At 35.1% G+C, this 144,179-nt stretch overlaps 13 protein-coding genes across 16 annotated transcripts in view; 8 read left to right on the top strand and 5 right to left on the bottom strand.

Moving 5' to 3' along the window:
- Positions 1-2,960, top strand: part of LOC108988012 (tRNA threonylcarbamoyladenosine dehydratase) — a 9,858-nt gene extending 6,898 nt beyond the window's left edge. Inside the window, exons 10-12 of one of the 2 annotated variants that reach the window (XR_001995607.2) lie at positions 1,226-1,298; positions 1,501-1,558; positions 2,662-2,680. Coding sequence is in view for 1 of the 2 variants with exons in the window: in XM_018961094.2 (XP_018816639.1) it covers positions 1,501-1,558; positions 2,662-2,778 (175 nt within the window). In the remaining variant the exon portion in view is untranslated. Of the gene's footprint in view, positions 1-1,225; positions 1,299-1,500; positions 1,559-2,661 lie in introns of both variants that reach the window. The other variant, XM_018961094.2, reaches the window with a different exon arrangement.
- Positions 2,961-3,865: 905 nt separating this feature from the next.
- Positions 3,866-33,883, top strand: LOC108988011 (nicastrin). The gene is made up of 16 exons (XM_018961092.2): positions 3,866-4,152; positions 4,566-4,679; positions 4,781-4,895; positions 9,461-9,543; positions 9,677-9,753; positions 10,154-10,231; positions 10,645-10,716; positions 10,838-10,911; positions 18,540-18,672; positions 18,786-18,857; positions 19,712-19,831; positions 21,742-21,813; positions 23,734-23,874; positions 31,772-31,856; positions 32,062-32,500; positions 33,380-33,883. The coding sequence occupies exons 1-16, from the start codon at positions 4,089-4,091 to the stop codon at positions 33,642-33,644; spliced, it is 2,004 nt and encodes a 667-aa protein (XP_018816637.1). The 5' UTR covers positions 3,866-4,088; the 3' UTR covers positions 33,645-33,883.
- Positions 33,884-34,542: 659 nt separating this feature from the next.
- Positions 34,543-40,877, top strand: LOC108988010 (NADH dehydrogenase [ubiquinone] iron-sulfur protein 1, mitochondrial). The gene is made up of 5 exons (XM_018961091.2): positions 34,543-35,105; positions 35,565-35,811; positions 37,766-38,060; positions 38,790-39,164; positions 39,657-40,877. Exons 1-5 carry the CDS (start codon positions 34,682-34,684, stop codon positions 40,554-40,556), a joined length of 2,241 nt encoding a protein of 746 aa, XP_018816636.1. The 5' UTR covers positions 34,543-34,681; the 3' UTR covers positions 40,557-40,877.
- Positions 40,878-41,197: 320 nt separating this feature from the next.
- Positions 41,198-44,061, bottom strand: LOC108988014 (centromere protein V). 2 transcript variants are annotated; one of them, XM_018961097.2, is made up of 2 exons: positions 43,881-44,061; positions 41,198-41,917 (listed from the first exon to the last, which is right to left on the bottom strand). In XM_018961097.2, exon 2 carries the CDS (start codon positions 41,844-41,846, stop codon positions 41,412-41,414), a length of 435 nt encoding a protein of 144 aa, XP_018816642.1. In that variant the 5' UTR covers positions 41,847-41,917; positions 43,881-44,061; the 3' UTR covers positions 41,198-41,411. The 2 variants fall into 2 exon arrangements, with proteins under 2 accessions (XP_018816642.1, XP_018816641.1); XM_018961096.2 differs by having other exon boundaries at positions 41,198-41,897; positions 43,881-44,060.
- Positions 44,062-55,937: 11,876 nt separating this feature from the next.
- On the top strand, positions 55,938-57,710 carry LOC108988193 (aspartic proteinase PCS1). The gene has a single exon (XM_018961348.2). The coding sequence runs from the start codon at positions 55,952-55,954 to the stop codon at positions 57,416-57,418; it is 1,467 nt and encodes a 488-aa protein (XP_018816893.1). The 5' UTR covers positions 55,938-55,951; the 3' UTR covers positions 57,419-57,710.
- Positions 57,711-60,998: 3,288 nt separating this feature from the next.
- On the bottom strand, positions 60,999-65,135 carry LOC108987931 (putative pentatricopeptide repeat-containing protein At1g09680). Its single transcript, XM_035687239.1, has 2 exons — positions 62,248-65,135; positions 60,999-61,404 (listed from the first exon to the last, which is right to left on the bottom strand). The coding sequence occupies exon 1, from the start codon at positions 64,997-64,999 to the stop codon at positions 63,197-63,199; it is 1,803 nt and encodes a 600-aa protein (XP_035543132.1). The 5' UTR covers positions 65,000-65,135; the 3' UTR covers positions 60,999-61,404; positions 62,248-63,196.
- A 1,044-nt stretch (positions 65,136-66,179) lies between these two features.
- On the bottom strand, positions 66,180-67,580 carry LOC108987957. The gene has a single exon (XM_018961042.2). The coding sequence runs from the start codon at positions 67,441-67,443 to the stop codon at positions 66,712-66,714; it is 732 nt and encodes a 243-aa protein (XP_018816587.1). The 5' UTR covers positions 67,444-67,580; the 3' UTR covers positions 66,180-66,711.
- Positions 67,581-69,506: 1,926 nt separating this feature from the next.
- On the bottom strand, positions 69,507-92,290 carry LOC108988098. Of its 2 annotated transcripts, none has more exons than XM_018961215.2 (18): positions 92,025-92,288; positions 86,531-86,629; positions 85,283-85,473; positions 81,925-82,029; positions 81,687-81,787; positions 80,779-80,857; positions 80,457-80,468; positions 80,244-80,309; positions 79,100-79,168; positions 78,942-78,998; positions 77,220-77,297; positions 76,580-76,677; positions 76,455-76,500; positions 74,955-75,082; positions 73,375-73,483; positions 72,045-72,101; positions 70,497-70,559; positions 69,507-70,051 (listed from the first exon to the last, which is right to left on the bottom strand). In XM_018961215.2, the coding sequence occupies exons 1-18, from the start codon at positions 92,134-92,136 to the stop codon at positions 69,839-69,841; spliced, it is 1,683 nt and encodes a 560-aa protein (XP_018816760.1). In that variant the 5' UTR covers positions 92,137-92,288; the 3' UTR covers positions 69,507-69,838. The 2 variants fall into 2 exon arrangements, 1 of the variants encoding a protein (XP_018816760.1); XR_001995617.2 differs by lacking the exon at positions 69,507-70,051 and adding an exon at positions 71,092-71,298 and having other exon boundaries at positions 70,500-70,559; positions 92,025-92,290.
- Positions 92,291-95,364: 3,074 nt separating this feature from the next.
- LOC108988099 (glutamine synthetase cytosolic isozyme) lies at positions 95,365-99,172 on the bottom strand. Its single transcript, XM_018961217.2, has 12 exons — positions 98,986-99,172; positions 98,181-98,220; positions 97,961-98,064; positions 97,790-97,838; positions 97,588-97,694; positions 97,404-97,491; positions 97,073-97,201; positions 96,910-96,984; positions 96,753-96,806; positions 96,603-96,640; positions 96,311-96,470; positions 95,365-95,880 (listed from the first exon to the last, which is right to left on the bottom strand). The coding sequence occupies exons 1-12, from the start codon at positions 99,057-99,059 to the stop codon at positions 95,728-95,730; spliced, it is 1,071 nt and encodes a 356-aa protein (XP_018816762.1). The 5' UTR covers positions 99,060-99,172; the 3' UTR covers positions 95,365-95,727.
- Positions 99,173-110,642: 11,470 nt separating this feature from the next.
- Positions 110,643-118,461, top strand: LOC108988257 (condensin complex subunit 3). The gene is made up of 12 exons (XM_018961471.2): positions 110,643-111,076; positions 111,494-111,697; positions 112,149-112,294; positions 112,601-112,866; positions 113,636-113,733; positions 114,258-114,405; positions 114,480-114,919; positions 115,604-116,112; positions 116,204-116,264; positions 116,375-116,653; positions 117,100-117,361; positions 117,755-118,461. Exons 1-12 carry the CDS (start codon positions 110,705-110,707, stop codon positions 118,072-118,074), a joined length of 3,105 nt encoding a protein of 1,034 aa, XP_018817016.1. The 5' UTR covers positions 110,643-110,704; the 3' UTR covers positions 118,075-118,461.
- A 9,708-nt stretch (positions 118,462-128,169) lies between these two features.
- Positions 128,170-130,488, top strand: LOC108987933 (nudix hydrolase 17, mitochondrial-like). The gene is made up of 5 exons (XM_018961010.2): positions 128,170-128,442; positions 129,192-129,303; positions 129,421-129,504; positions 129,698-129,826; positions 129,962-130,488. Exons 1-5 carry the CDS (start codon positions 128,345-128,347, stop codon positions 130,079-130,081), a joined length of 543 nt encoding a protein of 180 aa, XP_018816555.1. The 5' UTR covers positions 128,170-128,344; the 3' UTR covers positions 130,082-130,488.
- A 3,442-nt stretch (positions 130,489-133,930) lies between these two features.
- On the top strand, positions 133,931-136,036 carry LOC108988254 (plasmodesmata-located protein 7). Its single transcript, XM_018961469.2, has 3 exons — positions 133,931-134,922; positions 135,378-135,494; positions 135,671-136,036. Exons 1-3 carry the CDS (start codon positions 134,184-134,186, stop codon positions 135,676-135,678), a joined length of 864 nt encoding a protein of 287 aa, XP_018817014.1. The 5' UTR covers positions 133,931-134,183; the 3' UTR covers positions 135,679-136,036.
- A 5,128-nt stretch (positions 136,037-141,164) lies between these two features.
- Positions 141,165-142,299, top strand: LOC108988042 (15.7 kDa heat shock protein, peroxisomal). The gene is made up of 2 exons (XM_018961137.2): positions 141,165-141,484; positions 141,772-142,299. The coding sequence occupies exons 1-2, from the start codon at positions 141,346-141,348 to the stop codon at positions 142,056-142,058; spliced, it is 426 nt and encodes a 141-aa protein (XP_018816682.1). The 5' UTR covers positions 141,165-141,345; the 3' UTR covers positions 142,059-142,299.
- Positions 142,300-144,179: the final 1,880 nt, after the last annotated feature.

Raw genomic sequence — 144,179 nt, 5'->3', positions numbered from 1 at the left:
TACTATACTATTATACAAATATTATGCTATAATACTATAACTTTTATAATATGCTATTAAATTATTAATACTATTATACTATAACTCTTATATGAGTAAAGTTATTATAACTTATAATAGTTATATAGTTGGTACTTACTACTTAGTATAATATATTATATAATACTTATATTATCCTAAATAACTATTGACTATATCAATACTAAATTACTAATAGTAATAGTAATATATATTATAATGATATAGTGATACTAATACTATATATTATATAATAATACATTAATACTATAGACTTATAGTGATTAGTTATTATGAATCATGAATCCATGATTACTTGATTAGTATAAGTTATAACTATATAATATTATTAGTATTAGACTATTAGTAAATAGTAATATACTAATATTAGTTATAGTGATTTAGTAATTAGTACAAGTTATAACTATATTATAATATTTATATTATAATGATATAGTAATACTAATACTAGATATTATATAATAATACATTAATACTATAGGCTTATAGTGATTAGTTATTATGAATCCATGATTAGTATAAGTTATAACTATATTATAATATGAGTATAACTATAACTATAGTCATAGACTCTTACTCTATATTAGACTATTAGTATTTTTTTTTATATACCATATTAGAGTATAGAAGACTAGAAGTAAAGTCTAGACTATTAGTATAAAATTATAAATATTAGTATTAGACTATTAGTTAATAATTATTTAATGGTGAGTTAGTGATATGTTAAATGAGAATTATATAATTAATATATATATTTTTTTTCAATTTTAATTCGGTTCGGTCCGGTCCGAAAAACCCATAGACTGTGGACCGGACCGAATTAAGTCGGTCCTATAAAATTTGGACCGAGACCGACCGGTACCATTCTCGGTCCGGTCCGGACCGACCGAATATCACCCCTCCGTAGACTCATTCGGGCCACTTTTTTGGTGGCTGTAGCAGGGTTCTATTTGATAATTTTCTTCAAGCTGTAGCATAGCTATAAGCTCAAGTTATTTAAACTAGATTATTGTCCCAGCAAAAATGATTTCACTTTGAGTTTTATGACGCGTTGTATGTATGTCAGTACCTCGGATTAGATGTAAGTGGTGGTGAATGGGATCTTACATTGTTTGGGATGAAGAATTTTTTATTATTTATAATGATTCCAAGGAACTTCAAGTGTAACATTGGCTCATCTTTTTAGCGTATAGACTCGATGTAACGACTCAATGACAGACAGCTTCAGCCCCATTTGGGCCGATACTCTAAAAGGCTAGGTAAGGTTACGATTGAATCCCCTTGGAATATTTGAAATTGTAAGAACTTCTCCCTCCCAAGTAATGTGGATCCCATTCACCTCCCTTTTAATAAATCCGTGGTATTACATGCTATTTCTCTCATCAAATTTGATGTTGCCTTGACAGTGAATATGTGCTTTTGTCACTGACATTTTTGTGCTTGGTTCTATCATTTCTTTAGGTGGGATCGGGCAAAGCCAGCATCTGTGTCAAACTTAATTTTATTAAAGTTTAAAGAGGTATCTCTCATTAATTGACTTTCTATCAAATGAACGAATGCTAACGATACTCTTCCAAGCTGCCACTAAATTATTTGAACTTTGGAATTGATTCAAAGGAAGTGCCAGTTGCTACTCATCGAAAAAGAGAGAAAATGCTCGTCCTTGCTATGTTTACCTTGCAATTATTTTTCTCTCATATCACTGCATATATCAAGATTTTTATCTTCTTGGAAATATAGAAGTTGAAAGCCACAATGAACTGTTAAAACTCATAGGTGCTTAAATAACCTTTATTTTTGGAGTTATTCTGTTGGTGGATGGCTTATTGAGTTAAGCTTAGGCTGCTTTTGGATGTTGAGTTGAGCTCAGCTAATCTCAGTTCTTTATGAATAGTAATGAGTTGAGTAGTAGAGGGAGTTATGTGGGGCCCATCTAAACTGAGTTTAAAGTGTGTTTGGATGTTAAGATGAGTTTAGTACTTTTTATGAGAAATTGAAAAAGGTTTTGGGTCTCATGTATAAAGATGTGTTAAGTTGAAAAAGGTTGTAGGTCCTACGTGTAAGGAGCTTTTGAGTTGAGATGAGTCTAGTAATTTGAGAGTTGAGTGTTTGAATGTTAGATTTAGTTTAAAATTAGATTGAGCTCAGCTGAGTCTTGCAACCAAACGTAGCCTCACTCATCATATCTGGGATTGATAAAGATCACTGCAATGTTCAATACTTTAAAAATCCTGTTCAATGCCCTGCTTTAGCTATCTACAAATATGAAGTATTGGCTTCTATCAGCTACAAACCATGAAGCAATTTGGGCTTTTTAAACCTTCAATGTATTTTTCCTGTTCTCCTTAATATACTTAGTACTTTCTGAATGTAACAATTCATTTTCATTTTCTCCATTCAACCTCTCAATTCCATAATGCTTCAATGGTAATTGCAGTTGTACCATTGAAAGTGGCGATTAGATAGGTGAACTATGGTGGTGACAATTAAATCTATTGGTCAATATCAGAAAGATTGTATTGTTGTGCCTATTATTACATTGACATTTGTTCTGCACATATTTTCCTCCCTGGATTCACCTCACTTTAGATCATCTCTAATGGCTCTTTTTTGACTAATTAGGCTGATGAGCATGAGTCAAGGACACTTGACGATATCAAAGAAAGCGAACCGGAGTTTTTTACGAGGGTGACATCTGTGCTGAAGCGAGCTGAAATAGACTTTGGTTTGCAAACATAGGGGATTTTTCTTTTTTCTTTTTTCTTTTTAGGGTTTTGATTGAAGAAGTCAATTTGACCCCATTTATCTGCAATAGTTCAGCACTTTGATTTTTACTTTTTTAGAGGTTTGGGTGTATTTTCTACAGGGCTATTCAAATAGAAATGCTTAGAAGGTCGAAGTATGAGTTTTTTCCTTCTTCATTGTTTTTTTTCCTGATCTTTCATCTGTAGCAGTAAATGTTTTATCTATTTACTTTTTTTTTTTTTTAAATATCTATTTACTTATTTCTTTGATAAAGATATCTTACTCGAGGTAACTTGTAATATCCTTTTAGTCGCTTTTATATGTTGCTAGCTCCACTCGTTGTACACTTCTGCGAGCTGGGTAAAAGCTTAGCTCAGGGGTTAATTGAACCTTCTGATTGAAATCTTCTCTCCCAACCAAAAATAGTTATGCAGAATGGGAAAGTGGATTCACTATGATTTAAACTCAACTATTTTCTTGTATTATCGTTCTCTTTTTGGGGTTTTATTTGCAATTAATTTGGTCAAATGAAACAGTCAGTAGTGACGATATTCGGCAGACTTTGCCAAAAGTTAACGTTCATTGACCATTTTTTCGATAATTTTTGATTTGCTCTGTATTATTTGGAATATGGTTTATTTTGAGGATTCTCACGCTGCCCCCTGTAGGCCTGTATTATCAGTTTTATTTAATGGAGAGTTGTTTAGGAAAAAATAGAAGAGAACTAAAGCATGTAATTTAATGAGGTGAAGTTATATAGCTCATTGACAAACTCACAACAGCTTCTCGTAATTTCAATAAGAGTTCAAGAAATTAAGTTATTTTTGCTTTGCCATTCAAATTTGCGTTTTTTTAATCGGTAACTTTGCCATTCAAATATACTTTAGAAAAGTTTACTTTTTTATTTATTGTTTTGTTAGAATAAAGAAAGATGACAGATATGTTTTATTTTTAAATTTAATATATAACGGAGTATATATATATATATATATATATATATGAATATAGTGCCATCCTAAATTGGGGACTGTGTGTTTTATTTTCATAAAAGTGATCAATAATCAACCCGATCCATTTTCAGATTGGTAGATAACCGAGTAGAGCAATGGTCGGAAGTAGGATCCGTTTTCTCCTCGTTTGGAAATTCAATCCGTCCACTTAGGTCCCTCTCTGCTGCTTCAAAGTACAGAAAACGTCCGTTAGACGCGAGAGAGAGAGAGAGAGAGAGAGCGCAACCTGCAAAAAGACGTCCATGGTTTAGGGCTTCGTAGTTCGTAAGGCGTAATCGAAGTGACTAATACGCTATGGCCATCAAGTTTCCTTATCTTCTTTTGCTCTTCAACTTTCATCTTCGCCTCTCTGTCTCCGGTGAGTTCTCTCCTCAACTTCTCGGATCCTCTACTTTTTTTTCCTATTTTTCAATAAGCCTACCGTTACTAATATCTCTTTGCTTCGATGCTTTTGGTTGATTAATAGGACTATTTCTTGGTAGAGTTTTGACTTTACCCTCCTGTATGCATTTGAATTGTTTTTCTTTAGATAAAATGGTGTATGCAGGTTTAGATTAACAGGTACTGCCTTGCATTTGAAAACTGCAGGAAGGCCAAACCAATCTATACACGATTAGCTTTTATATGTGTCTCTCTACCTACCCATAATACTTCTTCCTTTTTTCACTATACCGTGCTCACCTCTCTCTCTCTCTCTCTCTCTCTCCCCATCCAGTTGATATTCTTTATTCGTATCTTCTTGAAATGTTAATCTTAACTTCGATACTTCAGGACAGTTGAACTCTATGGAGTCAGTTCCTGATCTCCAAAAGTCAATGTACAAGTTCATTGATGGATATCCTTGTGTACGGCTACTCAATCTTTCTGGGGTTATTGGTTGTTCAAGTAAGTTCTTCTAAATGATTTCTCCATAGTGTATTTCATGAAATCAAAATAATCATGTATTTGAGATTTGGTCGATTCTTTTCTTTCTAATTTATCTTTAGATCCTGGACGGGAAATGGTTGTGGCTCCGATTGTAAGGTACAAAAATACTATAGCGCTGTCTCAGTCATCTGCAGTTTTGGTGTCATCGGATGAACTTCAAAGTTTCTTATCCAGGCACGTTATTTATTTGCTCTGTTCCTTTCGTTGTTCTTTAATGGAGGAGTGATTTATCCTTCTTTTTCTTCCTTATATATCTTTTTCCAGATGCGTGCTTTAACTGTTTTTGTCTCTCTAGTAAGTCACAAGTATGATGAAATATGTTGTATACTTCATGTGTACTTGAGCTATGCATAATTATGTGGATTAATAAATTTTCTTACTTATCAAAAAAGAAGTATGATGAAATATGTTGTTATGAGTTAGAGATGAACTTTTGCTAAAAAAATTAGTATGTATCCAACAGTGTGTATCCTTTACTAATTACACCTCCGACGCTTTAAATGAATTCTAAAAGAATTCTCTTGAAAGAAAATCTATCCTGGTGGGCAGGTACAGAGCAAAAACTACCTCTAGAACACCTAAAAAAAATAACTAAGTCTTTAGGGAACTTTACATTTGTCCTCTATACTGTTGTAGAAATGGGATTCTCACTCTGGCGTCCACTATCTACAAAGATAAAAAGGGAGACTTGCTTTTTTTATTTTTTTTTGATCAGTAAAAAAAACTTTATTGCTCAAAGAATAGGCCTAGCCCAATATATTCATTAGGAAGCCTTGGCTAAGAGGGCACAAGAGAGACAAGAAAATCATGAAGGGCCATGCCATTGAAATCAACAGCAATGTCCCAAGCACAAAGAGTGCTATAAAATAATGCTAACAATTCCTCTAACGATCTCTCCTTGTCTTCAAACGTCCGCGCATTACATTCCTGCCACAAGCACCACATGATTCACATTGGAATCATCTTCCAGACCACTTTAATCTGATGCATACCTCCAATGTTTGGCTAGCTGGCCAACGCTGCCACCACATTCTCCGGCATAACCCAAGCCAACTCTACTCTACTAAGCACCTCATTCCATAAAGCCCTTGCTGTCTCACAATGCAATAAAAGATGATCTACCAACTCTTCCCCTCCCCTACACATACAACACCAATCTACTATGATAACCCCCTGTTTCCTCAAATTGTCGGTAGTGAGTATCTTGCCCAATGATGCTGTCCACACGAAGAAAGCAGCTTTGGGGGGCGCCTTGTATCAGGGACACTTACTCTATAGGACAAGGAATATAAATTGCCAGGGAAGTCTTTTTTTTCCCCTCTTTGAACCTCTCTCTCTCTCTCTCTCTCTCTCTAGGTAAAAGATTTTATTCATACTAATAGAACTATAGGCATATCCCCATAGGAAGTGTACTAGAGGAAACACCTAATTGAGACAAAAAAATAAATAGAAGACAATTATGAAAATTTAACCCATTGAAATCAATAGATTTAGCCCATAGGAATGACGTATTATAAAGAGTAATTTAATCTCCTCTAGCAAGCGTTTCCTATCTTCAAAGTTCCGGTCGTTCAGTTCCTTCCATATGCACTATAGAATGAAAATAGGAACAACCTCTCAGACTGCTACAATATGTGGATTACTGTAAAGGCATCTCCAACTGGACATAAGTGACAACCCTTCTCAGTTGTTTTTTCAGTCTTGTGATTCCCTAACTCCAACCACTCCAAGATTCTTCTCTTTGACAATCTCTCTCTTTTGTCCTTCTTTGTAAGTCATTACTACTGTAACATTATCAAGACAAAGGAGATTTTGACTCCACTCATAGTTCATATTGTTTCATGGTTGATCCCTTAGAGCACTCTCATTGGATTAGCTAAAAGTTAAATTCAATGAGAATTTAGCTATTGAACCATAAAATGTATCACATTGGAATAGCTATATTCTAAATATTTGGAATATAGCTACAGTAACTTCTAAAGTTATTTCCAAATTTGAAAGACACTGTTTATTCATTAAATCCATTTTATATCATTTGTTTCTCTCTCTCGAGGTCTCCATCAATGTCTTTCTAGTTTATATTTTTAATCCATAATTTAATTAGAATATGATTACTAATTAATATATAATATTATGAATAGTAAAATATGATAAAATAAAATAATTTCATAATTAAAAAAATTAAAATATTTTTGAAATTGATATATTAATTTGAGTTAGTGATACATTGATTTAATAAGAATATGATTATTAATTAATATATAATAGGTAGAATAGTAAAATATGATAAAATAAAATAAATTAATAATTAAAAAAATTAAATATTTTTGAAATTATTAGTTATTTATTACTATATAATAAATAAATATATAATTTAATGTGGAGATTTGATGTGAATAATTAAAATCAAATTTATCTTATATTATTTTATTATTATATAATGAAAAAATAGCTATTCCAATGTGGAGATTTATGTGAATGGAATAGCTAAAAGTCAAATTTCTCTTACATTCATAAAAAATGTCCTTTAACTTTAGCTAATCCAATGAGAGTGGTCTTACAATTTAGTTTTTTCCCCCTTAAATTTTGTTTAAATTTGGAGATGTACATAATTTGTTTGCCTACTTCTGATAAGAAACCTAGTCATTCATATTTTAATTTGTAAAATGTGTAAGTATATACATAGATAAAGGAGTATGTGGTGATAATGGACAACTTTTGTTTTTCATCTGTCTTCTTCCTCTTTTTTTTTTTTTTTTTGGGGGGGGGGTGTTATGAAGAGTTTGAATCTACTTGTGAACTAATAACTTAGTGGATATCTATAGATCATGTATTTTACTATATGTACATAATTTGTTTGCCTACTTCTGATAAGAAACCTAGTCATTCATATTTTAATTTGTAAAATGTGTAAGTATATTGTAACGCCCCAATAAAAAGTCCAAACCACATGGCCTATACTCTAAAAAGACTAGTTAATGATACAATTAGAGTCTCATTAGAACCTTATAAAGAGTAAGAACTTCTCATTCCCAAGCAATGTGAGATCCCATACACCACCTACCCTCTTATCCATATTATATAGGGTATCACAATCTACCCCCCTTAAATGTCCAACGTCCTCGTCGGGCCTGTCCATTATAGGTGGCACGGATCAAGTCCCACATTTATGGTTGAGATAGGCTCTGATACTATTTGTAACAGCTCAATGAAAAGCCCAAACCACATGGCCTATAATCCAAAAGGACTAGTCAATGATACAATTGGAGTCTCATTAGAACCTTATAAAGAGTAAGAACTTCTCATTCCCAAACAATGTGAGATCCCATACACCACCTACCCTCTTATCCATATCATATGGGGTATCACATATATACATAGATAAATGAGTATATGGTGATAATGGACAACTTTTGTTTTTCATCTGTCTCCTTGTTTTTTTTTTTTTTTTTTTGGGTGGGGGGGAGGGGGTTGATTATGAAGAGTTTGAATCTACTTGTGAACTAATAGCTTAGTGGATATCTATACATCATGTATTTTACTATATGAAGTTGCATTCCTGTATTTATTAACTTGTATTTTTTTTTATTGAAAATATTCTTGAGGAAAATAAATTGTCTATTTTTTTTAGACCTTGAAAATAATTTTCTAATGTTGGGCCACACTAAAAAAGTAATATCTTAAAGCCAGAAAACCACAAAAAATATGGAGCAGTTGTGGTTGTGGTGGCTAAGATGGTGGGACGAGTGGAACATTAAGGGGTTGGGACAAAGGTTGTGGTGGTGGAGCAGAGGAGAACAGGTGGTGGTGGAAGGTGGTGATGTGGAGTCATCTTGAAATGCCCCAATGGAAGGCTCAAACGACTTGGCCTGTACTCCAAATGGACTGATCAATGATACAATTGGAGCTCCATTAGAACCATTATAAAGAGTAATAACTTCTCATTCCAAAGCAATGTGGAAACCCATACACCACCTACCTTATCCTCTTATCATATAGGATATCATAATCTTCCCTCCCTTAAATTCCCAAAGTCCTCGTCGGGCCAGTCCATCGTAAGTAGCACGGCTCAAGTCCCACATTTCTGGCTGGGATAAGCTCTGATACCATTTGTAATACTCCAATAGAAGACCCAAACCACATGACCTATACTCCAAAAGGACTAGTCAATAATACAATTGGAGCCCCATTGGAACCATTATAAAGAGCAAGAACTTCTCATTCCCAAGCAATGTAGGATCCCATATACCACTTACCTTACCCTCTTATCATATGGGGTATTACACATCTATGGTAATCAATGAAGTCAATAAGATTTTTATGGCTCCACATGCATTCATTTTGTTCTGGACACGGAAGTTCAATAAAATAGAGGTTCAATAAAATAGTTACTAGCCTTCTATTGCATTTAGAAAACACTTGGAAATCTTATTACAAGCTAATTGAGTACATCATGCATCGTTTGGAATGTATTTCTTGCATCTTTTTATTGTTTGATTAGGATAATGTTTGTGATTTCAAATATTATTCATTGAAAATGTAAGGAAAATTATTTATACAGTCCTATAGTGTGCAAGACCCACGCAGTCCCTTTAAAAAAAGTGAGTCACATCTCGGGAACAAAATGAAAAACTCACTCTTTCATGATGGGCCCCACTTTTTATAAAGAGACTGTGCGAGGCTTGCACATCCCAGAGCTACATCTACCATTACTCTTTAGACATCTGTTTATGTTTCAGAATATGGCATGATTCAAGCTTTGCTGGTAATATTGCTGGTGTCATTGTGGAATCGGAAAATGAATTTCAAAATAAGTCAAAAGGTAAATGCTTTTATTTTTTATCCTCCTTGCTTTGAGAATTCTTTTCCCACTTGTAAGAAAAATTCTCAAAGCTAGGTGGATGCAGGAAAATTCTTTTCTTGCTGCTGAAATTCACATTTTCTTTCACTTGTAGGATTCTCTCCTGCTGGAAAGTTTCCACTGGCTGAATTTGCTCCTTACCAAAATACCAGCTATGAGTGGAACCCAATTGTATGCTACGAATTTGTAGTCTTATGGATTTCTTAAACTTTTGGAATGTTTGTTGATGTTTGGTCATTTATTCTGCTATGCAATGAGCCACCTATTGTGGGATAAAAATCTGAATGATTTTAGTAATAGGTAGTGACAGTAATCAGAACCAACTTAAAAGCTCAAGTTGTTTTGTCACTGCATGGTGGGGATGTGTAGCATAGTTTGGTGGTGGATAATCAATACGAATTTTTTAATCCCTAAACTAATCAAAATAAGCATCCAATTGGTTTTTAGCTATTTTCATTTTGCTGTATGCAAAACTATTGACTGAACTGAAAGTTGGTATAGCTTAAGATATAGGACACCCTTTTTCACATTCTGTTTGACAACCTGAAGCTTCGTCATTTTGGATTTGCAGGGATCTGGTATAATGTGGAATGCTTATGATTTTCCTGTATTCTTACTCTCTGAGAGTAGCACTTTGACCCTGCAGGAGGTATGTACTGCTTGAATTTTCCAATGTGGTCTATCAGTAGTTCACACACTTGATAGCCTTCTATGGTGATTGTTCTGTTTGTTATGAGAAGTGAGAAAAAGTTTCTCAGGTAGGTGTTATTGTCTTGATACCACTGCATGCAGATTTGGGACATTTGTGAATTTGTGAATTGTTTAGTCAGTTATGGCTGCTCGACATGAAAACTTTTACTGATATTTGTTATCAGTAAGATGCCCTAAAAGTTTGGAGTCTGACAGAATAAGTGCTGATATTTAGTTTATTTTATGTACATAGTGAGAGAAATGATCGAGCCATTGAAATTTCATGGATCGTTGTTGGTTTTTTTGTTGGCCGGATCAGATTATAGTGCCAATCTGAATATTTATGTTATATGCTGTCATTTGTTCATACAGGCAGCTAACAAGAACGAGAAGAACAAGAAGGCTTATATTGCTGACGTGGCTGAGTTTAATCTAGTGATGCAGGTATCTGATTCTTATTCTTTAATATGATCTTAATTAGTGACATTTAATAATTAGAAAGGCAGGTTGCAAGCTTGTTGTGATTGACTTGTTATTGAATTTTAATACACTTGTCTTGGATTAGACAACGAAAGCTGGAACTCATGATTCAGAAACTTGTCTAAAAGAGGAGACTTGTCTTCCATTAGGTGGATACAGGTGAGTTCTTCTGGAATTGTTCGTTCTGATATTACTATTTCACTACTCAATTAATGGGCATGTTGGTCTGTAGATTTTAAGGTTTTTAATGGTGTAACTATTGTGGTGATTATATATGGTTTGAATATCGCGGTGGTTATATATGGTTTCTATTCAAGCATGTCAATTCCTTTTACCTTCCACAAAAGCACACCGGGATGTTTTAAAATAAATGTTATAAAAATATGAAAAATCCCATGTTATTAACAAAAGGATACTCGTAGAATGTGGAGATTCTTTAGTAAAAACAGATTTTGTCTGGCCTTTTTTTCTTTCAAAAAAAGAAAGGACACACTAAGTGAATATTGATTGATTAGTATGCCATATATTGAAATGTTGATGTGGAAGGAGGAAACACTTTGGATTCCAAGTAAGTCTTCGGACTTTTTTTTCCCGGATAAGTCCTTATTCAAAGCGCAGAGATCCTAGAGAGAAGTATGCCCCTTGATGAAAGTATTGTGTCCTAGTTTCTAACACCGTTTTAGTCTATTAGCAAGACGTTTGGAGATGATTTTATAAACACTACCCACTAAACTGATAGGATGAAAATACTTAATATCCGATCCCCTAATGCTTTGGGGATAAGGGGGATAAACGTACGATTGAGGCTCTTGAACTTTCCTTGAGCATGGAACTTGCTTGGGCATTATCACCATTCAAGGCTCTCACAAGCTCCTATACCTTGCCCTCCTAAAAGGCCTTCGTTCTAGCTACATAGCTTCCTATACACCATTAGAATCGAAATTAATGCCATTAATGCCTCGTTTGGATATTGAGATGAGATGAGAAATCCGTGAATAGTAGTGAAAGAGTTTGTGAATAGTAGTGAAATGGTTTGAGTTAAGATGTTTTATGGGGTTTTGGAAAATGAGAAAGAAAAAGTTGAATAAAAATATTATAAAGTTAAAATATTGTTAGAATATAATTTTTTAATATTAGTTTTAAGATTTGAAAAAGGTGAATTATTTTTTGTGTTTTGTTTGGAAGTTTGGGAAAACTGTAATGATTAGGTAATGATTAGATGAAAAAATTAAGATTGAAATTGAAAAGTATGTGTGTTTGAGTGGTATTTGGATGTTGATATGAGATGAAATGAGAATAGATGAAATGGATGAGATGAGACTATTTCATCATCCAAACTGGGCCTAAAGTTTGGCCTCCAGCTAAGCAGTTTAGAGTATAAACGTTGTAGGACTGCAGAATATGCTCCATGCTCTAAATTAATAGAAGAAAGCGCACACTAATACTTTTTTTTTATAAGTAAGAGATAAATTTTATTGATATTAATGAAATAGGTATAGCCCGTGTATACACAGGAAGTATACAAAAGAACACCTAGATACATTCTATGAACGGAAGATTGAAGACAAGAAATCATGAACATTGTTCCCATTTAGTACAATAGTTGAAAACCAAAGCATTAAAGTGTGTACAAAATTTTTTTGAAGTTCTACCATTGTACGCTCCTTATCTTCAAAACAATGCTTATTCCTTTCCGACCAAATACACCACATGATGCACAACGGAATCATCTTCTACACTATCGCCACTTGAGGACATCCTTGAATCTTCTTCCAACAGCCCAACAAATCCACCACCCTCGATGGCATTACCCAAGCAACGTCCACCCTTCTAAAGGTCTCATCCCACAATACCCTTGTCACTTCACAATGCAATAAGAGGTGATCCACTGATTCTCCATTCTTTTTACACATATAACACCAATCCATCACAACGCACCCCCTTTTCCTCAAGTTGTCCATGGTCAAAATCTTCCCAAGGGCAGCAGTCCATACAAAGAAAACTACTTTAGAAGGCACACGAGACCTCCAAATATTCTTCCAAGGGAAGGGAACGCTAGCTTGTGATGTCAATTTTGTACGCCCTGACTGTATATTTCTTGCTATCATTGGACCTCTCCACTGCATTCTATCCCCCTATGCCATAAGATGTTCCATGGAGTATATTAATCTGAAAAAATCTGCAACGGTGGGTAATTCCCAATCGTGTAGATCCCTATTAAAAAAGATATTCCACTGGTGAGAGCCATGGGAAAATACCCACACATTCGCCATTGAAGCATCCCTGTTAGTTGTAATACGATATAGAGCTGGAAAGGCACTATCAAGAGCGCAATCTCTGCACCACACATCCCGCCAAAACCTGATTCTAGTACCCTCTCCGGCCACAAAACGGAAATGTTTTTCAAAACATGGCCATCCCCCCCTTTAGAATTTCCATAAGCCCACACCATAACCCCAAAAAAAAGCCTTCCGTGTCTAGAGTCAATAATTTCCTTCCACAACGACTCCCCCTCCAAGTGGTATCTCCATAAGCATTTCCCCAATAAAGCTTTTTTGAAGGTTCTCAAGTTGCACTCCCAAGCCCCCATTCGAAATTGGGGAACATATTGTGTTCCATTTAACAATATGGAATTTCTTTTCCTCCCCCAAACCCCCCCGATAAAAACGCTTGAAAGAGTTTGATCCTATTCGCTTCCCCTTCAGGCATAAGAAACAAAGATAAAAAATAGGTGGAGAGATTAGTTAAAACACTCTTTATAAGAGTGAGTCTACCCCCTTTGATAAGTACACCCGTTTCCAACCAGCCATCATTTTCTCTATCTTCTCCACAACTCCATCCCAAATAGCTAGTGAGTCGACCCCCTTTCGATAAGTACACCCGTTTCCAACTAGCCAGCCTTTTCTCTACCTTCTCCACAACCCCATCCCAAATAGCTCTAGCCTTAAACATTGCTCCCAACGGAAGGCTCAAATATTTCATAGACAATGAAGACACCTTACAATCCAGTAGGCTCGCTAAGCTGTTGATATTGGGCATCACGCCCACCGCAACCATCTCGAACTTACCAAGGTTTACCTTGAACCCCGACACTGCTTCAAAGCATAATAATAATGCATGTAGAGTTTGGATCTGGCTATGGTCCGCTCCGCAAAAGAGTAGGGTATCATCTGCAAATAAGAGATGTGAGATGACAATAGAGCCACTAGTGCCATTACCCACCTGGAATCCGGATAGGAAACCTCCTCCAACAGTGGCCTTCACCATCCGGCCAAGTGTCTCCATAACTATAACAAACAAAAGAGGGGAGATAAATGATCTCCTTGCCTCAAGCCATTGAAACTGTAAAAAAAACCAGCAGGGGTGCTGTTAACTAGAATCGAGAAACGAGTAGTGGAGACACAACGCTGAATCCATGAGATCCACCTATCACCTAAACCACACACTCCCTAGCAAGTATAAAAGAAATTCCCAATTCACATGATCATAGGCCTTTTCCATGTCAAGTTTGCAAATGATGCCTTGAACTCCCTCTTGCAGTCTATGATCCAAATACTCATTTGCAATAAGAACTGAGTCAAGGATTTGTCTCCCACGAACAAATGCGTTTTGTGGCTTGGAGATAATTTGTTCCAACATTGGGCTTAGTCGATTAGCAAGAACCTTCGAGATGATCTTGTTACTCCACTAACCAGACTTCTAGGACGGAAATCCTCAATTATCGTAGCCCCATGTTTCATTGGAATAAGAGCAATGAACGTCGCATTGAGACATTTTTCAAACTTTTTAAAAGAGTGAAATTCATAGAAAACCTGCATAATATCACATTTCACAATGTCCCAACGTGTTTGAAAGAATCCCATCGAAAAACCATCTGGACCTGATGCTTTGTCCTTGGCCATACCGGTAATGACCTTATACATCTCATCTTCATCAAAAGGTCTCTCCAAATAGCTCGCACTCTGCGAATCAATTGCTTCAAATAACAAATTATTAAGCTTCGGCCTCCAACAAGCCGGTTCCATAAGGAGGTTCTCATAATACTGCACAATATGATTTTCTAATTCAGAGGGGGAAGAGAGCACTTGAGTACCTAAGTGAAGTGTTTTGATAGCATTGCTGAGCCGATGTGAATTAGCCACTTTATGGAAGAACTTCGTACATTTATCACCTTCTTTCAGCCAAAGGGCCCTGGATTTTTTTGTCTCCATGAAGTCTCCGACAATAGTACCCTCTCCAGATTAGTCACACAACCGTACTCTTCCTCAATAATACCTCCTCAAGGTGTCTCCCATCAATTCCCTTCCCTCTAACTCCTGCAGTTCCTTCAAAAAGGTAGTCTTCTGGTTGTTGATGTGACCAAAAATTCCAAGTTCCACTTCTTTAGGTCTTGCTTCAAAATCTTAAGCTTACTTGCAAGAATGAAACTGAGAGTGCCTGTAAATTGATATGAAGACCACTAATCACGCACCATCTCTACAAAACCATATTGCTAGCCACATATTCTCAAACTTGAAGTACTGGTGACCCCCATGAATACTTTCACAATATAGCAAAATAGGAAAGTGATCTGAGCTAACTCAGGGCAGCCGCTTTTGACATAACTCCGGATAATGGGCCTCCCACAAGGGAGAGACGAGGAATCTATCCAATCTCGACCAACCCCGGCAATTTGACCAAGTGAACTCACCCCTAACAGGGGGAAGATCCATGAGGTCCAAATAAAAAATGAACTTAGAGAACTCCTCCATAGCCACAAAATTACGATAGTTCCCTGCTCGCTCTTTGGGAAAACAAGTAATATTAAAATCCTCACCCATACACCACGGCACTTCCCATAAGGAATATAAACCTGCCAACTCCTCTCATAGCCTTATCCTATTTCTACCCACGTTTGGCCCATAAGTGCCTACAAATGCCCATTCCTACCCGTTTGCAATATTTTTAAAAAACGTAGCGACCGAGAATTCTCCAACGCGCTCCTCCACCACCTCTACTATTCTTTTATTCCACATCAACAATACACCACTTGAGGCTCCCGAAGAGGCCAAGTAAGACCAGCCCACATACGAACACCCCATAAGCTACGAACAATTCTTCTATTAATGACCCGCGTCTTAGTTTCTTGAAAACACACTACGTCAACCTTCCATATCCGCAATAACGATTTTATACGAAGGCGTTTATTGCGATCATCATGCGAGACAGAGTGCCCCTCCCCCTTCAATCTATCCCTTCCACCACTCCCTTCCTTCGCGTCATAATTAATAGAGCAAGTGAGTCTTTTAAGTTCCCTGTCTCGCTTTGTGGTTGACTTCAAACGACCATCTTCAATTGCTACAAGAAGGGCCCTAAACTGTTCTTCATAGCCTACACAAGAGACCCCGATACAAGCTTGTATCTCCTCCACCTTCTGAAACACTCACTCCGAAGTACACCTCCCTGGGTTAGGGCTGGGAGGGAGTGTGCATAGAGGGGTTAATGAAACACCCACCCCAACAAAGCACTCACTGTCACAAATGGCCAATTGTAAATTCGAGTCTGAATCTAAGTCTAGAGTGAATACCATCTAAGATCTATCACTAGAAATTGTTGTAATGTCGATGGAACCCTAGGGACCAACTCTGTCAAATACCCTTGTATTTTTTGATGGGATGAAGTCCTCTTGGACCTCTCGTGTGTTCTTAGCATTTCCACCCATCACCATCATCTCTTCCATGGGTAGAATGCATTTTGGGAGCCCTACTGACAGTGTGGTCGCTGGCAGTTTAGGCGACGAAGTTGTGACAATCGACACTCAACCACCTTGCACGAACTGTTCTGTGCAGTCGCCAGCATTTGAAAAGCACTGGTATCCCGACACGTACTAGAAGCTGCTGCTCCACGAAGCACTGCAGGTGCACACTCTTGTTGCCCAGCCCTAGTCGGTGGTCCTGCAGCCTTCGACGGAGCCCCCTGACCCTTCGTCGGCGGTGGTGGCAGGGCCCCACTCGACGATGATGGGGCTTCTGCGCTCGAGAGGCGCCTTCTCCAGACAGACCCCGTGCACTTGTTTACTGAAAAAAAAGAAGAGAGTATATGTGGTTTCGACCATATTGTTTCTACAGTTCAAATGGTTCATATTAGCCACTAGATGGAAAATCTTGTATTTTTTTCTTCCAATCTTTATGTAACAATACAATTAAAGCTCAAGCCGCATATGGGTTATACTCCAAAGGACTAGTTAATGTTACAATTCGAACTGATTTTTATTGGGAAAAAACCTATAAAAAAATGTTACAATCGGAACTCTTTGAAATCATTATAATGGGTAAGAACTTCTCCCTCCTAAGTAATGTGTGATTCCATTCACCACCTTCCTATACTTGATTCCGGGTATTACACTTTAGTTTCTATCTCCAACTCACCTCCTCCCGGAGAATAATTCTCTCTCCAAACCACTTGAAACCTCAGACCTTCTCAATTTCAGATACATTTCTTTCTTTTTCCTTTTGTTTGTTAACTGGATTAATGTATACTTCCTGTGTATAGGGTAACACCATCTTTTTCTATCAATAAAAATTTATCTTAATCATCAAAAAGAAAGTTTGTTCCGTGAGAACATCAAACCCTCGCAGCTCATCCATAAGGAGTGTTCATGCTTCCCAACATATCCAAACACTTGTTCTTCATATGGTTAAGAGGAAACGAATTTAAGACCTGTCTGGAATTTTGATAGTGTACCTTAATTCCCATCATCAAGGACTCGTTGGCGATGAGAACTAGGTCTATGTTTTGTCTCCCCCTTCATGAATGCATTTTGTTTTTCTGGCACTAGTTTTATACAATTAGCAAGGACTTCAGAGAAAATCTTACATAAACCAACCAGACTAATTGAGTGGAAGTCCTTGATCTTCATTGCCCTTGCAATGAAGGTAGCATTGAGGCTTTTTTCGAACTTCGAGAATAGCTCCTGAAAGATAGGATTTTGGCATAATGTGACTTATAAAAATAAAAGATATTGGCATAATGTTTGGTGTGGTAATCAGCCATTGAGAGCTTTTTTCCCAAGAGTTCTTTAGACTTTCTTGTGATAAGGAAGCATCTGTGGCAGATTCATGGCTCCTCTCCAACAACACTTGACAGTGAAATCTCTTGATTTTGTCTTTTGTTTCTCCCTCTACTTCTTTGTTGGGTGCTTTTGTAACGCCCCAGTTGAAGACCTAAATCACATGACCTGTACTACAAAATAACTAGTCAATGATACAATTGGAGCCCCATTGGAGCCTTATAAAAAGTTCATTCCCAAGCAATGTGGGATCTCTATCCTTATCATATGGGGTATCACAATCTCCCCCCTTCCCCCCCCTTAAATTTTCGACGTCCTTATCGGGCCAATCCATCGTAGGTGACACGGCTCAAGTCCTGCATTTCTGGTTGGGATAGACTTCAATACCATTTGTAACGCCTCAATTGAAGACCTAAACCACATGACCTATACTCCAAAATGACTAGTTAATGATACAATTGGAGCCCCATTGTAACAATATAAAGAGTTCATTCCCAAGCAATGTGGCATCTCATACACCATCTACTCTTATCATTATCATATGAGGTATCACAACTTTCTCTTTTATACACTATGTACTTGGGTTGCACCACTCCGCTCTTTTTGATAAAATTGTGTTATAAAAAACTTGAAAATAAAAAAGGGAACAACAAGTGAAGTGGATTTTTATATGTATCCTCTTTAATCTTTCTGTTTTGCCTTAAATTGTAATTTTTTGTTTCTCTTTTGTGAAGGGCAGTGTTTGGTCATCCCTTCCTCCAATTAATGTTTCTTCCTCTGATCAATCCAAGCCTATAATACTGACCATGGCATCAATGGATTCTGCTTCATTTTTCCGTGACAAAAGCCTTGGTGCAGACTCCCCTTTATCGGTGCGTTCATTACTTTTGGTGCATGTCCCAAGTTTGAGACTTATATAGAGTGTTGCTTGCTTAGCATGCCCTAGTTAAGTGCTTATAACTAACTGTGTTTGGATCACTTTTAGGGACTGATCTCACTGCTGGCAGCAATTGATGCACTTTCACATGTTGATGGTCTGGATGACCTAACTAAACAGGTGCGGTGGAAATAAGAATGCCTTCATAGTACTTCTATTTTCTTTTTGTGCTGAGCTTCTTTTTACTAGAACCTTTTGTTGATAAATGGACCATTTGTTCTTTTCATTTTTAGACCTTGTCTTTTGTGATTTTCTGAGTATTTCTCAGCTTGGAAGCCTACTCTAGTATCTCTCACCTCTTTAGCTTAGGCCTCATTTGTTTTTGGAGAGGAGATGAAATAAGTTGCGATTAAAGTTAAAAAGTTGAATAAAATATTGTTAGAATATATTTTTTAATATTATTTTTGTTTTGGGATTTGAAAAAGTTGATTTGTTTATTTTATTTTGTTTGGAGATTTGGAAAAGTTATAATGATGAGATAGGAGGTTTTCAAAGTTTTGAGTTTTAGTCTTGAAAGCAAACCAGGCCTTAGCCGAAGAGTTCTTTTCCCATCAGAATCATGGTTGATTGTAGCCTTTTTGGATCAAATTTCAGTGGTCTATTCTCATGGCCCAAAGGATCTGCAGGAATTTAAAAACATTCCATTTTTTTAAGTTTATTGTATATTTTTTTTGGGGTGGTGGGAGGGCAAGAATTAAAAGTAAATGTTCTTAGGTCAAGTCTGTTAGGCTTTCTTACATAAAAAAATAGATCAAAGACCAGACTCTACTATTTAAGAGGTTTTTTCTGCTAGATCGATTTTGTTAAGCATGCTTTTTCTCCCTAATTTTCATTGTATCAAACTAGTCAGTTCCATTCTTTTATATTTATATATGTTTTCTTATATCTTCAGTATACTTGTCTCTGATTTGTTTTACTGCTGGCATGCCTCAAAAAGTGCTTTGTTTGCTGACAGTTGCTTAATTCTGATTCAGCTTGTTTTTATATTTTTCACTGGAGAGTCCTGGGGTTACCTTGGTAGCAGGAGATTTCTATACGAACTTGATCTGCAGTCTGATGCTGTTAGTGGCCTAAATAACTCATTAATTGAGATGGTATTATTCTTCTCTTGGTAAAGTCGAGGTCTTAGAATGTAATATGGGAGTTCTTTTCTATATCTCACATAATTGTTTTACTCCAACCTTCTTGTTTACAAGCATAATTTTCCCTCCCTCACATATTGACTATTGTTGAATGATAAAGTGGTGTATTTATATACTTTGATGTGCTTATTTGTTTCATTTAGTTTAATTAAAGCATTGTGGAAGAGGAAAAATATCATGGCTAAATTGGCTACTATTCCTAATAAGTTGGGAAGAATAAGCTCAACAAAAGGTGAAAGATAATTATTGGATAGATCATCTCAAGGTCACAATTGGAGTCCCTTGGAATCTTTATAAATACCAACAATTTCTCCCTCCAAAGTAATGTGGAATCCCATTCACTACCGTCCTATACTTAATTCGGGGTATTACAAGGATTAAGTTAAGGGCTAGGAAAATTTTTGTTCTTTATATTTTCTCTAATTGGGTGCTTTCACCTCTATACTTCTTATATACTTGGTTGTGTCTACTTATAAAAAAAAAGCTTGGTTGTGCCTCTTTGTGGCTTAATTTAATAATTTTGACTTACTTAAAAAAGGGTTAAGACTAATTGTAGTAGGGTTCTAATAGACCTTTTCCCCCCTCTTCTTTTGGTGCTCTTCTAATAGATTCAAGAAAGAGTTTTTCTTGTTCTCTAGTCCTTATCTTCTCGATGCTGCTTCTGTTTTCAACATCTTCTATTTATAAAAACCTGTGTAGATATCATAAAAACCCACGATAATATTCAGAAAAGATAAACCTACTTCCTGAGGTTCTCCAACTATTTGATCTTTTGGAACAAAAAATTGTTTTCTAATATTTGTAGGCAAACACTTTGTCCGCAGTTTTTCTTGTCCATCGGAAACGAAAAACAGAAAACTTAGATAACTCACTGTTCGAATACTCAGGCTTCAAAGGAAACAAAGGGAAAGAAATCGCCATGCGAGTGTGTGTAATATTAAGCTTGTTTTCTTGTGATGCCTCTGTATGGTTTAGCCTCATCTGTTGCATCTTCTTTTGCTCTTTCATATCTTTTACACATTTTAGTATTGGAACCAGTATTTGTGCTTGGGGGATCTATTTTGTCTAATTGGAAATGGCTCCCCTTCTTTTTTTCCCCCTCAGGTGTTATTTAATGAAATTTTCACTTATCAAGGCATGGGAAGAAACTTAAAATTCTAGCTTCTTAAGATGATTCTATGGTGGTCATCATTAAGTTGAAGGAAAACATAAATGCATTGTTGCTCCTGCCTTGGAAAAGGTGAAAGGAATACGCTAGTCACATAACACCTCATCTTTCCTCCCCAACTCTAGCTGCATCCTGTTTTATTTCTCCCTTGGTCATCTGTTCTTAGAACTAATCAGACCTCCATATGCTCTCTCTCTCTCTCTCACCCCACCCAGAAAACAAAAAACAAAAACCAAAAACCAAAGAAAGATTTTCGGCCTATAAAGAACACTCTATAGAGTGAGAGATAATAATTTTCTACTGGACTTGAACAGAACAAATACAATCCGTATGTCTGGTTTCTGGAAACACTAAAAACACAAACACTGCTTAACTTTACTATTTAAAACCATAAACATAACCAAACATGTTTAATTTGTAAAAGAAGAGGGAAATCAGAAATGGAACAACTCTTATGTGTTCGGTTTCTTTTTTTCCCTTAAATGATCTTTTCATGTATTCAGCTTAAAAAAACATAAATAATACAAAATGAACCCCAAAAAGAGTGGGAGACGGAAGAAGTTTCCTGCTATGGATATTGTAGTCTTAAGTAAAAAAAGATAATGGCTGACTTGTTACTTATCAGGATTACTTGTTCTAATCTACAGATAAATTTATCAAGCTAACTTTTGGCTCATTGGACTATATTGGACAGGCCATAGAAATTGGATCTGTTGGGAAAGGCTTCAATCAAGGGGTTAAAAGGTTTTATACTCATACTGCAGAGGTGAGAACCCATTCTCAATTATATGTGAGATTAATGTGATAGTGACTATTCATCTACATGATTTGTGCAATTTCCCCCAAGCATCTTGCATTTGGTTTCTCAAATTTCTTATTGTGTTTCATTTATGTATCTTACCAGTCATAAGCACGCCAAAGAACCATCTGAAAGCTTCCTGTGTTGTCATAGTCACTGCTAGAATAATCTATCTGAGCATGAAAGTAGCATGCCGCTTGTGCCACTTTCTGCTTAAACCATGATCCCTCTAGTTGATGAATATAAGTCTATTCCTCAATTTCAGCTCGCAGAAAGTTGTCTTGGCACCAATTTTCTAGCTCTAAATTAAAATAAAGCGGCCATGACAAGAAACGCGCCAATGGTTTTGTTTCACAATGGGAGATTAGACTGAAACCTTTCCCTTTTCTCTAGTTATAGCACTTTGGAAGTTGTTGGAATTGCTGGAATTTTCAGTTTAATTACAAAAGATGGGAGTGTGAGCTAGGGTCTGTGTTTGTTTATAAAGTGGGGCTTTTAGGTTTCAGATTGATATTGTTTAAATACATTCTTTTAATAAGATCTTCAGACCCTTTATTGAAGATTTTTTTTTTTTTTTATCAGTAAATAAGAATTTTATTAAAATAGACCCTTTATTGAAGATTGAACCCTCAATTCTACAAGATTATGACTGAACCTCGGCCAATCAAATATCTTTCAAGTACTACATTTACTGCATCTTCGAATCTAATCAACATATATCGCTGTCCTGCGAAATCGGTTATAACTCAAATCAGCCTGTCATGTTTTCCCTAATCCTCTGATCTGTTTTCGGATGCATTAGCTACTATGTCTATTGGTATGCTGTATAAATACTTTCCCTTCATCTTTCACTTCTCTCTGTTAGAACAACGAGAACAGACAGGTTTGGTGTTGTGGTAAGAGCACTTCTCATTTTGGGTTTCCTTGCCTCAAAACCTGATGTGTCCTCGTTTTTCTGATTCTGAACCAATCCTGATTGTCGACACTTGGTACAATTTATTATTGAAAGAAGGGATTCAGAACTAGAAGCTTTCCACTTAATGAGAATTATTGGTAGAATTTTTCAGTGAAGGTTAAAAACAATAAAATCATATTGCACTCTTTAGAAGGCCACGGCTCATTTTTGGTCCCATTAGAGTGGGGTTCTGGATGGAGAGATCTGGATATTTGTCCTACTCCAGCATTTTTGCATCAAGTGGCTGCTCTCTCTCTCTCTCTCTCTCTTCTTTTTTTTTTTTTTGGGGGGGGGGGAGGAAAGGAAAATAAATACTTTTTGTAGGTCAGCAATTTTTCAAAAAAGAAAAAAAGAAAAGAAAAGTTGAATACACTTGCAATAGCTTGACTTTCCCTTTATTTTATTAATGTTGATTAGGAGAAAACTTTTAGAAGTCAATGGGATGGGGTTTCTCCTAGATTCTGGTCCTTATATTTGAAGATCAACTTAAAGTGATAATCGTTTTAAGTGGCACTGACCACTGTGAAAGACATTGACTTGACTTGCATTAACATTAGTTCATAATCAGAGTTGTCAAAATTTTTTCTCTTTTAAGTCCTAACAATTTATTGCTTTCTTTCTGTCTCTAAACGTATGAAAGCTTCCCCGAGCCCACCAATCTGGGTTACATGTCAATTTTGTTGCCTTATTTTGATTAGGGTATATTTAAGGAGCTCATAATTTGTGTCACACAAAAACTTTATGTCAGTTTGTACTGATATGGAATTGTTCACTTATAACAAAAACAAAAAAATCTGACAGTATTACCTCTTCCGCTGCATATTAGATGTTAGATGCATATGTATTTACAAGTTCCATGATTTCTTTTATTCCAAGTTCATCATTGTAGTCAGCTGCCTATATATCCTACACATTAAATGTTGTTGCTGTAGGTTTCATCTGCCACAAATGAGACATTGAAGGCCCTAAAGCATGCTCAAGATTCAATGAAATCTGAACACATAATCGTCTCGCCAGCAAATGCTTCAAATCCCGGGATACCTCCCTCGTCGTTGATGGCATTCCTGAGAAAGGTTTTGGACGGTACCCTTGAAATATTTGTTTTTCTTTTTTCCATCCACATCTTTATTGTTCTTTTTTTTATTTCTTGCATGGGGGATACAGTCACCTATGATATGAAGTGTCTGATTTTTGTTGAAAACAAAGGCCTTGTATCATATCAAATTGAAGGAGTGAGACTGCTCATTTTTCCACTCACAAACTGGTTCCTTTTTCCTTTAATAATAGTTTCTTGGAATACACTAAGATTTTCTTCCTAGAGAAAAACAATGACACAGAAAATGGAAACTTAATATATTTTAATTTTGAAGGTTGTGGATACAGTCGCCAAGTTTTTGAAAATTTTTTCTCTCCGTACAAGACCCATGAGTGAACAGTGAGCCGAGAGAAAAACCTAACCCACCTATCCCGCCGCCACCCCCCACCCCCCATCAACCGGCGAGTGACACCACACCGCCGTCACAGACAAGGCCGACGGGCCCCGGCGTCCTCGCTATAGGCCGTCTAGCATCGGTCCTCGCCGACAAACTGGCTCCTTCGATTTTCTTCATTGTCGGAAGTGTCAAATTGTCACCGTCATCTTCGACACCGCCACAGACCTGAACGACAGACCCAGGTGACTCAGTTGTGGGGCCTCCGACATTGGTCTTCTCCGGCGACTGGGAGTTTGCTGCTTTTCTGCTGTTTCGACGGATTGCTTTCGACAGATTGTTTTGACGGACTCCAGCGACCACATTGTGGGCCTCCAACATCGGTCATCCTCCTACGATTCTGTTTTCTCCATTAACTCAGGTTAGGGGCTTTTGTTCCTCTTTCGTGCATTCTTGACAGTGAAGACATGCAGCTTGGGATGCTCCTGCAACTAAAGTCGTAGGTTTAATTAATATGGGTCAGATGGTGCACTTTTGGGTGGAATCGAAGGCTTTCGAACTTTTGCTAGAAACATGGAGGTCTTCCTTTAAAATTGTGGATAGGAGTAGAAGGGTTTGGAGATTTGTAGTGATGGGTCGTAGTGGTATAGAATGACTGATGGCTACAATGGAAGCAGTATTACAGGCGGGGAGAAATTTGGATTTCACAAAACACTTGCGTGGAGGAAACAGAACATTCATGGCTCAACGATGTTCCAACGAGCATGGTAGGTTTCTAATGGTCACAGAATATGGTGGAGGAGGCCGGCAGAGTGTTGTAGTCATTCCCGAAGGGTATGAAGGTATGGGTTGGGAGAAATTTGCTATGAAATTACGCAGAGCTGCGGATATGTTTTTTGTTGATGGGTCAAAGAAGGAAAACCAAAAGAAAGAGAACATTAACTTGGAGGTAAATCATAAAGATCCAAGTACATCCACGGTGGCGAGGCGATCATATGCGGCAGCTCTGAAGACCGGTCATGCTTTAGGGGTTCATAGTGAGGGGATTGATGGAAGTGGTTTGCATATCATGCCACAAAACCAGCTTGTCGTGATGCATAATTCCTTAAAGGAGATGGAAACCCAACTTGTCGAATTGAAGGCAATGATAGCTTTTTTGTCTACGAAAATAGACCTACTTTTAGTTGGAGGCAATAGGGTTGTAAGGAACAAGACTAAGATAGGCCCGAATCCTTTAAACTCAGATAAAAGAAAATGGAAAATCGGATTTGACCCTATTCCTATACCCAGATCCAAAAGAGTATGGCGGATCAAAAGAAAGTCTGGGTTATTTGAAGTGGGTTCTACGTCGGGTATCGGCGTAGAGACATCTGCAATGGAATGTCATTCGCCATAATTGACTTCTGTACTCGAAGAGAATATGGTTCCCTCGTCGGAGTTGAAGGAAAATGGTGTTAGACCATTGGTGACGGGACCCATTGAAGTTGTGTATAAAGGGTCACCAGAGGTAAAGGGACTTGATGTCATACCATTGGAGAGAACCAATGGAGTTTCTGAGGATGTACCGGATTTGAATATGGATTTGGCATTGGTGCAGGTGGATACTGTGTCTGGGGACATTGTGGCTCCCCTGGTCTCTCTTCCTCCAATGGCAGATTGGATTCTGCCTAAAGTTAACGAGATTCAGCAATTCATGGGAATTTCACATGGAGGATGTACTTATCCAAAAAAAAAAAATTCACATGGAGGATGTGAAGACCAATTTAAAGAACTAATTACTACGATCGAGACAAGCCACGTGCTTGAAACCAAATCAAGTTTCAAGAAAAGCATGGAGTTACACATCGTCTTTTTTCGGGAATCAACTACGACGCTAAGGGTGGTAGCTCATCTAGAGGGAAGTCTAAAGGCAGGGCATTGTGAAACGGGGAAACAAGGGGTTGGAGTGGGGTTTTTGGGTAGAGTTTTAGTTCTACGGGAAGTAAGTGGTTGGGGTCGGGCTTGGTGTATTTTGGGTTGTTTTTCACAGGCTTTTTGGGTTATTGGGGGTTTTGTATTATGAGCAAGATGTTCTCTTGTATACATTTAGTGTACTTGGTTACTCATTTTGATATATATATAATATTTTTATCAAAAAATATATAATATTTTTACTTCTACTTATAAAAAAAAAATATATATATATAATATTTTTACTTCTAAAAAATAATAATAGTTTCTTGGAATAATTTATATATCAACGGGTCAGACAATACCAATTTACCCTGTATTGGCCATGTAGATGTTCCAATATTGAATTGCACATTGTGTTCAGAACCTTGCCATCCATGTTTCTTTGTTGTATGTAACTAAATACTAGCCAGTTTGACAGTTCATGTCCTACTTGTGAAGCCTCATTTCTAAGGGAGCCTCCTTTCCTGGATATAAAGAACCCTTTAACTTAGAAGGCTTCCTGGATATAAAGAAAGTGAAAGACTGGAATTGGCAGTATTGGCTAATCAAATGGGTAGTCTCATCCCGTTATGTACTATATTTCCTACGCCAGCTTTTAGATTAAACATCGGATTGGGTGTTAAAAAAGGTGGAGGAAGTTCAAGAGTGTGTGGGATATCATGTACCGGGTTTGAAGACCAGTTTAAGGCCCTTCTTATTGCGATAGAGGTTGAGAGATATATAGCCCTGAAATCAGCAGTGAAACAAGACAGGGAGTTGAAACATTTAAAAAGTTCTATTAATTACGATAACAAGGAGGGAAGTGTGGGAAGGGAGAGGTTGAAGGGGAGGGGGGCATGGTCTTCTAATGAAGCCTAAAATCCTTTCTTGGAATGTAAGGGGGATCAATGACGTGAATAAATGTCTTCGCATTAGATCCCTTCTCCGCAGCTAGAAAATTGATGTTGTTTGCCTTCAAGAGACTAAATTGAGTTGTATTGATAGAAATATAATTTGTAGTTTGTGGGGTTGCTCCTTTGTGGAGTGGTGTTATTTAGCTTTGTTGGGGGCTTCGGGAGGTGTGCTTGTGATGTGGGATAAGAGAGCGGTGGAGTTGGTAGAGGATTGTATCTGGTATTTTTAAGTGGCTGTAACTTTTAAGAATATTGAGGATGGGTGGAGGTGGGCTTTTGCGGGTGTGTATGAGCCCAATGTGGATAGAGATAAAAGTTTTTTGTGGGAGGAATTAGCGGGTATGTATTCCTAATGGGATTTACCTTGGGTTCTATGTGGAGATTTTAACATTATTCGGTTCCCTAGTGAGAGGGCGGGGGGGCATCTACGTCGACAGGAGCTATGGAAGACTTCTCGGAGCTGATATTTGATTTGAATACTGTGGATCTTCCTTTGGTAGGAGGGACCTATACTTGGTCCAACAGTCGAGGGTGGTCAAAGTTGGATAGATTTTTAGTTTCTTCTTCTTGGGAGACGCACTTTCCGGATCTATGTCAGAAAAGGTTGCCACGTGTATGTTCCGATCATTTCCCAATTTTGCTTGATTGTAGTGGCATTCATGGGGGTAGGCGCTCTTTCAAATTTGAGAATATGTGGCTGGAAGTTGAAGGATTTGTGGAGAAGGTAAGGGCTTGGTGGGCGATCATTAATTTAATGGTACCCCTAGCTTTATAGTGGCCTAGCTTTATAGTGGCGGGTAAACTTAAAGCCCTTAAGTCCGATCTAAAGAAGTGGAATGAGAAGTATTTAGACATACGGAAGTGCAGAAAAATAGTCTTTGGGATGAGTTGCATGCATTGGAGGAAGGGGAAGATAATGAGGAGTCTTTGTTAAGAAAGAATGTGATTGTGAACCAAATTGAGAAAGTTTTGTTGATTAAAGAAATATCTTGGAGGCAAAAATCGTGGGCGCTTTGGTTGAAGGAGGGGGATATATGTACTAAGTTCTTTCACAAGGTGGCTAATTCACAAGGCGCAATAATGCTATTGAAGTCCTCCATTCCAGCTCAAATGTGTTACATTTTCCTGAAGAGATCCAAGATCACATAGTGTAGTATTATGAAGATCTCCTTGCTGAAAAAGTAGAATGGCGCCCCAAACTTGATGGTTTAATTTTTGACTAGCTGGATTCGGGTGTAGCAAGTTGGTTGGAGAGGCCGTTTGATGAAGAGGAGGTGCATCTAGTGGTGAGAGGTATGTGCAATGATAAAGCCCCGGGCTCGGCTGGTTTTTCTATGGCTTTCTTTCAAGAGTGTTGGAATATACTGAAGGAGGAAGTGATGCAGATTTTCCATGATTTTCATTCTAGTCATAAGTTTAAGAAGTCACTAAACACTACTTTCATTGCTCTTATCTTGAAGATAGTTTGTGCCTACGAATTGAAAGACTTCCGGCCTATTAGTTTGGTAGGTGGGATCTATAAAATCATATCAAAGGTGTTAGCTAACCGTATGAGCTTGGTGATGGACAAACTCATTTTCAAACCCCAAAATGCTTTCGTTCGGGGCTGAAAAATTTTAGAGAAGGCATCCCGGGAGTCCTTTGCAAGCTAGACATGGAAAAAGCTTATGTCCATGTTTGTTGGGACTTTCTTTTTTATATGCTTAGAAGATGTGGCTTTTGGGATAGGTGATGTGAATGGGTTAAACATTGTGTTTCGACCGCTTGGTTTTCGGTTTTAGTCAATGGAAAATCATGTGGATTTTTTCAGATTTCAAGGGGTTTGAGACAATGGGATCTGCTATCCCCTTTTCTTTTTGTTATTGTAATGGAGGCATTGAGTCGCATGGTGGAGGTTGTAATAAGGGGGGGATTTCTTGCTGGTTTTTCGGTGGGCAACAATAGTAATGTGTTAGTTCCATTTCTCACTTATTATTCGTGGATGATACGTTCATTTTTTGTGATGCTGTTAGTGGCCAGATTCAAGCTCTAAGGGCTGTTTTGTTGTGCTTTGAAGTTGTTTCGGGACTCAAGGTGAACTTGGGAAAGTCGGAGTTGGTGCCGGTGGGGGAAACGAGGAATATTGCCTCTCTAACGGAGTTGTTGGGCTGTAAAATTGCCTCTTTTCCCATGAAATATCTTGGGCTTCCCTTGGGGGTGTCATTTAAAGCAAAGAGTATTTTAGATGGTGTGGTAGAGAAGATTGAGAAAAGATTTTCGGGTTGGAAACAGTTATATCTATCAAAAGGCGGGAGATTGACCCTTATCAAAAGCACCGTTTCCAATCTTTCCACTTACTATCTTTCTCTTTTTCCATTACCGGTGGGTGTGGCAAATCGGATTGAAAAATTGTTTAGAGTTTTCTTGTGGGGTGGCATGGGGGAGGAAATCAAATTTCATCTTATGAGTTGGCAAAGGGTGAGTTGTTTGATTGCAAATGGTGGTTTAGGGGTGTGAAATTTGTGCCTTTTTAATAAGGTATTATTAGGAAAGTGATTGTGGAGGTACCAAATGGAAGGTAACTCGTTGCGGTGGGAGGTTATTGATCAAAAGTATGGTAGTGCGTGGGGATGGTGTTCTAAGGAGGGTAGGGGGTCTTATGGCGTAAACCTATGGAGATTTATTGGAAAGGGGTGGAACACTTTTGAAAAACATCTTAAGTTTGAGGTGGGTGATGGAGCAAGAACCCGCTTTTGGTCCAATGTATGGAGTGGAGAGAGCCCTCTTTACACTGTTTTTCCGATTGTTTTCAAATTGGCTGGAAACTAGCAAGCTGCAATTTCAGAATTGCTGTGTCGTGCAAATGGACTAGGGTTGTAAATGAAATAGTCTGTTCAATAGCCCGCTTGGTACTCGCTCGGTTAAACTCAACTCGTGAAAAAAAAAAATAGATCGTTCGTGAAAGTAGATACCCGCTCGATTTGTAAATGACACATACCTGACAAAACTCAACTCTATTCGGTTAAGGCTCGTTAAGGCCTACTCGTTTATGCTCGAGTTGACTCGTTGAGTCGACTCAATTAAAACTCATTCATATATTGATAAATATATACATACACCTATGTATATATACATATATATGTATTAGTTAATAATATAAGCATACCACTTTTATAATTAAATATATAATATGTAATCTAATTACTTATGTCTATATAGTGAATATACTTCATAGGTATATTTTATAATTTATATAATAATTAGTCGATAAAATTTAATAATTTCATATACTAGGATGTGTGAATCATATATGAAATAGATATATGCTATCATATTAAGTGTATGTATTAATAATATATGTAGGGATATAATATATTGTTATTTTGGATAAATATCAACTAGTTAGATATTAATTATTTATAAATTTTTTAAAATTTTATAATTCAATGGAGGTTCTACTTGTTAGTTGTATAAATTCAATATTAGATCTTTTATTTTATTTATTTATTTATTTTATTAATTATTAAATCTTATTCAAAAAATTAAAAAATAAATAATTCGAGCTCGAGCTCGAGTTGAGAGGTTAGCTTATCGAGTCGAGCTCGAACAAAGAATAAAAAAAAAATCTCAAGGTCGAGCTCGAGTATTTTGAGTCGAGCTGAGCTCGGCAAGCCAAAGACCGGCTCGGCTCAATTGCAGCCCTAAATGGGACTATAATTTGGAATGTCACTTTTACTAGAAATGCTCAGGATTGGGAACTTGAAGAGCTGGCTGATTTTATAGCTATTTATATTCAGCGAAGTTAGGAGGAAATGGGAGTGATTGTATGTTGTGGTGGATTCACACGGGGAGAAAAAAGTTTACTGTTAAATCTTTTTTAAAGGTTTTGACAATCCAACAGCCCACATTCTTTCTGTGGAAGAGCATCTAGAAGGTTTTTGTGCCGTCTAAAGTCGCCTTTTTTACTTGGACAGCTGCACTTGGGAAGATTTTGATGGTTGATAATCTAAGGAAGCGCGGTATGGTTGTTATGGAGTGGTGCTACATGTGTAAAAGGAATGAGGAATCGATAGATCATTTGCTTTTACATTGTGAGGTGGCTGGGGAGTTATGGGCTGGCATCCTTAGTAGAGCCAGGCTGAGTTGGGTAATGCCTAAGAGTGTGGTGGACTAGTAGCATGCTGGAATAGGCGTCACAATAGCTCTCAACTGGCAGCAGTGTGGCGGATGATACCTTTGTGCTTAATTTGGTATTTATGGATGGAAAGGACTGATAGGTTTAACAACAAGAAGCATGCAGTGGGGGGAATCTGGAATTCATTTGTACTCTCTTTTACAGTGATTTTCTGCTATTGTACTGAAGGGTGGGAATGTTCATGAGTTTTTATTTTCTTTCCAGCTTACTAGAATGTAATTAGGTGTCTCACTTTGTATACTTCATGTGTACTTGAGTATTGCCTTGTTTCATTCTATTCAATAAAGATTCTTACTTATAAAAAAAAAAAATTGTTCTCTTTTATCTTAGCATATCTTTTATTAGTTCTGTCTGGAGATCAACAGGGTTTACTTATTTTTCCTCTGTTTAAAAAGTTTTTGTTTCTCATCACCAATTAGAAGTGTTAGAGGATGCCTTTTAGCTTTTCTAATGTTTCTAGGCAGTAGTTGAAGATGAGTTTTGGCAAATAGTTGGTTTAAAGAACTCTAATGGTTTGCAGAATTCTCTCTCTTCCGGGCTTGTATTGGAAGATTTTGATAGTGTTTTCAGCAACAAGTTCTACCATAGCCACCTTGATAATATATGTGAGTGGGTTTTTATTCTTGGACGCTTCTCTCATCTCTTGGTTAAATTATCCTGTTTACTTATCAAAATATATATATATATATATATAATCTCTTGGTTAAATTATCCTGTTTATTTATCAAAATATATATATATATATATATATTCTGTGTCAGACAGTTATACCAGGTCTCTATCTTTTCTGATTCATGTTTTTTGGTGCAGCAAATATAAACTCTTCAGCTATAGTGGCAGCTGCTTCCCTTGTTGCTCGCACCCTTTACATACTTGCTAGTGACAATAAAAATGTAAGCGGTTCAGCTCTAACTGCTATCAGTGTGAATGTCTCACTAGTTGAAGAACTTATGGGTTGTCTATTGGACTGCGATCCGGGTCTTTCTTGTGAGCTGGTGAAGGACTATATATCACCCACCTCTACCTGCCCAAGCCATTATGCTGGTGTTATCCTCGATGAACCTTCCTCCACTCCATATCCTGGATATGTAGATGATATGTCCAGATTCTTGTGGAATTTTCTGGCTGACAGAACATCTATTCCCAGTGAGAATGGCTCTTCTTGTTCACAAGGTTGCCACAACAAAGGTGCAGTTTGCGTTAGGGAAGAAACAGATGGCAAGGGAGTCTGTGTTATCTCCACAACCAGGTATTTCACTTGCCCATTAATATTAATCCATAATGGGTGGTGCAGAACCTGCACAAGCAGGCCCAATTAAACTCGGGGGAGTGGTGGCACAGTTTTTTGTGGTTTTAAATACTCATCTACTCCTTATAGGGTTCTGCCTTGATTTTGAGTCGTTTTATTTAAGAATTTACTCCCATTTCTGCCACAATTATATATGTACGAACCTCATCCCTATAGGATCATCGACCTTGGCAGGTTGCTTTATTCGAGAGCTACAAACTAGCCAAGCGCTATTCATGAACATCTTAGAGCTTTGCTCAGTAAGATCAACTTTGTGTTTATGGTTGTCATGAACTTAGTCAAGTGTTAAATTAACAACATATTTAACCCACATTCACGTTCGATCCAGCACATACTTGGTTTAAGGTTCTATTAATTTTTTCTCCTTTTAACCTAAAAGATAAGTCTAGTCGAATTCAAATGAATTGTGCTGTATCAAGCTTTGCATGTCAAACACTAATGAGCTTGAGCTAATTGAACTTATTTCGAGACTTATACCCTGAGCTTGAACTTGGATGATTAATGGTAGATTTATAGGGTTGGGCATATCAAACTGAGCTTTTCTATCTCTAGATAAACATCATCGATACTTAGCCATGTATGTATATGAACTTTTGGATCTACACACACATGTAAGCGGGGAATGTAAGGGTTGTGCTTACCATACTCAATGCCAGTGAAATGGGCAGCATGTTCTAATTGAAGCTAATCATTTTATAGCCATATGATGAATTTGCAAATGACTTGTAGTATAACTCCATGTTTAACCATAATTTCTTTTTAGGGACCATGAAAGAGTTATTTTCTCAAAGCTTTAAGGCATATGGTTGATCATTACAGGTACGTTCCAGCATATTCAACACGGTTAAAGTTTGAATCCGGTACTTGGACTGTGTTGCCCCCAAATTCCTCTGACCCAATGGGAATTTTGGACCCTGTTTGGACTGAGAGCAATTGGAATGCGATCGGGTTGCGTGTGTACACAGTCCAGGATGCTGCTTATGACCATATTGTTTTGGTTGCTGGAATATCTGTCACGGTCTTGGCGTATCTTGCCATAGTGACTACGAGAGCAGTCCTAACGAAGGCCCTAAAGCGAGATTAATGCGGTTTAAATTGGGTAACTCTTTGGAACATTCATGAGTAAAGTGTTGAAAATATGATGGTAAAGTACAGGATTTGATCCATTGATTGGTTCGTTATAGATTTTAGGTACTTTCAGTATTTAAATGGCATTCTTTTTGCCTCGGGAATAGTGAATGGAGTTGCTTAAGATGAAAAGACTGGTCCTCTCAATCAGGTGCCAAACTTTTACTGTTTTTAATGGACCGAATATTTAGAGAACTGAATTCTGAAAGCAAGGTTTTGAATGAATGCACGCACGCACGCATAGCTTAAAATGTTTCACATCAACTAATGTAATTGGGAAAGACAATATCTAGAATAAATAAACGCATTTCTTCTTTAGAAAAACTAATTAAATTGAAAGTAGTTAAAACTATCTTAAGAACTCTACATAAAATAAAATAAAAAAGTCTCGTTTTTTGCCATTTACTATCAATTGACCCACTGAGTTACGATACAAATCAGATGAGCTCTGATCAAACCCAAATTTATTAGCATCACGGGGGTTGAATAAAAAATTTCTTCAACCAAAGCTTCTTCATCTAAACAAACAAGAATTCAGCACAATATCTAACATGCAAGAAGCTAGTTTGGAAGGTTGTTACTGCGGCAAGGTTTTCCTGCTTGGTTATAACTAGAAGCTTTCATTCTCCCGGATGTTACAATCTCTTCACCCCCATTGAGACCTCCAACTGGTATTGAAAAATAATCGAATTGTGACCTCATTTATTAACACACTAATAAATATAGAAGCCTTCCACGTTAGCTAATCTTAAAAATGAACTGGGCCTGAAGTCGGTAATTTGGACCAGGCTTGCAATACCAAAGCCCAGTTATACAAACAGTGGAGTCGGTTAACCCCAGATCGGTATGAGGTCGTTTTGTGCGAAGATGCGCTGCTTCCACGCCTAGCATTGTAGCATAGCATCAGCATTGGCATTTCTTCAACCATCCATTCAGCAGTTCAAGCTCACACATACTGATTACATACCTAATAATCAGAGGGATCTCACAGACATGGGGTTGGGCATGCTAGCTTCGAGGGTCATTAGACCTACCGCCTCAAAACTCTCCCGGAATCTTCTCTTCCAGGTCCGGCCTATTGTCTCCACGCCGGAGCTCCACACTCCGGAAGCTTCGGCTGCTCCAGCTCAGCCCGAATCGACGCCGGATCTCCCTCCGCCACCAAGGACCCCTGTCGGCGGGGCTCGAATCCACTTCCCGAACCCTGATGACGCCATCGAGGTGTTCGTGGATGGGTACCCAGTAAAAATCCCCAAGGGCATGACCGTTCTCCAGGCCTGTGAGGTGGCCGGCGTGGACATACCTCGCTTCTGCTACCACAGCCGCCTCTCCATCGCTGGGAACTGCCGCATGTGCCTCGTCGAGGTCGAGAAGTCCCCCAAGCCCGTTGCCTCCTGCGCCATGCCCGCTCTTCCCGGTCAGTCTTTCCTTCTAATTCTATGTTTTTGTATCGTTTTTTTTTTTTTTTTTGGTTTGCTTTGGCGATTGATGGGTTTAGTGTGTTTGACCTTGGTTGTGATCTTATCTTTAGATTTTGTTTCATTTTGGAAAAAAGAATGATTGTTTTCATTTCTTTTGTCGATTTACCTTTAGACGTGCTATTTTATCCAATTCATAAGTTTATGATTAATGAGTTATTGAGATTTTTAATGTAATTTTATCAATGCTACTGCGTAGTTTGTTTCGTTTCGATCTCTTTTCTATATGTCCATAATGTGAGTCATTTAAATTTCTGTTCTTATAAACTATGATAATTGAATTTTGGGGATGACAGCATTCATACTGTTTGATCCATTTTGATTCTAGGTTTGTGATAAGTGCTGAATAACTCTTTTCTTTGAATGATGCTCTGATTCATCTGAGACTTTGTTTTTAGGGATGAAAATTAAGACCGATACGCCAGTGGCAAAGAAGGCTCGAGAAGGAGTGATGGAATTTTTGCTAATGAACCATCCGTTGGACTGTCCAATCTGTGATCAGGGTGGAGAATGTGATCTTCAGGATCAGTCTATGGCATTTGGATCTGATCGCGGTCGGTTCACAGAAATGAAGAGATCGGTGGTGGATAAGAATCTCGGTCCTCTAGTGAAGACTGTGATGACTCGGTGCATTCAGTGTACAAGGTCAGAATCAGGGATCTCTTATACTTTTACCATACAGATGATCATTTCAGTTTTCAAATCTTTTATTCCATTCATAGAATTCAGATATATATATATATATATATATAGAGAGAGAGAGAGAGAGAGAGTAGGAAAATGTTCCCAAATACTTGTTTTCCTTGGAGCGACACTATTAATGTGAGTGAGTTGGATTGTCAGGGTACTTTATGGATTTGGAGTGGTAGAGTTAGATGAAGAAGAGTTTGTGCCTCTTGAACTACTTCCACGATAATATTTCTAAGGGCATCTTGTGTATTGCTTGGGTGAGGAATGTTTGTAGTTTGAGGAATAGTTGTGGCTTTGGAATGTCTTACAGATGGGGATTGTAAGAGAGGGCATTATTTGGAGGGACATGAATGCTAGAAATTTTGAGGATCTTGAACAGATACAGGATGAGTTCAAAACTCTCTTCCTTTGGACAGCTTTCATGGTCTTTTTTTTGGTAGTATTTTTTTTATCAGTCTGCTGAGAGAATATACTTGAAGTAAGAGTTGCGGGAACCTATCCTAGCTTCTCGAGACTTCTAGTGTCAAGAAGCCCATCTCAAGGTCTACAAGATATTTCAATTTTTTGTTCGAGTATTCCAATTTTAATGAGCTTAGTTTTCACAATTTTCTTGTATTCTTCATGTGTACTTGATTGTGTCTTTTAATTAAGCCTTATTACTTATCAAAAGGTTTTCTGTCAGGGGTTGTTAACTTCAAGGAAAATGCATGATAGGTTTTCAGTGTTGGCCTTTCTATTAGAACTACATTTATAAGTTTCAGTGTTTAAGCTATGATGCATTCATAGTAGAGCTTTCTTAACAAAACTTTTATGTACTTGAACTTTATTAACGAAAATAAGTTATTAATTTACTTAAACTAATCATGATTTTCTGTTTTCGTTTCCTTCTTTATAGAATGTAATTAGTTGTTTTCTTTTATATACTTCTTGTATGCATGGGCTGCACCTATTTCATTCGATGAATAAAATTCTTTCTTACTTATCAAAATAATAATAATTCTTTTAATTAGAATAATTTGTAATTAGAAACCCCTAGGGGTTGGCTCAAGTGATAAAGGCATTGGTCTTGGTGGTATGCTCCCTCTAGGTTTAAGGTTTGAATCCTCTTGGTTGCAAACAATTCCTAGGGACCATCGAACTGGTAGATTTTGCCCTTGAATTACCCGAGGTGCACTTGCGGGAAACTCGTTGCCGAGGGCTTGTGCACCCCCAAGATTAGTCTAGACACTGTTCCTGAACACCTGGTGCCAATAAAAAATAAAAATAAAAAAATAAAAATAATAATAATAATAATTAGAATTCTACAATGTAAGGCAGTATTAAATTTATGGGAATTTTAATAACTTCAATGCATGTTCTCCAATTGTTTGGAAATTCATTGCTAATTTGGGCCTTGTGTTACTTATCAAAAAAAATTTGGGCCTTGTGTTAGTCTTACCACTTCAGCTTTTTGACGTGCTGTGATCATCTTCCTAAGTTGTGCTGTTATCAATCCTTTTGGGTTTCTCTTGTGGTGCATTTTATATTGAGGGAATCGACTTTGGGTCTCATGCTTTAGTGTAATCAAAGAGTCCTACAGAGGTGCAGATCAATTACAGCTTTTTGATGTGCTGAAATAATTTTGATCTATCTTATTAGTGACTAGACTAGGTGGTAGGTCAATTTAATTGCTTTAACAGCTTTACAACTGGGTGATCACTGCTATGTCTATTGCTTTGGCAGGAATATTTTGGGTTTTGACACTTTGTAATGTAGCACATTAATGTATAATATTTTATCTAACATAAACTAGATGACAAATGCCTTTACTTTTTTTGTTTTAGAAACAAGATTTATGCATTTTAGTTGTAGCCCTGGCCCCTGTGAGCCTAAATAAGCTTGTGATGCTGGCAATTTTTTGGTCCAACAGGTGTGTGAGATTTGCAACAGAGGTTGCTGGGGTTCAGGATCTTGGCATGTTAGGCCGTGGCAGTGGAGAGGAAATTGGGACCTATGTTGAAAAGCTTATGACAAGTGAACTTTCTGGAAATGTAATAGATATTTGTCCTGTTGGAGCCCTTACATCAAAACCATTTGCATTTAAAGCTAGAAACTGGGAGTTAAAGGGAACAGAAAGCATTGATGTTACTGATGCAGTTGGTTCCAACATCCGAATTGATAGCAGAGGTGCAGAGGTCATTCGCATCCTTCCCCGGTTAAATGAGGTAGAGTTTAAGCGACATTGTGGGTTATATTTCTGCTTGACTGTCACTTGTTTGTGTTTGGTAGAGCATCATTGTCCCTCTTTTTTTCTGTGAATTTGAGCTGTGCAGTCAAAGGCACAGACAAGCACTGATAAAAATAAAATGATGCCTAGATAAGTAGATTTCCAGGTGCTAATCAGCTATCGTATATCATAGCAGTTTGATTAAATTGAGCACCTGATCAAACTTTGGAATAAATGAACCAATCTTGTCTCACTTCCATGGCTTCTTCCTTGTAAATATCATTTCTTTCTTCAGTTACTGGCTTGGATCAGCGGTGCTTCAAGGCCACGCTCAATCATGCTCTCTTTCTCTCTCTCTCTCTCTCTCTCTCTCTCTCTAGATTTGACTCGACCATTTAATGGTTTGATTCCTATGTCAACTGTGGAACTTTAAGAGTTAATGAAGCTGACTTTGTATTTGACCTCGATTTTTTATAAAGGAAAAAAATAAACTTTAATATGCATAATTCATTTTATCCTTTTTCATTTCATTTAAATAGAGTGGAGAATTTTGGTTCCCGTCTTGTCCTTTGTAGGACAATCTTAGACTTATAGGTATACAAGTATAAACTTTTGGAACTTCTGGTTAGCAAAAATTGGAACTTCTGGTTAGCAAAAAAGGAATGTTACTTAACTATCTTCTATGTATTAGTTTACCTATTGAGCTATCTACTCTTACTTGTTGCAGGACATTAATGAAGAGTGGATATCAGATAAGACTCGTTTTTTTTATGATGGTTTGAAGAGGCAGAGGCTAAATGACCCTATGATTCGTGGTGCTGATGGGCGTTTTAAGGCTGTTAGCTGGCGTGATGCTCTTGCTGTGGTTGCCGAGGTATTGCATCAAGTTAAGGGGGAGGAAATTGTTGGGATTGCTGGTAAGCTGTCTGATGCAGAATCCATGATGGCACTAAAAGATTTCTTAAACAGATTGGGGTCAAACAATATATGGTGTGAAGGAAATGGCATGAACCCCGATGCTGATCTGCGATCAGGATATATAATGAATAGTACCATTGCTGGTCTTGAAAAAGCAGATGTTTTCCTGTTGGTTGGTACCCAGGTAATTTTCTGGCAGTGATTCTATGACTTGGGGGCACATGGTTAAAAGAAATGCTTTTATGTTACTGTTACAATCTGCAAAGTATCAGCATCTAGTTGTTTGGCATTCATGTGAGGTTGTAAATGTTTTCCTTGATATGGAATTAAATATGTCTGCACCTCCGCGCCCGCCTTTTTTCTATATCTCTATTTCACAATTGTTCCTTTTTTTTCCCGAAATGCCCATTACAAAACCCTAATTTATAATCACTTGGGCTCTCTCTTGTATATGCTCTTAGTATTTGGGTTGCACCCTCGATAAAATTGCCTTATAGAAAAACTCCAATTTGTAATTACTTCAATTGTTGAGTAACATGTGACCTCTATAACTTTTTGTGTAGGGATTGTGAATGGGTGGGTAAGTAGTGAGTTTTTTGCGGTTGCCGATAAATTTCATTTGTTCAATCATGTTCTGGATTTTGAAGGCTAATGTTTTCTATAACAATATTGCCAGCCAAGGGTTGAAGCTGCCATGGTAAATGCCAGAATCCGAAAGACAGTCCGTGCAACGCAAGCTAAGGTCGGTTACATTGGCCCTGCAGCTGATTTCAACTATGATCACCAGCATCTTGGCACAGACCCTCAAACACTTGGTGAAATTGCTGAGGGTCGCCACCCTTTTTGCTCAGCCCTCATGAATGCCAAAAACCCTGCCATCATTGTTGGTGCTAGTATTTTTGAGAGGAAGGACAAGGACGCAATTTTCTCTGCTCTTGAAACAATTTCAAAAAATGCCAATGTTGTCAGACCCGATTGGAATGGATTCAATGTCTTGCTTCTCAATGCTGCCCAAGCTGCAGCACTTGACCTTGGACTTGTGCCTGAATCTGAAAAAAGCATTGAATCTGCCAAATTTGTGTATTTGATGGGCGCTGATGATGTGGACATGGAAAAGGTTCCGGCTGATGCCTTTGTCCTTTACCAAGGACATCATGGCGACCGGAGTGTGTATCGTGCCAATGTCATTCTCCCCGCAGCAGCATTTAGTGAGAAGGAAGGGACATATGAAAACACAGAAGGGTGCAGTCAACAAACGTTGCCTGCTGTTCCCACAGTTGGTGATGCTAGGGATGATTGGAAGATTATTCGAGCTCTGTCTGAGGTTGCAGGGTTGAGGTTGCCCTATGATTCACTCGGGGCTATTCAATCCCGGATCAGGACAGTGGCACCAAACCTCCTGCGCACGGATGAGAGAGAGCCAGCCACCTTTTCAGCTTCATTGAAACCCAACTCGAATCAGAAGATGAGTTCAACACCATTCGGGACAGCCATAGAAAATTTCTATATGACTGATTCCATTACCCGAGCATCAAAGATTATGGCTCAATGCAGCGCGTCACTATTGAAGAAATGAGCAGTAGATTTTTACTATTCTAAATAATGGTGCAGATCTTTTTTCTTTATCTATCATCATTTGGGCGGTGTGAGGCCCTGTTTGGCCAAAGCTTCTGGAACATTGGAAGTACTTCCAATAAAAGTTTCTTAGGTGTTATATTATTGCAATGTAAACGATTTTTTCTGAGACGGTTCGCATGTAAAACGTGGGATTTTCCAATTCATACCCTGTTGTATTGGCTCAACTATGAAAATATGCCTCAGCTTCCTTTCACAATTTTCTCGTCAGATCTACAGCAGCAGTCTCGTAGAGAGAATAAAAGCTTTTTCTGTTTGACCCCGAATTTCCTATTGTTATCCAGTTTGGCAATAGATCAGCGAAAACCTGCAGCTAATGCATTTGATCTTACTCAGGTGAAGTTCAGAATATGTTTTCGATCGTCGTGAAGTATTTAGAGTGAACAAGGGTGGCTTTGAGATTTCCATGCTTTTCTCTTCCTGCTTTGTTCTGTAGGGGGTTCTACGTACTGTGCTACTGCTTTACTCAGCTGTATTTCCTCACAACGGTTTCATCTGTTCTCGTGGAACACAACAAATTGTTCAAGATAAAATACGATTATACGTTTTTGCATTCTCTCTCTAAAATTTGAACGTCAAACATGATAGCTGGAAAGATTCTTCTTCATTTCCGATTTTTCCACTGAGTTCTTGCATTTCTAACCAAACACATATGATTGATGGTTTACAAATTTCCATTGCCGTTAATACATATCATGAAGTAGATTCCAGACGGTATCAACCTCCAAAATAACTAATTGTTTCCATTAGCATCTTGTGTTCGAATTAAACTTATTTCAGGACATATAGGTGGAGATCACTTTGACCCTTCAGCTGGCGGATTTTGCACCTTCGAGAGTGAAGCTATGCCCGTCTGATCGTATGAGCTGTCCCAATTTCTCCCATCAAAATACTTAATCTCAACATGGGTTAGTGTTCCAGGATCGACACACCTAAATGTAACTGCAACTCCATCTGGGTTTGAACGTGGAATGTAAAATGAAGTTATGCCACAAACTTTACAAAATGTGTGCTTTGCTGTATGAGAACCAAAGGTGTAGGTAGTAAGAAACTGTCTGGAATCTCCCAGAAGCTCAAACCTTTCAGCAGGGACGATGAAGTGAGTGTTCTTCCTCATGAAGCAGTCAGAACAGTTGCAATCCCAAGCTACAATGCTGGTAGGAGCTCGGACTCGCCATCTTACATTCCTGCAGTGGCACCCACCATTATGCACTACCGTCTCAGAATCCATTCCCCCAGATTCTAGATCTCCAGTGGTGTTACAAAAGGATGACTAATTAATCTGTTAACAAGACATATAAGCTACAAGTTTATTGTAAAATTTTGAACTGGTATTCAGAAATATTCCATTCTCGTAGAACTCCATATGGAATTAGTTTGATAACTTTTTTTTTATAAGAAAATTGGGTTTTTCAAACCGAGCCAGAATTATAATTATATTTCAATATCAGAAAAACGATCCTAGCTTCTCAATATGCAGATGATATTCCATGAAGTTGATCAGAATGGTTAAAAAAGTAGATGTTGGAAGATTTAAGATTGCCTTGGGTTCCAAAATTTGAAACAGTTCAATAAGAGAAAATTAAAAAAAGAAGAAAATACTAGTCTACGAAACTCTTCACAAGGTTCAACATTTCTTTCAGACTTCGGTATCACATTCTCATTATTGTTAATTTATGCAGGCACAAACTGGGTTTTAAAACTTACAACCTGCCCTGAGAATGGGGAGGAAGTGGTATTTCAGCTAGAGCTAATAGGGAAGCTTCAGTTTCAATTATAATAGATCATTGTTTAATTAATGAAGATGCCCTAAGAATGTGCCACAGAACATTTATTTCCCACTGCGTTTCACCTAACATGGAAGCCAGAAGTCCACAAAATGAGTCTATTATTAACAATTGGAATTGATTGACACGATTGATGATATTGGAAAATTTGGTTTTCCTTTTAACTGAAAGTTTAAAGGTGTGCCATCACTTAGAAATGACTCCCACTTTCTATAAAGCCAACATTAGAAGATGGATATCAACCTTTATGGGCCTTTCTAAAGTACAATGGAGCCACATGATACATTTAATCTGGAAAATACATGTCCCACATATGTTTTCTATGAGCCTCTGCTTCACTGACTATTACAAGAGAGAGACAAAGAGAATCCTACTTCCCAACAATAACAGAATTTTAACATTCATATTAAGGCCTATCTATGATATAAAACTCTCAATGGTTATCTCATTCCCATCATGAAGAAATGGGAATATAATGGATATAAATCCCTGTAGGTAGTTCGAGTTCAATCGCCATTATGATAGTTTACTGTTGTCTTGATCACGTACCTAATTTTGTGTCACGACTCATTGAAAGCAATCATTAACGTTTTCACATGAGTATATACATAGAACAGATACTTGTATATCATAACCTGACCAAATGTCTCTCCTGTAACCTAACTAACAACTTGCAGGACTAACTTATAATCACCTTACACCATAACGGCCTGTCACATCTTTAATCCCTTAATCAGGAACAACCTAGTTTGGGATTTTGTGTTGGTTTCATTCTCTAAATATGAAACCATAAAACATTATTAACTCAGTATTTCTTAGTATGCGGGTTATTGGATGAATTATTTTCGTGTTGAGTTTTATTCTCTCATTCAACAATTTAGGTTGTTCTATGAAGCTTGTGACCTCCGACTTTAAAATTTAGAAATTAAGAACTTCCTCTCACCATGGCTAAGCAAACGTCGGTAATAAGTAGGCCAAACTATTGTCAACATCAAGTATGAAAACGTTATTACTTAATCTACCCTAACAATTCGTTTGAGATCCCACAAAATCAAAATCAGTAGATCTCATTGCAACTGATAGGAATTAGGAAATATTTGGCAGTCAAGATTTAATGAGAAAGACTATAATTCGAGTGATTGAGAAAGACTATAATTCGAGTGATTGAGTCTACAATACGATCTTAGCAGGGATGGTGGATTTGTATCCAAGAATAATTTATACACTTCATTCAAAACAATCACCAGTTAAGCTCCAATTTCACTTTCTCCCCAAAAATATACCTCCTTTTCATTCTTAACTGATGAAATTTTCCAGAGCATCGAAACCCACAATAATAGAATGGCTCTTGCTCTTGCACTTGCACATCAAGTAGGTACATATCTTATAAGATGCTTAAGAAGAACAGAAGTGAAACTTTAATCAAAGCCACAGAAAGTAAGAAGAACAGAAGTGAAGAGGAGGAGATAAAGGGTTACCTGATAGCCAGGCCTTGTGGGAATCCCTCGATCCCACCAAGTTGACAGAGCAGCACTGAGACTGACCTTTGGATCAAAAGTTCAAAACCTCACCTTGGTAGTAGGTAGCAGATGGCGTCAAATGGTCAACAAGGACTGCGAATGGATCCGTCAATTTCAACGGGAATGATCATTATTCGAAGATTTCTACAACCGAGTGACAGATGTTTTTCATCACTTATCTTTGTAACGTCGGCAAGATACGTTAAGCCTCGCGTTAATATCACAAAATAAATATACGACACAGACGTGGGAAAGCATGATGCTCAATCTTTTATTCTAAGCAGAATGCTATTCATATATGTCTTTTTTAATTATCAGTTTCATTATTTTTTTTTTACCTGATTAAAAATTATCTATTATTTTTATTTATTTATAAATTATTTAGTACTGTCACGTTAAAAGATGATTAATAATTTTTTTAGTATATTTGAAACTATAAAAAAATTATATTTTCAAGATGGTATATATATAAAGCATATCTAGTAAAATACTTACATGACATAATTTAATTTAAAAGATAAATTTTGAATTTTGAATTTTACAAATCGAAATTTATCATTTAAGTAATGTGGATGTTGTGCTCAAGAACACACTAGTTTGAGAATAAAATAACTCTAACTGTGATATTAAGGACTGGCGAGTTTTGATTTTATTATTAATTTATTATTAGGAAAAACAACTCTTGACCTCTAAATTATAACCCATTCTTAGAATGCAAAAATGCTGCACATAAACTAAAATCAAAATAACAATTTTTTTTTCTATCAAATATTACGTAGGTACCACGTACGCATCTAAATCGAACTCTTAAAAAAGAAAGCAAAATAAGTAAAACGTCAAAATCTTGGCGATTAAATCATAACACTGATTATATATATGCGCAATTATATCTTTTCATAATTTGAAGATGTCTCTTATTTTATGATGTTCTTTGATATATACTAACGATGATCATGATCTCCATATTAATTATATCCTTTTGCCCATGCATTAAGCTTTTTTTTCTTTTTCTTTTTATTTTTCTTTTCCTTCCCAGAAGGATGTTTTACTATATATATAAATATGGAGGACCCAAGAAGGAACCTAGCTAACATGCACCGGCCAGGTGGATACCATTTTCTGACTATGAAGAAAGAGTCCAAGCACACGTGACCATACGGTGCCTAAACGCAAACGGCAATGGAACAAATTAGGCATATGTGTGTGTACGTGTGTGTGTGGATCATGTACATATATTTTGTGTGTATATATATACACACACAAAGGCCAGCAACCCCACGGCCAGTACTACTCTATTGTTGCCTCTAAAATGGAGTGCTGAGGACCACTTTGATGAGTACTGAATATATCTTGCTTTAGCTGCTTGCATTTGGTTAGCTCATCCACGGCTAGCTATTATATTAGGACATTTACATATTAATAAGGGTACGTACTTTCAATTATTTTGAGGGTTTGAATTATGTATTAAGGGTACATGCAATTATTTGATCGAGCTTGAATTGAATATATATGCATGAGCTAGACTTGGCTTTATGGTTATAAGTTTATAATTAATATGGCTACTGATCATCATATCGATTACGTACGGCTCTAGGACCACTTTGTGACCTCTCGATCGATCGCTTCCTCTAAAAACATTTGAGCTGTATTCGATCCAATGAAATGACATTATATAGATGATTAAGTATGCACGTATTTTTTTTTTTAATAAAATAAACAATCATTTTTTCAAAAATACTCTTAGCTACCTCAAGATGATCAAATTAATTTGAGAAATGATGCATGGGCTTAAAATCACTTTCAAGTTCCAAAAGAAATTATCTATGTGTGTGTGTTTGTGGTGAAATGGACTACTACTTTTTGAACGGATAGTTGCAGTGTCAAAATCAATCCATGTTGTACATGATAATATATATATATATATATATATATATATATATATACAACTCAAAATAAGTATGCAAGTTGATTGTGATTCGATCATGTCAAACAAATCATTACACTCACCCATGCATATAATGATGATCAGTGAACTAGATATATATATATATATATAGATGCTGCGAAGTGCTTTTTCCCATACCACATATATATCGTGTCTTATTAATTTCGTATAGATGCCATAGGATAAGCATCTCCAAAATTGCAAAAAGCTCTTTAATTAGTCTCTTCCCCTCTTTTCAATGCCACGAGTACTAGTGCATGCTATAAACATGATTTTCAATGCTAAGGGATAAGCATTACTAAAATATTGGATAAAATTAACGAGCGGTGGAGGGGACGTCTAAGGATGGCTGGCTGGCTGGCAATAATAATGTGGTCCAAGGTGCTAGAAAGCATATATATATATATATATATATATATATGGACATGACCCTAGCTATATATATATATATGGACATGACCCTAGCTAGCTAATTGACTTGCAATATACATTAATTAATTAGAACGATGGAAGATGCATGCTAGTGATGAAAAGATATAGGGAGTTGTTGGGTGACGTTGATTATATATATAAATAATCATTGTCCCAAGGTGGGAGCACACAGCTAGGTTAGGTGGTGGGATCAAACGATCATCTCATTAAATGTTCCTTTTAAAATGTTGAAAATAGAAGGTTCTCTTTTATCGATGTTTGAAAAGTCGATAGACGTTAATGAGGTTAATTTTAGCATTTCTAGGGTCAATGATACACTATATATAGCTAAAGTTGGGAATCGGGATGACAAATCGTGTTTTCAAATTATGTTCGTGTCGTGTTAAATTTTAAATATTTAATTATATAAATTAATTTTAATCTAATTTATTAAGCTAGATATATCAAACTTAATTTTAGTATTTCTATGATCAATGATACATTATATATAGCTAAGGTTGGAAATTGGGATGGTAAATCGTGTTTTCAATTTATATTTATGTCGTGTCAAATCTTAAATATTTAATTATATAAATTAATTTAAATTTAATTTATTAAACTAAACATATTAAACTTAATTTTAGTATTTCTATGGTCAATGATACACTATATATAGCTAAAGTTGGGAATCAAGATGGCAAATCATGTTTTCAATTTGTGTTCGTGTCGTGTCAAATTTTAAATATTTAATTATATAAGTCAATTTAAATCTAATTTATTAAGCTAACCGTATCAAACTTATAATTTCTAATTCAATTCATTTAGATAACGAGTCGTATCATGTCATGTCACCTATTTTAACTCGTTTAATAATTATTTAGAAATATATTAACATGACACGACTCATTTAAATTGGTTGAACTAAAACGTATAACTCATTAGGCCTGATTAATATAGTTTTACATAAAAATTAAAATCTATATTTACAATAACAAATATGAGCATATGTTTAAAATTACAATCCTAATAATAAAAAAATAAAATAAGCATATTGAGAAACATCAATATTAATAATAATAAAATTTTAATTTTGAAATAAATTCTAAACGGATCAAAACGGACTGATTTTGTATTAAGCAAGTTGACCCGTTATTGATCCATTTTATAAATCGTGTCTTATCAAGTCAATCTGTTTTGACCAAAATCGACTAACATCCACTACAAGAAAAATGAGCATTTATGACTGATTATTTGTGACGAGAATGACTATTTTTCAATGTTTTTAATACCGAACTAGTATCGGTTGTATCAATCAGTATGTACTGGTACCGGCTGTACTAGTCGATATATACCGTACCAAACAGTAACCGATATGAGTGAGATAGGCGTTTTGTACCGAGTCAAATACCGGCCATTTCGATGTGTTTCGGTCAATATCAGTTAGTTTTTGATATACCGGCCAGTTTTCAGTATACTGGCCGAAATTTTATATTTTTAATGTATTTTCAGAACTTTCACTCTAATTGTCACACCTAAAAACTATTTTCTTAACTTTTTTTAATTCTCTTTTCTCAAGGATTGAAAATCAAATCTCTACTCTCATTTTCTTGTTGAGGATGAGTAATTAGTTTTTTTAATAGTTGGATTGAGAACTTAAAAGTATTATTGAGTTTTATAAATATGTATTTAAACTTTTTAAGACTTGCATTGATGTTATTTTGAAATATAATTTATATATATAATTAATTTATATATATAGATTATTCCAAACCGGTACTAATATCGAAATATTTCGTTCTAATGTCTTAATCGAAACGGTCGCCAAAATGGTATTCAAAACGTTACTATTTATGACAAAACAGACTCATTTTAACAGGAAATAACCATTTTTGCAGGAAATAGCTAGCCACAAATAAGCAGTTTTCTTGTAGTGATCAAACTCATACTTACTGATTTTGTATTGTATTCGTGTTGGTTTCACAAATCGTGTCACATATTATCACCCCTAAGCTAAGGTGTATCACCCTAAGTTAGAATACTCCTCAAACTACCAAAAAGTGAGCTATTTGCTTCTTTTCTTTTTTACCAAGCATGCATGCACTTGATCTTCCCAACAAATTCTATACTACGGTATTAATTTGATTAATATAGATTATTTATGTGTTATGAACTATAAGAGAAAAAAAAAAGTAAAGTAAAGTAAAATTAAAGGTTAGGTGGTTCGACAAAGCGTTTATGTCAACAAAATTTTAGAGGATTTTTTTTTTGATAAAAAAATATAGTGCAGCTGCTATATAAGAGTTTAATACAATATATAGTAAACCTTAATTAGCGGGTTGGGTCTGATTTAGAGTCGAAACGGGTTAAAAAATTGCAACGAATTCTTGTCGACTTGGATCATCAAATTGAACTACCACAAATACCAATTAGGCTCCACACATAGGAGCCCAACAATGTGCACATCCTAGAATAGGGATACATATTGGAGGGGATAAATGGCTGAAAATGAAAAATGTATCGGAAAAAAAAAAAAAAAAATGCATGTAACATAAAGCAAAAGAGGGGCAGAGAATAAAGGGGTCAAACTTGAACTTTCCTAAAAGGGGCTTCTGGAACCTCTCGACTGGAGCATGAACGACAAGGTCTCCTCTAAATAATAAACATCTGATTTTTTTTCATTGTACGACGAGAATGAAAGACTACGAGAGATTGTAAAACAAGCATATTATAGTGCATCATCTCATTCTCAAACCCCCGTAAAAGTAGGGATTACGCCTAACTATGTAAATCTATAAGTCACTGTCTCTTTATTTTCTCTATATTTATTTGTTGCTCACTGTTATGGATATACACATGGATATCGTACAACTGTACCAAACCATCGCCAGGGACTCTACACCACACCGATCAAGGTACGAATTTCCATAGCGGGTCAAAAATGATTTTTCTTTTTCCATTCCAGTCTGTTATGCTATTTCGAAGCGTTAACAGATATAAATCTTTATAATAATGGAGCGTGTATCTATATGATATATATAACAATGTTTTGACAAACTAAGCGCATCATCCTTATAATGGAGGGTCTTGACTCTTGTTAATTTGATGGATGGATACGCCGATCAATCCCCCACTATATAATATATATATATATATATATATATATAAATAAATTTAATTAAAACAACAATTAATTTGGCACTGCTGCATTTGTTAATAAAAGCATCTAATTTAGTATTTGGCAAGAGACATACATATTATATATATATATATTTATATATATTATATATGGATGGGCACATATGAACAAATTGTGCTAATTTATATTCAAAACAAACATCAATTATTTGTTAATGACGCATTGATATTATTCAACCCATTAATATATAAACTTAATAGTACAACAATATTCACGTTATCCTCCGATGGCTTTTGGCCTTTGTGCATTAGCTTGTTTTAACGATGTAGGGCAACTACCGGAAAAGAACAAGACAATGATCTATTAGGAACTATTGACATATACGATGATCATCAACACGATAATACCCATGAAAAATGTTGGGACAAAATTGTCGTCTTGTGCAAGTTCAGTGTCTTTGCTAAAAGCAAATAAATAATAAAGCCATGCGGCGTTCGGTCATGACTACAAATCTGTTTGCAAAAACTAAGACACATTTTATAAAATATTATTGCAACGTGGCAGATCATAGCTCTACGTACATGATCTGATCATATGTGTGAATTACATTAATTAATAGACTGCATCACTTCTGCATAAAGGATGATCACATGAAGGACGTTAACCTTAACCATAATGACGGCAAAAGCTGTCTAGCTAGCTAGGTAATTACCCACGAGTACAAGAATGGCGTACGTGCTGGGTTACTATATATAGATATTTTGTATTGATCAACGTACAACAACTTTGCATCATCAACATACGTACACGTGTCTATCAGTGATTGTTCACACTGCATGTGATCCTGATCGTTAAGTAGAGTAATGATTATTCAGGAGGGTTAGGTATCCGAATGGACCAATGTGCCTCCAGATGGCTATCAAAACTGAAAAATGGATATATACGAGCCTAGCTCTCGAAGATTTTGTTGATATTTTTGCCGTACAATTCAGAGGAGGTGTGCATTTTAATTAGTTATGTACATGATTGCCCGTGAGTGATCGCTAGCTTTCTTGTGAATTGAATTGTGATGATCATAATCCGTGAACATTTTCACGGTTTGATCAAGAACGTCCTAATTACTCTATTGTTTACCCTTTCGTTTTTGTCTCCTTTGATCTGCTACATGATGATCTTTCATTTCCCCATCGATTCCCTGACAGACATTTCACGGTTCTCTGTTCCTTTTGAGGATAATATTATCATCTTTTGTACTTGTGTGCGAGAATTCACACACGTACGTATAGCTAGCACATTTATTTATATATATATATATATATATATATATATATATATATATTCTTCATGGATGTCTCAGTACTGCCAACACGCACAATTAATTACCGGAAATATCAGTGATTTATAAACTAATTAATTTCATCTACTCATCATTTATAGATCCATACATTTGATAAGAGAGAAAATAAAAAAATTATGTATAATATGTAATGTGAAGAGGATAAATAGAATTTTTCCGCAAGCCATCCAATAAAAACGAGCCAAATGTTGGCCTTCAGGCTTTCACAGCCGTTGAAATAGAAACAACAACAAACGAGGGGATTAGCTAAGCTTAGAGTTTCAAGTATTACTTTGTCTACTTTCTCTTCAATTTTATAATTACCCTAAAAATTTGTACAGAGTTTTTGTTATTGATAAATATGATTTACCAAATTTTAGATGGAAATATATAATTCATTTGAATATTTGCTTTATTTCTATTATAGATACCTTATAATAATTAATGCAAGTTGTAGTTTTTTTTCTTAGAATGAAAAGTTTTTACAAGAGTTTTGGTTTTGGGATTTATGTAATTTCTAAAATTCTTATAACGATTGTAAAAGATATTAATCATTTATTATAAGATATGGCTATTAATAAAATTAGAGATATAATCTCTTTTTTTAAAAAAATAGTTAGTATTAAAATAAAAGAGAGATATTAGTCAAAATATGTACAGTTCTAATATTAATTTCGACAATTAATATGCATGTCTAGTGAGTTAAAGCTGCTGAGAAATTAACAAATAATACGCGCAAGTTTTCTGCAATGAGATGTCGGGATCGTTCCGACTGACATGAATGGAACCCAAGGGTTCGTTTTGTGCAAAAGGGGTTTAAGATCATTTAAGTTTTAGAGTTGGTTTTGACAGGGAGATGGGATGAAATAAAATAATTTTATATAAATTAAATAAAATATTATTAAAATATTATTTTTTAATATTATTATTATTTTATGGTTAGAAAAAATTAAATTATTTATTATATTTTATATAAAATTTTAAAAAAATTATAATTATGAGATGAGATTGGTTACGAGTATTTCTGTATAATTTTTTTAAATTCTTATATAATATATAATAAAAAAAATTAATTTTTTCAAATTTTAATTTAATTTTTTCAAATTTTAAATATAATAATAATTAAGGTTATATTTGAATAATAAGTTAAGATAAAAATTAAAAGTTAAATAATATATTATTATTATTATTATTTTGAGGTTTAAAAGTTTTAAATTATTTATAATATTTTATGTAAAAATTAATAAATATTATAATAATAAGATAAAATAAGATTGATTCATCTTAGCCTACGTTTAAACACTATGTACCTATGAGTCTAAGAGACTACTACCTGGTTTCTATTGTGCAAACCAGCTAGCTGGAGTTGACTCGGAAGTCGTCTACTTTCGAAGTTTTTCAAACGTCCACTGACCATCCTCCAGCTTTAAGGGAAAGGAGAGTTCTGGCCCCCGTGGCCCGTAGCATTGGGTTTATGACCGAGGAATTCAATTTTTGCAAGAAATGAAATTTACGCGTGAGCATCGTCTATTTTTTTTTAAATGAATAAATATAGAATTTATATAATAAAAAATTATCTTTTTAATAATAAATTTTATTTTTTAAAAATAAAAATTTACAGCGTTTACGAATTTTACGATTATATCTAATATTACTCTTAAAATAAGTTAATAAGTATATTAACGTTACAATTAACTTGTTAGAAATAATCATTTTTTTTGTCATAAAATATATAAAAACATTTTTAATAATAATAAATGATTTAAAATTTGACTATCATATCAATTTTTAATTTTTTTTTATAAAATTTATTTATAGAAAGCATTTATAAAAAGAAGAAGAAAAATATGAAGATGAACTTCTAGTTGACTCTGTAGACCTACACACTATAGAACAAAAAAACTCACGAGCCTACTTCTGAATTTGTTACTTTTTGTCAATATATCGTACTGAAGTTCTAATTAGGAAAGAAGAAATATAAAAACAAGGGGGTTTCTTGAAAGCTTTTCGAAGACATGTCGTAACGAGTAATTCTACATACAATCGTGAAGTGCGTAATTGCCGCGTAATCATTTTGAAAAAGAGTAGGATCTACTATTAAAAAATTAATTTTTTTCATGTGAGTCCCATGTTTTATTCATTTTTTTCAAAGCGATTACGCGACGGTTACGCAATTCACGATTGTAAGTATATTTTCTCTATTGTAACAGCTCATAGGAGGTTCCACTTCCACTTCCACTTCCACTTCCACTAACAGTCGGGTGCGTATGGACAAGTTGGGTGACCAACTACGCAACCCTCGAGGCCGCACACGATTAATATTCATTTTCAGAATCCCTTTTTTTTTCTGAGTTCATTCATTTTCTTGAAATTGTGGTGGAGATTAATGGTCCTCAAAATAAGAACTTTCTTTAGGATACTCTACAAACGCATCTTATTGCTAAGTTTGGTTTCTGTCAATTTATTCATTTAAAGGTCTCTTGATTTTCTTTTTTCTTTTTTCTTTTTGAAAAGAAAGGTCTTTTGATATTTATGGAATAAATAAGCCATGGGTATCCACCAAGTCAACTGGTCCTACACAATTAATGTTCCGTGTTAAAAATGATATGACCCCAATATTCTAAACGACGCAGGTAAATCATATATATTACGCGCTTGTTTGGAAAGGGAAATAATTTTATCCCATCTTATTATTATAATTTTTTAAATTTTTTATATAAAATATAATAAATAATATTATTATTATTATAAATAATATTTTATTCAAACTCATCTAAAACCATCTTATCTCAATATACAAACCAACCCATAACCCAAAAAAATTAATTTAATTAGGTAAACAAATAAAATGACCGAAAATAATTGTAACCAAGCAAGCATGTAGTACTGTGCTTGAGACCAGATGAATAAATAAAAGCTCTTACCGTGCGCGTCCTCCCATTCAAACGTATAGTCGAGTTATAGTTGACGGTGATAATATATGATATGATTTGTGAATTTAATTCCAATACAACATAAAATTAGCAAGTTTTAATTTGATGTTAACTGGTTTGAGTTAAAACAAGTTGACCGGTTATAACACGATTTATAATTGAGTCAACATGTTTAACACGAAATCAATTCATTTTGATTCGTTTAGAATTTATTTTAAAATTAAAATTTTATTATTGTTAAGTTATAATATTAGTATTTTTTAACATGTTTATGTTTTTAATGGTGATGTTGTAATTTTAGACCTATGATCATATAATTTATTATTGTATGGTTTGTAATATTGATTTTATTATATGTTAAAATTTGAAAAAATATTGATATCTATTTTTTAAGATATATTGATTATTAATAAATATAGATTTTAAAATTTATGTAAAACTATGTTAGTCAGGTAGAATGAATTATGCATTTTAGTTTAACCTATTTACATGAAACAAACAAATGTTAATATATTTATAATTAATTATTAAACGATCAAAACGGGTGATATAATACAACCCGTTATCTAAATTGGTTGGATTAGGGTTTGGAAGTATGACACATTTAGTTTAATGGGTTGGGTTCAGATTAACCTATATAATCAAATGTTCATAACTTGACACGACACGAACACGATCCAAAACACACGATTCACCACCCCTAATTATAGTATATAGCGTGGACTTCAACTTCAAAAGATATCATTAAAGTTTACAAAATTGCAGCATAAGAGCTCTTTTGTACAAACAGATTTAAATGATACTAAGGCCTTATTTGGTTACATATATGAAATGAGATGAGATAAAAATTTAAAATTGAATAAAATATTATTAAAATATTATTTTTATTTTGATATTTGAAAAAATTAAATTGTTTATTATATTTTATATGAGAGTTAAAAAAAGTTACAATGATTATATGAAATTATATGAGATTAAATGGTTTGGTGTAACTAAACCAAACATTAAAAATTATCAATTAGTAAGAGGGCAAACTCTCTCTCTCTCTCTCTCTCTCAAAAAGCATCCAGATCTAATTTTCACCAGAAGAGGAGGCCTCAGCTTCCTCCTCCTTTAATTTCTCAATTTACTTACTTTGTCTATCAAGATAATTTTCTTTTCTTAGTTTATTATATTTTCTTCAAGGTCGAAAAAAATAGATGTACAGTTTATAGACAACTCTCGAGAGACTTGTGCAGCACAAGAAGACTCTAGGCCGCAAATCGTTCGGAGGATAGTGACGGTTTTGCAAAAATCGCTGTGTGTACTCCTCACGCACTACTTATATATGCCCGTGCCACCCATTTCAGCAACTCTTCTCGTCATGCCAATCGGATTACCGAAATCGCCACTATCATATTTTTCAGAACTAACTTTTGTGGTTGAAAATAGACAAGCTCGTTGACTTCATATGCCGTCACAGATTCCAAAATCTACTAGAGTTAGTCCAAATTGTAATTCGTAATTTTTCGCATCTATCTTACTATTTTCTTTATTGTTTAGTAAAAATAAAAATAAGAAGTTTGTCTCTTGGACATTTGTTTGTAGATGTTTAGTCATTTTTTTCTATAAAGGATGAGGTTGAACCTCTGTTTAAACAAAGTGTTGTTTCTTGAACATTTGTCTATAGAGAGTCAGTAGTAAAGAAGATTAGACCAATTACAAAAAGAAATAGTGATTGATCTAATGCACTAATTGATATAGAGATATTCTTACATATATTCGGTTATGGATGTAATTTTGTTTAATGAATAAATGATAATAGTTTCACTCTAAAAAAAAACCACGCCTTAAAAAAATGCATGCAAATAATTAAATTAATGTAATGTCTCTCTCTCTTGAGTGTGTAAACTTTCATCAGTGTGGACGTCCTATTATCACACTGATTTAGCAAGCTGTTTATCGGGAAAATATGCGATGAATGTTGATACAAGCAAAATACCAGAACACATCATCATCATCATACCTTAACCTGCAAAAAAAGTCCCTCGATCCCACTCTTTAAGTAAACGTAACCCCGAGGAAAGAAAAAGAAAAAGGAAAAGTAAAAAAAACAAAGAGAGTAGTGGTCGATAAATCGAAGTCACCAAATTAAATACATAGTATTAATCATAACATGAACAGCTCAAGCCTGAATGTATAGAAAACGCGTATGCTTTTTGTAGTTTTGCTTCTTTTGGCGTTTATTTGTTCCTTCACCGCTACCTTCTCCGTTCAAATGGTATAAATATGTACACCATTACAACCCCACTCTCACCATCCCCCACTGCACCCAACCAAACCAAACTCCATCTCTTCCCTCTGATCTTACGCTGTCACCCCTGCACACGCACGCAAACACTTGTTCCTATGGCTCTCTGCAGAAGAACCATGCTTTTGTTTTTCTCTCTCTTCTTCACTTTCTTCTCCCTCTCGACGCAACAACACCAAAACCTCCAAAACAGTTCACTTTCTCAGTCTTTCCCTCTTATTTCATTTTCTCTCCGTCCAAACGCTTCCAAAGCTCTTAACCCTTCCCTTGTTTCACTGCCCGCGTCCAGGCCCAAGCAGTACCCAAGACTCAGAACCCCAGCGTACAACTACAGATCAACTTTCAAGTATTCTATGGCTCTGATTGTTTCTCTCCCGATAGGGACCCCTGCGCAGACCCAACAGATGGTATTGGATACTGGCAGCCAGCTCTCGTGGATTCAGTGCCACAAGAAGACCCCGGCGAAGCCACCTCCTTCGGCGTCGTTTGACCCTTCTCTTTCTTCTTCCTTCTCCGTTCTGCCCTGCAACCACCCCATTTGTAAACCGCGAGTTCCCGACTTCACCCTGCCGACTTCTTGCGACCAGAACCGTCTCTGCCACTATTCTTACTTCTATGCGGACGGCACTTTGGCCGAGGGCAATCTCGTACGAGAAAAATTCACATTTTCCCCTTCCCTGTCGACACTTCCTCTGGCCCTTGGCTGTGCCCAGGCTTCCGTTGACAACAAGGGAATTTTGGGAATGAATCTCGGACGCTTATCCTTCGCTTCCCAAGCTAAAATTTCGAAATTCTCGTACTGCGTGCCCTCCCGCCGGAACCAACCCGGGTCCTTACCAACCGGCTCGTTTTACCTCGGAAACAACCCCAACTCTGGCGGATTCCGATACGTTGATCTACTTGCTTTTGGCCCCAGTCAACAGCGTTTGCCAAACCTTGACCCTCTTGCCTACACCGTTGCGATGCAAGGAATCAGAATCGGCGCCAAGAAACTGAACATCCCGCCGTCCACTTTCCGGCCCGACGCCAGCGGTTCGGGTCAAACCATTGTTGACTCGGGCTCCGAGTTCACGTACTTAGTGGAGGAGGCATATAATAAGGTAAGGGAAGAGATCGTGAGATTGGCGGGCCCGAAGCTTAAAAAGGGCTACGTATATGGAGGAGTGTCCGATATGTGTTTCAACGGCGACGCGATGGAGATCGGACGGCTGGTAGGCGACATGGTGTTTGAGCTCGACAAAGGTGTAGAGATTTTGGTGGAGAAAGAGAGGGTTTTAGCTGACGTGGGAGGTGGGATCCACTGCATCGCCATCGGACGGTCAGATAGGTTAGGGGCAGCGAGCAATATAATCGGGAACCATCATCAGCAAAATCTGTGGGTGGAGTTTGACCTGGTCAACCGGAGAATTGGTTTCGGCAAGACCGACTGTAGCAGATCAGTGTAGTGTATATTATAACGCTGGTGTTGCATAATGCATGTGATTTTCACTTTCATCTGTAAAACCGTATAAACAAAACTAAAATCCAAAAAAAAAAAAAAAATTCAGTACGTACGAATGGTCATGCTGTGTGATGATCTAATCGGACGGTCCATAATATCAACAGTCATGGCAATTTTAAAAGTGGGGCCGGACAGTGTTGTAATATAAAGTTGAGACTAATGTGTATACGAGGATGTGTACTATGTTCTATGTTTGTGCATCTTTTTAGTGAAAATTAGAATTTGTTTTTTTTTTATTTGTTGAGTATCTTATGTGTGTGGCAAAAGGCCTTAGATTTTTGACTTGTAATTTGGCATGAGGTGCTGATCTAATGCCGTTGTGTTTATGGGGGCGGCCAAAGGTGAAAGGTGGGCAGAATAATAGAGAAGTGAAAGTGACCACTGACCCCTCTGGTGGGAAGGCAGTTTGTTTCGTATATTATCATCAGCTTTCTGACCAAAGGGAAGATATGCTATTGGGGATCGAGCTCTGCTCTAGAGAGTCGTGGTGGAATACAGAGAGGAACTCCAATACTCCATAGGTAAAAGATTTAAATGGTACAAATTTGGCTCTGCACTTTGTGCGTCTAAACAAACAAAACACAACACAACACGACGACCAGACTGGGATCGAACGAAGATATCAAACAAAATAGGAGAAAAGGAAAAGTGGAGACGTAATGATTGTGAAAAAAATGAAATGGGTGTTTCTTGTTTTCGTGGTTTTTCCGTTAGAATTGGTCGTGGCTGGACGACTGTGACCAGTACCCTTGGTAAATCGAACAACCCTAAAGTGTTGTCCTTATCACGACAGCCACTTATGACTTGGGATGTTTGGTTAGATTTAAGTAGACGTTGGATCTTTGCATGGTTTTGGAAATGAAAGCCTGGGGGAGATGATGAATAATCAGTATCACAGTCGAAATAATATGAAGGGTAATATTTTTCTTTTCTTTTCTCTAAAGGAAAAAATAGGAGAAGAAAGAAGGGACCCACCACGAGGACCTCTTCAAAGAGAGAAAATATCAAAGAGAGATGGTGGTATGCGTTAAACAACGTGGCATGAGATGAGGGATTTGAATCCGGCAGCCCTTGTGGGTGTGTACTGTGTGCTTGTGGAGCAGTTGAGGCTGTTCCCAGGGCTTTACGACTCGAGGTGGTGGGGTGTGGGGCCGTGGTCTCCACCACCTTAATTTGGATGCATGGAAAGTAGACAACAGCTGCTTCGGACCCTTCCGCCGACCCAATCTCAAACTGCTTCCATATATTCCCGACACTCGCATGATTATTATCAAACTTTTACTCCTTTGTTTACCTCGGCACGTGTTTTGACACGTGTTTTTAACAAATATTTATTCTAATAAACAAATGGAATAGATCTTCAGAGTTTTTCATTAAAAACTTTGTATTGTTTCACAGATCACATCATTAAAAATAGATAAAAATAAAGAGAAGAGCTATATACATAAAAAAAAAAAAAAAAAAGAGTTATATAAAAATAAATATAGAAATTAATATAATTTTATAGAATTCGTTAGATATATTTTATAATAAAAATAATTTTACAATCTGTATCCTATCAAGTCACATTAATTTATGAATTTATTTTTATATAATTTTTTTGTATTTAAAGGATTTCTCAAAAATTAATGATAGATATAATTTTATAATGCAAAATTTAAAATTAAATCTAAAGTTAAGTTTTTTTTTTTTTTAATCTAACTATAGCTACAGCCTAAAATCACTTTAAATGTCTGGTCTTGAAATACTCAGCACATCGTGAAAAACCCTTTGTAGGCAGCCAAACTGTTCACTTCCCTATGAGTGTGTGTGGTACACAGCCAAAGTTGAAAATAAAGATGGCAAAGAGGTGTTAGATATGCCAAAACAAGTATATGTTCTGGGTAAATTAAAAGGTGGGGTCCAAAACACTTAAAGAAGAGGCCTGATGGTAGCTGTCAATTAATATCTTCTTTAAACACTCGATTGGGAAGACAAACCCAACAAGTACGTATAGTAATTAACTTGAACGCTTGGCTGCATTGAAACACTTAAAAAAATATAAAAAGGCTTCTGAGTGAAAGAAAGTAAAGAGTAAAGAGAAGAGAAAAAAGAAGTAAATGGGGGTGAGCATAATGTAATGCAAGAGAGAAGAGAACAACTGGCAAAAGAGAAAAAAAGTAATGGAGTGGATAGATCTCTCACTTTCAGCCAATCCTCGACAACCTAACCCTGACCCCAGTCAAAAAACTCAACACAGACAGACAGACAGACACACACACACACGCCCTCAGAATCCCACCATTTTTTTTTAAAAAATTATTATTTTCTTAAGAATCCCACTTTCTGCAAGAAAAGGATGACGATGATCGATGCAAATCGGTTTTTACCAAGGAAGGTTGGTCACCGTCTTTTTTGAATATGAGCACCAGCGATCCAACCCTTTGTTGCTGCCCTGATGGCTTTGTGCTCCACTTCACTGGGGCCAGTATCTTGAAAAAAATCTTTGTTTATTTACATACAAAAAAAATATATTTATATTTTGAAGTGTTATACATTAAAGCAGGCTTTTTGTCGCTGGCTTGCTGCGTTTCTTTGAAGTAGAGAAATTTGAAAGAAAGCTGGAGTGGTGTGTCCATAAATTTGTTTTGTTGTGATTGTGAAGGACAAATAACAAAAGTCCTGTTGTGAGAGGTTGCTTCCAATAGGATATTAATGCTAAACGGCCTTAGCTGGAGCCTGGATGGTATGTTTACACTGTTTCGCAAAGTCCAATTCTACTAGAAACTAGCAGCCTTGATAATGATACTGCCTATCACATCACCGTATGGAAGAATTTAGAAATGGTATCTATAATTTTAGTGCGCATAAATTCTGTGCATTCTTTTTTTTTTTTTTTTAATATGAGATGTGGACACTTATATAAAAAAAAAAAATATTTTAATAATAAATTTTATTATTTTAAAATAAATTTATTGTCATTAAGATAAAATAAGTTAACATAAAAATTTAAAATTAAATAAAATATTATTAAAATATTAATTTTAAAAAATATTTATTATATTTTATATTTTAAAAAAATATTTATTATATTTTATACAAAAATTTTAAAAAATTATAATAATAATATAAAATAAAATAAGATTAAATGAAATATTTCTCATATCAAGATAAAATTTTATTTTAAAACTTATCTAACATAATTAGCAAGTGGCACGTATGAAAGCAAGATATATAGCTTCTTTTTTTTTATTTTTATTCAGAGATATATAGCTTCACATGAGCGAGAACTTGTAAAAAAGCAACCCAACGATGCGTCACATCCAAGAATATTGCATGCATTATGTGTGCGCAACTACTAAATTAGTATTTCAAAAAAAAAAAAAAAAAAAAAACTACTAAATTAGAAGGCATATATAATATATCCTTTAAATTTACAGCTTATAAATATGTTTGTTGACACATCAAATAATCTTGTCACATAAAAAGAATATAAATTTTATTTTTTGATAACTATAATAAATATTACGCTAATACCAACTCATGACTTGCAAAGCTTTTATGTCTTAAATTGTGAATGCTTTGATTACAAGATAAATCCCCCCTTTTTAGTTTGAGTCCCACGAACCAAGTTCGAAGGCGTGAACGGAAGATTAGACCCCCAAGGCGAATCTTCAGTTAAATAAATGTAAAGATTATATATAGAATTGGAACCATCTCCCGACATCATTCTGCCTCGCCCCGTATTTTAGAATACACTGCTGCAACACCCTGCCGCTAAGTCTTGGCTTTGAAAGTCTAAACCAGCCAAAGCCCAAGATAGAATAATCACATGTTGACAAATCTTTTCTGAGGAATCAATCGTAGCTCAAACCTTGCAAATGGCAGAAATATAGCCGAAGTATGTTTCCCTATGTTGTCAAAATGATGTACCAATTCCCAACTGAGTCCCTACGTATATGTAGAAGTAGAAACATATAGATTAGAAACCACATCTCTAATCTCAATGATATCAAAGGGACAGGAAATGAATGAAACTGCATGGGGACATGGATGAAATACTAAAAATAGAGCTGTTGAGAGTGCATAAACGTGTAAACTAATATTTCTCAGACTTCCATTTAAAATATATATGTTTATACATCAATATCTCTCATTATCAAAATTCAATAGCTATTTCTCTTCTTCAGTGTTTCAATAAACATTTCTGTATTTTGAAAATGAATATAGTCATTGATTCATTATTTATAACCTCAATAAAGAGGAAACATATCTATGCAAGATTAGTCGGGTGTCCCTCAGCTTGATCACAAGCCATCGAGATCTTCTTGGAACGTTTTGAAATTACATGCAAAAACATAAAGAATGAAAAAAATATATATATATATATATATATATATATATATATATATATATAGATGTTGGCCATAATATGGTACCGGGATAAACTCATATCGGCAGCTGTATGCTATATTAACCTGTCAATTTCAGTTTGGTGAGTTCAAATTCAACTTGCTTGAACTACTGAGTTCTTTCAAGCAAACTCACTGCACCTATTCAATAGCACTCTGTTCAATATTCCGCCAATTATCCAAGTACATTATGAGGGTAGGAAAGTTTTTTCTTGGAGATGTTATGGCTAAATATACATTAACCTTCTCAGATGTGGTGTCTACAATTGCTGTTGATCTTCTTCCAATTTAGAACCTGACGAATCTTTTCATGTATATTATCCACATTAAAGCAGTAAGATATTACCAAACTTAAATCCTCTTATCAACGAGGTCAACCTACTTAAGACGATCATCATGTGACCCGAATGGCTGAATGAAATCACTTAGTAGTGGACAAGATGCCTAATAGATCTGAACGAAGCTCCTTGGCATTTTGTTATCCACCAACATCTTCTGCTTTTTCATGCTTCAAATATCCTAGTAGACAGATGTATATAATGTTATTTGGAAGGGACCCCTTTGTTAAGCACAGCATAAATTAGCATGTTTCAACTTCCCTTGCTTGTACAGACCATTGGTAGGCGTGTCATATGTTAAACTATCACCCTGCCATCTTGAATCCTTTTCGCGATTCTTGATTCGAAGTAAGAAGTCAGAAAGCAGAATAATATTCTGCTGAAGTCATGGGACCTTGCATATTTCAAGCAAACTAAAAACCTTGACTGTCTGAAAACCCAAGGCACTTTATAACCATCCACGGCAATCCCCTTACAGGGATCAAAGGTATAATATCCAATCTCCAGTTCTATCATGATTTAACCTTCAAGTTCTTTTTGTAAGAGAAATAAAAGCTAACACAACAACCTGCAGGACTTGCTCAATGTTGAGGACGAGTTCCCTTTGAGTGTCTGCAGTAACAGGCAAGTGCCATATATTGAAAGGCATGGCAGTAGATGATTCTTGCACATGCGCTTTCTAGATTGCAGTTGCTCTTGCCACAATGGCGTGAGTCAAAAGACAGCCAAATGAAAGCTATTCTCTTTTCTCTGTTTCAGAATTCTGCCATAGATATTCAAGCTATGTCCATAAGCAATGATTTGTAGCTCCTTACTGACTGGAAACCATCCAATGATTTGAAATCATCTTAGGTTGCTCTATTCATTTGTGTTCTCTGAGCAGATGAAGTAAAGAAATTATCTCAAGTATCCTTATTCATGTACAGGTCAGGTATTCACCAGTCCATTGAGCCAGCTAACCTTCATAGTTGCAATTTTGAAGACATGTCACAATCATCTCCTGCGGCGATCCTTTGAACTTTTACTGAATTCATTAACTAGGGCAGTATAAGAAGCATAATCTGGAATAAGTCCTTTCTCACTTCGTAATTTATCAAAATACTCTGGGTTACCATTCTTGCAATGCCCTTCTAACAGAATATTGTATGTAATATCATCCGGAATCACCCCCAAATTAAGCATGGCATCTAAGAGCATATTAGCGTTTTTCATCTGCCCCTGCTTACAGAGTCCATTCATAAGCACATTATACGTTACAATTCCAGGAACATGTCCATCACCCTGCATCTCCCTGAGCAACTTAAAACTCATTTTAATATCACCATTCTTACAAAAACCATCCATGACCATTGTATACGTTGCATCATCAGGCTTCATACCAGCATTCACCATCTCCCTCAAAGTTCTTTCTGCATCAACAACTCTTCCCCCTCTAGACAGCCCCGAAATAAGAGCTGTGAAAGCCACATTATCAAGCTCAATCCCTTCTTCACTCATTTCCTTCCTAGTCTTCATGGCCGACTCTAAATCTCCTTCCTTGCAATATCCATCAATTAGTGTAGTGTATGTGATTTTGTCAGGTTTCAAACCCCGTGCACTCATCTCATCAACAAGCTTCTGAACTTTTTCCAAATCTCCAACCTTGCAAAGGCCATTGATCAGGGTATTGTATGCTATCAAATCAGGTTTCACACCTTTCCTCAACATTTGCTGATAAACTTCCATGGCTAAATCAATTCTCCCATTCTTGCATTGACCATCAATCAAAGTTGTGAAAGTAACATCATTTGGAACCAACCCCTTCTCATGCATTTCATCGAACAACCTATTTGCATCGTCCAGCCTACTCTCCTTACACAGCCCATTAATCAACGCACTGTAAGTGAAAACATCAGAACACATGCCACTCTCCTCCATGACCCTCTTCAACCTAAACCCCACTTCTAACTCCCCAGACTTGCAATAACCATTAATCAAAGTATTGAAACTAACAACTGTAGGACGCAAAGCCCACTTCTCAATTTCATCAAAGACCAGCTGAGCTTCTTTAAGCTTACCCTCTTTAAACAGTTTATGCATCAAGACATTGAAATTATACACAGTAGGCGGATAACCACAATCCAAAATCTCCATATAAAATGCCCACGCCGAAGCGGGCGAGTTTGACTTCATCATCTTATCAAGCAAATACCCACAACCACGAAATGGGACTCCAAATTTATGCTTCCTGATCAATCTAAAGCACTGAATAGCATCTGACACAAACCCATTATCCGCATACGCATACATCAAAGCATCAAATACAAAACTGGAGTAATTGGTACCTTTGGTTTCGATAACGCAAGCAAAGACTGAGCACGCCGAGTCCTTGCCTTTCCGGGAGACAACGAAGCGGAGAAGGGACTGGGCTTGTGGGAGCATGTTATGGGAGGAGAGGAAGTGGATCATGGTGCAGTAGGAGTGGAGGGTGTGGCGGAAGGTGGGCTGGGAAGAGAGCCAGTCGAAGAAAGAGAGGAGAGAATGTGGGGGGAGAGAGTGGGGGTTGAGGTTGATGAGATTGATTATGTGATTAGCTGTGAGGGACGGAAGGAGCTTTTTGAGAGAGGAGTCGCCGGGCTTTCCTTTGGTGTTGAGAATGGCCTCAGAGATTGCTGAGAGTAGCGGGTCGTGTTGGCAAGGTGGCGGAGGGGGTGTATACTTGTACCAGGGTGGATTGGAGGTGGATGAGGAGAAGGAAAAGGTTTTGCGGGGAAGAGAAAGAGAGAAGTGTGTTCTTGAGAGTCTGAGGATGGCCATGGCTGTGTTTCGATGCCGGCTTCGATATTAGTGGCTTTGATGGTGGAAGACAAGATGAAGAGGACCGGAGGACATCGCTATCATTGCATGAGGTTCAGAAAGAGGAGTGATCTGAACATCCGGCATATTCATTCCATTATAGAATCTAAAATTAGAAAAAATGAAAAGTAATTATTATAGGGAGATGATATCTAAACTAAAGGGTAACTGTAGTGCAACCTCTTGAAGAAAGATGTATAAATATAAGATTTTTTTTTTTTAGTTTTTTTTTAATAATGAACTGTATTTCTTTTTCAAAAGAATAAGGGATTCAATAATATTTATGTATTTTACGATCATATTTAGTATTATTTATTATTATATAATATAATATATATTAAATTGATAAAAGGATAAAAAAAACATGTTTCTATCTCGTTTATTTTCGTAGATAAAATGAAATAAGAAGATATTAAAGTTAAAAATTGAATAAAATATTATTAAAATATATTTTTTTAATATTATTTTTATTTTAAAATTTGAAAATATTGAATTGTTTATTTTATTTTATGTAAGAATTTAAAAAATTTATAATAATTAAATAAGATAAAATTAAATGAATTGAGAGTAGTTCGTTAATAAGAGTTACCGAGTATGATAGTGTTGTCTTCACATATAGGGGAACACGAGTTAAATCAATAAGAGAAACTGGGCTGCTACTCTCAGCGAGTCATCTGGCTGCTAACATATACAACATGGGTTTTTCAGGGTCTGGCCCATGGACTTAATTAATACTATCTACTCCATACCATTATAAGTTGTGATCATAATGGATTCATGCATACAAACTTTAGTCCATGTCACACATCTGACCAAACACAACAAAAAGATAGATCGGCACCTAAAAGAAGTTCTAATTAGTACTAGGTAATTGAAGTTTTTTTAGCTTTTCAGCAAAGACAACAAAAAACATCTGGCTACCAATCAAACAGCAGATACCATTTTGTCATCCTTCAAGATGGTACCCACCAAAAAGCAATGATTTTGATTTGGATTTGATGAATTCATGAGTAGTATGTGCTATTAGCAAGTTCCTTTTTGTGAGAGACAATATACATCGGACATCAGCCCACATAAACAGTACCATGCATGTGGGCTGCAGCAGGACAAAAACAAAAACAAAAGTTACAACATGATCAAGTGGTCAAAATTTTTACTTCGAAATTAAGATCATGCATGAGTTCTTACAGCATTTTGATGATATTCTTTTTCTTTGATCTGACATCATTTTTAAGCCATACATGCACAAAAAATAACAAGTGATCAGAAAGATAAGAAGCAATTTTATTATTCTTGATTTTTTTTTTACTCCCGTGGGCTATATGCATGCTCACACTGCGTCAATAGGCCCTTCTTCTTGTCTCTTCCAGATAGCAACACGGTTGATCAAATGAATTCTAAAAATTTGTTGACGATCTTTCCAAAAGCATGCTCGATCAAAAGCCTTTTGACCAGCCATCCATAATTTCGGTGTGCGTAGAAGAGATTTGTAGTTCAGCGATCACCACGTAAACCTCTTGGAAAAGTTACACCTATAGCTAGGAGGTGCGTCGCAGTAGTCTTGCAGAGATCAAGACAGTTGACAATTGAATACAATTTAATTCGATCCAACGACCAAACCAGAACCCAATATTGCAACTGTTCATGATCATCAGGCATGGCTGCCCCGTGGCCTACATGTAGCTAACCACCGGTGTGCGCTTTTCATGAGGTTTCCGGCGATCTCTGAGAGCATCCACCACATGATCTTCCCTCGTGCCACATGCAACCATTGCATGCCTTTGCCAAAACCCTTTCTTTTTCTTTTTCTTTTTATTTTTCTTCATTCCAGTGCCGGTACCATTTCTCAGCAATACTGTCACGTTTTCTTGGTGATGATCATGATGATCTCCGGCCGCCATGAATTTTCTATGAAACTTGCTGCCACTGGATTCTATCAGACAGTCCAGTTGCCGGGAAATACTCTCAATCTCAAAATCATCTAGAAGAGATGTATCAGTATAGATCGGACTACTCGTCGCTTGCGAGTATCCTTCCAATATGGCTTCTTCTTCAGCCATTCTCATTGCTTCCAGCTTGAAAAGAGACGGTCCAGGTGTTCGACGAGTCCTCATAAGATCAAATTCAGCCATAAGCCTCCCGTCCGACCCAGGTCCACGTTGGTACCACGCCCATGCAGCCGCTTTAACCGCAGCCAATTCATCGGTGGCAGCTCTTGGCTTTTTCCTCTCCAACAACAGGCTCATCAGAAAGGGTGCAGATAGCATATTGATCAGGAATGATTTGAAGCTAAGGGCTTTGAGTTTGGGAATGTGTGGGAAAATGAAGTTCCACGCTTTAAAAGGTAAGATAACGTAGCAATACTGATGTTGGTGATGGTTTTTACAATGGTGGTTGAATATCATGTGTCAAAAGAAAGGTATTTGGTCTCGTGGGGTGTTTTGTTTGGGCATCGTGGTGTTGTCAGAATTGATTAAAGATCATTTATAATGAAATGGGCATTAGGTCCAATGGAAGCTCGATGTTAGGTGGGGAGTTGCGGGGAAAGGGTCCCCCGGCCAGCCTCAGGACTGGTTTGTCGCAGCAAAAAACTGTAATATTGTGACTTGTATACATCGAGCAAGATTATTCGCTTGCCAAAAAAAAATAATAATAATAAAAGGGTCCCAATCATGGGTGTTTTTTTGCAGCCGGCCCCACGGCGTGTACGGCACGATGTTGCATGCTATCGGGCATCGTGTTCGTATTAAGTGCATGCAATTCATGTAACCACCAGATATAATATCCCTATAATTTCATGGTGGATGATGGTTTATGCACTATGCAGAGCTTTACATCTACGCTACAGATCATGACACCGACCCTTCATGTTTTCTAAACTTCACTTTTTACAGCCTTTTTCCAACTTGTACGTAGCACAAACGTACTATGAGACTCGAGTGCGCGCGGTCCACCATCCATGGCACTGGCAGTCCCTCGCATGAAGTGCAAAATGTTCTTTTTTCATTTCAGTGGGTTTTCAAAGGAGAAAAGATTAGTTAATAATGATAATTAAAAAGAAGACAAATGGCATAAATTATAATAAATATCAGGGTCTTGAATATGTTTGACGCTAAGCCCATATGTTTTGGAGGATATCATGTTGATTTGGATGGGTAGTCGTTTCCTTTTATTTTGAGGATTTCGAGCAGGGGACGACAAAGGAACCCTTCCTAAGTTCTAACACGCCTCCAGTTCTAATATTAGAAAATAGGAAAAATCCAGCCCCATGGGAATCCCAGCGTACTCACAAATCAAAACTTCTAGAAATAACAAAAATCCGTCCAAGACTCAATCCGCCCCATGGCAATACCCCAATTCAACGACCAAAAACCCAAAATTGATTAGGATAAGAATGGCGTAGAGTTCTTAATAGATTTTGTCATCCTATAGTTCTTAAAGGTAGTAATTGTCATAGATAACAAAATCCTAACCATTTAGTCTCAAACAATGGTTGAGATTTCAAGAATTCCACCGTCTAGATAATCTAGAATACGTAGATTATCTTAACTAAAAAACCATTACCATGTTAATTGGTGATAATTTCCTGCTCGAGGATGAAGCCACGCAAGGGACACCTTGCACCAACACTGCACACACATCCAGCCACTAGGGTCAACATCGATGTGAGACAAGGTTACCATGTCAAAGCTATCAACTGACCAGCAGACTACCCACAGAGAGAAGATATACAATGACAAGCAATGGCATGAGATACACACATTCACGAGCAGTATTTTTTAAAGGATAATCTTTGTCATCAACTACTATTCACCCTCACACCCCACACCTTAGGAAGAGAAAAAAGAAAAAATTGTTAGATGTGGAGTGTGAGGATGAATAGTAACTGATATATAACAAATCCATTTTTTAAAATATCTAAAACTTATAAATCCCAGAATGTGCAAGTCTTATGTACTTCTTTAGAAAAAAAAATAGAATTTATTATTAAAAAAATAATTTTTTCACATGAGTATCAGTTTTATCTATTTTTTTAAAATGAGTTTGCAGAACTTATTAAGACCAGATATCATTTCTCAAAACTTATATCAAGGTACAGAATCCAAGTCGCATTCTAGTAAATTAGTAATAAAATTTATACCCACCCATCACTTTAATAGGACAGAAAAACTCACCCCATCCAGAGCGAGGTTTGCTTCTGATAGGGTGGAATAAAATGTCATCCCTAAGGGTTATAACCTTTATTCACCCTATAACAATTAACCATATACATCGAGCCACCTTGCTCAGTTAATAGTAGTTTTTGCTGGGAATATTAGTCAAAAAGTTGAATAAAATAAACATCAATGAATTTATCTCGTCTCCAGTCAACAAGATTGAAAGTGCAATTTCAATCGTACAGCATCAGGTGACCTTGTGCTGCTTCTGAAACATGATTACTATGATTTAAATCGAACTATAATAATCAGGATCTGAAATTATTTTTTTTTTATTTCAAACTTCAAATTATGTTCTAAAAGTTGGCAAGCAAACAACAGATACAATTTCATGTGCCTCGTGTATTAGAATCCTGTAAACTTCGCGCAAAAACCCCACTTGCTAATAAGAAGGTATAGGTGTCTCTTGTATACTTCATGTGTACCTAGGCAGCATCTACTTTTATCACCAATAAATTATGACTTATCACAATATAATATAGAGGAACCATTTATGTTCATTTGTGCATGGCAGGTGGCATAAGTACTGGACCTACTCCTTCAGATGATTTTCCGGCAGTAACTGCCGCTATTGCTGCCATAATCAGCTTCCGGCTTCGTTTTTATGTTTCCTGTAAGGTGAAATTTCAGATTCAACACACTTGATTTCATCTTCCAGATTTTGTAAAGTTGCTCCTTTAAATGTTCGTGTCCCATTGGTACTGCTATTGCGCATCAAGCTTGAAAGATGCTTCAAACAGGAAAGATACTCGGCCTTTACTTCAGGGGAGTCAGAAATAGACTTCACGGTTTCAAACTGCAGAGAAACACGCCCAAACTTTAGCATTTTTCCTTCTACATTCATAAATCAAGCCAATATCTTCATTCAGAAACAGATACCTATGGCTTGTATCAAAATCTAAACACTTCAAAAGGCTAATTTAAGCAAAAATATCTGCAATCAGAAGGAATTTATGTTCCAAAAATGAGAACACCACAAATAAATTACTCTGAATAATGAAAAAAAAATTCACCAGTATTCTCACTTAATGTATTAGCTGTTTCCTACTACATTCATAAATCAAGCCAAAATGAGAACACCACACATAAATGAGAATTTATGTTCCCAACTAGCAAAATGACAAAGACTAACTTTTAACATTACACAACTTCAGTAGGGAAAACATCACTTCCTGGCATGGTCAAATCGTATTAGTTCCTTTCATCCAAAGTATTTAAAATGTTCAACGGCCAAAGTGTACCTCTTTGTAAGCGGAAATGCATTGGAAAAGTGCATTATCGGCTTCAGCAACAGGTAAATGCTCCTGTTCCATAACAGAAATGTAACATTGGTTCATCCATTTGGAATAAATTACTTAAAACAAAACAATCATAGGAAGATGTTTGGCACACTATCAAAAGGATCAGAAAAAATGCCACAGTAATGACCCTTTCCCAAGCCTCACTCTAAGGAAAAGCAGTCATTTCAATTTCCATTTCCATGGAGTGCCGCCAACCCAAGTCAGATAAGGCATCTATAACTTTATTCTCCACTTGCAACCTGCGGGTCATCAATTCTGGAGCAATTAAACCTATGGCTGATTCATCTACTTCTCTTTCAAATTATCATCCTGATGATTCACCTCAAAAGTGTAACCCCAGCTAATGGTTTCCTCACCAGAGTTGTCAGCTCTAGCACTATCCATCTCAGTTGTTGGCTCTAGCACTATCAATCTCAGTCCCGACATTGACTAATTAGATATAATCATGAAGAAAAAGAAGCTAGTCAAAGAAATATTATGACACGGATGGACAAGTATAATAAGTTAAGAAAAACATGAGTGCACACACACACACCTGTGTGCGGTCATCTACAAAGATTTGCCGCTTATGACTCTCTCAAGAGGCAGTAACAAAATATTCATCACCAAATAATTGGAAGTCGGGTCGAGGATAGAAGATTTGATTCTATAGGCTTTTTAACAATAGAAATAGTGAAGGAAAGTGGGATTCCTTTCACTCCTTGAGTACAGCAGCTTTCTTTTGCAAGAAGCTAATTCCTTGCTAGAATCAATAAAAATGTAAAGCACAGATAAGTATGAGACCAATGGAAGTTGAAAGCAAACTTTCAAAGATTCAGCAATTCAATAACAATAAGGAATCACCCGTACTATCTAAAGTGAATACAGAACCATTATGTGGTCAAAGAAGGTTATTGGTAGAGGGTTCTATAGCAGAGGGCAAAACTTTCTCCAATAAGCCAATCAAGATTTGACGATAATATTCTGCTCTTCTTTGACATAATGTGCTCCTAGCTGAGACAATATAGTTAGGTTACAGTGATTTGAAAGGATTCTAGGATGAGGGTGAACCTTGACAAACCATAAAATAGGTGGTTAGTGTTCCAAAAGCAAGTAAGTGATAGCATTCAAATTTGTATGTTTGACTTCCACCTTAAGCCTCTTTCAAAAGTTATGCGAGACCTGGAAAAGATTTTGCATATGGCCAACCATATGTATCTTCTTTTCCAGTTCTCTTTGCATCTTTTTGTGAGCTTCTTTTATAGATTCAGGATCTTCAGCAGTTATGCATCAATCTTTCAGAGTTGTAGTAGCTAGCTGAATATTCAAGCACGAGGAATTTAGCTAGATTTTTCTTGAAAGGGAATATCCTGGCAAAGCTCCTCATGAAAAGAGAGAAACCAAATTCTTCAAACAAAAGCAGTTAAAAACAAGGGCTCCTATTGTCCAAAACGCTAATGAACAGTAAACAAAAGCTGTTAAAGATTGTAAAAAGTCTTGATTACTAACCTGTGAATCTTCTTGCTTGGTAATCTGTAGGAGCCCGAGAGCATTGAGTGATTGCAACTGCAAGCAGTACAACAAATTCATCAATTTCATATTGGAAGTTCTAGCAACCATACAAGGTAATGTCAAGAGTTAGAACCAAGCTATATTATACATCTAAGATGACTACATTAATGTGTTTTATTTTTATCTTTCAATCTATTCCACACTAACAATTGATAGTGTGACATCATATATTACTTCCAGTGGCGTCAGATCCAAAAATACTAAACAATATGAACTCAAGCAAAAGCTGCAATACTCAAACAGTACCCATTCGGCATCCAAGACCACTAACTTGGGCCTTTTAGTTATTCTAGATGGCAGAATATCAGCATCACGCACATATCACTTTAATAGCAAGGGACCTCAAAAAAAAATAATAACCATTCAAACCCACGAGACAACTACAATAGTCAATCAATAAGCATATATATATAGAGAGAGAGAGACAGCATTCTGGGCGGCTTTGTTTTTATCATGCGACAACATGTTTTGATATATTCATATGTTGCAGTTATATGAACCCACATAATTTATGCTGTTTCAGAACTTTTTCCCATGAACAGCACCTTGAAGGTTCTCAAGTTTTATGTTCACCACCTATTGCCAGCTTGGGAGTGATTCTGAGAGGAGTTGATATTATCCAAATGATTACGGCTACAGGTTAGGTACCCCATATCTCTATACTTGTGTATTACTTCGGTGCAGCTTTTGAATGCCGTTACAGCTTCATTTATTGCACCTCTAAATCTAGCAATGCTTCTAACTTTTATGGAACTTAAATCCGTTTCTAGATTAGTGACAGCATTAGCATTTCTGTTTGTCAATCCACCGTTCTTGGATATAAAATGCACCTCACCAGAAAGGTAACTTAATCTGGATGAGGAGGTAATCATATAAAGGGCATATATATATATATATATATATACGCGCGCTCGTGTACACATACATTTATACACCTATAAAGCTTATAAACCACAGATGTTCCCATCATATTATCTGGTTCGATGGGAGTCATTACCTTGTCTACCTTGTATAAAGCAGAACCAATATGCAAAAAAACAAATATATATATATATATATATATATATATGAATATTAACCAATAAGAAGAATATAATGAAATCATTCTAAACAAGAGTTTCAGTAGTCAAGATTAAAAAGTTAACATCAAATGCAGCTTCTGGCTGCTAATCAAGAACAAGAAAAAAAAAAAAAAGCAGGGAGAACCTTGAAAACCAAAACAGAATTTCTATGAAAAAATATCTCAGAAAAAGTATAGAGAACTGACCAGTATGATCAATGCCACGCGAGCATCCTTCCTTGTTTCTCCAGGTGCACCATAACTCCTCAAGTTGCCTTTCTGTTTACTCAATTTATCTAAAACTTGCCTTGCTATCCTATCATGAAAACAGAGCAGCATGACCAATCAATCTGTAAGAATCAACACAACAGGAGGGAATCTAGGGAAAAAAGATATGAGCAAATTTACAAGATTTGGCAACATGCTGATTTTTTCAAAAAGAAAAAAAGAGTGAAGCATGCTGGAAACTTACATCACAGTAAAAAATAGCAGTATTTTTTCAGGAACTCGCTGGCATACGCAAGTGAAGGATAAACAGCTTATGATATCAAAAGTACAGTCTGTCCATAGATAGTGACGTTTTTGTACTAGAAGATATATAATTGACTTCTTGAAGAGACCGTAAATTTTAAAGCTGGGACTTGGGGCACAGGTTGCTCATCCTCAAGCAAAAATGTTTAAATTAAAAAATTATGGTTTTGACATGTGGGGACAGTCTTGAAATAAAGTTAAAGAAACTCTCACTCTTGGTCATCTATGAATGGAGCAGATTTACCACCGCCAAGATGTAAAATATCAAAGAAAAGGTGTGCAAAATTGCAAATCAAGTTCATTTACGTTGGATTGCTTATCCCATAGATTGCAAATTCTGATTCCATGAGATTCTCGAGCTCAAGTGCTATAACAAATGCATCAATTTCAAAAAGCTTAAAAACTTACACAATCCTATCAAAAAATTAGGCAAAAAATACTACATTGCAAGGTATGTAAGCACTACAGAAGTTATCTTTTTTCCTATTTCCCCCTTCCTTTTGCTGACTTTGTACCAAATTGTTGGTCCTCTATTCCTTTTTAGGATAATATTTTCCACTCAAAAAAGTCAATGGAAATAACTTCAATAATTTTCATAATTTCACTTCGACTCAATTAAAAAATGAACATGCCTTTTTTCATTCGCTTTATTTAAGTTCAAATAAGGAGGGTGGCTTTGGAAAATTGTACCCTTTTCTTTTAAATATGATACAATTAATGATGTACCTTAGATTTTCTAAACATGACAAACAATATGGGACAGAGGAACAGGTATTGATGAAATTAGCAACGTAAGCATTTTTTTCCCCTTCTTGAGTTAACATGTTATCAAACAGAACTGAGGTTGTGTTGTTTAAATCCCATATAAAGAATCAAACTGCGGTATGTGTTTTTCTTTTCAAGTAGCAATTTCATATTTTCAAACGACATGGAGGATGAATATCTTATATAATTTTTCTAATTTAGTACAAAGCCTTCTCTCTCTCTCTCTCTCTCTCTCTCTCATTATTATGAACATCACGAGAATCAATCCCCTTCTGTTTTCTCTATTACACATAATTAAAACACCAATAAGAAGTAAACTTCATGGTAATAGGCAGTGAAGCCTTTAGCAGGAAAAAGGTACAAATGAAGAAGTTTGAAAAGAATAGTAGTAATCATGGTACTATGAAAACAATTCAAAGAACGAATAGCAGCTTAACTTTGATACTACCCTAACCTGAGATATACTTATATAGTGGGAAAAGAACACAAACCTTATCGAATTGTCTAAAAGATCCTTTGCCTTTTCAAGCTCCTCGCTCGCTCCAGAAATACCCAATTTCCTCAATTGGTTGGAATTAAGCATTGCCACTCTAGCAATGTGAAGCATGTTGGCACCAATCTGCCGATGGAGGAAGAGAGAAAGCCTCATTCAAGAGGTATGATATATTTTCCTCGTAGCATTCGTATTATCAACAAACAGGAGAAAAAAGAGAATAGGTAGTGGTTCAAATAATAACTAAATGAAACAAATGAGTTTAGGCATCAGCTTGGATATCAACATAAAAAGAAAATCACCAAACTGCTGAATTTCATATAATCATCGAGACATTCACAGTAAAGAGGTCAACGTTAATTAAATTTTACATGCGGGAACTTAAGTAATAGTCAAAAGAAATCCGAGTTGGTCATCATATAGAACCCAAAGCAAATGCTGTCAAAATGTTTATGGAGTCATTTCCAACTGTATGCATAGCAACCACCAGCAAGAGCAAAACCAGACATAGAGTGATGCAAATTGCTGGCAGAACTTAGCAGAAGGAACAATGTAGAGAATCTGCTGGTTATGAACATAGAAAAGTGAAACATTTTTGTTAGTAAAATCGACATGTAGTCATTCCACTAAGTACAAACTCAAACTTAGTTTTTTCAACCATAAGTGCACAAAACTCCTTGAAACTCTCAAAACAACAAAATAAATCTCAATGCTATATTTTAAGGAAAATGCTAGTTTAAAATATTAGGTATAACGGATCCACCTTCTCTTCAGTGAGATCAGTTATCACTGTTATTGTTAACTGGCAAAACTAAGTTGGGTTTCATGAAAATACATTCCACTTTGGAAGCTTGGTCATTTTGATAGTAAAACAATCAAGTAATCATGGTATTAAAATTCAGTCTCTCTACACTGACCGCATTTCTCCCACTTTCTTCCTCACAACCCCACTTCTATCTCTATACCTTTTAAAATTGCACAATTGGTCACAGCTAGCAGGCACATAATGCCAGCTCTCTGCTCATGAAAAACAATCGTAAAGCTTGATAATTTTCTAAACTTGTACAATTAACAAATTGTAACAAATTCCCATTAAGTAAACAAAATTTGCATAATTCCTTTGCACAAAAATCGGTAGATTTGTGTCTTGATACCAGGTTGTTTTAACACGTGGTTGCATATATTTTTCCCCCGATAGATTTGATTCATCATTTATAGCCTTATCTTGCCATTTTATCTTGGCATTTACGTAAGTCTTATCTTCTTCTTTTTAAATTTTTTTTGTGGAACCAGATGCATTGCAGAACATTTCTGGAAAGTGTTCATCCTTTTTATTAAACAAGAATCATTATTGAAACGTGGCAAGATGTGAGGAGATATAGGAAAGAAAACTACAGATACAACGACAAGAAGTCTATAAATCAGTTAAATTGTGCAAATTACAAAAATCCAAGTTTGACAACATATTATATGAACTCAAGCTGTAAAAACAGCAGACCTGAATATGGTCTTCTGAAAGTAATGTTTTACGGGCATCTAGGCACCTACAAGGATAAGAAACTCTTATCATTTGGAATCATCAGGAAATTACTGTTTTGGATAGTTATGTACTTAACTATTGACCTTTCAAGTAGCTCCCGTGCTTCCTTTAAGTTCCCAACAGATTGTAGGGTCAGGGCAAGCCCCTCAGCTGCAACAATAGTGTCCAACGAATTCCATCCCTGTCTTACATGAACAATAACAAGGTTAAAAATTATCAAAACAAGTAAAGTTAAAATAGACTTAACACTCGGACACGCATACTCACAAGTGTACATTTAAATACAAAAATATCTATATATACACACCCATGGATGCAAAGATACATATGTAGAACGCAGCTATTTGTGCTTTGAGACAAACCAACTTCACACAGGCATGAAAGGTTATAACACAATTTTCCACTAAAATATACCTCATCCCATTGTATGAAGTAATTGAAGGCACCAGTAATCAAAATGATAGGGCTATGGAAGGAACTTAAGAATCATTGCTTAAATATAATCATTATTGTTGTGATCACAATTGCTTGCTCCTTTCTTTCTGTGTGTATCCGATTTATATCTCGTGTACCAGGGGTATGCCCTTTTGTTTTTCTATATAATCTTATTACTAATAAAAAAATAAAAAAAAAAAGAGATCTCCAGCAAACCATCAACCAAGGCACACAGCATCAACAAGACAAAATATAGCATATTTAGGAGGAAAAGAAAATAAATTAAACCTTTGATAATTCCATTATGTGCAGAATCTTTCTCTGCAAATTCTCAGCCTCTGCAGGATGATTAGACTTCAGATATACCTAAATACAAAAAAAATAAAAATTCATAAGACATAAATAGACTTCTGCAGAAGATTGAGAAGTAAAGAAACCAAACAAGGTGGAGAGTATAAACTGGATGAACACAAGTTTCACATGGGTGTAAAAATAAAAAAGCACAAATGATTATAGTAAGACAAGGGATTGGTTTGTTTCTAAAAACATCCGAGAGGCTAATACTAGTGCACACAGAACGAATACAAAAGGTTCACCATGGGATTTTTATTTATTTTTACAAGTACAAAAGGTTCCACCTCAGAATTACAACGTAATATTTAATTATCACTTATAACAGAGTAGAAATAGGAATACTGCCAAAGGCAAGTATCCATTCATACAAAAGATATCAGAAATAAAATTTTAAGCTCAAATATAGGTATCTCAACATGTTTAATCTTGATCGTTCCTCTTTCACCAAATCGTCAACATAAGCCAAAAGGGGACTGCATTCTATATGAAGAAAAACACACCTTTCCAACTGATACAGACCTGAACCAATTGAACCCCAACTCCCCCCTACATTTGCACATGAAACATCAATAAAGCATAAATCGTATCATCTTTATCCTCATTTTTTTTTTATAAGCGCATCTTTATCCTCAGGTATCAAGGGCAAATCTGGAGCAGCTCCATTATGGCACCATCCCTACGCCATTCACCAAGCCATATCCCTACCACATACTCAACAAAACCAGAAAACTTCTCCCAATCAACCTTAATGCATTGCCAATGACTACCCAAAATGCCTTCTCACTAGTTAAGACATCCAATGAATCACACTGCATATAAATTGTCTAATATTATTAAATTCTTATAGGACTAGGACTATAATATTAAAAACCATAAGGATTAGAAACTGACTAGTAGAATGAAGTTAAAGGCCATAAGAAACCAGCAAGAAGACAACCAAAACCATCTCCGAGCAAATTAATCCATGAATGACTTTCTATGTCCAGAAAATCGAGACCGACTCTGGAAAACAGTTTTCATAAAACAAAACCGCCAGCTTACAAGTAAAATTAAACTAGAAGATAAACCTAGATTTTACTTAGACTAGACCAATCTATAGAGGATCCCAACAACCTTACATCTCAAGGTGCCTCAATCTAGGAGTTAAAATGTGCCTGTAAAAAACCAATTCTCCTCAATTCCCAACAAAATTATCATATGCACATTCTTAAACCCTTAATGAGACAACAATTAAACCACACCTTCAATTGATAGTTTCAATGTGATAGATACAACATACTCTAATATTTATATTCGTCACTTAACATCAGAAACACTCTCTGTCTCAAACAAGACATCTTTGGTCCAAATAACATGAATAATAATGAACAATAATAAAAATAATATCTTCCTCGAATGCTCTTTAATGCATGTTAGAGGTAGACGCAGCTTCTAATGAAACTTTACTTTTTAAAAAGATAAAAGTAATATAAGAAATTGGACAATTGTGTTTTTTAATGTTCGATAGTGGACACTTATTTGGACATCTTGGGAAGGAAGACATTATTTTTGGGAGGCAGGGATATTTTCTAATACAGTTAGTTGCATGTACAGAAGAGATCTACAATAGGTCTGTACGTCTGTCCAAAAAGTCACAAGAATGAAGGTGAGGACAACCTGAGACAGATACCACAATCTCTTGAGACACATCAAAGATTCCCCTTGCCCACCTTCCTACATAATCAAACAAAACTTCATGGTAAGAATGAGAGAAGTGAATCTGAAACAGAAAATGCCCATGATTACTGCTAGTTTCAAGAAAAATAATGATGCACCTCCAGTATCCTTATGGAATTCTGAATCAAGGCCTCAGAATCCTTCTCTTTTCCTTGAAGATATAGTACCTGTACTTAAAATTACATTGCATTCATGTCACTCATATACACTTAAAACATACAATAAAGAAGAAAAGATTAACAAAATAAAAATGTACAGGAAACCAGAAGCTACGGGTTTAGATTTAAGGTCAACATGGCATGAAAATTAAATATTTCATTTTGTTTACCATGCACCTTTGATCCCATAATTGTAATTAAAGAATCACTTATAACTAGACCCATAACTCAATGTCAGCAAGATATGGTTTGTTTGTTTCCTGGCTCCATATGCTAAACAAGTCTGTGTTGGGGACGACACCTGAGAGAATGGGTTAGAAAATCCCAAATTGATTTGGTGCCATTTGTGCAGATGCTTTAACAAACTTGTTCAAACTAAATTTACTTAGAAAGTAAGCAAAATAATAAGTCAGTATCATGCCTTCGTAAAAAGCCTTTTTTTTTTTTATAAGTAAATATATTCATCAGAAATGGTGAATTGATGTGTTTCGAACCAGTAAAAAGCCTTTTTTTAAGTGTGGAGAGCCTTATTTTGGAGCAAATTGTTTTAAAATGTATCAACGCAACTGAATATAGCGAGAAACGTGGGTATAATATAGTAAGTTCGATAATTATATGGACTTATTAAAAAAATAGTTCAATAACTATATGGCTGTATCATCTTCTACACAATAGGAAGGTCTCATGCTTCACCCCCAAGGATCCAATGTGCAGTAAGCATATAATTAAAAGAATTTTTGGCAAATCCTTCAAAAAGTTCTTGTCAGAAATGGTATTCAAATTTATTTACTCAACCAGTATACTTATTAAACATACCAAAACTGCATACACGAAAATTTGAAGTCACATACCCTCAACATCTATCATTACCTTGAATTTAAGGCAACCAAAATATCAAAATACACAGTATATGTGGAAAAAGATAATAACTGCATTGAAATCTATCAACTTGGATCCCTCTCTTGCAGCAGAGAACATCATAGCAGCAAAATGAACGTAACTTGATAATTTTATTTATCTGTTAAAAAGTAAAACATAAGACTCCAATAGAAGCAACAGTATGACCCAAAGCTTTAAAATGTACCGTTCCAAGATGATACATAGTATCTGAATAGTCTGCATGGTCATGTCCCAGAACACGCCCCTGTATCTGAATGATTATAAGGTTATATTGAGATGACATGTTAACCATGAGCCTAAAACACTAACAATATATATGGGAAAAACAGAATAGGAATTTGATGAGGAAAAAAGACTTTAAGTTGCAATTATCACAGAATATATTTATGATTCATACCTTTAGAGCACGCTGTTGAGAGAAACATCACACGACCAAAGAAAAACAGCGGCACAAGTTGTCAGTAAAAAACAATACTAAATCTTAGCAGTCATAAATGAAAACATTATAAATGTATCTGTTTGAGAGATTACGTGGGTGGCATCTCAGAAACATATGCATGGGAAAAATAAATTAACATAAATATCCAATAAATGTGCAGGATAACTAAATCAGAGCAGTCAACTTCGTAAACCAAAAGAAAGACTGCCACAAAATGCATAAATTCAATGCAAATCTCCCAAAAGATCTGAGCCTGTGATGATTGTAATTATTTCATTACCTCATAGCAGACATGAGCTTCGTCCAGCTTCCGCTGCACTAGATAAAACTGCCCAAGGTTACGAAAAGCAGCTCCCACACTATATCAATGATAACAGGTTCAGTGCTCAGCTGAGCATTCAACGATGCAACATATTGAACAAGATAATGGTTTTATTATCTAGCATATCTGTGTAAATACTGTTGATCAGAGAGAAGGTATTGTCAAACTGCGTTCATGGACATTGAAGCAATGTAGATGAAAAAAGGCACAACTATACATTATTCGCATTATTACACGTGTAACTGCATTCGTGCATGCATACATAGATATATCAGGGTAACTCGTATCACTTTTATGAACCTAACTGCCTATAGAATGAAACTCAACATAAAAACACGAGCACGAGCACGAGCAGCTAACTGCCCTAGTAATCTCATTGATATGGCAAACCTAGAATCGTAAGGCAGAGATTTAAATACTTGACCTGAAATCATTATGATCAATTAAAAAAATTAGAAATAACAATGGCATTGCCTAGAATAGTGACACCCAAAGTTCAATTTTGAGCCCTATACATAAAGGACCTGTGGTGGTTTAGGAATACTGATGATACCACTTTGCACTCAGTAATATTCTGGTCCATCTAATTAATTTTAATAAAATGCATAGTCACACAATTGGCCTTTTTGAATTAAAAAGAGAGTCCTTCATTACAATCAAAGTAACAATGATGTGGATTATTCCATAATCAAAGTGGTTTGTGCAGACCATGAAATTAGAACATAGTCAACTCAATTTCATACTCTCCGTAGAGGACAGTTCCGCTAAGTACCAAACCCAGCAAATCTACATCCTTTTCCTCCATTATGCATTCCCTGTACATCCTTTTTCAGTAAGTGATAATCGTAAATGCAACCAGGGCATACCGAATATCCTCAGAACCAAATGATTCCTCCAGTATCTTTATGGCCTCCAAATACAATGGTTCTGCTTTAACAAATTCCTTCTTAACTCTGTACAGCTCTGCCTGAAACAATGACAAAGAACAGTGACTTTTTGTCAAAGTTGTCTCCAGATGCATTCCTCGCAACTTCTACTATTTTACATATCTATAACCAAGGAAACACAACTAGATGAATTGAAGCATCTCAATGGCAAACCCACCAGATTGTTGCATGCAGATGCAACATGAGGATCCCTCTCCCCAAAACCTTCTTTAGCTTCTTGTAGCGCAGAAAAAAAGTACCTTTCAGCTTCATCAAGCTTTCCCTAATGAATATGAACCAAACAAATAAACAAACAAAATCACGGGATTGTCCACCAAACCACATTGAATAGCAAACAAAATATTGTAAGTAGATTAAATTATATGTTCAATACCTAATCAAATACTTTGTCAGTTTAGCCCTGGCATTTTCTCAAATGATTCAGTTTAGCCTTTTGGCATTACGACACACATGGTACGATGAAAATATAAACGTTTGATGACAGAAAAATAAGAATTGGACACCATTCAATTTAAACCCTTAAAATATGTGCAGACTTCTGAGTACCGAACCAACCCTCCAAACTTTTAAAAATCATATTGTTGACCCCAAGTTTCAAGCATCATATAATTTCGTAGCTGCTTATGGATTTTGATGACAACAAACAAGTCGAACATAAAGAAGTCTCAAGCTGTTGCATCATAAAGACATCAACAAATCAATGCACAAGTCTACCAATGAAGCTCTAAGAATATCTTTTTGTACATCTCTTACTAATTTGAAAAAGTTTTGAGGCTCAAAAATATCTTTTAAGAACTCACAAAAATCAGTTTGCATTCTTTTTCACATGTGCATAATATGTTTGAAAATTCGGAAATTTGAAAAATAAATGGTCTTTTTTCACATGTGCATAATATGTTTAAAAATTTGAAAGATGATTAATTGTCCTTTTCACATGTGCATGATATAATTGAAAGTCTGAAATTTGAAAATGATTGATCGTCCTTTTCAACATGTGCATGATATGTTTGAAAGTTTAAAACTTGAAAAATTGAGAAATGATTGATTGACCTTTTCACACATGCATGATATGTTTGAAAGTTAAATAATTGATTTTTTTTTCACATGTATGATACATTTTGTTGAACCAAAGTTTCAAGCATCATACAATTATATATCTACATATGGACTTTGATGACAACAAACAAGTTTAAGTATAAATGATTCTCAAGCTCAAGTTGTACACATAATTGAGCCAAGCACATCAACGTATCAAGCATGAGCAAGAAAGGGAACAAGCTTACAAATAAAGCCCTTCGAGTAAATTTGTACATCTCTTTCAAAATTCGAAAAAAGGTTAAGGCTCAAAAAGAATTTTTCTCATAAAGCATCAAATTTCATTTTCCACATGTGAATGATATATTTGAAGACTAAAAATTTGAATTTTGAATTTTTGAAAAATGATGATTGTCATCTCTCACATGTACATTATAAGTTTGAAAATTTTGAAAAGTGATTGATGCTCGTTTTGACATATGCAGAAAATAGAAGATTTGGTTTGAAAATTTTGAAAAGTGAATGATGTTGTCTTTGACAATTGCAAAAAGGAGAAAATTTTATTTGAAATATTTGAAAAATGAGTGATGCTCCTTTTTGACATTTGAATATTTTGAAATTTGAAAATGAAGTCTCATACGTCTATAAATAGCTTATTTGAGATCTTCAAAATGACGCACTACACATCAACTACAAGCTTTACAACATTCATTTATCAAAAGCTTTCAATCTCTCTTCTCTTCTCTTCTGTACTGTTTTCATTTCACTCATTAAGGAGTGTACTCTGATAATCTACCCACTATCAGCTTTTGTATAAGCAGTTAGAGGGTGTGTAACCTTTGTGAGTGTAGTAGGAGTTCTACACAGAGAATAGTTGAATCACTACTCGTAAGGTGATTGTAAGTGTAGAAGGTGTTCTACACGGATTCTTTGAAGCGGTATTACTCAAGTGTGTAATAGGTTTCTATCTCCACCTGAAAGAGGTTGAATAATAAATTTGAGAATCCTCAAAGGGTAGTTTGAGGCAAGGACGTAGGAAGTGCGGTTGAATCTCGTTAAAATACTGAGTTTGCATCTCTCTTACCCTTACTCTTTTTATTTACTTTTTGTATAAACAGTTAGAGGGTGTGTAACCTTTGTGAGTGTAGTAGGAGTTCTACACAGAGAATAGTTGAATCACTACTCGTAAGGTGATTGTAAGTGTAGAAGGTGTTCTACACGGATTCTTTGAAGCGGTATTACTCAAGTGTGTAATAGGTTTCTATCTCCACCTGAAAGAGGTTGAATAATAAATTTGAGAATCCTCAAAGGGTAGTTTGAGGCAAGGACGTAGGAAGTGCGGTTGAATCTCGTTAAAATACTGAGTTTGCATCTCTCTTACCCTTACTCTTTTTATTTACTGTTGCTTAGTATTTTATTCACATTTTATATTGTGTAGTTGATTTATAATTGTTAATTTTTTAAAACAACCCAATTCACCCCCCCTCTTGAGTTAGTCATCTGGGCAACAATTGGTATCAGAGTAATGGCTCTTTTGTTGGATTAATTATCTTTTGAGTTAAAGATCTTATGACTAACATTTCAACTACGTTTGGTGAAGGTCAATCCAGTAGTCGGCCTCCACTATTTTGTGGAGGAAATCATACATTCTGGAAAGCTAGAATGAGAATATTCCTTCAGGCTCAAGGTCGAGAAATTTGAAAAAAGTGTTGTAAAAGAACTTTATATCCCGACAAAAGTAGTTGATGGAGTAGAGGTCACAAAAGAAGAAAAAGAGTCAGATCATGAAGATGAGAAATCTCTAACATTGAATGCAATGGCTACAAATTTGTTATATTGTGCTCTTGATGGAAATGAGTTCAACAGAATCTGACTTGCAAGTCGGCAAAGAAAATTTGGGATAAGTTGGAAGTAACTTATGTTCCTACCATAGTGTTAATCGCCTCAACGAAGAAAAATTGAGGCATGAAGGGTTCCAAATTCACATCGGGAACATTATTGGAAGAAACTTGTTCTGCCATAAAAATTGTTTTGGATAAACAAAAACTAAGTCAAGGAACAAGGTGAAATTTTTTTTTCCCCGTGAGAATCTTATGGGTAAGGAAAACTATATGGGTGAACGGCAAATGAGAGAGTGTAGGTGACAACTATACAGATGTGTGGGGAACTAAGTTTTTCTAACTAGGCTAATTGTCCAATTTGTTATATGTCATGTACTAGTACTACAAAAACATGTTGACATTTTGTGTATTCTATGTGATGTCGTGGTGCCAAAAGATTGAAATCACTCATTTGAGATAACATACATACTAATCGACACAAAATGTTTTTATTTCATTGATCATAAGAATAGGCAAGAGCCCAAGCAATTGACACAAAATATTTTAAAGGAACAATTATGAAACTTTAATAATTTTCTAAGAATTAAAGATATATTATAACCAAGAAAAAAATAAGTCACTTAGTTTAGAAATACTTGCCTGCAAGGATAAATCCCTCCCATTATCTGTAAAAACTCTCCATTTAGATGTATGTATGTTTGATATGACAGAGCCATCTTCAACCTTTCGTAATCCAATTATGCCAGCCCCCTCAATGTCATTTTCAGAACTTGATTGAGATGGCATGTCTTTTGCGAAGACAGGGTTGGCATTTATCCCGAGAAGTATTCCTTCGAGCAAATCAACATAATACACATATCAGTGTTTTTTTCTCATGAACAATTCTATCAGCAAGTTGTCATTGCTAGTAAGAGCCCCAAATAAAACTGAATGGCCCAACAATTGATGATATGTGGGTAGGGGGAGAGGCTGTTCGCTTCTGTAAAAGGATACAATAGTATCTTCATTCTATTTGAGCATTACCACCTATAAAAAAAAAATATTTATTTGAGCATTACCAGATTGAGAGATACAGTCTCTGAGTTCTTCTGTTTAAGTTGTTGCAGTCTTATAATCCCTGAGGTAAAGGAGAATAGACTGTGTTGGAGGTTGACTCACAACATAAAAGTTGATGCACTATCTTATTATAATGTTTTAAGAGGATTCATTGTTGTTATGCTTCCATGGAAAAGTATATGGGGTGTTAAAGAGTATCAGGAAGTTGTATTCTTCATATGGAAAGCAGCTTTAGGGAAGATTTTGACAAGGGAGAATCAGTGAAAAGGGGAAAAGGTTATTGTTGATTGGAGTTGAATTCTTCAATATGTTCAGCTTCCTTTAAATTCCCTTAAGTCAATGTTCTTAACATCTTTTGTATGGTTATAGAAATGTTTTAGGCAATCTATAGTGATTTTTTTTTTTTTTTTTTTGGCTTCATTGATCTGATTAATTTTAGATTGAAACTTTTGAGATCCACTTGTGTCATGATTGTACTTTGTTACTAATGAATTTATTTCTTGCTAAAAAACAAACAAAGAACAAAAATATTCACTAGAAACACTTAACCTTAATCACTCTAGAGCATGTAAAATCATTTGAAGGAAACCACGCCCAAATCCAAGCTTTAGCTAGTATACAACTTGTGCATAAAATTACAAAACCAATAGCACCAAAACGTATATCTATCATTACTCTATGCCGAGAACAAAAGGTCTGTTCTTGAGAATGATTCTAATTGAAGTTTCGGTCAAATTGCAAAGTCTAAAGAATAACCAGAAAACTATTACTAAAAGTCCATAATGAATAATCATACAGTTCTCTGACCATAAGCAGGGAAAAAAAACATACCGGCATGCCCACAAATAAGAATCCATAGACAAGGGTTCCTCTGGCTCATCCTCCGAGTATAACCTCCAGAACCATATTGATGAGAATATTTCATTTCTTCTGCAATAAAAAGGGCTGATGAACAAAGCAAGAATGCTTCCAGAAAACTTAGTTGCAATGTTCGCTGTTTTTACTTATAAAAATGTTTTGTATTTGTGTATATGAATTATAGAAGTATGCATGAATATATGTCTGAACTGCATAGACCAAGAATACTAGAGAACAAAATAGTCTTCGGCATTTGCATGTACGCAACTGGAGACATAGACATAAGAAAAAATGAAAAAAAAAATATGGGTACATTACGCATGCACCAGATGGATGTTGAACCCACCATTTCTCCTTTAACTCTACCATCACAAGAAATGAACCAGATGAATTTCATTTTTTTTTTTTTATAAGTAAAGAACAAAAAAAAGTAGGAAGTTTATATCATCACAACCCTTTGACTATGCTTCTTTAAGAAAAACCGCCTCTTTCATATAGTAGGAAGTTTATTTCTAACCAAAAGAAGTCTAACAGCACCGAATCAGGGATATATAGAGGACAATCCTCAAGGCATATAGACCCTTCCGGCATTTTTCTTCTTTTTTTTTTTTTCTGTGGGGGGGGGGGGGGGGGGGGGGTTGTCGGGAGGTGGGTTAAGGAAGTGATCGTAAACAGTGCCAGAATGGGCCTACTAAAGCGCATAATCCAGCAAAAAAGAAACGCCACGTAAAACTAAAATAGGATCCCCGAGTACACGGAAAGCGGTCTCACATTAACAAAATTTCTAATCGAATCTTCTAACCCAAAAGCCATCCAATTTTTCTTTTTTTTATAGGTAATCAAAGATATTATATTCATAGAAATAGGCCAAGCCAAAGTACACAGGAAGTATACATGAAAAACGCCTAGCTAGAGGTTACAATAGAGAGAAGAAGATCGTGGACACCTAGGCTACGTTTGGGTAGCAAAGTCTTCTCAACACTTTCCAAGTATTCTTGTACTTATGAAAATACTTCACATGCCAAACACAATTAACCATCTTCGTACCAAAGTCTCTCCAAAAATCACTATAATATTTATCACTATCAAAACTTGAGAATGCATAAAAAAACTTGAGAATTTCACATGTATACTTCCAGTGTACCGGGGCTATGCCTATTCTTTGATAAATAAAATACCTTATTACTTATAAATAAAAAATAAAAAATAAAATCACTATAATATTTATCACTATTATATATAAAATAAAATAAAATAAAATCACTATAATATTTATCACTATTATATATAAATAAAATCATCATTAAAAAAAAATCAATCATTGATGGGACCCACACTTTTTTCAATTATCTATCCAAAAGTCAACAACTCAACATACTTCATACATCCAAACAACTCAAAATACTCTCAATGTGACCCACAAACCCACTTCAATCTCTACTCATAACTATTCACAAACATTCTCAACACTTCTCATATATTCTCACTACCCAAACGTAGCCTAAGTCCGTTACAAACTATGACCCTGCCCATAAGAACAATGACTTAAAAAAGAAAAGTTTTAGTTCATCCATTGTTCTCTCTTGATCTTCGAAACTTCTAGCATTTCTCTCTCTCCAAATACACCAACACATGCATATTGGTACCAATCTTCATATTGCCGCTACTTGGGATTCGCTGTGTAGTCCTCTCCAGCTTGCGAGGAAATCCACCAATTTACAAGGCATAACCCAAGACAATCCAACTCTTGAGAAAAAATCATCCCACATAACCTTGGCCACCTCACAGTGTAAAAGCAGATGATCAACTGTCTCCCCATGCTTCTTACACATACAACATCAATCTAAGACAATAACCCGTCGTTTTCTCAAATTATCTGTAGTGAGGATCTTGTCCAAAGATGTTGTCCAAACAAAAAAAAACTGCTTTTGAATGAGCTTTCGTCTGTCAAATGCTCTTCCACGGGAACATAGACATTCCGGAGTTCGTAAGCTTCTGATAAAAAGAACTGACAGAGAAAATACATTTCTTAGAATGATTCCAAAGCATCTTGTCTCTTGTGCCCCTTTAAATACTTGCAGAATATAAGGTCGCAAAAAACTTCGTAATAGACTCCAACTTCTAATCTTGGGCTGCCCTAATGAAGTCAATATTTCATTGAGGGGTGCCATTCGAAAAAACCAGAAGGTCGGCAACCGATGCCTCCTTTTCTCTAACTAGCGCAAAGAGAGCACTGAAAGTATCTCGTAGACAATGGTTACCACACCATTTATCAAACCAAAAACGAACACGCGAACCATCGCCCATAACAAAATGTTCATGTCCTCGAAAGGTCCCCCTAAGGCTCCTAATGTTTTCTACAACCCCACTCCATGAGTGCCTTGTACCTCATTCGAGCACCATCCTCCCCAAACTTCCCTGAACTGTGAATCTATAATAGACTTCCATAAGGCCTCCCTCTCATTTTGGTACCTCCACAACCACTTACCCAATAGAACTTAGTTGAATTTCATCAAGTGGCGGATCTCCAACCCTCCCCCAGAAATTAGAGTACAAATTGTTGATCAATTAACCAGGTGGAATTTGAACTATTCCCCCAATCCACTCCATAAGAAATCCATTTGTAACTTCTCAATGCGGTTAGCCACCTTTGTGGGAAGCGAAAACAAAGACAAAAAGTAGGTGGGTAAGTTTAAAAGAGTGCTTTTAATCAAAGTCAACCTACCGCCTTTCCACAAGTATAGCCACTTCCAAGCAGCCAATCTACGCTCCACCCTTTCTACCACATCATTCCAAATCCTTTCAGATTTAAAGGAGGCACCCAAAGGTAAGCCAAGATACTTCATAGGAAGCGAAGATATCTTGCATCCCAAGGTAGTAACAAAAATCTCCACATCGGGGACAACCCCCACAGACACTATTTCCGACTTTGCAAGATTGATGCTCAACCCTGACACAACACAACACAACAACAAAACAAAGGAGTAGCACTCTCAAGGCTTGAACCTGACCAAGATGTGTGTCACAAGAGATGAGAGTGTCATCAGCAAATAACAGGTGCAAAATGTTGAGCTCGCCATTCCCCACCGGAAATCCATAGAGTAAACCCCCGTCCACCAGGCCCTTAATCATCTTACTGAGAGTTTCCATGACAAATAAAAAAAAGGAGAGGAGAAAGCGGGTCTCCCTGCCTCAAGCCGAGAGAGGAGTTGAAAAAACCCACCAGTGTACCATTTACAAATATAGAGAAACGAAATGAAGAGATACAAAATTCTATTCATTTCTGTCATTTCCTCCCAAAACCGCATCTGTCAAGTAAGTAAAGTAAAAACTGCCAGTTGACATGGTCATAAGCTTTCTCCATGTCTAACTTACAAAGTAACCCGGGTTTTCTAGACTTCATACGACCGTTCAAAACCTCATTTGCAATAAGTACCGAATCAAGGATTTGTCTACCTTTGACAAACGCATTTTGCGGCTTTGAAATTAGTTTTTCCACCACCGAGCTCAATCTATTAGCTAGTACTTTTAAACAGAATCTTATACACCCCATTCACAAGACTGATGGGGCGATAGTCTTTCACATCTCTGGACCCCACCTTTTTGGGAATGAAGGTTAGAAAGGTGGCGTTAATACTCTTTTCAAATTTAGCGTCAGTATGAAATTCATGAAAAACTTGTATAAGATCCTCCTTGACCACCTCCCAACAAGCTTGAAAGAAGTCCAATGTAAACCCATCCGGATCGGGAGCCTTGTCACTTGTCATACCTTTAATTACGCTACACACTTCCTCTTCTTCAAATGGCCTCTCTAGCCACCCTGCACTTTGCTGGTCTAATGTAGAAAAAGACAAACCATCCACTTTCGGTCGCCAAATGTGCTCTTCTGATAGAAGTTGTTGATAATATCGTTCAATGTGGTTGTTTATTATCATTTGATCCGAAGAAACTGCCCCATCTACCATCAGTGTATCAATAGCATTGTTCCTCCTATGGGAAGTAGCCATCCTATGAAAGAATTTCGTGCACTTATCCCCCTCCTTTAGTCAAAGCACCCTTAATTTTTGTCTCCATGAAATCTCCTCCATCAAAGTTACTCTTTCAAGTTCCGCTACTGCCTGCCTCTTACGAGTTTTTTCATGTTCAGAAATAATTCTGGCCTCCTCCTCACCTTCCAGGCCCTGTAACTCCTCCACAAGAGCGCGCCTCTGCTGAAGCACATTGCCAAAAACTTGTTCATTCCATTGTTTCAAATCCTGTTTCAGCGCTTTCAACTTCTTAGCCATAATGAAACTTGGGGAGCCGTTGAAACTGTAGGAAGTCCACCAAAGTCTGCCCTATCTACAAAACCGTCAGTTTTAATCCACATATGCTCAAATTTAAAGTACCTTTTGCCCCCTTAGATGCCTCCATAGTCTATAATGATGGAAAAATGATCAAAGCATAGTCGGGGTAACCTTCTTTTAAATTACATCTAGGAAGTGAGACTCCCAATCAGGAGTTATCAAAAATCTATCAATCCTCAACCAAGATGGAAATTCTCGGTTATTAGACCAGGTAAATGTGCCTCCTGATAGTGGAATGTCCACAAGCTCCTGTTCTTAAATGAAATCAGAAAAAATCTCTCATGGCTGGAGTGATACAAGATACACCCGACCTTTCGCTTGGAAAGCGCGATGTGTTAAAGTCCCCCCCAATGCAACTTGGTAGCTCCCACCAACTAATAACTCCTGCCAATTCTTCCCACAACAATATTCTCTCTAAATCAATATTCGGGCCATAAACACCAACAAATGCCCATTTGAACCCATCTTCTAGATTAACAAAAGAGCATGCAACGGTAAGATCACCTACACACTCCTCCACCCTTTCCACCACCCTTGTGTCAAACATAATTAGAACTCCCCCAGATGCTCCTTTTGATGGTAGGTAAGACCACCCGACATGTTGCCCTCTCCATAAACTGCAAACGATTTGTCTAGTAATAGCTTCCAACTTAGTCTCTTGTAAACATATGACATCCCCCTTCCATTGGCAAAGTAAATTTCTTACTTGGAGCCGCTTATTAAGATCATGCAGCCCCCTCGCATTCCAAATTTTGACAGGCTTCCATTATGTAAGGGCAACACAGTCACTGATACTACTGGGGATTGAGGTATTCATCTCAGAGTTCCATTAGACCATTCGACATGGTCTAATTGGCCTCCTAGTGAATATACAACTATATATTTCCAAACAATCAATGAAACGAGAAGTTACGATCACAGTGAACGCAAACATCCCAAGTGAACTCAATGCCAAAACTAGGCAGTCACACTATTGAATTTTACATGATATTCTTCCAATTTTTAAACATCCGCGTGCAAATGTAACCGCGTCAAATGAACTAATTGGCAATCGGAGCTATTTATCTAGAAAAGCAGAGTAGAAACAAAAAATTAAAGGAAAGAGTGGATTAAATTCTTACCGGAGAGTGAAAAGGGGAAGACATTACGGGTTGTTCGGTAAGCAGGTGAGGTGGTTAGAGAAGGGAAGCGAATTCTTCTGAGCAATCTAGTAGCGGCTTGTCCAAGCAACATTTCTCTCAATTCCACAAAAGTGGGGGAGGAGCAAAGAAATACTGCCTTGAAAACTTACCGTTGTCTTCTTTCTTGACTTAAACCCTCTACTGTTAACTTAACAGAGCTGTTTGGGGAAAGGCCGAAGGGATTTGGTTCCATGCCTCCGGCCGAAGCGGTGATGCGTTAAGGCGATGCAGCCAACCCAGATCCGGACCTAATTACTTGTAGAAGCCCATTTTGTCACGGTCCAGGTGGCAATTTTCCTTAGACGCTAGGCCCATTTCATTGTGGGTCTAAACAATCTTTCTTGTATGGCACTAGTCCGTACTGTAGCCCCATTTTTCTATAGAAAAAATCTATTCGTCATTCTAACTTCTATTATCCTCCCATCATTTTATGATGTGGTATTAAATGATAGGTTCATAAGTAAAATATAATAAACAATTTTTAATTATTTAATGTCACATCATAGGATGATGGGAGGATGATGAAAGTTGGGATGATGAGTAGAATTACTCTTTTCTATAATCATCTGTATGGATGTAAAAAAAATTCGAAAAAGCGGTGACTGTGAGTTCCGGTATATGTTCTTGAGAATCGAAATTGGTTCTACACCATTTTTCATATTTTTAAAATCGATTTTAGTCGAACCTGATCATTATATATATTTTCTAATTTTTTATATTATATGCTAATTGTTAATTAATATAATATAAAACTTTAATCTTATTATTTATATCTATTAATTTATTAGTTATAACTAAAATAAATCTAATTAATAAGTTAGACATTACTTATACTATACTAGTATAATTAGACACTTATGAATTAGTAATTATTAAAAATAAATACTAAATTCTAACAATTAAATTTAGCATTAAAAAAATTATAATACTAGACTTATGTAGTGCTACACATGTAAACAATAAACCAGATGAACATGATCGAAATCGAAAAAATCGAAAATTTCGATTTCGATAATGAATCAGTCCATATCAATTCTTCAATTTTCAAAACCGGCATATTCCAATTCGATTCCAAAATTTGTCCAAAATCAAACTGGACCGGACTGATTACATTCATAATTATTAGTATTTAACATGCAAATGGAACCAAGCTAATTTAAATAAAAAAGAAATGATATTTACAATCTGTCTAAATCCATGCACTCTTTTTAAAAAAATAAAACAAGTGTGCATGACTTATACATCATAGAAATTTATTTAGTATTATTTTAAATTAAATTACATTTTTTTGGCTAATTGAGCAATATGTAACTGTCGTCTACAAGTATTCTTTTTGGTAAAATGCCAGGCCACATATTTATGTTATTGCTCCATATTATTGTATCATATATGAATATTCCAATTCATCTTAGAGTTCTAAAGAGCGGAAAATGGGGGTGGCACTGGAATCAGGACCGGGTTCACAGGTTTCTTCTCAGAGAATTGGAACATTCATTTATGATAGAATAATAAGGAGCAATTACAATAGAAATGTGAGTGGTACACGACATCATCCATGTTGTCTTGGGAACATGATCGGTAGCAGAAAAATATCAGCAACAGAACGGGGACCGAGCCACCTCCGGAGTAGAAACTAGAAACACCATTTCCTTCCAATTTCGTATGTATGTGATTTTGCCAGATGGAAAATGTTAGTCTTGGGGCTCCCGCCGATATTTTTTTTATTTAATCATTAAGAAAATATTTTTTTAATGATATAATTTTTTTAAAAATATATATTTTTAAAAGTATTAAAAAATTGTATGTGAAAAAATACATAAATCAAATGGACTAACGAGAGCTCTCAACTATAGCTATAGAGCCACCCTTGCCAGATATGGGGTTGAAAAATATTATTTTGTCCACTCAATTTATTTCTTTATTTTGATATTTTATGCTTTTTAATTTTTTTTAATTTTATTTGTTATTTAATAATTAAAAAAGTGACTATTAATGTATTGATTTTTTTTTAAATATTTTAAAATGATAAATAATATAAATAAAAAAATTGTAAAAAAATAAATAGACCAATTTGGTCTAGCGGTTAAATGGAGCACCGCTCAATAATGGGGGTTTTACTCAAACTTGTTCAAGAAGAAACAGAACGAGGTTCTTGAATCCTTGATGGGAAACTCGACAAAACTCAATGAATGGGACCGACCGTATGAAGCAGCAATGGCCTCCAAAGAAAAGCCCCAACAAAACTCAACCATAAAGATACAATCTATTTAGGATATTAGCCTTGATATTGAACCGAGTGTCAACAAGCTGGCATGTCACGGGTATAACAGGACAAATGACTTTAGAGTATGTTTGGCAACTGAGAATACCTCAAGTACTCTTACTACTATTCTTTATTTTATTATTATTTTTTATCTATTTTTTACTATTCATTACTTTTCACTTACTTTTCACTACTATTTAATATTTTTTGATTACTTTTTGATTACTTTTTTACTACTATTCACAAACATTCTCAACACTTCTCAACACTTATCACTACCCAAACGTAGATTGAACATTCTGTTTTTTAAATCTTAACTAATATATAGATTTTTCACCTTTAATTAATCATTCAAAATTTAAAGTCTATATTAGATTAGTCATCACACTTTCTATAATGATAAAATTTTATTATTTTTTAATTAATTTTTATTTTATTTTCATAATTTTCAATAACCTCCAACAAATCACATTTATTATTATTTTTACAATCTAACAATTTATAATATAATAATCTCATATTTATATAGATGATAAAATCTCGTATGAATAAAAATTTCATATCTATAATATAATAATTTTAAAAAATACTTTAGACTTGTTATAATTCTTTTCAAATTTGAAAGGAATAATAGATTTACTATAATTTATAGTTTGGATGAATACAATTTAACTAATTCAATGTGGAATAAATATGGATGATATTTGTTAAATTTAAAGATAAAAAAAATATTTGACTAATTCAATGTCAATACTCTTACGTGATGAAAATTGAAAGCCCCCAACCTTCAGCTCAGAATCCAAGACTGATCACTTACATCATCATCGTCACGAAAATCCCCTAATGCGACTGATAATAACGTAAACAAGTTGCAAGGCAAGTGCATTTTCATGAACAAAATCAAGATAAGATTAGCAGTATGTGATAGGAAGCGCTGTGCAAATAGTGCCAACCAAGATATCCCCGAATAACGCTGGGATGTAATTGCTGATGTGATGGGAATGGATTCTAAGATGAACAAGAAGTTTCGCATCTGCTACATTTTAGATCTTGGAGGAATACACATAAGAAACTTCCCATAATTTAGAAAGGAATAGACAGAGAAGGCCAAGCACAGTAATGATTAACGATATAACCATTTCAACAGTGAAGACCAGCCCTTTCATTCTTTCATTTGGTTGTTAATACAAAACCCATTATTTAACAAAAGAGACAGAATCATGAGACTTGAAGCAATAAGCTCACTTTGCTGCCTCATGCACAAGGGCAAACGACGAAAAGTATAACAGGACAAAACTATTCTAGCGGAAAGCACATCTTTCCCATGTCATGGAAAGACTAACAATGTTCGCCAAAGGCGGGGGGTGTAGCTGGGGTCACTCATGGCTTCCACAGGATGGTGGTTTCTGCGATCATGGAGGTGACCACATATGGGTCCATGTTAGAGGCAGGCCTCCTGTCCTCAAAATAGCCTTTGCCTTCTTTTTCTGTGTCTCTGCCAACTCGAATAGATGCCCCACGGTTGGCAACACCCTATCCAACAGAAAAACAAAGTGTGAGCAAACCGAACCCTTATATTCTGTATCAATAGAACAGGTTGCAATATTGTGGACCCAAAATGCACTCTAATCAAAGTCGATCTGTATCAACTGGGTGCAGCATGGAACTTCTAGTTCACAAGATATCATATTCTTTTGTCCAACAATATACCTGAATCACATAACTTGATACGTTGAGTAAATAGTTTTGGTAGTAGGAGTTTGCTAATTCTGTCTAGATGTTCGTTCATTTTAATTTAAAATGGTTGATTGAACAAGACTAATTGTAATATGATCAATTATCACTCCTATAATAGTCCCAAGCAACAGGTAGAACTTAATAACTGCAACCCCTAGGCAGCGAAAGAAAAGTGTGTGTGCAGTAACGTGAAACTATCTATCTTGGTCGCTACTAATATTTTTACCCATAAGAACGTGTTGATGTCAGCTGTTTCATGTCGGCCAGTGAGACGACGCTCATTGCCTTCTCCATATGCAGCAATGTGTTCTTTGTGCCTCAGGCCAAGCTTCTCAATTGCTTTCTTGATGACCTCATAGCCTCCATCATTTCTCATGGACTTGGTACTGAAAAAAAATTACCAAAAAGGTTTATGTGAGAGAGGGGAGGAGAGAATCTTAACAACTTCTAGTCCAAATGCTATAGAGAATTGCCAAGAATATTTCATAATTAAAGATGTTACAAATGACATCAATTACCTGTAGTTTGTGTGAGCCCCGGCTCCATTCCAATCACCCTGTTGAGACAAGTGGGACACAATATGTCAATAATCAAAACAAGGTCCAGTATTGAACAGGAAAATGAAGATCATCCAAGTTAAAAGAAATGAGGTGAAGAAGAATCCTGACCTGAATTGGCTTGGGATCTAAGGAAAGCACCACCCCAGCAATCTCTGTAATCCTCTGTCCATATCAAAGAAGAAGGAAAAAACAAATTAAGAAAACATGCATTTAGTGGTAGTTATAGTGGTAGTAGTATCTTCTTATTTTGATTTTGTAAAATTACCTCCAAAATATAACGAGCAGCCCACACCTCATCTCCAGCAGAGATGCCAACTGAAGGACCAACTTGGAATTCCCACTGCATAATACAAACAATTTAAAGATTTAAGACATTACATAAAGCAATAGAAAAAGAAAAGCAGAAGGAATGGACTTGGTTATTTTACCTGGCCTGGCATCACTTCCCCATTGATGCCACTAATGTTGATGCCTGCATATAGACAAGCCTTGTAATGAGAGTCCACTATATCACGGCCCCAGGCTTTATCAGCACCAACACCACAGTAATATGGTCCCTGTTGAGCAGAGCAACAACTAAAACTTCATATCACACGGCTATGATCAATTTAAAAAATAATCATTTATTTAATATTGGGGCAGAAAAGGGGACCAAGTTTGTTGGCAGTGAGGGCCATAAAATAATATTTAAAAATCTCAGTGATGGAATAGACGTGAGAAAAGGAATAGAAGTGGGGTATTATTATATAGATCCATTACCTGAGGGCCAGGATAACCACCGACAGGCCATCCAAGAGGCCATTTGACATCTTTCTGCAACAATGTGTACTCCTGCTCAATACCGTACCTGATTTTCATTGTAAGTAAAACCACATGGTTAATACAAATATTAATCATGTATGGTACTCAAAACGATTTTAATATGAGATGAGATGAAAGTTACCATGGTACTTCAGCTACAACATCAGGATGGCTAAATATCTTTGCAGCTTTATGTCTCTTGTTTGTTGGAATTGGCTCTCCCGCTGGAGTGTAAGCATCACAGATGACCTAAGTCAACCATCATAGAAAATAAACAAGTTATGATATATGTGTGTAGAGAGAGAGAGAGAGAGAGAGAAGATAAAAAAAAAAAAAGCACTCACTAAAATGTTATTGCCTCTCCTGAATGGATCCTTGAAAATTGCCTGAGGACTGTTTCAATAAATCAACAACATATTTAATAGACGGATATATAAGCATAAGTAAACAAAGAAGGACCGGACCAGGCAATAAAAATGAGTAGCAATAGTATAATAGGCTGTTAAAAAACTTACTACAAGATCACTTCACTATCTTTACCAGGGGCTTGACCCGTACTGGAACCATCATAATTCCACTTGGGAAGCTTTGAAGGATCGCTAACAGGTCCTGGGAGGGTCTTTTTATGCGCAAAAGTACATTTGAACAAATTAATACTATCAAATCAAACAAGAATGACAACGACAATAGAAAGGTTTTCTGTTTTTATTTTTTACAAGGAGATGAATAAATTACCCTTGCTTTGCTTCTGAGGTCCGTACCAGATCCACCAATCCTGTTCAAAAAATTATAAACAATAAAAGAAATTCAGAGGAAGAAAGTTTTGAAGCTTTTCCCAGACGGAAAGAGAGAGATGTAAACAACCCTTAAAGATAATATGTTGCAAAATCATAAGACACCCCTCACTGCCATAATTAACATTGAAATTAGTTATATGTCTTGATTTTGAAATATTGAGTACTACAACTTTCCGGCTATGATTTCTTTCTCCTTTTGGGGCCTAGAGAAATGAAAATACATAGCTTAATTGAACTCAGCTTCTCACTTTTCTGCAATATCCCATTTTCTCAGCAAACAACCAGACAAATGATATCAGAAAAAGGGGGAAAAACAGCACGAGTTTATATATACATATATATATATATAAATATATAAATATTAAGAACCGCACAAAAGTAAATCTTACAAACCAGGGGTTTATCACAATGAAGGCATAAAGAGAAAAACAATAACCTTCAAATGAAGAACTTTAAAAGAGCCTTAAACATGGAAAACAAGGGACTAATAGACACTCCATATAATAATAATCCTTAAAAAAAGCAAACAAACTTGTCAAGAACAGGATATGACAGAATAATAACAAAACAGAAACAAAAAGTACTGATCCACCATCCGAAAACAAGGCAAATTCATTATCATATTCCCAAAAAACTCATACCCAATAGCTCACATACCCGCAAACAAACGAACAAGTAACAACGCGTAAAAATACGTAACGAAAACAGAGGAAGAAGAGTAGGTACAGGTAAGAGATACTCACCATATGTACTCAGCGATCACCTTCTCAGTGGTTTCTGAGAGGTTGAGGTTGATGAAATCTGAGAGCAGCGACATCTTCGGGAGAAAACACAGAACACGAAAGCAGTGACTTCGAAATGAATCGACTTTAGTTATAGAATGAATACGGAGTCGTGAACATAGCAGCCGCTTGTTGGGTTTTATAGTGCAGGGTCGAGTGTTGGAAATTTAAAGATGAGTAAATATTGGGTTTCTTTTTAAAAAAAATAAAAATAAAAATAAAATCAAGTACGCATGACGCGACGTTTATTGTCATTGTTTGAACTTTAAACTTCGAATAATAAAATAATCCTCAGATTTTCAGAGATAATAATTAGTAAAGTTTTCATATTTTATGGGATATTATTTTACGTAATATCGGAAGCTGCCGTTTCGGAAAGGGTGGCCCGTGCCTCGTGTCGTGTAGAGGAGAATCTTCTCAGTGGTCTCCACTCTACCGGCTACTCGTCCGGCCGGTTTTTCAATTTTTTGTGGAAAACATTATATAGTTTGGTTTTAACATTATATAAATTCAAATTCAGATAATGAATACTGAAATTATACGGCTAAAAGAACTCGTGTAAATGCTTGTGTCACATGTATGAATAATCGGAAGTTAAGTCATAACCAACAATCTCTACGTCTCTTAACATATATTATAATATTTTCATTAGATTCATCAGAATCCATTAGTGCACTCTTCTTCCGATTTTTGAACCAAAAAATCTCCGATATTGTCAACAATTGACCAAAAGTTTAATGATGTGATGGCGATTATTCCATTTGGAGATGAGGAATAGAAACTAAGGCTTGATTTGAATATAAAAAATGTTTTATCTTATCTTATTTTATCATTATAATTTTTTTAAAATTTATATATAAAATATAATAAACAATTCATTTTTTTTAATTTTAAAATAATAATAATATTTTATTCAATATATAACTTTCATCTTAATTTATTTCATCTCAATCCATTATTCAAACGACACTTTAGAGATAAAAAATAGAGTAATGTGAAAAATATTCAAATAATTCATTTTTTAAAATATAATCTGGCATTAAAAAGGTTTTTTTTTATGTACATTTCAAATCTATTCAATTTTTCAAAAGATGTATCGAATATGCACGTTCTAAAATTATATAAATTATTTTTTTTTAAAAAAAATCAACTGTCTAACCAGTTCTTGGTAGTTTTTTATTTTTTGATAGGAGGTTCTCGGTAGTTGGTAGAATAACACAAAGTGAAATGAAAAATCTGGTTAGCCGGTAAGAGCAAAATGGGAAGCGGTGCAACTTTGCTGCCTGTTTAGTACGGTTCATTTATACCGTTAATTATTTTTTATACTTTTTTATTTTTAATATATTTAAATATTTTTTAAGAATAAAAAATTATATAAATATATTTAAAATCACTTACTTATATAAAAATAAATAAAAATTTCAAAACGATACACTATAGCGGTCAACTATGAATGGCATACAATCTTTTCTCGCAAAATGGGTTTAGGAGAAGAGCAATGCTAGATACAGTCTTCATTTAGAAACTGTAATACAAGTCTAGGTAATTTTATCTTTAATTTTTTTAAAAATTATAAAATTATCCCTCTTGAAATAATATTTTTTCTCATTTTAATGAAGAGTCTGCACATATAATCTTTAAGTGAAGATTGCAAATAAAATTTCTCTTAAGAGAACATGGCTTCGAAACGTCGGTATGGGCTTTGTTTTTACCGGAAGAAACTGGTATATCACGGAAGATTGTTACCGAAATCTTCTACCGAAAGGTAAATATTTTTTTGTTTTTTTTTTTAAATTTTTTTCAATCATTTTTTTAAACACTTAAGTTTTTAAAAAATATTAAAAAAAGCATAATTTCATTTAAAAACATTTCATTAATTATTAAGTAAATAATAATAATAATAATAATAATAAAATGCAATTCGGTAACAATTTTATGTGTAAATAGTAATTTCCTTTACCGAGAGTGTCGTGGAAAACCAGGATACAAATTGAGACTTCTGACTCGTTAGAATGGCCCACCTCGTCACGAAACTCCCAATCACCTCATCGTGCGGGAGTTTAGGATAAGATTTTTCCTAATTTTAAATGAATAGTGCTGCGTCTCTCGAGAGATTTAACTCAAAGTCTATCCAAGATTCCAATAGATAAAAAGTATTTTTTTAATTATTATAATCATTTATAAAAAAAATAAAAAATTAATAATATTATTAAAAGATACTTTCTTAATTACTAAATAAAAAAAAAATCGAGACATATCTTTGAAACACTACTTCAAAACATTTAACATTTTTTATTTGAAATTTCATGCCCTCCATCCGTATTTGTACTATAATCTATTATTTAAAATTACCATAGCTTTTGCCCGCTAAATATTATAAAAATTAAAATAGTAATTTTATTTTACAATTGAGTAATTTTAAAATAGTAGATTTTTTAACAAATTAAAATAATTCTCAGTGGTTTACGCTATATTTATTTAAATGAACCAAGAAATGATGAATCATTGACTTGCGATTTGAATAGTGGGTTAAAATAGATGAATTAACATAAAAATTAAATAAAATATTATTAAAATATTTTTATTATTTTAAACAATTCAAAGAATTTTAAAAGCCGATAAGGCATCCTTATTTCCAACCAAAAATGAAGAATTATAAATTATAAATGTGTTCATGATTAATTAAAAAGTGCCAGAATAAAGACTATATTACTGGGACTTTGATTTGTATGGAAAAACATTAACAGTTGCATCCAACGAAGACATCACCCATCAAATCAAGTATTTACCGACTATGATTAGTTTAGCTTTTTGCATAGAAAAATATTTTGATCCCGAATTCAGAATTTAAAAAATTGTCTTGAATGGTTTTTTTTTTTTTATCAAATGATTAAGAAAAATATTTTTTAATAATATTGTAAATTTTTTTTTAAATATTTATGATGATTACAAAAATATATGAGCAAAAATTTAAAAAAAAAAAAGAAAAAATTTATACTATTCATAATACTTTTTAAATTCCTATTTTGAGACGCGTAGCAGTGCTCTTTTGTATAAGGTTGTGTTTTTATTTATAAAAAATACTATACTTACCATTGAGAGCTTTGCTGGTAATTTTTTTTAATTTTATAATTAAGTAAGTATTTTTTAATAATATTATAAATTTTTAAAAAATATATATTAAAAAAATAATGTAAAAAATAAAAAAAACACATAATTGCATCCTAGCGGTGGGCCTTTATTTATTTCTTTTTATGATTTTTTATTCCTATGTTATGTGGTGGACAAATTTGACCTAAAAACATAAATAATAAATAAATAAAATGCACAAAAATATTTCAAAGTCCACCGCTCGGAAAAGTATGTCAGATGCTATTGGCCTCTGATAAGGTAGGTTTTGACTTTTTGGCACAAAAACAGAAAAAAGGGCAGAGGCACTGAATTACAGAAACTCATGTACCGCAGGATTTTGCACGGAGTCAATTGTCACCGAAAGATCGTTTGTTGTCGGTTTAAAGATTACCACAAAACTGCCAAAATGTTTTATTGATCGAATCAAGTATTCAAGATTGAGCTTTGCTACATAACCTCCACCACACTCTACACTTTATATTTTTTTAAATTTTTTAAATTTTTAATATTTTTTTAAAATTTTTTTTTGAGTTTATTCTTTTTAAATTATTTTAAATTTTTTATTCATTATTTATATAATAAATATTTAATAAAAAAAATAATAAAAATAAAAAATAATGTGGAGTGTGAAAATTGTATGAATAGTAAGAAATTGAATAGATTTTTTGTTCAAGATTTTCTATCGCGAGCTTTTCAATTTCATTAACCTGTTTCGGTCAAATGTTCCAAACGGTACCTATAAATTTTGGACGGGCATGGAATATTAGTACGTTTGAAAAGTAATATGGGATTCATATGAGATTAGATGATTTTAAATAAAAAAATAAAATATTATTTTTTAGTATTATTATTATTATTTTAAAAATTAAAAATTAAAAATTATTTATTATATTTTATATAAAATTTAAATAAATTATAATAATAAGATTAAATTATTTTTATATTTAAACGAGAGATTAATATTAAAAAATGCTTACTTACATGTTAATTATGAATGCTGTACTAGCCATAATTATTTTTGTCCTTGATTTTTTAGTGTAGTAAACCAACCTCCCTCCAAAAAAATCTTTGCAAAGTTAAATTTTTAGGCTTCGTTTGGTTATCTAAATTCTCTCAATTCATCTCAATTTATTATTATAATTTTTTTAAATTTTAACATAAAATATAATAAATAATTCAATTTTTTCAAATCTCAAAATAATAATATTATTAAAAAATAATATTCTAATAATATTTTATCATCTCAACTCAATTCAACTCAACTCACTTTAATATCCAAACACAACCTTAATTTATAGTTCCTAAGGTCGTCATCGACTTCGATGGATTCGGAGCAGAGACAGTAGAAGTCGAAGTTTTATTTCATTATTTCGATGATCATGACCATTAATAATATTAATACTTTGCTTCCGGCATAGCAAATAACATATTTATCTTTTATTATATATGACGATTCAGAGCCCCAAAAGGTCACAAGAAAACTCCTCTCGTATATGCGAAGAATCAAGAGGGGAAAACAAATGCATGGGGGTCATGTTCATGAGAATAAGATATAAAAAAAAATGACCAATTCAATCACTACCAATGCAGTCAATTAGGGAACTGATTAATGGCCGATTTGCTACGTCTAATCCTAGCATCCCATGCGTTCTCCGTAATCAAGCCGGCATTTACAAATAAATCATGAAGCAAGTACTTGTGGAATTCTACTGATCTTGACGATCATGTATTTTGCGACATTAAGTGATGGAGACATTTGGTTGCAACGTTGCCAACATGCATGTATATAAGCCTTTTGTTGGGCATCTACCACATGCACCTTAGAGGCCGATCGAATCAACTTTAGCAAATTTGGTGGTGTGTACGTAATATCATGGAGGCTATATATATATCTCTTCCTTATACTTAAAAGCGCCTATCGCCCAATGAACAGTAATGAACAGTGACATCAACAGTAATCACACGGCAAAATCACAAATCCGCAAATCTCGTCCCTCTCTTCTCTGCATCCTCCAATCCAAGCAAAATCAAAGAGGCAAAACCGAAGCAAAACCACAGCAAATCCTCCATAAAATCATCACAAAAATACACGGTAAAATCACAAAATCATCATAAAATTTTCACAAAAATACCACAAATTAACAAAATCACCATAAGGCAAAATCACAAATCCGCAAATCTCGTCCCTCTCTTCTCTGCATCCTCCAATCCAAGAAAAATCAAAGAGGCAAAACCGAAGCAAAACCACAGTAAATCCTCCATAAAATCATCACAAAAATACACAGTAAAATCACAAAATCATCATAAAATTTTCACAAAAATACCACAAATTAACAAAATCACCACAAGGCAAAATCACAAAACCGCAAATCTCGTCCCTCTCTGCATCCTCGAACGAAAACCACAGAGGCAAGACAAAAATACCATAAGGAGATATGGGCGTCCGTGAGGGAATGTGAGCATCCATGGTGGCTCGGCTGGGCGTGAGGACGGCTACGAGAGGTGGTCGGTGGCGAAAGGAGGTCCCGGTGGTGGTACGGTGGCCAGAGGAGGTGGAGCTCCGCCGTGGGTGTGGAGAATCCGTGCAAGAGAGAGGTAGATTTCGTGGGAGCAAACGGCACGGAGATGGAGGCCGAGCTCGCTGGAGGGGATGGCCGGTGGGAGAGGAGACTACTGTGGAGGTGGTGGCGCCGGAGGATGGCGTACGGCGGCGCAGCAGTATCAAATCCATTCGGGTTGTGCACAGCCGAGAGAGAGGAAGAGAGAGCGTGAGAGAGGGAGACCGGTGTGGGGGGACTCGCCGGAGTGAGGTGGTGCCGGTGGAAGAGGCGGTGAGCCTCACCGACGCACGGCGGCGTCGGGCTGGGCAGAGGAAGATTTGGCTGGGAGGAGGGGCAGCGTACCGCGTACGCGTGAGCCGAGGGAGGAGAGAGAGAGGGGAGGGAAAAGTGAGGGAGAAAGGAAAAAATATAAGAGTTTATTCACTTCTTTCATTTTGGGATCTTCAAAATAATTTAACAATAAAAGATTAAAATACTGATTTAAATATACATAAATATAAATTAAATAAATAATAAAATTTTATTAAATATTTTTAAGAAATTAATCTCAATTCTTTATTTTAAATTTTTAGATTTGATCTAACAATAGAAATTTAAACATTAATTTAAACTAATTTAAAATTTAAATAATTAATATATAAATATCATATTATACATAAACTATCAAATTTAATTTATTAAATATTAATCTTCCATCATTAAATAAATGATAAAATTTTACTAAATATTTTTAAGAAATTAAAATTATATAAATAATTAGAATTTTAACATAATTTAAATATGATAATATTCTTAATTAATTAAATTAGGCAAACGTGCGCGGGGGAAAATGTTAGTTTTTAGGTTTTAAATTACAACTCTTCATCTTTAATCTTCAGATTTAATCTAACGATAGAAGTTTAAATATTGATTTAAACTAACATAAAACAAATAATTAAAATATAAATATTCTACCATACACTTAAAATTAACTTTAATTTATAAAATATTAATTTTTCATCATTAAGTAAATGATAAAGTTTTAATGAATATTTTTAATAGAAAATATTTTTAATAGAAAGTTTTACTGAATATTTTTAATAGAAAAAAACTATATAATTAATTTAAATTCTATAATAAATGATGAATATAAATAAATAATAATTTTATTCATATATATTAAATTATTTTAATATTAAAAATTATTATTTATTTATTTTTTTAATTAACCAGACATGGCAAACGTGCTTTGCACGTTAGCCACCACTAGTTTATATATATATATATACACCTTGTGTGTCGCTATCATGCACCTTAATTATATAGTGATGGGGGTAGAAAAACAAAAAAAAAAAATTATATTTATATGTGCATGGACTTTAATTAGATTCTCTTGATCTACGTCGTGGATGATCTCAATTTCAAACGTCAAACATCTAATCATGAACAATATGATGGCAACGGTCTGAACTAAAATATTAATTCTTTAAATACTTATTAATGATGCAAGAGTCCTTTTTTTTTTTTATCTTTTTTTTTTTTAAAGCTCTAAGCTATGTGAGAGCATCTTTAATGAATTAGTCAAAGTTATATTTTTTTTAAATATAAGAGAATTTTAACTTTTAATTATTCAATTTATATAGATATCTACATTGAAATATATATTTTTTATTATATAACAATCAAATAATGTAAGATAAATTTAATTTTAATTATTCATATCAAATTTCTATATTGGATTATTTATTTATTCATTATATAATAATGAGTAATTAATAATTTTAAAAATATTTAATTTTTTAATTTTATCATATTTTATTATTTTACTTATTATATATTAATTAATAATCATATTATAATTAAATTAATATATCACTAACTCAAATTAATATATCAATTATGATAAAATTATGTGATAGAAAGAAAATGAGAGATAAATAATTGATAAAATATGTATTTGATGTATGTATAGTAACTTTTAAATTTGAAAAAATTTTTAAAAGTCACTAACTAAATTTTAAATAATTAGAATATAGTTAATCTATTGTGAACATATTTTACTCTCTAATAATTAAATATCCAATAAATTTAACTTTTAAATAATTTATTTAAGATGCATCACTTTATTTTATTCTTAATTTTTTGCCAGGTGATATGGCCAGCAACTAAAGCCTCGAAGTCAAGAGAAATGCTAGCAAGCCTGAGGGGTCGAAAGGTTTGATCTTATATGATCTCCAAAGGACAAATACTTTTAAAGTTATTTTATTCGATCACTTTAATGTTATGTATATAATTATGGCGTTGCAGCCAGCCCAATATCTTAATATTATATATATATATATATATATATATATACACTCTAACAATAAAGTGACGATTATATAAAAATAACCATACAAATTGATGTTGATTGATGTAATTTATCAGATTATAAAAGTATTATTAATATAAAATAATTTTGACGGATTACATAAAATCACGTTAATTTATAAAAAAAAAAAATTATATAATTTTTTTTGTAACAGTAGTACTCTATATATAATATATATAGCGAAGGTCAATTATCTTATATTGTTATTAATCGCATATTCATGTTTATGATTATAAGTTGAGTGATTGAATAGGAAGAAAGTGAAATATTGTTGATATATATGATGTTTATAGCCAGAATCTGCTCAAATACACGGATTTGAAACTTGGAAGGGCTAGTTTGGACACCGTTTCTCAGATATTCCGATCGGATTTTTTTTTTTTCCAAGAGTTAAAACACTTATTAATTTTAAATTTTTAATATTTTCATTTAATTATTATATAATAATTATTTAAATATAAAATGAAATATAACTTTCTCAAATTTCTAAATAAAATATAAAAAATAATACAACTTTATCAAATTTTATAATAAAAATAATATACAAATAATCTTTTAATAATTATATTCAAATTTGTATGTCATATTTATTAAAATCTAATAAAAAAATATTTATAAAATATTTTATTATTATTTATAAATATTTTAAAATATTATAAGTCTCAAAACAAAATATAAAAGCATTAGTATTAGATTGGTCATTTTATTCTTCAAATTTTGATTAACATGTAGCTTTTTTACTTTTAACTAATCATTCAAAATTTGAAGCCTATATTAGATTAGTCATCACACTCTCTATAATAATAAAATATTATTATTTTTTTATTATTTATATTTTTTAATTAATTTTTATTTTATTTTCATAATCTTCAATAACTTCCAACAAATCATATTCATTTTTATTTTCACAATTTAACAATCTATAATATAATAATATCATATGTATATAGATGGTAATGAATAAAAATATCATATTTACAATATAATAATTTTAAAAAATATTTTTAGACTTGTTATAATTCTTTTCATATTTAAAAAGTATAATAAATTTATTGTAACTTATAATTTAGATAAAAATAATTTAATTAATTTAATATAAAATAAATATAGATAATATTTATTAAATTTAAAAATAAAAAAATATTTGATTAATTCAATATCAACGCTGTGCAATCAATCATTTTTCATTAAATTTCTTAGGAAGAGGCACGAACCTCCAAGGACCAACGACGGGGACTATAGCTAGCTGGCTAACAGTCGTCTGTACGAACTGCGTTGATCTTTACCACTCATCTTAATTTCTTGGAAGATGAAGATAAATCTAACTTGTCGTTATTCACTTCTGATGCAGGACCAACTACTCAGAAGATCAGTACCTTTCCAATGTTTGGCTAGCTTGATGATCGTAGCCATAAATTATTACCCTTTCCTTGTCATGAATGAAATATCAGTAGATAGTAGGGAACATATCAGTATATATATTTTTATTTATTTATATATCAGTAAAAGTTGCAGAAAATCTTATTAGTTGCAAGCCGTATATATGGGTTTTTCTTTGTTTTTGGATAATTAGTATTTAAATGTTGAATTGATTTCAGATGATATGTGAATAATAATAATAAAATAATATAAGACTACTTCACTTACTAAACACAATCTTGTACGATTCGATCGTGCAATAACTTCTAATTGAGTACACGTACAGGCCAAGATATATTTTTTGGACAACATCAACACAACTTGTTAGTATATCTAGTTACACAAGTAGACGTGGGCCATTTGCTTATGGAGAGTTGATGCTCCAGGAAAATGCACTATCTTATAGACAAATTTGTGTGGATAAGGTGATCATAGGATAAGCTATTTATCTCACTATCCTGGGTTGTCTTTTTAATCGATCGCTGGCCTATACATGAGATGCATGGCATCTGATGCTGAGTGATTTGCAGCCTTTATACGTCTAATCTACAGTGCTAAATAATTGTGACAACTTACGAGAAGGTTCAGTACCTGGGTGGTCTAGAAGCGCTTGCATGTGCACTGCATGCTGCAATATTCCAAAGAACATATTCTACTGAAATTTGCCCAATCCAAGAAAAAAAAAAAGAGGGTAACAATGATGCTCTTAAGACTTCTAATTTCAGAGAAAAAGAAAGCTCCTTTTAACTTTTGCTATTGCCTCTTATGTTAAGTGAAAAAGCAAATTTTGAGAAGTAAAAAAATATATTTGTAATCGTGAATTATGCACTCGATCGGCATGTAATCGTTTTAAGAAAAATGAATAAAATATATGATTTATATAAAAAAATTAATTTTTTAATAATAAATTTTATTATTTTTTAAAATAATTACATGATATTTATACACTTCATAATTATACGTAGAATTACTTTTTAGAAAACATATATTCCAAAATTGTGCCTGCAGATTTGGTTGCGAGCCACTACCAAAACTAGTGAGAATATCCAAAAGTTAGCGACTTGTTGCAGCACGGAGTCTAGTAGGAAACCAACTTCAATAATGCAGACCGTGTGGAAAGGCACGGCATAACATATTGATATAGTACTGCTGACATGGACTCCCACTTCGATTCCCATTTGCAGGAAAATTGAAAAACTATTTCTCTCTTTATAGAACCATGAAATCGTATTTTTGGGCATTTGAATTGAATATATAATAATCATTAGAAGGGATTTACATATCAAAAAAGTTTTTTTTTTTTGTTGTTAATCGGGCCGTTAATTATCAAATTATTTAAAATTATTTAATGTCTATGATCATATATTCGGATCGGGTCGGGTCAAAAAACATGGACGGGTTGCTCGGGTCAAAGGGTTTTTTGCACAGGCCTAGATATAACCATCACTTGCTGTAAGTTTCAAATTCTCATATGCACTTAAGGCGTGTTTGGTTACACAAAGTTATCTCATCACATATAATTATTACAATTTTTTTAAAATTTTATATAAAATATAAAAATAATTCAAAATTTTCAAATCTTAAAAAAAAAAAAAATATTATAACAATATTTTATTAAACTCTTATCTCATTTTATCTGTATAACCAAACGAGACATAGGGCAGGTTTGGTACACAAGATAAAATACAAAATTATCATCTCATCTCATCTCATCATTACACATTTTTCAAATCCCCATACAAAATATAATAAACAATTCAATTTTTTCAAATCTCAATACACATTTTTCAAATCCCAAAACAATAATAATATTAAAACATAATATTTTAAATTTTAAAACAAAACACAAAATTCTCATCTTACCCCAAAACCTACACATAGTCTTACTCTTAAGAAGTGTAATGATAATATATTTTCGATGTTATAAATTGGACCAAATGACAAGGGCAACTTCTTGTTTGTTTCTGTTTTTCCGGTGCAACATTTCGATTTGGTAGGATCATAGGCCTAAAACTAGGAAAGCCCATGAACACAAAGAAAAAGGAATGTAGCGTGCATTGTAGCCCATAAAAAGTAAGAGACCGTAGTCATCCGCCTCTTCGAACTTTGGAGTCCCGCTCGAATTCAAAACGAAAAGACACGAAAACATGTCAACTAGACCCTCAGATCCAACTTGACATTGACGAAGTGAGAGAGAGAGAGAGAGAGAGAGAGAGTAATGGCTGGGGAGACAGAGGAAGAGAATCGACTGAAACACAAAATTGCGAAAATCTTGGACGAGGCCCGGACATCCTTCGCCACCCACAACCGAAAGCTCAAGGAGCTCTCAGCCGTCCAATCAAAATCTTCGTCCCCACTCCACTTCTTTTCTGCCTTCTCCAAAATCCTGATCCCCCTATTCACGTTCCAGCGACGCATCGCCTCCACTGAGCGTATCGTACGCTTCGTTTCTGTCTTTGCCGGCACCCGTGACCCCAACAATGCCTCCGATTGCGACGCGTTTCTGGCGGAATTTCTCAGGTTCCTTCTAAATGCTGCCACAGCGGCCAACAGGACCGCAAGGTTTCGTGCCTGCCAAATTGTTTCCGAGGTATGGTGTAGATTTTGCGTGCCTTTTGGTTTCTGGGAATGTGTAGTACGAGAAATTATGATATTTTGGGTCTTGAGGTATTCTTCCTCTCTGATGAAAATTGCTTCCAGAAAGTTCCTCAAATGGGTTTTAATCGGTCGACTGGAATTGCACCTAGAGTATATTATTAATGATATCTCTCCTTACTTGTAATTGCCAATGCTGGTCTCTCTTTAAAATCCTACTTTGAGAAAGTGAAACCAGTCTTGCTTTTTCTAGTGACATTAGAATCAACAGCTTTAGGTCTTGCACAGTATTTAAGGATGTGAGTGATAGATCTTTTTGGCAGTCCAAATTTGCTTCTTACCAGAGCTTTCATAGTAACTTCTTAGGATCTCAATTTTGTCCTTATATTGGATGAAATCCCTGCACTTGTAGATTATCATGCGGTTGCCAGATGATGCTGAAGTGAGCGATGAACTATGGGACGAGGTGATAGAATGCATGATGCTGCGCGTGAGGGACAAGGTCCCCGTTATCCGTACATTTGCAGTCAGGGCTCTTTCCCGCTTTGCAAATGATGGTGAGAACAGCGATATTCTAGATTTATTTCTTGAGGTGCTTCCCCTAGAACAGAATGCGGTGAGTTCCCATAATGTTCCAATAAATACTTTTGCTGGTGCTGACTTAGTTGAAAATTAGGTCTCTTGCAGCATGTTGGTTTAAGAATGAATCTATAAATTTTCTGCTTGCGGAAAGCGTGATAACCGGTGTCCCTGCACTTTTATGTTTCGGCTCTTGATTTTCATTTATTTGCTTTAAATATGTGCACAAGAGGATGCAATGATGCAATGCATTTTTTTGTATGTCGGCAGTGGAACTTAAAACTATTACAAGACTTCTGTTTGTTGTTTGTTGGAATTAAGCGCTTCCTCTGTCCCACATTGACTGTATATTATAACTCCTCTAGATATTCTAAAATATTCGAGTTTTGGAAAATTCATAGCATGTTCTTGTTTAATTTTGAACAATACTCTATTTTATTTGTGTGTGTTTGGCGCTTCCTGTCTATAATGCCATGGCATGTTTGCAGGAAGTTCGCAAGACAATAGTACTATCATTGCCTCCTTCAAATGCGACATCACAAGTAATAGTTGATTGCACTGTGGATGTGAGTGAGTCAGTTCGCAAGGCAGCATACTGTGTTCTCGCTAGTAAATTTCCTCTTCAAAGCCTAAGGTAAATCTATGGTGTAAACCGTAACTGTAATGTACCTTTCTCTCATTTCTTTACCTCAAGGTAAACCATTTACGTTGACTAGTAATAGACTGTCTTCGGTATAGATACTCTGTGTTTCCATTCAATTGCAGTAATTTATAGTCTTTTGAGTAATTCGACAATGGAATCTATATACTGAGTACCTAGTTTGTGCGTTTTAGTTTTTACATCTGTGTGGTGTTTCGGTTATCTCTTCTCACTGAACACTCCACAGGTTTGGAGTCTTTACTTACTTTCTTTTATCAATTTCTTTGCTTTGTTTTGTAGTATAAAGCTCCGAACGATAATTCTTCAGAGAGGACTTGGTGATCGTTCTCTAGCCGTCTCAAATGAGTGTTTAAAGTTAATGAAAGATGAATGGCTTATTAAATGCTGCAATGGAGACCCTGCAGAACTTCTCAAGTATCTCGATGTTGAAACCTATGAATTGGTTGGGGATGCTGTGATGGGGGCTTTGTTAAGAGCTGGTTTAGTTAATCTACGTGATGGTGGAAGTATTCAGCAAAACATATCGACGGCTGATGGAATGGAAGGTTGAGCTTTGTCTTATTTATACTTAACTAATCATAATCGTACGACTTTGTATAATTGGTTGATTTAGAGTGCCAGTTTGCTGGACGAAGTAGTTGTGGCTCCTGACATGAGATTGTTAATATAAGCACATATCTTCAATAGACCCTTTACTTACACACCAACTCGAAGAATTAATTTGGCATCTACAAAAAAATAGAATTTCAGGCTTGGAGAACTGTCCATGAAGAAAATATCCTTAATGCTCTTCAAACCTACGTGGTTTGAAAGATAGAACATGAGGAAGCCTTTTGATATTCATTCAACTGAAATAGATGGCCTAGGGACAGGGGTAAAGTGGCTAGAGTTTTTGCTTTATATTCTGAAGAGATTTGTTGAACGTATCAGATTCTACCTATTAACCTATGTGCCTCTACTGATCATCAAGATAAACACCAAAGAGGCACTGTACCAACAGCAGAGCAACCACAGCACTTAGAATAGCACTTTACGAATTGTATTGTATTATGTTATTTCTCTACTGTTGTATAACAAATTTGTTCTTTCCTCTCTCTCTCTTGTAAAGTCTATATATAGATCACTGTTGGCATAATGAAAAGCACGGAGGAAAGTTTCACAGTTCTGTTATTCTAACACCTGCCGTAGTGGTGTCCTATGGCTACCAGAACTGCTCAAGTCAAAATGTTCACTGTTTTATGGCTTATGATTTGAGGGCATTAGAAGTCAACTCGTCAATTATATTATCCTTATGCTTTCCCATATTGATTTTAGGGGACTCAGTGCGTCGCATCCCAAGCATCCAGCTAATGGAAGCAGAGGTTTCACTTTATTGGAGGACTGTATGCAGGCACTTGCAAACTGAAGCACACGTGAGTCTATGTTTCATGTTTCAAAACTATTCTACCTTTTGTTGACATAATTTTCTCATTTCTTTGGGGGGACTTGGGGAAATGAGTGTGAGACTATGAGGTTTACAACAAGGCTACAAATCGGATAGGTTGGAGAGGGAGAGAGTTTAATCTGGCTAAGCTGAGAAAAAAACACTCGGCTAACTTCTAAGGCTTTCATGTGCGTGCTAATGTTTCTGAGCTTAAGGCCTATCTGTATATGTTAAATCATTTCCAGTATTCTCGTGCTGAAACGGCTGGAATTTGTGTTAATATTATTGGTTGGAATGTCCTAGTTTACTTGGGAAGATAAATTTCTACGGCAAAAATGTTACTAGTAGTACCGATAAAAGTCTTCATAAAAATAAAGCAGCTGGAGTTAACAGATTTTGGTGTTTGTAGCATTTCTCGTGGTTACAAAATTGTGATCAATTCTTGAAGTTAGATGTGCCAAGTATACTATACCTCTATCCGATCGTGTATGAATTTTTACTCTGCTTCAACAGGCAAAAGGCTCTGATGCTGCTGCCACAATGGGCACTGAAGCAGCAGTATATGCAGCAGAAGCTTCAGACAATAATGACCTTCTCGAGAGAATTCTTCCCTCAACAGTTTCTGATTTTATAGATTTGGTGAAAGCTCATATTGATGCTGGTGGGTGTAAGTTCATCTGGTTGACATGGGAGTGAATCACATACATCAGTCTTAATTGGAGCTACTTTATGCAGGACCGAATTATCGCTTTGCATCTCGGCAGCTGCTATTGCTTGGTGCAATGCTTGATTTTTCTGATTCCACAAACAGAAAGGTTGCTGGAACTTTTGTGCAGGAACTGCTGCACAAACCTCTTGAGCATGAAGTGGATGATGATGGGAACGTTGTTGTCATTGGAGATGGAATAAATCTTGGTGGAGACAGAGAATGGGCTGATTCAGTGTCTGGGCTGGCAAAGAAAGTCCATGCTGCCGATGGTGAATTTGAAGCTGTTGTTCTTGGGGTGGTGGAAGAACTTGCTCGGCCTTGCAGGGAGCGAACAGCAGATGTTATGCAGTGGATACACAGCCTTGCAGTGACTGGTCTTCTCTTGGAAAATGCAAAATCTTTCCGCTGGCTTCAAGGACAGGCTATTGAACCTGCTGAACTACTGCGATCTTTACTGCTTCCTGGGGTAATGCATTTATTTTGTCAGTATTCTATTTTTTTTTTTTACCTATTTACAAAAATTGTTGGTTACCTGTTTGGGACGAAAGCTACCGCCTCACCCAAACTCCGATAGTCCGAAAAGAAATAATACTTGCATCAGTCCGTGTTTGAGATAATCTAAAATACATCATAGTAAAATCCTTACAACAAAATCTACTTTCCTCTCATTTCACACATTTTATTTTTGAAATTCTGCTCTCTCCTCCCCCACCCTCACTGCTCGAATTCGAATGATTCGATGGATGGCGAGACAGAGAGAGCGAGAGAGAGGTGGAGGGTTTGGCTGGCTGGAAGGAGCTCGGGAAGGAGTTGCGATGCCAATGGAGGAGCTCGAATGATTCTTGTCATTTCATGATATTAATTGGAAATTATTTGCTATATTTAATTGTCAAGTAATCATTCAATATTACATCATAAACGTTTAAATATGCGATTAAATGAACTCTTTGTTATTTAAATATCTATTCATTGTAAGAAATAAAGAATAAATCACATTGGTCTAAAAAGAAGGAACGTATTTCATTTTCTTAATGTGACAATTAACCTTCCTACAATTTTTTTTTTTTACCTACCGTCGTATGCTTTCGATGCAGTTGCTCCAGACCTTGAAGTGTCCATATAACATACTCAAGGATTTTTTTTTGAGCAGGCAAAGCATGTTCACTTCGATGTGCAGAGGATTGCTGTCCGGTGTCTTGGGCTTTTTGGTTTGTTAGAAAAGAAGCTAAGTGAGGAACTAGTAAAGCAGTTGACACTTTCTTTTGTTAATGGTCCAGCTTCAGTTAGTGTTGCAGCTAGTAAGTCTTTAATAGATCTTGGGTTGTGGCATGAACCACGTGAAGTTGATAGGGCCTTGGGGAAGGATTTTTCATACCCAGATGATAAGAAGGCTTTTGTTCCTGTGAATTTATCTGATATAGATGAAGTTTTAAACGTTCAAATGCTTGATCTTTTGTATGCTGGAATGGAAAAAGATGACTGGGACAACTCGTTATCAAGTGATGAATATGAGTCTGTACAAGCTATTATTGGGGAGGGATTTGCGAAGATTCTTCTGCTAAGTGAGAACTATCCAAGCATACCAGCTTCCTTACATCCCTTTCTCTTGGCCAAGCTCATTAATTTGTATTTTAGCAATGAAAGAAAAGACCTGCAGAGGTAGGCGGGTTATGTACCTATGCATTTTTAATTACTTTTTTCTGCTTTATGAGGATAACCATGTGTCTTAATTACTTGGCTTCTTGACCAGGTTGAAGCAATGTTTATCTGTTTTCTTTGAGCATTATCCGTCTCTTTCTGCCGCTCACAAGGCAAGTAACACAAATAATCTAGATATGATGTGTATGATATATGTATCGCTAATAATTATGGATGAACTCTTTAATATTTACGGCCCATATATTTGGTTCTGTAAATGCAGAAATGTTTATCCAAGGCTTTCATTCCTGTCATGCGTTCAATGTGGCCGGGCATCAATGGAAATGCTGGGTTGCCTACATTGATCGTGTCTAATATGCGTAAGCGTGCAGTACAAGCATCGCGTTTCATGCTGCAGATGATGCAGGCTGCATTATATGAACGGGAAACTGCAAATGAGGATGACAATGGGAATAGGGAACTACCGGAAGTACTAAATGGTTCTCTAGAACCTCCACTTGAGTGCGGTGAAGAGGGGCTTGCAATACGCATTGCTGTTGAGGTAAAGTTTTTACAAACTATTAGATTCAGACCTACAAGGTTACATTTGACCTTGCTTAAGCTCCCACTCTTGTTATGGATATCTTTTAGGATTGTGAGTGGGCTGTATCTGGATGGAGTCTATGTTTTACTATGAATCTTGTAGTCATTGATCCAAACGTACAAGTTACATCAAGCCTCTAAAGTAGATGGATGTTTGGGAATGCCTTTCCCTAATGGCACGTTTGGTATGCAGAATCAAAATAAGATAAAAGAATTGCTATTCATCGGCTTGGTTGTGGAAATGGATAACCCTGAAGCAGTAAATAATTTCTTATAGTATGTAGAGTATAACTATGTTGGTCGGTCCATGTGTAAATCCGTCGGTATGGATGTCCTTCGAAAGAATCCTTCAATTGAATCTTTGCAGGCTTCAAACTTATAGATTTTTTTTAATATTTTGTTTAGGCGACAGGCTTCCAAATGAAGAAGACAGCTGCAGAGAAAACATATGTTTCAGCACTATGTAGAATACTGGTCTTGCTCCGTTTTCGGTCATCAGAACAGGGGGCAATAAAGTTAATGAGGAGGCTTCTAAGTCATGTGGCTGGATCTGTCTCAGCAGAGAAGGATCTTGTGAAGGAACTGAAGCGAATAGCTGAACACCTAAAGTCAGTAGATACAGACCCAGATCAGGAATTGTTGCAAGATGAAGCTAATCTTATCTTGGGTAAAAACCTTTAAATTTTCTGCAGAAGAGCTAGGGAAAAAAAGTTCTTTATTAATATTTCGTCTCTTATGGTAACTTAACTTTTCTATCGGGTAAATTATTCCAAAAATTTATAACAAAGTAGAAGGGGGTGCCTTTAATGGGAATGACTTCCTGAGTTTTTCCACGTTGATATAGATTTCATATGCCAACAAACACCATCTGGACTCCCACTTGCTTTATATGGTAGTATACTTGCTGTAAGCCTAACATGGAAGTGGTGGGAGCAAATTTAAGTTACTTGTCCAGTTCACTTACCTTGTATTTTAAAGTTTAACGTGTTAGCTGTATTTTGTGACCCATATTGGAACATAATCCATAATCTATATGATTCTTTACCCCTTTGTGTTGTAGGTAGGTTAGATCTAGACTTAAACCTGGACATTGCTGTTTCAATGCCACAAACTCCAGCTCCACGCTCAACGAGACCACCACCCCGTTCCAGGAGACGGGTGCGGCTTGAAGAGGCCTCTTCTGATGAAGAAGTTCCATCCAATTCTGTTCCTACTGTTGCTGCCACAATAAGCACGCGCTCACAGAGGGCAAGTAAAACTGCAGCTTTGACCAAGATGACTGCCAGCAGATCCATCAGGATGGATGCTGATGACGAAGAAGACTCTGAAGTGACATCTGAGGAAGATTCTGACGAGTCGGGTGAAATCGCGAACGTGTAGCTTGACACGACAGTTCCCTCTCCCAATGAGATGTATCTGTTCACCAAAAGTAATATATGTAGTTGTATGATTAGTATTTAGGCTGCTGTTTTTGTAGTTTGTACAGATGGTGCATTCGACTTATATGCAAGTGTGTTTCAGGAGTTGGGGTTGGGAATGCTACGTTTGGCAATGCCTTAAAAGATTGGTCTTTTGCCCTGTACATGCTAGGTCATGAGCTCTTAGATTATCCCCTTCTTTTTCTTCGAGGGTTTGTGATGTATTTTAGCAGGGTGCTGAATTTCTTTGAATGTTTTGACGACGACCTCTGGGAAGTTCATTGATTAACTTGGTTAAAACTGAAATGAGTGATCAGCAGGCTTTCATTTTGTAGTCTGCAACACAGAAGGCCCATTGTTCTCCCTCATGCTTGTCCTTGTCCAATTGTAAATTGAAAAAAAAAATAATAATAGAAGACATTTCATAATCTGCTTTTGTCAAATTTGATATCATATAAAATTTAAAAATTTTTATTTATTATCTTCACACCATAAACCAGTAACACCACGCATAACTTTTTAATTTTTTTTCTCTTATTAAATGTGGTATATCAAGGGGTAAAACCGGTTTGGTCCGGTCAGATTTTGGATAAAATCTAAGACCGAATTGATATGTACCGATTTTACATTTTTCAAAATCGATTATATCTTAATTACTCTTCTAAACCAGTACTTCTGATTTTGCCGACTTTTTAATTTTTTTAAAATATAAAAAATATATAATAAAGTATTACTTCTTATGATAAAATGTTATTAATAACTTAATATATATATATATATATTATATTTAAAGCATATGATCGATTAAATTTTCATCTTTATGATTAAAATTTTATTTTATAAATTATAATAACATTATCTTTTATATAATTATATTAATAACATATAATCAAATAAATTACAAATGTTCATATTTAAAATTAATATTTTATGATATAATTTATAAATTATAAAATGAAATTATTTTATATATAATATATAATTATATATAAAAAATTAATATATAATTATATATTATATATAAAACTTATATATATAAATATTTTATATAATATATAAATATAATTTTTATATATATATTTTTTACAATCGGACCGGACCGGATCCGACTAGTTTTCATAATGAAAAATGATAGGATTACTACTCTATTACTACTCATTTACTACTTTTTTTGTATTTGAATTTTTTTATAATTTTTTATTTTACTTAATAGTTAAGGAAGTGATAAATAGTAAGTTTATATATTTTTTTAATTTTTTCTTAATGATTAAGGATGTTAAAAAAATACTTAAAATAAAATGATAAAAAAATAAAAACACTACAAGTAGTAGATGGGTAGTAAATAGGTAGTAAGCCTATCACTACCCTTTTATAATATAGGAACTAGTTCTAGACTGGACCCGTTTTTCGATTTAAATTTACACTCTTAGATACATGGATGATGAGTAGGATAACACAATTAATTTTGAAAAGAATAAAAAAACATTTTAAAAATAAAAAAAATATAGTGTGTGGAAATAATAAATAATAAAACTTATAAAATTTAGCACAACCACAGGCTAATAAATCTATAAAACATAACAAGTACCAGCCAAGCTTGCAGAATTTCGTATTTACCTTTTTGAAGTGTTCTTTCAAACTTTGGAGGTGGTATTATTTATTTATTTATTTATTTGGAGATGGATTCTCAATTCTATTTGGGAAGAAGGGGTTCTCAAACTGTTGGGGATCCATCCCTCCATTCGTCCCTGATTTGATAATGTGTGCATGTGTGGTACGTATAATACTGACAATTGCAACCAATAACACCATTTCAAAGGGCCTCATGTTGGTGGGTTATACGTATAAATTAACATCAGAAACGTTAGAATAAAATTATTTATTTGTTATCAGTTATAAATAATTATTTGTATAGCAAATAACTCGTTGTTTATTTTTCTTACAGTGATCAGAGTAGGAGTCTATATCAATTGAAAACCGACCAAATCGGTAATGCAAATCATTTGGGTATGAAAGCCGTTGATTTAGAGCCACAAGAAAAGTCACCAATTAAGTTTAGATTGAAGTTAGGTCGACCTCTCCCAGGCCCATCACCAAAGCAATACGAGTCGACCGACGCAACCAAATTTGGTCCGCCGATAGAGCGAAGGGTCAACATGACCACTTTTATTACAATTTATAGAAGTCGATCGTGAAAATCATCAAATTAATGAAACCCATCTCCCTCAGTCGACTTCTCTCCTCTCCTTTTTGCATTAAAACGAGATCAAGAAGTAGTAGTAGTAGTGGTCCTAGTGGATGTCACGTACGTAAAGGTGCGCGCAAGTGCGTGGATGCGACAAAGCAAATGGCCATTTTGCCAATAGATCACGACTTGGTTGCAATTCTCTTATCACCGCTGATCATGCACCTCGCCACTCAAGAGGATAAAAAAAATATGGCTCTATCTCGAGTTAGGTTTCAAAATATTATAAGGTTCTAAACAACGGTAGTGGTGGAAAATCTTTTGAAAAGATATCAAAAATTAATGTTAAAACATATGTGGCCGCACCATTTTGTGGGTTGTTTTGTCTCATGATCTAGTCTAAGGTCCATGACGACATACATATGTTTGGCATTTGTCTGATTAACTAGTTTCTAGTTATGGGCCATGCATGCATGGAAAAATAGTATATATTTTGTCAAGTAATATTGTAAAAGCGTGTTACGTCAAGTTACAGACTGAACGCGTGGACAAATATAACACGATATTAATTTCCTACTAGAATATATATATATATATATGTATATGTTACTTGGAATCAGGTAGGTCAACCACCTTAATTCGATGATGATGGGGCGGGCAATGTTCTTTGGATATAAAGTCGTTTTCTTTGTATCAAGTACATTCCGGCCAAGATTTTGACGAACGCATGATGAACATATGAATTTCAATGTAGAGAGATATTTCATATATAGTACGTACTGCCTATGAACAAAACCAAAACCTAACATATATGTAGAGAATCGTAGTTACTTTTGCTTTGCCCTTTAATTTCGTGTCGTTATTTTTCAAATCACTGCATATAATATGCATTAGCGAAATCAAGAATTGTTTCTTTTCGATCGACGCGCAAACTCTGACGACTATTGGGCACAAGATCAGATTGAGGCATTTCTTTTATTTTTATTTTATTTTTGGGGAGGGGGAGACTGTGACGGTGAACATTAATGGCACATAATTAGCCACATTGAACTAGCTAGCTAGCTAACGTCATATGAATTTCTTGGTAAACAAGAGACTGATCATGTAATATTAAATAATAGATAATATAATACAATGTTAGGACCCTGCATGCATGAAAAATAGTGCATTGAAGGGAAAAAACGGGCTGAAACAAACCAAAACAACAGTGTGCATGCATTACGCATGCACCTTATGCGCGACCACGACAGAAGATTCCTTTTCTAAGTTTTTTTTTTCTTAATTTAATTTAATGGTGTAATTAATGCAAGATAGATATATAAAATAAACGTTCATGTTCGTTTAAATATTTGGATCAATATTAAAAAAGAAATATATAATAATGATTTTAATTAAAAACAATATTATACAACCTACCTAAAATATTATCTCACCCATTATCCTCTATATATATAGTATATTCAATAGACATTGTTTTTTTTTACTGTTTTGGACGGACAAACGTTGAAGTCTTAATTAGTGTAATAAGATTCCCACCTCGATACTAAATTACTAATCATGATAACTAAATTAGAAGAATGATTAATGTAACATGATGTTGGTCGACCAACAACGTTGGTAGGCCCAAACATGCATATACACACATGATGATATATTGGAGATAAACATTTTAATATAATGTAGTACTGTTTCAACCTATTACTCATGAATTAAGACTTTCTTAAATAAATTAATTGGCGATCACTTCTGGTACTGTAGAATATGATATAAATTATATATGAAGGAGAGGAATACGGTTGTTGCATAGCTTTACATGTGACGATCGTGCAGATCGATGCTCTCGATATATATATGGTCAATCGAATACGAATAATAAAATGTAATATTAATATTGTTTCACTTTGATCATATGTGTCTGTGTCATGTGTCATGTTTGTATGTATTTATATTATATTCCTTGAGAAGGGAGAAGCTAAAGTACTACTTTATAATTAATAGGTCGATGCTTAACTAATTTTCTAATAACTTACAATTAGTACTATAATATGTTAGCATCTTTTTTTTTTAATCAGGATTCCCTAGCTTCAATTATATATATGCTCTAATCATTTTTTTTTTTTTATAACTGAGAGAGATACACTAAGAGAGGATATAATTTTAGGGAATCTTAATCCCATTGATTAAAAAAACTTTATATATATATATATAAAATCATATTTAAATTTTATAGGACTTATGCATGGAAATTTGAGCCTAATTAAACATCATGTACTCGCTTTGATCATATGCAACATATATTATATCGTTTGTTTGTGACGAACTATTTACGATAAGAATAATTATTTATATTGAGAATGAACTCATTTTTGTAGAAAACAATTATTTTTATAATATATATAACTGACTACTAATAAATATTTTTTTTTATAGTATCCGCAAGCTTTCGTGAATAAGTTTTCTAAAAGTACTTCTATAGAAAATGTGCATGCTTTGTTAGCTTCACATTCAACGAATGCTAGATAAATGCATGGTATATGAGGAAGTTTTGTGGCATGCAAGGAGTCGTACGTATAGTATAGTATCATGTCAACGCGCGATAACATAATCAACTAGTTCACATTTATAGATATTGAATCGGTGTACGTATATATATATATATATAAATCAATATTAAAAATCACATCCCACCGACCAATCGTGTATCACAAAAAAAGGCTTTTTTTTTAACGATAAAATAAAATATTTCTACCAACAAGACGCCAGCTTCTACATTAGACATCTACAGTAGTATTGACATGATCAAATATATTCTAAGGACTTGAGAATTATACAAATAATAAAAAAGAAAAAAAACTTGTCATAAATTTCTCAATGGGTGGGCGGGACATTGAAACTGCGCGCGCAATGACCATGCTTTTCCTGCATGTTAGGCGTCAGCCCGTCCTTTTCGGTGCAAAGGACGAAACAGCTCCACCATTCATCATGACTTAGAAGATGAATAAATATAGATAAAAATTAGTATTAAGAGTATTTATTTTGCATACATAATATGGTATCATCTAGATCACGTATCTCTCTAAATGAGTGTTAAAAACAATCAATTAGAAGCAGCCACATAATAAGTATAAAATGTACACTGTTATAATGACTTCTCTCTAATATTACTCTTTAGAAGATTACTCATCAGTTCATCACAAATGGAAGTTTCTTCTCTTTCTAATGGGGATTGACTCGTGATATTTCATTCCTAAAACTTACTTTAGATTTACCAAAACTTTGAATAATTAAAGAAACAAGGAGCTGGTCGGGTAATATATATATATATATATATAGAAAAATAAAGAAATTATAATTATATCTTCTTAGACTTCGAACAATGCTTTATATTTTACGACATTTTGTGCTGCCTAAAAGCATTTGGCTGGATAAATTAACAATCAGATCATGATTGAAACGCGCATTTAGTAATTTCTAGAAATTAATTAGAGGCTCAAAAATTCATAAATCAGCTAGCAGAACTAATTACTCCTAAATGTTTTTTTACTTTAAATATTAATCACACGTACGTACGTACTTGTTGAATTATGGGTATAATTGTTCATGAATGTCAAACGAATTACACTTTGTTGATATATAGACGTTTGAGGATGACTTTGTTTCTGAGTTATTCTTGCTGGCATCACCGGAATCCATTGAAAAGTATGAAAATGATCGTTGAAAACAAGTACAATTCGGGATGCATCTCATGGATGACTTCTTCATCACCCTGCATGCATATATATATATATATATATATATAGATCGACCGTCCTGATCTGTCGGTAATGCTCCTGTAGATTTAATAACCATTCCTATATATATTGGGCTGTTAAATTAACAATTCAAATCAACTGATAGAGTACCCATGATCGCCCATGTGCATACTTTCAATTTTTGTTTATTAATTAATATTTCATTTTTCTTACTAAAAATCTGTTTATTATAAATATCATAAGACTCAAGTACTCAGATCTAATTAATTGATCAATCAGGACGTTGCATTTTCCTTATAATTTTGACCTATTACAGATCAATGCGTGTCTCTCATCCAATTAATAGATATATCTAATTTAAAACTAAACTCAAATCATTTCGGCCAATACATATAATATTAATTTCATCCCTAAAAAAAAGGATTACTTAATTATACTACTTAATTAATTACTAGCTATATGGTCGAGACAAAACATTAATTATTTTGATGACTATATATGAAATCAGCCATGCATGTTAGCATGGAATTTATAATATTTAAGGATCAACATGACCATCCCATTTGAAAAATAATATTCCAATAGCCAAGTACTAGTACTGTAAATATCTCATTAATTTTCATGCGATCACGATCAATAATTTCGATACCATGATGCTCATGTACAACTAATTTTGGGATACGATATATGATGGATCATTAGTACTAATGAAAACTCATGTCTTGATCACTAGAAATTTCTTGTCTATCCCGCTTAATTTTAAGGTAATATATATATATATATATATATATATATATATATATATATATGATCACTAGCAAATGAATAAGGCGGCAGATCAATCGCCTATTATTATACACACACGTCGGCAATAAGCGTATGATATTCATATATGACCACCGATTGATGCAGGGAACATTAATTTTATCACGTGAAAATCGTGCAAAGAATTGTTCCATTGACGATGCATCGATTTTGACTTTCATGCATGTGAATATATAATTAATTGGCAATGAGAACTGCCAAGACTTTGTATTAATTTTTGTCAATTTGATGTTAATGGTCAGGATGCTGCATGGATCATTCGAATTAGTTGATAATTGCTTCTAGAAAACGGGAATTAATCAGTTTGCTTTTACACTGAATTTTCATACATTTCCGCTTCATGATGAGTCACACGTACGACTTCGGTCCTTAACTTCTTCTAATTCTGCTCAAAGGACGTACCGACGTGCAGAGTACGTGTTTACATATGTATATATAGCTCCAGGCCTAAACAAAAAATTAAACAAGTACTCTCTCTGCATGTGGTACTTATAAATGTTCCATCCCCATTAATCTCGATTCAAGGTTTAATTTGCTCCATGTTATATATATATATATATATATATATATATATATATACACACACACACACACGCACGCGCGCGACGTTCTTCCCCCAAATAAATGCGGAGGATTCGATAAACGACAGAGACGACATGCATGATATATATAATGATCACTATTTCTTTTTTCGATCGAGTCTTTTATGCATGTTCAAATAATTAGGGTTTTGGTGTTTAAATATCTTTAATTTCTAGTTTGTACTCCAATATTGCACCAACCACAATTGTTATGTATTTTACCACTATATATACTAGAACATAATTATATATGTTCTATAGATGTATATCATGTTATTCCATTTTCAAGCGAATGTGTAGATCGAGTATACCACCCACCTCTTTTAAATATTGATATTTGATTTGTATATTGATTCAAATTTTAAAAGTTATATTCTAAATCAAATTATATCATGTAAGCATTTTAGTGAGTACTATGGTCTACGCACCACCTTAATGAACATAATTCTTCAATATATAATAAACTCACACATGTACATGATACAATCATTCATGAGCATCTTATTTTATTTTTTGAAAAACTCATTGCATATAATACAGATATAAGATGAATTCTACTTATCAGTCATTATTTAATCTTATACCCACACCTACAGTTTTTTTTTTTTTTTCACAAGATCGATGTGGGGATATTTTTTATAGGATAGTGAATAGTGGCCGAGAATAATTTTTCTATATATTAATCCTCCAATTCAACTCAGCTGGGTGGAAATATTGGATGAATTCACATAGTGGGAGGATGCGTGAATGTTTACCACCTTCCGTCTTATGTGGCTTAATTCTCGACGGAAGAAAGTCTCTTAAATTATATGCGTGTGTGGGAAGACATAGATAATTAGTTCAGTTCCAACAAGGTATATAAATATATATATATATTTATATATATAAAAGCTAACTTGTTCAGACTATAGCACATAAAAGTGGCAAGAAAACACGATGACAAATTAATGGAAGAGTACTAGTGGTATTTGAGACCTTTACATCACATATCATTTATATGGCGTAATTTAATTTATAAGACTTAAAATTTAAAATTTATCTTTTAAATTAAATTATATCACGTGAATGATATATATGTAGTGCAAAAATTTTCAAATAAATCGAATTATTCTTGCGGAAATGAAACTTAATACGTATGTATATATGCAATGAGTAGTGTTATTTGAAAATTTTTACACTACACACTATCTATATGATATAATTTAATTTATAAAATTTAAATAGTGTGGCCTGTAAATTTTTAAATAAAATTATTTTTAAAAGTAAAGAGATGAAAGTTGTATATAGGTTTCGTCCAAAGAAAAAATTAATGCCATATATAAATGCTGAGAAGAAAAAGTTAGCAATGCCATAAATGCTTTCGTTTGATTTCGTCGATCGGCACATGGCTTCAATTGCTGTTTGCGGCAATAATAATCAAAGAATCATGGCGGTTTGGATACAGTAATTTTACCACGTCTCATTTTAATTAATAATCTTATTATTATTTATAAATTATTTTAACTAATTTCATAATTCATCCAATTTCACTATACAAACTAGGGTTAAAAATCGGCTATCTCGATTCGATTTTGTACAAAAATCGAAACTGACCGATCACTTCATTTTGGGGGAGAAACCAGTCGAAACCGATCGAACCAGTTGTCGACTAGTTCACGATCGATTTATCGATTTATGATGGACTCTGTCGGCATGAAAAGATAAATATCTAATTGTGAAGAGACTCTACTTTCAAGTAAAAATAAAGTTACAAAAATTGAAAATCATACCTAAAAATAAAAACAAGCGTGTGGCAAATTTCGTAGGAATTTATTTTAAGATACGGTGGACTCCATAAGGGAGATGGAATTGGAGTGAGATTATAAACATTGGGATTGCGCCATTTGTCGGAGGTTGGAATTGGAGGTGAAGGCTGGAGAGGGAAAGCTAAAGGTGGAGGGTTGGAGAGTGGAGGCTGCGAAATGTAAAGTGAAGTTGAGAAGAAGAAGAGAGAAGTATGGGGCTGTTTAAACCCTTGGATGAAACGATACTATTTGGCGTGCCATTTCATTTATTTATTTTTCATAACTACAAATCCTAAATAATGTTATTTTACTAATTTAAGTGAAATAATGTCATTTTGAATATATATAATTTAAAAATTATATATACGTATGGGTTCGACTAATTAATTCATTAGTTTAACACAAGATCAAACCGCTGCCGTACCGACCTACATTGATTTTGAAGAAATTGTACCGCTGGCCAACCAGTTCCCTATCGATTTTAGGCCAATTTCGTGCTCCGGCGGCTTGTTGGAATTGGCGGCGGTCGGTTGGGTCGGATTTTGTACGTCCGGCCATTACAAACCGGGCAAAAGTTTCATCTTATTTATCTTGAATTCTTTGGATATAGTCACATGAGTAATCAATCGTATCTCAGCAATCATGTCAGCTGAAATTGAAATGAGTGTTGAAATACTATTTTTTTACTCATTTTATTTTATTTTCGGTGGAAAAATAATCCCGGCCAATAGCATTTATTTCTTCCTTTCGTGGCGCTGGATTTTGACAACCATGTAAAAAAGTTTTGGCGAGTCAGCGACACGTAACTTAGAAACATGCGAGCAGCAATTCCCAAAAACGGTCCCCCTTCTCTCTCTCTCTCTCGAGCTCTCGTCCTTATTTAAAGGGGTAGTTCGGCTGTCCCTTTTCCCTCATAATTATATCCAGGGATAGCAGAAACAAGACCGTCGTCACTCAAAAGTTTTTCTTGCGATTGTTATATAAATATAGCGGGCGAGCTAGGATTCATAGTAGCAATCCCATCTTCTTTCTAATTAATAGGGCTTTGTGATTTGAAAAAGTTCTCTGTTTTCTAGATTTAGATATACACAAAATCAAAGAAAATATGGTTGCTGTGTCTCAAGAAAATATGGTTGCTTTGGTTTCTCGCACCGGAAGGCATTTGCAACGCTACAACAAGCTGGGCCGCCGCCAAGTTGTAGGGTTAGTCTCTCTCTGATCTCTCTCCTGTAAATTAGGAAATGGTATTCAAGAATTTGGTAATCTTTCTAGTTTCTTACTTTGCTTCACCGTCATGCATGAAATGGAGAAATATTAAGCTGCAACGCGTTCTTCTCTTAAATAGATACACACTGTTAAGTCCTTAATTCATTGAATTCTTTGTTTTTTCTTTTCTTTTTGGTCCGTTCGGCCTTCTGATTGCAACAACTTATTCTCTCAAATCGCAAGAATCAAAGTACACGGATTCCAAATTTCATACGAATGGGAAATTCGATGTTTTTTTTTTCTGAGTACTGTGTAAAACATAATGCGGAGCCATTTCCTTTTCATTTTGTTGACATTATTTCTTAGTTGAAGTGGTCAAAGCATACCGTGTCGACAGTTAAATGCGGCCACGAGCCGACATTTATTTCTCTTGCCTTCTGGTTTTCAGCTCTATGACTTCCAATTAGAAATAAGATCCTCCAAGATTCACGGCACAGCGTTATCTAGAGTTCGTTAAAGCTGTGTTCACTACTATTCATAAGCCTGACATTATATTTTACTCCGAAACATCATAATTTCAAATTTATGACCAAGCGGGACTGTAAAAAACAAAAAATCATATGCATGGTCGATCCAATGTCATGTCGTCGTTAACATTTGAAGCTAATTTGTTGAGTCAACTAATTTATTGTCTTAGAAACCGAAACCGAATTTAACGTACCATATTACTCTATTCTCTTGTGTAGATGTATTCCATACAGATACAAGATTCCAAAGCAAACTTCTTTGGATGCTGCAGGAGAATTAGAAGTTCTTGTCATCAGTTCACAGAAAGGGAAAGGGATGTTGTTTCCAAAGGTACCCAGATTATTGTTTTTTAGTTGAAAGAAAATTACTCAATATTTTTATTGAATTTGTTTGTTGTATTAATTGAAATGTATTTTAACATCATCTCTTTAATTATGTCATTACCAGGGAGGTTGGGAAAAAGATGAATCCAAAAAAGAGGCGGCTTTACGAGAGACATTAGAGGAAGCAGGGGTACGAGGCATTCTTGAGGTTAGTGGTTCGATGCTCAGAAAGGACGAGATTGTTTAAGCTGTATTTTTTAAAAAATTTCTTGAGAAACTCACCGCAAAGAAGGAATATTAGTCCTAATTAATCGTTAGGGTGCGAAACCCATTTGATATTTTCTTGATTATTGAGTGTTTGATTCTGTAACGTTCTTGACATACGAACGATCTTCGTGCAGCGTGAATTGGGTAAGTGGAGTTTCAAGAGCAAATCCCATGATACTCACTATGAAGGATACATGTTCCCTTTGCTTGTTGAAGAGCAGTTAGATTTTTGGCCAGAGAAAGACGTCCGCCAAAGAAAATGGGTATGCAAAGATATCTCTTTCGAAACTGATCAATGGCTTTGCCTAAAATTGGCATCATTAAACTGCCTTTTTTTTTTTTTTTTTTTGGTTTAAAACAATTGCTGATGTTGAAGTGTTATGCATTTTTGTGTATAGATGAGTGTGCAAGAAGCGAAAGAAGTTTGTCAATATATATGGATGAAGGAAGCCCTAGAGAAATTTGTTAGTCGCCTCGCATCTCAACAACATGCTGCCGAGAAAACATTGAACAAGTAGTAGTACCATGTTCGGTAGAGCATGTCTGGCTTGTAAATAGGAAATTGTTGTAGCGAGACCAGATGAGCAAAGGAGATGGAGGGTTGGATCCAAACAGACAAGAAAGAGAGTGACAACTAATTTAGAAAAGTCATTGCAGGAGTTGGCATTTCTGGTTCTTGTTTTGCTTTGTTGGAATTTCAATGATCCAAAATCTTAGCCAAAAACAAAAACAATTGAGCTTTCTTAGGATTAAGCTGGTGGAAATTACACTACGAAAGTAGCAGAGGATTAGAAACATGTTCACAATATTTGTAAGCATGGTTTCTGATCTGATCAGTTTTGTTTCAGAATCCATCTTCTTAGCTAGCTTGTAATCGATCATATTAATGGTAGTTTATGAATTCAGAGGTCGGCTTTCTATGTTATTTGATACGTATCTTTCTTCAAACATTTTTAAATGGCTATATGATTGCCATTTGCCGGGAAGACTTTGCTAGAAAGAAGAAATGTGACAGGAATATTTAGGGGCTGTGATTAATTCTGCTTAAAAGATTCCATCCTTTTGTTTCTTTTCCCTTTTTCTGGCATTAATAGCAAGCAATCATTTTTATAAGAATGTCCCATATACAATGTCTCAAAATAAGACATGAATCAAATGATTTTATAACCCAATCATCACTATGCATGAATACGACGTTTCTTTATTTATTTATTTTTCCGTAAAAGAAATATGAACAACGAAAGTAAAACCTGGTTTTGCTTGCATTGAAGTCTATTCTACGAAAGCTACCAAAAAAAAAATTGTAGTTTTTTAGGCTCTTTCTTCTTGTTATAAGCAAAACCAGGTCAGCTAGAATATAGAAATCTTGCATGATTGATATGGTGTAGGTCCGGAATTTGATCAAGTTTCTCTTCCAAATTGATTACACAAAACCACAAAATCATGCCTCGTTTTTTTCAGGGTGGGATTGGGGTTGAGCAGGTTCCAGGCCTTATGGAGTGGGCCATGAAGCCCAACGCTGATTCTTTTGCTAGCGAGAACCTACATACATATTATATTGTAGGCCGTGTTTGGATCCGGTCTTTCGTGACTAATATAGTTCAAATCAATAACAGACTAATGGAGATTATTTATAGGTATACATATACAAGGCATAATCTCTGTAAGCCCACAAACTTATGTTTAAAAGAAAATTAATATTTTTAAGCATTTTAATCATCTTTCAATGCCCTTTGATTGGGCTAAAACGTTTCTTTGGTAGCACTTAATGAGAGTTATGGGCTGCCCATGATAAAGCAGGAATGAAAATGACAGATGCTTGGTCGGATTTTATACACCATTTAAGCAAGTTCTATCACTTTGAGACACAGACAAACGTCATAAAATTAAAGCGACATTGTTGAATGCGACACTTTTCCCTCCCATCACCTTCCGCTTTTGTTTTGAGTCTTTTCTTCTCCAATCTATTAATTAGTGGCTACGTACTACCCTTGAAAGCAACAAAGTAATTTGGGACACAAAAGGAGAGAGACCACCATTTCAGTCTTGTTTTGGAGCGAGGGCAGCAACTCTGAGCAATAAATTTCGGCTGCCCCATTGTTTACGTGTTGTCGTGGGACAAAGTGAGCCCAAAAACTAACGCCTCGTGACACTTGGATGACTGAAGAAGAAACTATACCAGCTTTTCATAATCTGCAGAGGCCAGGAAGAAAAGCATGGACAGCAGCCAGCTTGCCTGTTTTGCAGGAAGTCTCATCCAAGGACAATTCCATCATGACATGTTCATCAATCATGCATCATGAACCACCGAAGCCTGGGAACCACAAAAATGTTGTGGTATTGGCATTTTGAAGTGCTTCACTAGTATGTATATCTATATTGTTTGAATTAAGGTGCATCAAGAAGTTGCCTTTTTGATACTTGGTGCTTGCCGGGAAACTAATTCAATGCAGATCGGCTTTGTTTCATACTAGGATGAAGGCATTCATTACTGGCAATCTAACAAAAACCATTTATATATTGGAGCATAATTATAAATAAAGCAAAGGCAGTAGACATAAGAGTACTACTTCGACTTCCTCTGCTGTACAGCATTCGTTTCGGAAGTTCGTTCGTGTGTATATATATATATATATGTAGGGAATTAGATGAATCGATCGTGATAATATGTCTCCAAATTGTAACAAACCTGCCCTTCATCTGACAAAATATAGAATTTATCAGATCAAGGATTTAAGAAACTATCACAGTAGTTTCGATTATTATGGCCCAAAAATCTTACCAGCTGGAACGTCTCAGATATGGAGGCCATATACAAGTTAATAGAAGGCTACACATAAAAGAAAAATGGACCATCTTAATTTGTGGTTGACTACTGTGGCATTAATTGAGGGGACCATTAGGTATATATGCTAACAGAAATGAATGAATTATAGAGAGAACAAGGGGTAGTTTCCATGTAACTTCGATATCAGTTGTGTTTGGGAAATTTAGGAGCAAAACTTTCCCGTGAGCAAGCAATATGTGGCACTTCGATTCTCTCATAATTCACATAGACATGTACCATTCATGCACCACAAAGGGAATTAAATTACGTACCCACTCAGTTCTTCTTATATATTTTCATGCTAGCCAGCGAAAATCAAGCCTTGTAGTGTTCTTGCTGATGCAAAGGTAACTAGGTGGCTCCAAAGCACTCGAACAGATCATCATCTGCTTACATTTTCCTAATTAATTTAAGCTGCCTAAAGTAGGATAAGAGAGCTAGTGCGATGGGTACAGTTGTTTGTTTTGTGCGTACGTCTTCACTCAAAAAGGTTTGAAATAGAAAGACCGCCGACAAAACAGCTCACAAATTGATCAAAAGGAGCACACGGCCTTTTGTGCATGCATGAAGTCTTCATCCACAACTGTAAACAGTAAAAGCAAGAGGGAAAGAATGATTTTCAGACATGATAGAGGACATATACAGCATTAACGAATTCTATGAAATCTCAGTTCGCGTACTGTCTGGTATGCAAACGCCGTTGTCTTTGGACAAAAAACCAGTCACATTCACTTCATCATTCTCATATACCAGATTGAAGAAAAAGATTTCGTCTAAAGAAAATTGAAGGCCTGCTCAAAACAAAATTAGTAAGGAAATAAGTTTTCGGGGTCCCTGGAAATCGAATTTCATGATCCATGCCCCCCGTTCCCTTATATAATACATCCTCATATTAACAACTTATATAATCTTGTCACAAACTGGTAACCGGACAAATTGATAATAGATTCAGACAGATCGAAAAACTGGTTATCAGGAAACAGCTTGTCTCATGAACAGCTAACCTTTTGAGCAACCTTGATTTATTAGTGCTCACTGACAAACCGCTAGCCTGAGATTCTCCATTACTAAAAACAATTGCTTGAAATTAATGATGCACGTCCATGCAATATATGAATCTCCTCATCTCCATTTCATACACATTGTTCATAATTAAGATCCCCCCCTTCTGTGTCAGCCTTATCACAACTTAGCTAGCAAAGTTGCAGTCCTCAACTCATCAAACCCTTTTATGTCAAAAAGGTACAACAAGGGTCGAATATTCTCTCTATTCCTAAAAATTACATCTTTCTTTCTTTCTTTCTTTCTAGAGATGGTATTTTTATTATATTTTGTTTTACCATGCTACTCTTCTCTTGTAAAATTAAAAACAAATAAATTTCGTATCAAGTGAAGGACTGTTAATAATATATACTATTGTACTTATTATATATATATATACGGGGTGTGGGGCCTATACCTTTATCAGACATGATTATATTAACTTTGATGAACGATTAATGGAATCAAGATTCAAGCCTTTTTAAGTCCTTTTTTTCTTTTCTTTTCTATGCTCTGTTGCCAAGCAATTATCAGAAAGCTGGTTTCACCAACCGAAGCTTTAGAGCTTCGAAGTTCTGCCTCAATGCTGATCCATAAAGCAACAGATTAAGCTTGAGAATGAGATCCACCGCGCGCTAATAGATAAACCCTTGCTGAAGTTTCCTGCTAAGTGCTAACCCCATAGTTTGCTTATATATCCAGTACTCTCTCTCTCTCTCTCTCTCTCTCTCTCCACGGAAGCTATTCCAAACATGGAAAGAAGCAGTCCATTCCTCATGTCACTCTTCGCCTTCCTTGTCTCTTTCTCTTCTCTTCCCATTCAATCACTCTCTTCCACAGACTCCTTTGTCTTCGTCGGCTGCACTCAGCAGAAATATGCTCCAAACTCACCCTACGAGTCCAACATCAACTCGCTTCTCACCTCCCTGGTTAACTCAGCCACCTACTCGTCCTACAACAACTACACCATCATGGGCTCCAGCCCCCAAGACGTGGTTTACGGACTCTACCAATGCCGGGGGGACCTCTCCATGCCAGACTGCGCCACCTGCGTCACTCGCTCGGTGAGCCAACTCGGCACATTGTGCTCCCAAGCATGCGGTGGAGCGCTGCAACTTCAGGGGTGCTACGTCAAGTACGATAACGCCACCTTTCTCGGGGTTGAGGACAAGACCGTGGTCCTGAAGAAATGTGGATCGTCGATCGGGTATGATACGGACGCCATGAGCAGTAGAGATGCCGTGTTGGCGGCGTTGGCGACCACCGGTGGGCCATATAGGGTGGGTGGCTCCGGTGATGTACAGGGTGTGGCGCAGTGCGTCGGGGATTTAAGTTTGGGAGAGTGTCAGGATTGTGTATCGGAGGCGATCGGGCGGTTGAAAAGCGATTGCGGCGGGGCAGTCGAGGGTGATATGTTCTTGGCCAAGTGCTATGCAAGATACCAAACCGGCGCTTCTCACATGTACTCCAACTCCAAGGATCACCCTGCAGGTAACCACCATTAATTTATTTATCTTACTGCCACTACTGGATGCTAGCTTATTTCTGTGAAACTATTTCTCCCTCAAATTTATCTGGCTTTCTTTTGTAATCAAATTATCTACCATCGAATTGAATTCTTCAATTCCAGATCAGAGAAAATTAATACACGCTTTATGTACTTAATATTATGTGAATTTATATTATTAACTTTTTTAATTTAATAAAATAGATCATCTCAATTGATTGAGAATGATATATATACTAGCCGGCAGCATGGTACTGGTATTGGATCTTTAAATTTTTAGCCATGTTAAACTCTCGAGAAAGATGTACTTTTTCCTTGAACGAAGAAGCTGCTTAAAATTAATGTGGACAGAAAAGCAAGCACGTGAGTTTTCATAGTTTTGTGATCAACTAATCATTACATGAGTCGATTGGGCTCTCCATTATTTCTTAATTTGCAGGCAAATCTAGCAATGATGGTGAGAAGACATTCGCAATAATCGTCGGATTATTAGCCGGAGTGGCTCTACTTATTATTTTCTTAACGTTCGTAAGAAAGGTGATCGAGGGACCTGGAGGTAAGATCTTGATCTCTCTGCTGCATCATGCATGCCTTTAATTTAACCTTTTAAGTTCAATAATTCTAAGCATCATTTCAATCAGCATTAGAACCGAGAAAGCAGAGAGCATTATTGACTATTCCATATTATTTTGAACTTTGATCGACGTTTGGTTATTACTTTCTATTATGCAGGTAAATAAAATTATCATGTATTCATGAAAGTTATTGGGCACATGAGTCCCAACTTCAAGTTCGTCAAGTGATTTGCTTTTGGACCTTGGTGGCTGATCTTCGATCTGCTTCCTTTAAAAAAAAAAAAAAAAAATCAAAGATGTTTTGTACTTTTCTAATTGATCTCTCCCCTCCTTTTCTTGGATTCACTTCATGATATTTCTTGCCTAGAGAGGGAGGATGAAAAGATGTGTAATGAGTCAAATAGCCAAAAAACAAAGTTGTAAAAAAGTGGGTATAAAAGGATCGGCTAAGATTCCACTCTTTTTTTTCCACTTGAAAAAGTTGTTTTGTCTAATACGAAAAATAGCATGTTCTTTATGTAAAGCTGCAGATGATGTTCGGTCGGTGATCTTATTAATCAAGTTGTTTTGTCACCCTCGCGCGGCAACGTGGACGAGTCTATCTACTTGATTTATCCAACCAAAAAAAGAAAAGAAAAAAAGAAAAAGAAAAATTCAGTCCTTTTAGTGATGTATTAGTTATAGATCATTATCATATTTTGCGTACGTAGTACCCTTATAAATACGATTTCCATATCATGTCTCTTAATTGGTTGGTTGCTGATCGTATTTACATTTACAATGCCTACACTTAAAAAAAAAAAAAAAATACTCATTGTTGTAATATTTAAAATTAAAACAACACTCAAACATAGCGCATATATATATCATGTACATGAAGGAAGATCATGATCAATTAACGCGCGCGGCCGGGCAAACTAGGTGCATGTCATGGGAAATGCTTTCTGATAGTCTTGTTTCCTTATTATTTTCACATATATATATATATATATGAAAAAAGCTACAGACAGTCGACCCGGGCAAACAGCGTGTAAGCGGCTTCTGATGTGGTAAATTAGAAAAGAATCGTTTCAGGCAAATTGGAAACGTACCATTTCACTCCACGGGCTTCCCTCAAAAAAATTTTTTTTCCCTCCATCTCTGCATTTCCTCTCTTCATCAGTCCCTCCCTCTTTGCGTTTCTTCTCTACCTCAAGAACTCTCTCTCTCGATCCTTCCACGAAGCTGCAGTAGCTGCTTGAAATATCGAAGAAACCTCAACGAGAAGGTCCCTCCCCTCGAACCCGCCGCCCTCCCTCCCTCAATCGACTGATGGAAGTCTGAGACCACAAATCGCCGCCACCTTCGTCTTCATCAACATCATTACGTCATCTTCCTCATTTTCCCTATCTCGCCCCAATTCCATATATCCAATAACCAGTTAGCCATAACCCTAGCCCCCTTCCTAGTAATCCTGAAGGCAAGCAATTTCTTCAAACTCTTGCAATATATATTTTTTTAATTTCAATCCTTATATAGTTTTATATATTAATATTGCATATGCATTCTCACCGAATATTAGCTCTGGATTTGGTGTCTCGTTCCTTGGAAACATGGGATTTGGCTAGTAGGTTTCAATTACTTTTCACAAAAATTTTTCATGAAAGCTAAGGTTCTTTCGCAGATATTGAATATGCAGATACTGAAGTATAATAACTTAGTAGAATAACTCGAGAGAAGGAAGAGGCCTGATGGCATTCTCCTCTAGCAGTAATGGGCTTGAACATTGCTTTTCTAAGAGAAAAAGAGAAGAAGACAGAAAGCTGACTTGACTTTACATTGCAACTTTCTATGTTCCTTTTCATTTTTGTCGATTGAGCTGCAAGTTTAAAGGGGAAAAAAAAAAAAAAAACACAAAGAATTGTCCATTTCTACTCCAATACTGGCATTGTGAATAAAAGATTGGTTAGCTAGTTGGGTTATGGTCCTATCGGGCATTCTAGCCTACTGGAAGAAGATGAGAAGCGGGAATGAAATCTGAAATGTACTACTCAGTTTTTCGTTTCTTTTCTTTCTTTCTTTTTTTAATTAATAGTAGCTACCATGTCATCAATCCACTTCATCCAACTGCACGGCGACTGTAGCTGGCGACTATAAGTAGTAGAACTATATATATATATATATATATATAAATATATATGCATGTACATGCAGATACAGTATTTCTTCCCATGATTAATGCATAAAAGGGCCGGAGCTCTCTCAGCAATATTTGGACCATCTTAATTGTTCTTCTTTTTGGTTAATATTGCTGCAATCCATCATTTAGTGGATTACACGTTGGCATGCACATATTATAAAGACAAGAAAAGGCTCATTGATCTCTCGACCTCTGCAGGAAAAAGAAAAAAATAATAATAATATTACATACAGTCGTGAAGTACGTAAACGTTGCATAATTATTTTAAAAAAGAATGGAGTTTATTTTTAAAAAAATAGTTTATTTTACGTGAATACCGTATTTATTTATTTTTTATAAATATTATTTCTAAAAAAAAAAAATCACACAATATATCAACCTCCCACCAGTAGTACTCTTGGGGGAGAAAAAAGAGAGGTCATAATAAAGTTGGAGATCAAGGCAGCTACAACTCATGACATCACATTGCCAAAGGGGGGAGAGAGAGAGAGAGTAAAACGTGTATGAAAGTCTCTGGTAAATTAATGTAGCAAAATGCAGTAGAACTCGTTGTGATCTTCCTGCAGGAAATTAATTAAGAACCAAAAGAATATCACTACGTCATGCCCTGGAAAGAAAAATATTTGCATGTACAGGAGCATTAGAGGATCTAAAGTACTACAGAAAGTAAGAAGCAATATTCAAGATTCATTACTATGATCAGTAAATGCATAGGAAAAACAAAGGCAATTATCATCTATGTTTTTTTTCCTTAAAAAAATCAATAATTAATTATGAGCATTAATAATACATCAACATAATGGAATGAGAGTAGAATGAGTAATGCTATATATCATTTTGATCTTATCACACTATATAAAATGTGTTACTTTTAATCTCATTTGTATAGACATTTATTTTTTTAAAGAAAACGTCGAAGTTTTCACATCTTAATAGGATAAAAGTAGTATGAGAGTGTGGCATGTATAATTTGAGTGCAATATAATAAGCGTAGTATAAATCTAATTCTTTATATAAATATTTGGATCAAGATACTTTAGAGTTAGTCTAAACATCAAGGTCTAGAGTGGAAAAAAGATAAATTTATTAATAGGTTTGTTCATCTGGGCCAAGTTTTTTTCCAGCCCAGTCTGGAACACTGATAACCGAGTTTCAGCCTGGAACAAATCCGGACCGGTATCCGCATAGAAAAACCTGGAGTACACCTTTTTTTTTCCGGTTTGAATGTTTTGATTTTTTTTTCTTCTTTCTAGCAACTAAATGGATAGAAACTCAAAAAGAAAATACATATTATGTCCAATGAATTATCTATTTTATGATTTTTTTTTTTTTTTTACTCTCTTCTCCATGTGACTTTTTATCGGTGGTTAAGGAACGTGTAGGCTTTGATTTTACCAAAAAAAAAAAAGTGCAACCCAGAACCTAAGTTCCGAGTTTTTAAAAACTGATTTCAATCCGGATTCCGGTCCGGGTTTGGCTCGGGCTAATCCGGTCTGAGTTTCGGCCATGTTTTGAAACCCGAATTCTGATTCGAATATACTTGGATTTTCAAGCCTGAACATGGATGAACAGTACTAAATTTAGAGATGCATGAAGTGAGTTTTGCGATATATTAAAAAGTTAGAGAATTTAAGAGGCTCACCGAAGACATAAATGTTATAAAATAGGTGACTCGCACTTTAAATCATAAAATTCGAACAAAAATTATTTAAAAGAAAATCTTTTAAGGAGAAAAGAGATTGAGGGGGAAAAAAAGCTTTGGGTGCCCGTAATAAAGTTGTCCAAGCCCAAAGTACATTAAAAGACTAGTTATTGGGCCCATGCTGTCGAACATATATATTACTGTAAGCATGCATTCCTAGGCCAGGGACTGAACTTGCGTTGGTCGAGCCATCCAAGCCCAAACACACAGATGTTGGTATAAATCTTGAATATTAAAAACAGAGCTCTTCTTTTTCTTTTTGCTTTTCGTAGGTAATAATGCAGGTCCAGAATATTAGTAGAATATACACGTGGCACATTTAAACTAGAGAAAAAGACATCTCAATACTCTCTTTCAAAAGAAAAGCAAGAACCATGAAGTACATTCTCACACTCGTTAAAAGAACTTTTGGCAATGCATATATAAACTAAAAGATCATAGATTAATCATTAAAACTAAAGAGAACCGGAAAAGGCAGCTCATTCTTCACATAATATTTTTTTCTCAATACTTTACACAATAATATTTTAAATGAATAATATTTTTATAAAAATACTCTCATTTTATAATATTATTATAAAATATGTCTATTCTCAATCGTATAACCAAAAGGGATTTCCAAATTATGGACTGCATGCAAACGTAATTAATGCATGGCTGCAACTTTTGTTCTTTATTCCAATCATGGTGGCATTTACCCATCTCTTTATTATATATACACTTCATCAATCATAGTCGCTCGCATATGAAGAAAGTAACATGAACAACGAGATGGCTAAGTTAATGCAGAAGTTTTTACGTCTGATTAGCTAAATTTTATCTAATATTAACATATGGCTAAGAAGCAAATTTGTGAGTTTAATTAAGAATATAATCTAAATAATTACATTTATTTCTTTTTATCAATTTAAATTTTGAAATAAGTGCTGATTTTGCTCCAGTTTGGATTGAAAACTCATCTCAACTTATTATTATAATTTTTTTAAATTTTCACACAAAATATAATAACCAATTCAATTTTTTTAAATCTTAAAATGATAATAATATTAAAAAATAATATTTTATTTAACTCATTTAAAATTATTTTAACTCATTTTTGAATCTAAACGTGACCAAAATATGATATTAAATTAGAGGTACCGAATTCGTCAAGGAAAATTGAAGATTACACAAATGTAGGCAATTATAATCGTTAATTAGCAAGGCCACGGTTCAACTCTCCTGAACTGGGAAGTGTTGGGCCTGAGGCCGGCCTTGCCAGCACTGGATCTCATTATTGCCTACAGCTGGGCGTGATGAATATACGGGACCAAAAACCCAAATCCAATCAAACTTGTTCAACTCGCTCAATCTTCACGCAACTTTTGTACTGGAGTTAACCTGATAATTAGTTTTTACTATTGTATAGTTTTTTTTTTTTTACATATCTCGATCCAACCTTCAGGAGGATCTGGACCTTATATAAAAGAACTGTTTTTGGAATAAAAAAAACCAAAATCTGATTACCCGAAAACGACCTTGAGACCAAATGGATTTTCTGTTTTTTAGTAAAAAAAAATAAGGGGGGTGTGTAAAACCTGATAATTAGTTAACCATGCATATTTCAGGTAATAAACGTTTCTTTAGTTGCGTAAGATGTGTTTCTAAAGACAGCCGGCGCCACCACTCTCTCGAATGTCCTAGACTAGTGTCAAGTCCAACAAAATCAAGGCAATATCAGTGAAAAGCATGCATGCATCCAATGTAAGCCGGTGAAAAAAACAAATATAACAAAAAAGACACAGAAGATAAGCCCTTACTCAAGCTTCTGGATTCTCTTCGAACTCTCTCTCTCTCTCTCTTCCTGAGCTTCTGGATTTTCCCGGATCACTGACAGAATATTAATAACCAAACCTCAAACAGTACGAAAGAGCTGCAAGAGAGCAAACAAACATCATAGTCCATATTCCATATGGCTGATAGTGTACTTGGGCACCCTTTCAGGCGCTTCGTCTGGAGCCCTCCGATCTTCCGAGAATGGTCTGTACCGACGGCCTTAGTTGACTGGCTCGAATCTCCCACTGCTCACATCATCAAGATCAACGTCCCAGGTACAACACCGTCTCTCTGTCTGTTTCTCAATTGAATTGACGGATGCTCTCTGTTAATGGGTTATCTTATTGTTTGTTCTTATATGCTACGAAGTTGACTAGATGTATGTTTTTCTTGTATAAGCAGCTCTCCCCCTCTCTCTTAATATTTAAATTCTTAGTGTGAAATTGTGAATTTTTTGTGGGTTATCTTAAATGGGTATTCTGGTATATATAGTTTCGACGAGATTATATATATAGAGTTTGCTCTGGTGGCTCTTCTCAGTTGAGCAAGTTTATGTGAATAGGTTTCAGGAAAGATGACATAAAGGTGCAGGTAGAGGAGGGGAACATCTTGCGCATAAAAGGAGAAAGCGGGAAAATGGAGGATCCCCATGAAAAAGACGCAATTTGGCATGTAGCCGAGAGAGGCACCGGCAAAGGGGGCTTCTCCCGGGACATTGAATTACCGGAAAATGTGAAGGTGGATCAGATTAAGGCTCAGGTGGAGAATGGCATTCTCACTATTCTTGTCCCGAAGGATACAACAAAATCATCCGGAGTTAGAAACATCAATATCACTAGCAAACTCTGAGCTCCAAGCTTCTAGCTTAATACGGTTTGAATACCGGTGTATAATGTATTGTGCATGTGTGAATAATGGTGCATGTATATTGTATAAGATGCCCCAATATGTAAATGTTTTTTCTCCTTTCCCCTCTGTTTTATCACCAAAACTAGCTTGAGATGATTTGACTGGATTTTCATCCCACCATTAATGGACCTATCCTACTAAGCAAGCCGGCCGGCAAAGTTCTTATTCCTTCCGCCCGCAATCTCGATGGATGATTTCTGTAGCATTTATTTTATGGTAAGGTTTGTCCCCATAAGAATCTTCCAACTCAATCTACCTATCGATTAAACCCAAGAGTTTGTTAACGAGATAAAAAACCTATGGCATCATTTCCCCAACGACATCATAGCACAAGTTGACCAGATTCTTGTAAAGTTCAGAGTTAAGAACGACCCAAGTTGGAATATTACCAATAAGATTGAGATCCTTCAGAATTTTGAAAGAACTATACATAGAACTTCGATACCTCAGAAGTTGGTTTACAATTTTGTTTTTCTTTTTAGGCCTCCTTTATTTTTATAACTTCGCTTCACTTATCTCATCTAATCTTTATAATTTTCTTAAATTTTCATATAAAATAAAATAAATAATTTAAATTTTTTAAATTTTAAAATAAAAATAATATATTTTAATAATATTTTATTCAACTAATAATTTTAATCTTATTATATCTTATGTAAGAAAATAAACGAGGGGAGAATCCTTAAATTAAGATCTGATGAGTTGAATGGTTGGGACGACATAGTTGGAGTCCATAATGGGGACAATTAGCTCTTGCTTTTGGAAGGACAGCCCTTCACTGCAACGATATCTGGTCACTCTCTCTCGCTCTCTATGGAAAAAACTGAGCCCTAGCTGAGTGGCTCATGCTTCTGGATCGACATTTTAACATAGTGGGACTGAATTAAGTAGGCTGGGGATGGTTATTAATCAAATTGGGCTGGGCCTCATTAGTTGTGGAAAGAGATATTCAAAGACAATACCAGACCTATTAAGCTCCTACATGTGTTTGGAGTATTTTGAGAGTTCAAATGCCACAAAAGTTTCAATTGGATAAATACTTTAGCTTTAAAAAAATTATAAAAAAATAAATTTATAAACTAACATTATTTTTGTATAATCTTTTTATATCTGTATTACTTTTCTTTCAATTATTAGGAGGATTATAATTTAAAGGAAAATTTTATACAATATATTATTATCTCACTTTCATCCCACTAAGTATGATGTGGCACATTTATCACTATTGAATAATCCTTTATTACATGCTTCTTTATCATCTAATGATGATAAATATGTCACATTTTACTCAGTAGGATGAAAATAAGATAAGAATATGGTGTATAACATTACTCGAACTTAAATATCTCCAAAAAATTTATGATTAGAAATTTTTTTATTATGATTAAAGAAATAGACACAATGTGTTCATTCAATAATATAAAATGTTATCCTTATATTGTTCATAGACAGCATAAACTATTATGTCTATCTCTCGAACTGTAGACAGTTATTGGGAGCAAAGAATCTCTATGGGTCCAAGCATATTGCCCAATTCTTGTTGATCCAAAGCAACAAGTGTAGACTGAATATGATTGCGCACACAGTTGTTAGTGAAGATATTGTTATTTCTTTCCCTAGGAAAACTAGTGGTTACTAAGAGTATTGGCAATGATCTAATCATTATCAAGTCTAAAATTTAGCTAGAATCTTAATTTTTGATTATAATATCAATTTTTTGACTAGGTGGGTCTACATTAGACTAGTCATTATAAAGTTATAATAATAATATAATATAATATTATTTATTTTTTTATTATTTTTTTTATAAATACAATTTATATATTTCTTAGATCTTCATGCTTTGTAAAAATAATATGTCTACTCTATCAATCAGTAGAAATAATGTGCATGCCATTTATATTTTACCATTTAAAGAGAGAGGGAAGTGATGAAATAATTAAATATTACTTTCCATTGTGAATAGTAGCTAGCCATATTTGGAGAGGACTTAAGATTTATTATTCATCAAGTCTTAAATTTTGGATCATTGACTAGTTCAATATAGAGATTTTTTCTCAT

The sequence above is a fragment of the Juglans regia genome, chromosome 1 (genome assembly GCF_001411555.2).
Source record: "Juglans regia cultivar Chandler chromosome 1, Walnut 2.0, whole genome shotgun sequence".
Lineage (NCBI taxonomy): Eukaryota > Viridiplantae > Streptophyta > Magnoliopsida > Fagales > Juglandaceae > Juglans > Juglans regia.
This window is presented reverse-complemented; position numbering and strand designations above follow the sequence as displayed.

Excerpts from the sequence above, each read along its gene's own strand:
- LOC108988042 (XM_018961137.2), top strand. The coding sequence starts at position 141,346 with ATGGCTGATAGTGTACTTGGGCACCCTTTCAGGCGCTTCGTCTGGAGC. Across the intron at positions 141,485-141,771 it reads CATCAAGATCAACGTCCCAG|GTTTCAGGAAAGATGACATA; the intron begins GTACAACACCGT and ends TTATGTGAATAG.
- LOC108987957 (XM_018961042.2), bottom strand. The coding sequence starts at position 67,443 with ATGATATTCAACCACCATTGTAAAAACCATCACCAACATCAGTATTGC.
- LOC108988014 (XM_018961097.2), bottom strand. The coding sequence starts at position 41,846 with ATGGATTCTGAGACGGTAGTGCATAATGGTGGGTGCCACTGCAGGAAT.
- LOC108988193 (XM_018961348.2), top strand. The coding sequence starts at position 55,952 with ATGTACACCATTACAACCCCACTCTCACCATCCCCCACTGCACCCAAC.
- LOC108988010 (XM_018961091.2), top strand. The coding sequence starts at position 34,682 with ATGGGGTTGGGCATGCTAGCTTCGAGGGTCATTAGACCTACCGCCTCA. Across the intron at positions 35,106-35,564 it reads CGCCATGCCCGCTCTTCCCG|GGATGAAAATTAAGACCGAT; the intron begins GTCAGTCTTTCC and ends CTTTGTTTTTAG. Across the intron at positions 38,061-38,789 it reads TCCTTCCCCGGTTAAATGAG|GACATTAATGAAGAGTGGAT; the intron begins GTAGAGTTTAAG and ends TACTTGTTGCAG.
- LOC108988254 (XM_018961469.2), top strand. The coding sequence starts at position 134,184 with ATGGAAAGAAGCAGTCCATTCCTCATGTCACTCTTCGCCTTCCTTGTC. Across the intron at positions 134,923-135,377 it reads CTCCAAGGATCACCCTGCAG|GCAAATCTAGCAATGATGGT; the intron begins GTAACCACCATT and ends CTTAATTTGCAG.
- LOC108987933 (XM_018961010.2), top strand. The coding sequence starts at position 128,345 with ATGGTTGCTGTGTCTCAAGAAAATATGGTTGCTTTGGTTTCTCGCACC. Across the intron at positions 129,304-129,420 it reads AAGGGATGTTGTTTCCAAAG|GGAGGTTGGGAAAAAGATGA; the intron begins GTACCCAGATTA and ends TGTCATTACCAG. Across the intron at positions 129,505-129,697 it reads GGGTACGAGGCATTCTTGAG|CGTGAATTGGGTAAGTGGAG; the intron begins GTTAGTGGTTCG and ends ATCTTCGTGCAG.
- LOC108988257 (XM_018961471.2), top strand. The coding sequence starts at position 110,705 with ATGGCTGGGGAGACAGAGGAAGAGAATCGACTGAAACACAAAATTGCG. Across the intron at positions 112,295-112,600 it reads TTTCCTCTTCAAAGCCTAAG|TATAAAGCTCCGAACGATAA; the intron begins GTAAATCTATGG and ends TTTGTTTTGTAG. Across the intron at positions 112,867-113,635 it reads GACGGCTGATGGAATGGAAG|GGGACTCAGTGCGTCGCATC; the intron begins GTTGAGCTTTGT and ends TATTGATTTTAG.
- LOC108988011 (XM_018961092.2), top strand. The coding sequence starts at position 4,089 with ATGGCCATCAAGTTTCCTTATCTTCTTTTGCTCTTCAACTTTCATCTT. Across the intron at positions 10,232-10,644 it reads GCACTTTGACCCTGCAGGAG|GCAGCTAACAAGAACGAGAA; the intron begins GTATGTACTGCT and ends TTGTTCATACAG. Across the intron at positions 19,832-21,741 it reads ATAACTCATTAATTGAGATG|GCCATAGAAATTGGATCTGT; the intron begins GTATTATTCTTC and ends TATATTGGACAG.
- LOC108988098 (XM_018961215.2), bottom strand. The coding sequence starts at position 92,136 with ATGTTGCTTGGACAAGCCGCTACTAGATTGCTCAGAAGAATTCGCTTC. Across the intron at positions 77,298-78,941 it reads GATTGTGGTATCTGTCTCAG|GTATATCTGAAGTCTAATCA; the intron begins GTTGTCCTCACC and ends TTTTGTATTTAG. Across the intron at positions 73,484-74,954 it reads CTTTTAGACAATTCGATAAG|GATAGCAAGGCAAGTTTTAG; the intron begins GTTTGTGTTCTT and ends TTTTCATGATAG.
- LOC108988099 (XM_018961217.2), bottom strand. The coding sequence starts at position 99,059 with ATGTCGCTGCTCTCAGATTTCATCAACCTCAACCTCTCAGAAACCACT. Across the intron at positions 96,985-97,072 it reads GGGAAGTGATGCCAGGCCAG|TGGGAATTCCAAGTTGGTCC; the intron begins GTAAAATAACCA and ends TGTATTATGCAG. Across the intron at positions 96,471-96,602 it reads GGGGCTCACACAAACTACAG|TACCAAGTCCATGAGAAATG; the intron begins GTAATTGATGTC and ends ATTTTTTTTCAG.
- LOC108987931 (XM_035687239.1), bottom strand. The coding sequence starts at position 64,999 with ATGGCCATCCTCAGACTCTCAAGAACACACTTCTCTCTTTCTCTTCCC.